This window comes from Sorex fumeus, unplaced genomic scaffold, assembly GCF_029834395.1.
Source record: "Sorex fumeus unplaced genomic scaffold, SorFum_2.1 ptg000156l, whole genome shotgun sequence".
In the NCBI taxonomy this organism is placed as follows: Eukaryota; Metazoa; Chordata; class Mammalia; order Eulipotyphla; family Soricidae; genus Sorex; species Sorex fumeus.
The window spans coordinates 405,838-538,971 of record NW_026606213.1 but is presented as its reverse complement, the minus strand read 5'-3'; the positions used below and the strand labels follow the sequence as shown (position 1 = coordinate 538,971).

Below are 133,134 nucleotides of genomic sequence, written 5' to 3'. Positions count from 1 at the left end.
CCTGAGTCAGGAGGAACCCCTGAGCATTGCCAGGTGTGACCCCCCACCCAACAAAAAGTGCCTCTTCGTGCCGGAGTCAGTGTTCGAGGACTGACGGGACTGGACTGCATGTCTGCAAGGCCCAGGGTCTGAGTTTCTGCCTCTGCAGAAACCACGTGTCTGGCCACAGCACCGCCAGGAAAATGTGCTCCTGATGAGAACAAGGCGAGTGTTGTCTCGGCCTCTAACTGCTTCTGTCCCTAAGGACTCTAATCGTGACAGCTGGAGCCACAGCAACCTTTTCATAGTCATGAGAGACTCGAAGAGTCTGAGACATCACCAAGCAGGTATGAGAAATATTAAAAAAAAAAAATAAGGCACTAACCTGCAAGAGTATGGGTGATAGCAAAATGTAGTAAGATAATTAGCCAAGGGTGAATTTAAAATCTCATTTGGGGGGGGGGCTGGAGCGATAGCTCAGTGGGTAGGGTGTTTGCCTTGCATGCAGCCAGACCCGGGTTCGATTTCCAGCATCCTACATGGTCCCCCGAGCATGGCCAGGAGTAATTCCTGAGTGCATGAGCCAGGAGTAACCCCTGTGCATCGCCAGGTGTGACCCAAAACAGCAAAAAAAAAAAAAATCTCATTTGGAGGGGCTGGAGTGATAGCTCAGTGGGTAGGGTGTTTGCCTTGCATGCAGCCCGACCCAGGCTCGATTCCCAGCACCCCATGTGGTCCCCCGAGCATGGCCAGGAGTAATTCCTGACTGCATGAACCAGGAGTAACCCCTGGGCATTGCTGAGTGTGACCCGAAAAGCAAACAAATAAAATAAAATCTCATTTGGGGGCTGTGTGTGTTTAGGCTTCATAGGCTTCATCCAGCAGTTCTCAGGGCTCACCCCAGCAGTACTCCAGGGACTCTGAGTCTGGGGATCAAACCTGGGGGTCCCACATACAAAGTCTGTGCTCTGTGTTCCTGGATTGAGTTTCTCATTTTCATTGCTTTATTTCCTTATCGCATTTATCCAGTGGCAAATCTAGACAATTTTTAAAAATTTGATTGCTTTTCTTTCTACACCATCACTTGATCACTTGACATGCCGTTACTCATCGATTTGCTCGAGCGGGCGCCAGTAACGTCTCCATTCATCCCTGTTGAGTGCTAGTGTAGCCCAATGGCGTCTGCTCATTCTAGGAACACGAAGAGCCTCAAACTGATCGTTCAGGGTCTTGACGAAGAAATCTGACCATCTCGTAGTGGGCGGCCATGCAGTCTTTTGACATCCCGTGGAATCCAGTCAGTAATGGCTCTAGTCCAGTGGTCATCTCCAAATCTCATTACGTGTCCAGCCCATCTAATTTTTGATGCCTTGGCAAACAAGACAGCGTCCCTGATTCTTGATCGTCGATGGAGGTCAGAACTCCGGATTCTTTCTCTCATTTGAGTGAAGCGTGATACTCCAAGCATAGCTCTTTCAGTTCCTCTTTGGGAGACCCAAATAGCGTTCTCATCCTGTTTTCATATGGCCCAGGTCTCTGAGGCGCATGTTAATGCAGGAAGAACAGTGGAATTGAAGAGATATGCCCGGAGCCAGAGGCTCTTCATCCTTTTAGCTATTTCTTCAACACTCTTGAAGGTGTTCCAAGCCACTCTCTTCCTTCTGCGCAACTCAGGTGCCAGATAATTTGTCATGTTGACTTCTTGACCTAGGTACACATAACTGTTGCATTCGGAGATGTTCGTTTCGCTGAGACCAAATGGAACGTCAGAAACGAGACTGTTTCTCATAAACATTGTCTTCATGAGATCCAGCTGTAGTCTGACCTTTCCACACTCACGGTCGAAGTCGGCCAGCATTTGTGCCACTTGGCTAATGTTTGGTGTTATTAGATCGATGTCATCAGCAAAGCAGAGGTGGTGTAGTTGCCGACCATCTATCTTCACTCCCATTCCTTCCCATTCCAGTTGTCGCATGACGTTCTCCAGGGTGGCAACTGAAGAGTTTTGGTGAAATGGTATCACCCTGCCAAACCCCTGTCTTGACTTGGTTGATCACTTCCTTATAGAATGGTGAGATCCTGATAGTGAATCCGTAATATAGCTCACAGAGGATCCTGATGTATTGAGTTTGAATGCCCTGTTTGGCTAGGGCTTCGATGACCACTTCAGTCTCAACAGATTCAAAGGCCTTCTTTAAATCAATGAACGTTAGACAGAGCGGCATCTTGAACTCCCGAGAAACCTCAATGAGCTTGGTTATCGTGTGGATATGGTTGATCGTGCTGAATCGTTTTCAGAATCCGGCTTGCTCGCATGGTTGTCTTTCATCTAGTGTTCTGCCAATCCTATTCAGGATGACTCAAGTGAACAGCTTGTAGACGACAGATGACAGGCAGATCGGACAATAGTTGCCAATGTCGTGGATATCTCCCTTCTTGTACAGTAGAACAGTTCTGCTGGTTTTTCATTGGGACGAAATCTTGCATTCAGACAGGTAGCTTGTGAAGAGCAGAGCCAGTGTATCAATGAGGACTGATGGCAGGTTCTTCAAGTATTCGGGTCTGACCTTGTCTCGGCCGGGTGTTGTTCACTTCTTTACTGATGAAATGGCATGCCAGATTTCGGAAGGGAGAATGTTGGGAATGACATATCCATCCTGCAGAATTTGGTATGTGGGCAGGTGAACATGGCTATGGAAGAGATCCAAGTAGAAGTCATTGATAATCTCCATTGCCCTTCTGGAAGATGTGATAGATCCATCAGGACGTCGGAGGGCAGTCACCTTAGTCTTGTAGTTGGCGAAGGACAGGCGGGTGTTGCGAATGCTTTTCCCGGCTTCTGCTGCATCTGCCAGCACTGCTGCTCTTCTCTCTTTGAGGTCTTCCTTTTATCGCTTCTCTGCACTGCTTTGTGAGCTCGGATGTTCACTTGCAGTTGCCTGAGGCTTGCGCCAAGCCATGTTGGTGAATGAGCTCGAGAGTTTTCGAAGACAGGCGTCTTTTTGTGGCTATCTTTCTCTCTCTCTCTCAGTGTTCCTCGCACAATCATGGAGGTGCTGAACCAGTCGATCGTATTCCTCGTCAATGTTGTCAAGGACACCATCTTCCAATGTTGCCGCAATAGTGCCAAAGAGCTCCCAGTTGGTGGTCGTTCTGGGAGTTCTCTTCTTAAACTTTGCAGCCCTTTCTTCCCTGTCCTTGAAGTAGAATTTTGCACGAAGGAGACGGTGGTCCGATCCCGTTTGGAATTTTGGGACAACAGTGACATAGGTCAGGCAAAACCATCGATTGAATGTGATGTGTTCAATTTCGTTGTGGAACCGTCCACCGGGAGACTCCCATATCCAACGTTTAGATTCGTCCTTCTGGAATTGTGAGTTACCATGGATGGTCTTGGTCGACATGAAGAACTCAGTCACTCACCCTGTTCGTTCCATTCTAGGCCATGGGTCCTGATGTGGAGTTCTTCAGCTGATCGTCTCGGTCCTGTCTTGGCATTAAAGTCACCGACAATGATCTTGTAGAAGGTGTGGTCCTCTTTGTAGAACTTCTCCAGCTCCATGTAGAACTTCTCAATTTCTCCTTCATCATAGTTGGATGTCGGTGCGTAGACAACGAAGATAGAAACTGCCGGTAGTGAGCCACATCTATTCGAGTGTAATTGTCCGATTCGAGTTGTTAGGCATTCGAATGAATCAATGCTTATGGTCAAGCTCGTGTTGACAAGGACACTGACACCACTGACGCCTCTTGTCACATGTTCCGAGGAAGAATTCTTCTCCAGTGTCGAAAACAGTGTGATGTGATTGATGCCTTCTCGTCTCGGTCAGACTAATGATGTCATACTTGATCTTTCGCGCTTGTACCGTGAGGTACTCGATGGATGCGTCCAATGCCAGCGTACCTGCATTGAAAGTAAAGACAGTCATTTTTGTCCTCCTTTGTTTTGGCAGCCTCGTTCGGCCTTGAGATTTTATCAGCCTCTCCTTCCTCATCCTTCTTAACGCTGCCGTATTGGTGGCTCTTTCAGGGTCAGGGGAATGAGACCCATTGTATTTACAGGTTTTGGCATACCAAATACGCCACAGATAACTCGCCAGAGAGTGCCGAATCCTAACCACTAGACCACCAGGGAAGAGCCCGCCGGGGCTCTTGGAGAGCCCGGCAAGCTACCGAGAGTATCCCTAGCCCGCACGGCAGAGCCTGGCAAGCTCCCTGTGGCGTATTCAATATGCCAAAAACAGTAACAAGTCTCACAATGGAGATGTTACTGGTGCCCACTCAAGCAAATTGATGAACAACGGGAGGACAGTGCAACTTGCCAGGCTCTGCCATAGAAGCGGGATATTCTCGGTAGCTTGCCAGGCTCTCTGAGAGGGATGGAGGCTTTTAGGGCAGACTCTAATCGTCCTTGCAGGTGTTCTCATGGTTCAAACCATATTTGAACCCTATCAAATATGGTGCAGTAATCTTGGAAAGATGAGTATTAGTTGTCTTATAATGTGTTACATTATTAAGCTTATGATGTGTTATATCATAACATTCATGATCACGATCATCCTGTTGTTCATCGATTTCCTTTAACAGGCACCAGTAACGTCTCCTTCTTCCTAGCCCTGAGATTTCAAAAGAGCCATTTCAGTGCTCTTTTAGGATTAGGAGAATGAGACCCATCATTGTTACTGGTATTTGGCATATTGAGTACGACACGGGAAGTTTGCCAGACTCTGCCATGCTGGCAGAATACTTTTGGTAGCCTGCCGGGTTCTCCAAAGTAGGAACGAGTTAATCAGATGTCAGCTTACGGGAGCTGGGTTTTATAGTCTCTGCGTCTTGGCCGCTGATGGGACCAACCTGGCACTGGCGGCAGCTGGTGGGTGTGACGCCTACCTACTGGAAGATGGGGGGTCTGGTTGGAGAAGGCCCAGTCCCAATCCAAGTAGGCTTGGAGACCTCAGCCCCGGGACCTGCATGCCTGGGTTCCTCTGCCAGTTCTTTCATGCATGAGGCCTCTCCAGACGTGTGGAGAGTGGTCCCAGCATGGCTGTGGCTGACTCCGGAGGTCCTTATCATAACATTATAACATTATATTATTTCCACTGTATTTTTCCCAACTCTTCAAAGATACTATAGCTTAGTGGATATGTTTGAGTCATATAACTTTACTCTCCCCACCCTTCTTTTTTTTTTTTTTTTGGCCACATATACAGCCATGCTCTGGATTTTCTCCTGGCTCTGCACTCAGGGACCAGGGGACCATCTGGGGTGCTCGGGACCAAACCTGGGTTGACCGCACTCAAGGTGAGTGCCTTATCCCCTATTCTATCTCTGTTTCCCTACTTTAAAAAAAAAAGTGTTTTGCCACGCCCAACTGTGCTCAGGGCTGACTCCTGACTCTACAACTAGGGATCACTCACTCTTGGGGCTTCTCAAGAGAGAACCTGTTGGGTGCAGGGTGAACTTCCTCCTGCTTCAGCGCTTTCTTTTTTAGTTTTTTTTTTGGTTTTTGGTGCCATCCCTGACTGTGCTCAAAGGAGCTGCTCCGGGGTTGGTGCTCAAGAGAATGACGGCCGGCCCCTGCATCAGCCAGATGAGGGGTGACTGACGCGGGGACCCCGGCCATCTGAAAACAGAATCTGTTCCAAACAGCTGTCGGGTGACAAGTATAATAAAGCGTATTAACGAGGCCATTATTACTCCCTAATTAAAAGCTAATAACTAAGAGTTAATTGCCTATAAAAGATGAAGCGAGGCCGGGCTGGGATTTATCTCTGTTTTCCTTTGCTTGCCTGGATAGGCAGATATTTGCGAACTAATTAATTGAATCAAATCCTACCGGAAACTCATAATCTCCACACGCCGCTCAGGCCACTGTGTTCGCCGCGAGACTTGAGGCTTTGGCTGGGCAATGCCCCCATGTCCTCTGTCTGCTCGCCCGCCGGATGGGGGTGAGGGCTGGGAGTTGGCCCAGGATGAGAGGCAATCGAAGGGCCTCTTGTCCTTGCCATTCTGATGCGCGATCCTCTCTCGGCTGGTTGGAACCCAGAGTTGGAGGCCTGGAAATGGTTTTCGAGGACCCCTGGGTCCTACTGAGCTTCGTACTCACATTCAGCATCATCTTCACCCTCTTCATCTTCATCATCACCATCTTCTTCTTTTTTGGGGAGGGGGGCGTTTTGGGTTCACACCCAGAGATGTTCAGGACTTACTCCTAACTCTGCACTCAGGAATCACTCCCGGCAGTGCTTGGGGGACCCAATGGGATGCCAGAGATGGAACCCGATTCAGCCGTGTGCAAGGAAGTCACCTTCCCTGCTTCCCTGTCACTCTAGTCCTTTTTATTGATTTATTTATATTTGGATTTTGGGTCACACCCTGTGGTGCTCAGGGCTTTCTCCTGGCCCCTCACTCAGGGATCACTCCTGGTGGTGCTCGGGGGACCCTGTGGGACGCTGGGGATCGAACTCGGGTGGGCCTTGTGCAAAGCAGATGTCCTCCCTGCTGTCCTATCTCTCCCGTCCCCCTAGGGCCCTTGAAAACACAAGTGGAACACTGCTCTGTCACAGCCCGTGTGACTCGGTCTCCCTCAGGCCCTTCGTTCCACAGCCCAGGGCCTCCTGGGGCAGTGAGACCCCCTGTCCATACGTTTGCACGCCTGCGACAACCCTAGTCTTTGGGAGTGGAAGTTGTCAGGACAAGCCCCCAGGGAAACGCACTTCCCAGGCTGCGATTGTTCTCGCCGAAGAAATCTCGGCTTTAATGAAAGCTGGCTTCGCTCCGCGTTTGTTTCTCCCGAAAAATCCCCGTGGACAAGCCTGAGCGCTGCTTTTCTCTGGCTCGCACACACCTCGCCGTATCTCCCATCCCAGGCGGGGCTCTAACCTTGAGAATCCAGCCAGATGGTTTGGCAAGTGCTCTCCTTACCTGCCCGCTGCCCGCCCCCGCCCCCTCGGGGCTGACTCTTCCCGTTGGCCCGATTTGGCCCCTCCCTGGCTGTCGGGAAGCCGACCAACAAAATCATGGTTTGACAGCGGCGATTTGTTTGCTGTTGGGAGTCACACCAGGAGGTGCTCAGAGCTGACTCCTGGCTCTGCGCTCAGGGTTCACTCCGACCTTACGGAGTGCTGGGAATTGAACCCAGGTTGGCCGTGTGCAAGATAAGTGCCCTCCCTGCTGTATGGTCTTTCGGGCCCCTAGAGTAATGTTTAAAAATCCTAAACACCATGGGGTCGTAATGATAGCCCGGCATTTTCCTTGCATGCGGCCAACCTGGGTTTGATCCCATCCCCCCCATAGGATCCCCCCTCACCCCATCAGAAGTGACCCTGGGGGCTGGAGCAATAGCACAGCGGGAAGGGCATTTGCCTTGCACGCGGCCAACCCAGGTTTGATTCCCAGCATCCCATGTGGTCCCCTGAGCACCGCCAGGGGTGATTCCTGAGCACAGAGCCAGGTGGAACCCCTGTGCATTGCCGGGTGTGACCCAAAAAGCAAAAAAAAAAGAAGTGACGTGACCCTGAATATTGAGCCAGGAGTAAGTCATGAGCACTGCCAGATGTGATCCAAAACCAAAAAGAAAATCACAATGCCTGGCATAGTATGTGGCCTGGCCTTGAACCCTGGCATGTAAGTCTGAGAGCCAGAACAATAATAGTCCAGGGGGGAGGGCACTTGCCTTGCACGCTGACGACCTGGGTTGGATCTCTGGCATCCTACAGGGTGCCTCGAGCCCCACCAGGAAGGATCCCAGAGCACAGAGCCTGGAGTCAGTCCTGAGCCCCCAAAACCAAACAATTCCAAAAACCTAAATTTCTGTGTTATAGAGCCTGTGTAATTCCTAAAAAAAAAAAAAAAAACCAATTAAAAATAAAACAAATCTTGATCGGAGCATAGAACTTATCTAAATTTGTCACTGTCCTCACGTTGTTCAATTTGCTCAAGCGGGCCCAGTAACGTCTCCATTTTGAGACTTATTATTACTGTTTTTCGCATATTGAATACGTCACGGGGAGCTTGCCTGGCTTTGCCATGTGGGCGAGATACTCTCGGTAGCTTGTGGGGCTCTCCGAGAGGGGCAGAGGAATTGAACCTGACTCAGCCGGGCTGGCTGCACGCAAGGCAAACACCCTACCGCTGTGCTATCGCTCATCATTATTATTATTATTATTATTATTATTATTATTATTATTTTGCCTTTGGGTCACACCTGGAGATGCTGAGGGGTGACTCCTGGCTCTGCACTCAGGAATTACTCCTGGCGGCGATGCTCAAGGGACCCTATGGGATGCTGGGAATCAAACCCGGGTCGGCCGCGTGCAAGGCAAACGCCCTACGTGCTGTACTATTGCTCCAGCCCCAAGCTGACTTAATTTTTGTGTGTGTGCATGTGTGTGGGGGGTAGTTTGGGCCACACCTGAAAGTGTTCAGAGCTGTGGTTTTGTGGTTTGGGACTAACTTGCTGCTGAGTGGGGTCCCCTTCAGCTTGGCTGTGCAGACCCTGTCTGGATGCCCAGTTCTGCTGCTGCTGGAGCCTTGGCGGGGGCGTGTGTGTGTGTGTGTGTGTGTGTGTGTGTGTGTGTGTGTGTGTGTGTGTAAATGACCGGTTTCTAGGCGGGGCTATGCCAGGGAGTGGGCGTGGCCACAAGGAAGTGGGCGTGGCTACCGCCTGCTGTGGGCGTGGCTCCGGGCGGTGGGCGTGGCTCCGGGTTGGTACCCCTGGGGGGGACCAGCCCTGCGCAGCCTGCCGGGTCCAGCGCATCAGGCACCTGGGGAACACACCTCACCCCACGGTCGAGGCCGTGAAGGAGCCCTCCAGGCCCCCATCGCGGCGTTCTCGAGTTTTCTCTGGAGTTCATGTGGCACTTGGGGGAGCAGGTTGGACGGCTACCCCCCCCCCCCCCCGCGTCCTAGTGCTCAGAGCCTCTTCATGCCTCTGGGAACCCACAATGTCATGAACCCCCTAGGCAGAACATCCACCAAGGGGGCCAGAGCAATAATAGCACAGCAGGGAGGGCGCTGGTCTTGCATACGACCGACCCAGGTTTGGTCCCTGGCACCCCATAGGGTCCCCTGAGCCCGGCCAAGAGTAAGCCCTGAGTGCACATTCAGGAGTCAGCCCTGGGCAACCTCCTGGGGTGCCATACGATGGGTGTGCATTGTGTGCATTTGACGGCGTGTGTGCATTGTGTGTATGTGTGTGTGTGTGGGTTTCGTGGTGTATTTGACTGTGTGTGTGCATTGCATGTGTGTGCGTTTCGTGGTGTGTGTATTTGACTGTGTGCATTGTGTGTGTGTGTGTGTGTGTGTGGGTTTCGTGGTGTATTTGACTGTGTGTGTGCATTGCATGTGTGTGCGTTTCGTGGTGTGTGTATTTGACTGTGTGCATTGTGTGTGTGTGCATTTCCAGGCTGACCTTCCTTCCTGGGCCAAGGGATATTCTCGGGCCCAGCTCACCGGAGTCTGCGCCGCGCCCAGCTGCGGAAGGGCGCGTGGTTCCCGTGCCTAGCAGTCAGGGACGGAACTGTCAGGAGTGTTCGCACACACGCTAGCTCTCTCTCGCAGGAACATATGTTTGCCTTTCCCCGGGACGCATGCCCAGGGATGCATTTGTCGGGTGCGGTGGCAGCTACACGCGACAGTCGCGAAAGAAGCAGCCGGTCTGGTTCCAGCGTGACTCTGCCATTTTGCGCCCCCTCCGGCGGTCCCAGAGAGCGCGTGGCTCTCGCCCCCTCACCGGGCGCTGTCCCTTGGCTTGCTGGCTGGCTTTTTTCTCGCCTAGCATTGCCCAGGGCTCACGCTTGGGGGGCCCTGTGGGGTGCCAGGGGTCAATCCCGGGTCTGCTGCGTGCCAGGGATCGCTCCCTCCCTGCTGTGCTGTTTGCTCTGGCCCCAGCCTCGGTGTCTGTCCTGCCCGTCAGGCTTCCCTGCCATCCCTGTCACCTCCGCCCAAGGTAGATTGATTGCTAAGGCGGATGATTGGTTTGAGCTCCACCAATTCGAATTATGTGCATATCTTTTTGTTTTGTTTTGTTTTGTCTTGTCTTTGCTTTTTGGGTCACACCCGGCAATGCTCAGGGGTTCCTCCTGGCTCTGCACTCAGGAACTACTCCTGGCAGTGCTCGGGGGACCATACGGGATGCTGGGAATCGAACCCGGGTGGGCCGAGTGCAAGGCCAACGCCCTACCCGCCGTGCTATCGCTCCAGCCCCTGATGTGCATATCTTGATGATCTTTTGCGTAGCGCCTGGGACCCCCTCCAGGTCAAATCACAGGATACAGTCACATACACACCCTTACCCCCAGAGACCCTCAGTCACCGCCTCTTCCAGGAAGTCACCCCGGCTTGCCTTTGAGGCAGCTCTCACAGCCCTTTCAAGCAGTTCCTTGGGGACGGTGAAAGACTCTTCTGCCTGCTCCCCCGCGCCCCAGCATGCCTCAGTTTACCTGGGCTGCCCTGTCTGGAACCAGGTCCTCAGCAGGTACTCCCTGTCCACAGGGAGAGTCTTGTGAAACTTTCCTCTCTCGGATCCTTCCCTTCTGCTCCCTGCTTCTCAAGTTGGAGGGCTGGTGGTGGTGTGGGGGGGAGTCCCCTACTCTGAATCAAAGCACCTGTTCCTTCCAGAAGTTTCCCTCTATCTGTGTTCATCTCTCAACACTGGCTAATTTTATTAAGGGGTCCTGAAGAGAAAATGGTAAATTCATTAGCAGGCGGCTGGGGCCCGACCCTCCTGTCGGCCGGGCAAGAAAAAGAAAAAGAGTAGATGTCAGCTGGGCCCGGCGATAATGAAAGGGAAGAACGCACGGACATAATTCTTAATTAAAGCATCACAAGATAAGAACTTGCTGCCCGCTCGCGGGCCCGGCTGGCATCGCCTGGGCCTGTCACACCTCGGTGATTTAGGGCTCCTTTCCCTCAAATGGAATTATCCACCACCTTCTTAAAAAATACAAACAAACAAAAAAAAAAATTCTAAGCATGACTTAGATTAGATGTGCATTTAAAAAGAGCCTTGTTGGGGGCAGGAGTGAGCTCTGAGCGTTGCTGGCTCTGTGCAGCTCAAAAGCCAACCACAAAAGTGGGCGGAAGGGTGGCATACTCCTGGGGGCGGCTTCTGTCCCGGTGGGAGAATGACTGATCAACCAGAAGTAAAGGGCGGTGGGGTCCAGAGCCACAGCACAGTGGGGAGGGCTCTGGCCGTGCCCGCGGCCGGCCAGGTTCGGTCCCTGGCATCCCATAGGGTCTCCCGAGCACCTCTGGGCTGACTCAGGGGGCTTGAGAGTCACCCAGCATGGTTGGTGGGATGCAGGTGTGCACGGCTCCTGGGGGAAGGACGGGGGTCTCCCGCGGGGCCAGGCTCTCTGCACCCCTCGAGCCATCTCTCCAGCCTCAGTGCAGGAGGGAGAGGGTTAAGCCGGTGCAGGACCCCCAGCCCGCTGCCTCCCCGCTGGGCTCCTGCAGGCTCACCCCTGCAGGGACCCCCTTTCCCCAGGAGGCCAGACAAAGCCACAGCTGCCGAGGCCAGGCCGGGCCTCCTCTGAGTTGGGGGCCCAGGCGGTGGGGTGGGGGGCGCAGGCAGGCCTGCAGGAAGCTCCCGACTCCAGCACCCCCATTGTCTGCCCAGACTGCGGCGCAGAGAGAGAACGAGGAGGCCTCCCCCGCTCGCTTCTGGGTTTAATGAATCCAGCCTTCAGCCGGGAGGGACGAAAGCGCCCGCCTGAGAAGCTGCCTTTTCTTCTCTTTCTTTTGTAAAAAAAAAAAAAGAAAGAAAGAAAAAGAAAAAGACGCAATTTGGTCTCCGGGCTGGTTCTGGCGATAGGCTTCTCTCCCCAGAATGTTCCCCAGATTTGCCAGCTGGGCGCAGGCTCCTCCAGATTCCCGGCAGGCTCGCCAAGGCCCTGCGCCCACTCGCTTTTCCTTTAGATTCTGGGGTGGGGGGGGACCTTTATAGAGCCGCAAACAATGTCATCTGGGCTGTGAGCATAAATATATATATGGGAGCTGAGCGTCGTACAAGACGCATCCGAGAAAGTGCTGTTATCGCAGCAAAGCATTCTTCCTCCCCCCTGTTCCGAAAGGGGGTACAGGGAGGGCCTCTCCCGGCACAGAGCTCGGGCTTGACCTCACAGTCCGGGTTGATCCTGGCCTTCTGCACGCAGAGCACGCAGGCGCGACCTTCAGGGATGCTCAGCGTCCAGGCAGAGGGCCATGCCGACTCAGGTCGGGAGCCAGACACTGCTCCTTTAAGATCAGGAGCAAGACGGGGTGACCCCTCCACCCTGCGGTGCTCAGGGGTCACTGGTCACCAGGGGTTGGACTGGGGGCAAGAACCATAGCCACTCACCTCTCTGGCCCCTGCAACCTCGTTTCATTTATTTATTTTATTATTATTATTATTATTTTGCTTTTTGGGTCACACCTGGCGATGCACAGGGGTTACTCCTGGCTCTGCACTCAGGAATTAGTCCTGGCGGTGCTCAGGGGACCATATGGATGCTGGGAATCGAACCCGGGTCGGCCGCGTGCAAGGCAAACGCCCTACCCACTGTGCTATTGCTTCAGCCCCAACCTCGTTTCATTTAATTACTTTCTTTTTCTCTTTGGGTCACATCCGGCGATGCACAGGGGTCACTCCTGGCTCATGCACTCAGGAATTACTCCTGGCAGTGCTCAGGGGACCCTATGGGATGCTGGGGATCGAACCCGGGTCGGCCACGTGCAAAGCAAACGCCCTACCCACTGTGCTGTCGCTCCAGCTCCTGTTTTATAAAGCACCTGGTGGTGCTCAGGGCCGACTCCTGGCTCTGTGCTCAGGGATCACTCGTGGCGGGGCTCGGGGGACCTTACGGGGTGCCAGGGATCGAACCTGGGTTGGCTGCGTGCCGGACAAACACCTTACTTGCTGGCCTATCACTCTGGTCCCGACCTCGTTTTGTTACTTGGTCTGGGTGCCACACCTGGTGCTGCTGAGGCTCAGGGTGCCAGGCCTTGCACTTGGGGCAGCTGCACGCAGGGCAGAGCCTGACCCCTGAGCCGTCTCTCGAGTCTCTGTGACCCTCGTTCCTTGCCAAGGGAGGCGGGAGGTGCTTTGGGCGACCCTGGTCGTGACTTGGGGCTCTGCCCAGCAGTGAGCCCCAGCAGTGATGCCCAAGATCAAACTGGTGCATACAGGGCGAGCGCCTTCACCGCTGCCCTCTCTCTCTGCCCGGGTTCAGGTTTCGTTTGGGGCCATACCCGCTTGTGCTCAGTTACTACTCCTGATTCTGTGCTCGGGGGTCCCTCCTGGTGGGGCTTCGGGGGGAACCTTTTTAGTGCTGGGGACCAAGCCAGGTCGGCTGTGTGCAAGGCAAATGCCCTCCCCGCTGTCCTATCTCCCCAGCCCCAAGTTACCTTTTTTTTTTTTTGAGGCAGAAATGAACCACACCCGGTGGTGCTCAGGAACTTGTGGAGTGCCGGGGATGGAACCCGGGTCAGCTGCGTGCACGGTGAGTTTTCTCCCCATGGCCCTGTGGCCCCGGGCCCGTCGCTGTCTTGTTCACGATCGGGCTTGTCGTCGGTTATCACTGGCCCTGCAGCTGGTTGATCACTTCAAAATCTCCCTTTTTTTGCATTTGCATCTGGTTATAGATTCACAGGGAAGGTACCAAAATAGCGCAGAGCCCCTGCCCGGCACCTCCCGGCCGGCGTCTTATATAACTGCAGCGTAGGCCCGATGCGGAGAAACCAACTTCACGCGCCTGTTGGGATGCGGCTCTCCCGTGAGCTGCTTGGCGTTTCCTGTCCTTGTGCTGGCCCAGAACGCAAGCCGGGGTCCCACCGCAGCCCCCGCCACCAGCACCGCCACCGACTCCAGCTAGAATGAGTCCTTCTCTTCCTCTTCCTTCATCTCTCTCAATCCTTCCCTTTTCTTCTTTCTTTTTGGCTTGGGACCACTTCCAGCAGTGCTCAGGGCTTGCGTCTGGCCCTGAGCTCAGGGATCACTCCTGGTAGTGCTCGGGAGACCCCGTGCAGTGCCAGGGATTAAACCGAGGTTGGCCACAGGCAAGGCCAGCACCTGAACCCTCTGCTATCCGTCTGGCCCCCCAATAGGGGCCAGTTTCAGCTTTCTGAATCTCTCTTTTTTTTTTTTGCTTCTTGGGTCACACCTGGAGATGCACAGGGGCTACTCCTGGCTCATGCACTCAGGAATTACTCCTGGTGGTGCTCAGGGGACCCTATGGGATGCTGGGAATCGAACCCAGGTCAGCGGCGTGCAGGGTAAAAGCCCTACCCGCTGTGCTATCGCTCCAGCCCCTGCTTTTGCTTTTTTTGTTTTACTTTTTTTGCGTCAAACCCGGTGATGCCCAGGGGTTACTTCTGGCTCATACACTCAGGAATGACTCCTGGCGGTGCTCGGGGGACCCTATGGGATGCTGGGAATCGAACCCAGGTCGGCCGTGTGCAAGGCAAACGCCTTACCGCCTTATTCCTGGCTTTGCACTCAGGAATCACTCCTGGTGGGCTTGGGGGACCATAGAGGATGCTGAGGATTGAACCTGGGCCCCCCATCCCGTGCGCAATGCCAGCTGCCCTTCCCCTTGTGCTATCACTCCAGTCCCTGGAGTTGTGAGTCCCCCAACTTGAGTTTCCATTTTCTGCTCTTTTGGGGGCTAGCACTGTTGAGCCACGTCTGGCAGTGCTCAGTGGACCATACGTTGCTGCCGGGAGTTCGAGATGTGCTGTTGGGGCGCTGACCAGGGATTGTGTAGAATCTGCCAATGGGGGTTAGGGTGGGGGGTGCAACCCTCTGGGTGAGCACTTAGGGATAAAAATCCTGATCCCTAACACTGATTGCCTTTATAGGTTTGTGTTTACTTACTGGGCTCTGGGGCAACCCTGGCAGTGCTCAGTAGTGACCCTGGTGGTGCGGGGCCGGGATTGGGAGAGACACCGGATGTGGTGTTGGGATGCAGCTTTGTCAACGGCGTGCAGGGCTCCATGTGCCTCGTTTCCCAGACCCTCTCCGGTTCCTTTATTTTATTTTTTATTTGCATCACACCTGGCGATGCTCAGGGGTTACTCCTGGTGGTGCTTGGGGGGCCATATGGGATGCTGGGAATCGAACCCAGGTCAGCAGCATGCAAGGCAAACGCCCTACCCACTGTGCTATGGCTCCCGCCTCTTGTTTTTCTTTTAAAGAGGGTGACAGGGCCATGTGTGGTGCTGGGATCAAACCCAGCTCGGCCACGTGCAAGGCGAGCGTCCTGTTTGTTGTAATGTCGCTCCAGCCTCCTTTTAAATGGTCGGTTTTGTTTCTGGGTGCCACACCTGGTGTGGGCCTGGGGGACCCTACGGGATGTTGGGGATCGAACCCGGGTCGGCCACGTGCAGGGCCAGCGCCCTCCCCGCTGTCCTATCTCTCTGGCCCCTTCCTGCGTCCTTAACATTCTGTGATGTGATGTCAGCGTCTCTCTGGCCTCTGTCTACTCAACAGAGCGGATTCGTTCCTGCTGCCGTGACAAGTTCTTTCTTTTATTATCTTACTTGCTTTTGAGTCACACCTAGCGATGCTCCGGTCACTCCTGGCTCTGCACTCAGGAATGACTCCTGGTGGTGCTCGGGGGACCACAGGGGATGCCGGGGATCGAACTTAGGCTGGCCACTTGTGCAAGGCAATACTGTATTATTGCTCCGGACCCTGTTGTGCCACATTCTAATGGTTGGGCATTGAAATGGGTTCCTGCGATCTCTCCCGGCAGTGGGGGTTCATGAGGTCGTCGGATTGCAGGCCCCCTCCCACGCCGGCCCCCCTGCCCCCCACAGCAGAGACTCCAGCCAGGCGGCGCAGTCGGACCATCTGCTTTTAATACAAAGTCGATATCTACATACACAGAGTGGGGACCCCCCCCGCCGCTGCAGGGCGACCCCGGGTTTGCTCTGGTACAAAGAGGAGGAACTCACTTGCTTGGGGTGGGGGCTTGGGAGGGGAGGGGGGTCCCCGTCTTTTGCTCCAGAGTCCCAGGAGAACAGGATCCCTGATAAGGGGCGCAGCACTTGGTCACTCTCTGCCCCGCCGCAGTGCGGGAGCAGAGGAAGGGCTCTCCCCTCGGGGATCTGTCCTCCTTGAGGGGTCCGGGAGGGGAGGAGGACTTCGGCTGGTGGCGGCGCTCCCTCCGTGGGCGCAGACTCACGCTGGTGGGCCTGAGACCCTCTCCCCCGCCCCCACGGTCTCACCCTCGCATCGTTTCCTTGATATGTCTGAAGATACTTAAAACGCAAAAGGCAAAAAAAAAAAAAAAACTTAAAAAGGTCGGGGAGCAATGGGGTGTCCTTTTGTTGAGCAAGGCACAACTTCCGAAGGTGGGCGGGTGGGAGTGAAAATAAAAGCCAGGCCCAGGACAGCCGTCGGGGGAGTCCCCCACAACACCCCAAGGGGCGAGGGAAGAAGCAGTTTTCAAATACGTCCTGGGGCCCAGCAAATTTCTTTTCTTTTTTTTTTTTTTTCTGTAATTTTTTTTTCTTTTTGTTTCTTTAAAAAAAAAAATTTGTTAAAAAAAAATGGTCGGGGGGGAATGAATGATCACTGGATACAGTTACACGGAGTTTGGAAAGGAGGGGGTTCTGCTCACAGACCCCGGCTGCAGGGAGGGTGCAGGGCTGAGCCCCCGCCCCCCCCTTTGCGCACCCCGCCCCCCCCAAGTCGAAGGAAATGAGGAATGTGCCGAATGTCTGACGGTGGCATGGGGAGCCAGCTCGGGGGGCTCGATGGGGCTGCCCGCGTCCTTCCCCGAGCCCGTGTCGCTCCTGCCTTGGCTGCCGGGGGGTCCGGGGGCCCGGCTGGCATGGGCACGGCGTCCGCTGCGTCGGGGGGCGATGGCTTACGTTGCATAGTGATCGAAGCTGCCCAGGTACTCCAGTGCCGCCTGGTAGCAGAACTGGTACTCGTCCTGGGGAGCGAGGGCAGGGCGTTGGGCTCTCTCCCGCGGCCCCCAACCCTGACGATGATCCCCCAGTCCTGGGCTCTCCCCCACGGCCCCAGCCCTGCCACGCTCCCTTTCCCCTAGTCCCTTTCCTCCTCGTGTTCAGCGATGTCCACGTCTCGGGACTCGAAGGGGTGCCAGGACCGGCGTCTCGTGAAAGGCCAGCAGCGTCCTTCCCCCCTCCTCTCTCCACCCCCACTCCTTCTTCTGTAAGTCACTCACCGTGAAATTACAAAGCTGGTCCTGGCTGGGCTCTGGGCACACGTCAACACCGCCCTCGCCCCCACCCCAGTCTAGTCTGCAGTGGTTTCCTGTGGTTGCCCAAAGGGTCTCAGAGTCGCCCCCTTTCAGCACCCCCTCCTCCCCCCGTTCCACCTCCCTGGCTCTCAGTCTGCACTGGCTTCGCAGCCCCGGCCCTTCTCAGGTCTGAGCTGGGGGTGTCCTTTCCAGGGCCGGGACCCACTGTCGGGGTGGGGCTGGGGGGCTCCTGGCCTCTGGCCCGGGTCGCCTCACCTCCGTCTGCACCATGGCCGGCCGCTGGGTGCGCAGCATCTTCACCGTCTGGAAGATGTCCACCACGCCCTCGTACCGCATCCGCTCCAGCACGATGCTGAGCGTGATGAAGACTCCGGTCCTGCCCACGCCGGCGCTGTCGGGGGGCGGGGGGCGGCTCAGCGGGGCTGCCTCTCTCGGTCAGCTTAGCTTATTTTTTATTTGTATTTTTTGCCTTTTGGGTCACACCCGGCGATGCACAGGGGTTCCTCCTGGCTCATGCACTCAGGAATTCCTCCTGGTGGTGCTCGGGGGACCCTATGGGATGCTGGGGATCGAACCCGGGTTGGCCATGTGCAAGGCAATGCCCGACCTGCTGTGCTATTGCTCCAGCAGTAGGGGCTTTCAATTGTATGTGATTTTTGTTTTGCTTTTTGGGTCCCACCTGGCGATGCTCAGGGCTGACTCCTGGCTCTGCACTCAGGAATCACTCCTGGCGGTGCTCTGGGGACCACATGGGATGCTGGGAATCGAACCCGGGTTGGCCACGTGCAAGGCCAACGCCCTCCCCGCTGTGCTCTCTCTCCAGCCCTGGTGGTCAGCTTCGCTTAGGGGCGGGGGCTTCCCCGCTCCGTCCCCCCGCGCTCACCTGCAGTGCACCGAGATGGGGCCGTCCTGGCCGAACTGCTCCTTGGTCTTGTGCACCTGGCCGATGAAGTCGATGAAGCCCTCCCCCGACTTTGGCACGCCCTGCTCCGGCCAGTCCGTGAACTGGAACTGCCGGACGGTCCGGGACTGGCCGTCCTGCGGGGGCGGGATGCGCGGGCTCTTGCACGGCCGCTGCCTGGCCAGCAGCCCCGCGCCGGCTCTCGGCGTCCCTGGCGACCCCCTGCCCCGGCCCCGCAGCCCCCAACCCTCGCCACGTGTCTCACTGGCACCTCCCGACGTCCTCCCGCCCACTCACCCGGGCGTCGGTGACCTTGAACTCCCGCAGGATATACTGAGGCATGTTGTATTCGGCCATGGGATCCACCACGAAGTACTGGTAGCGGGCAGAGCGCTCGGCTGGCCAGTACTGGTGGCATTTCTCCTGCGGGGAGGGGGTCAGGGTGGTCAGCTCCACGAGGCCCCGCCCCAGCCAGGTCAGGCCCCGCCCACCCAGGGCTCCACCGAGACCAGGCCCCGCCCACTGTCTCCACATCCTCACCAGGCCCCGCCCACCTAGGGCTCCACCCCAGGTAAGCCCCGCCCACCCAGGGCTCCACCCCAGCTATATCCCGCCCTGCCCAGGCTCCGCCCCCTGCCCAGACCCCACTCCCAGACCAGGCCCCGCCCTCCCCAGGCTCCACCCCCAGACTAGGTCCCGCCCCGTCCCCGCCCCCAGACTGGGCCCCGCCCCGCCCCCAGACCAGGCCCCGCCCCCAAACCAGGCCCTGCCCTGCCCATGCTCTGCCCAGACCAGGCCCTGCCCAGATCCCACCCTCAGACCAGGCCCTGCCCACCTAGGGCTACACCCCAGGTAAGCCCCGCCCACACTCCTCTCCCAGACCAGGCCCCGCCCAACCCAGGCTCCACCCCCAGACCAGGCCCTCCCCTGCAAGGCTCCGCCCCTAGGCCGGGCTCCGCCCCCAGCCTAGGCCCCGCCCTGCGCAGGCTCCGCCCAGCTCAGGCCCTTCCCCCAGACTGGGCCCCGCCCTGCCCAGGCCCCGCCCAGACCAGAGCCCACTCCCAGATCGGGCCTGCCCTGCCCAGGCCCCGCCCCCAGACCAGGCCCCACCCCCAAACCAGGCCCCGCCCTGCCCATGCTCCGCCCAGACCGCCCAGACCAGGCCCCGCCCACCTAGGGCTCCACCCCAGGTAAGCCCCGCCCTGCCCACGCTCCTCCCCCAGACCAGGTCCCGCCCAACCCAGGCTCCACCCCCAGACCAGGCCCTCCCCTGCAAGGCTCCGCCCCTAGGCCGGGCTCCGCCCCCAGCCTAGGCCCCGCCCTGCGCAGGCTCCGCCCAGCTCAGGCCCCGCCCCCAGACCAGGCCCCACCCACCCAGTCTCCACATCCCCCATCAGGCCCCGCCCCCGGCCCCGGGGCTCACCCGGCCCATCTCCCGCAGCTTGGTGAGCATGACCACAATGGTGGAATTGTTCTCCCACAGCATCCTCCAGAAGTCCTCCGTGGTCTCGGCCAGGGGCCCCTGCGTCGCGATATACGCCTTCTGCTGCCTGCCGGGTGGGGGGCACACGTGTGTCTAAGCCCAGGCTAAGCGGGGCACCGTTCTCCCCATTTTCCTTCCCGACCCCCCCTTGGGTCACTCCTGGCAGGCTCCGGGGACCCTATGGGATACCTGGGCTTGCGTCTGGGCCGGGCGTGCGCAAGGTGAGCACCCGACCCGCTGTGCTGTACGAGGGCTCCCGTGTGGGGGGCGGGGGCGGGTGGGACGCCGGGGAGAGGGCTTAGAGCCGGAGCTCATGGCTTGCAGGAGAGCTCGGGGACTGATGGCCGCACCGCGGCCCCAGGGCGCCCGGCGTGCCGTCGATCCCTCCGATCCACCCGCACCAAAACGGGGGGAATCAAGATCAGAAGGGCGTTCGGTGGGCGGCGCGCGGGGCGAGGCACCTGTAGCCGTCGATGAAGCTGGCGTTGATGTAGTCGGAGCCCTCCACGCCCCGGATGGGCTGCAGGCACACGCGGGTGCTCTCGTAGGGCATGATGTTGACCAGGCGGTTCTTGAACTTGTTGCAAGGCAGATTGGCACTGATGAAGCGGGAGGTGTGGGCTTTGGAGTTGGCCAGCCGCTGCGGGCGAGGGGCAGAGGGGCGCGGGGCGGAGTCAGGACCGTGTCCCGGGCCGTGCGCCGGACGGACGCGAGCCCCGCGCCCCGCGCCCCGGCCGCCTGCCCACCTTGAACTCGAGCTCCATGCCCGTGACGTGCTCGCCGGGCTCCACCTGGGCCAGCTTCTGGATGTAGGCGTAGAGGCTGCGGGCCGGCACCTCCGTGTTGCCGCAGCCCACGGCCTCCAGCAGCGCCTCGTGGATGAAGCTGTACTGGTCCTCGGTCTGCACCATGTAGTTGCGCTGCGAGCGCATGAGCGTCACGTGCCCGTACACGTCCACCGTCTTCTCGGGCTTGATGCGCTCCAGCATGGCGTCGATGACGATGAAGCAGCCCGTGCGGCCCACGCCGGCACTGTGGGAGGCGGGGCGGGGGGGGGGATCAGGGCCCCCGGGTCAACAGCGAGGCCAGCGGAGGCCTCTAGGGCACCCGCGGAGAAGCCTGGCGTGGAGTACGGTGATGCAGAAGAGCAAGGAGTGGGCGTGGCCAGCGGGTGGGCGGGGCCCGATCGTGGGCGTGACCTGATATGGATGTGGCCAATGGGTGGGCAGGGCCTAAGCGTGGGCGTGGCCAGCCGGTGGGCGGGACCTGATAATGGCTGTGACCAACAGGTGAGTGGAGCCTGATTCGTGGGCGTGACCAGTCGGTGGGCGGGGCCTGATGGTTGGCGTGACCAGCTGCTGGGCGGGGCCTGATCATAGGCGTGACCAGCCGCTGGGCGGGGCCTGATGAGTGTGGCCAACTGGTGGGCAGGGCCTAATCGTGGGCATGGCCAGCAGGTGGGCGGGGCCTGATCGTGGGCGTGACCTGATATGGATGTGGCCAACAGGTGGGCAGGGCCTAAGCGTGGGCGTGGCCAGCCGGTGGGCGGGGCCTGATGAGTGTGGCCAACAGGTGGGCAGGGCCTAATCGTGGGCGTGGCCAGACGCTGGGCGGGGCCTCATTGTGGGCGTGACTAGCCGGTGGGTGGGGCATGATAATGAGTGTGGGCATGGCCAGCAGGTAGGCGGGGCCTGATCATGGGTGTGACTGGCCGGTGGGCGGGGCCTGATAATGGGTGTGACCAACAGGTGGGCAGGGCCTAATCGTGGGCATGGCCAGCCGGTGGGCGGGGCCTGATAATGGGTGTGACCAACAGGTGGGCAGGGCCTGATCGTGGGTGTGACTGGCCGGTGGGCGGGGCCTGACAATGGGTGTGACCAACAGGTGGGCACGGCCTAATCGTGGGCGTGGCCAGCAGGTGGGCGGGGCCTGATAATGAGTGTGGCCAACAGGCGGGCGGAGTTTGATTTGTGGGCGGGGCCAGCCGGTGGGCGGGGCCAGTCACCTGCAGTGGACCACGATGGGCCCTGCGTCAGGGGGGTTGCAAGTCTTGACTCTCCGCAAGAAAGCCAGGAACGGCGTCGGGTACTCGGGCACCCCGTGGTCGGGCCAGGCTGTAAACTGGAACTGGCGGACCTCCCGCTTCTCACTGGAGCCGTTCTGGAGACCAAAGAGGCGCCGTCCGGCACTGAGGCCAGGCCTCACCTACTGCGCCACCAGGTCCCCAAGTCGCTCCTATCCCCCAGCTTTCTGGACGGAGGTGGGAGGGGCCTTTCCCGGGGTCCAGCCCTGTCCGCCATGGACAACATGGAGCCTGCATTTGTCGCCTTAAATCCACCCGGAGGCCCCATCTTCCCCGAATTCTCCACACCCTGCCCCAGGTCAGGGCTCAGGGCTGACTCCTGGCTCTGCGCTCAGGGATCCAGGTGGGATGCTGGGGATCGAGCCTGGGTTGAAGCCAGGCTCAAACGCCCTCTCCCCGTCCTGTCTTTCGCTCAGCCCAGGAATGCCAGCTTGGCATCTCTCCCTGCTCACCTCTCCATACCCTGGGGTCCGTCCAGCAACCCGCCCCTGCAGGGGGCTCTAGAGGCCCTACTTCAGGTCTGCTGTCCTCTGTCCACAGCCCGAGGCAGGGCCCTCTTCACACCCGGCAGGCCCGCAAACCCTGTCCCATCCTGCCCCAGGGCCTTTGCTTGCCCACGCCTCCAACATACACCGTCTGGGCCTAACCTTGTGCAGAGAAAATGTCCGCACGCAGAACGTGGCCAGCTCGATGGTGTCCAGCAGCGTGACCTGGATGAAGCCGTAGGTCTCGGCACCTCTGTTGGGCCAGTACTGATCACACTTGATCTGTTTGAGGAGAGAAGGCATTTGTGTGTGTTTTATTTTTTGGGGAGGGGTTTGTTTTGGTTTGAGGGTCACATCAGGCTGTGCTTAGGGATCCCTATGGGGTGCGGGGGACTGAACCCGGGTTGGCCGGGTGTAAGGCCAACGCCCCTCCTGGTGTCCTATCGCACTGGCCCCGGGGGACACCGGCCTCACCCGCGACTTCTCCTCCAGCCGGGTCATCATCACCACAGTGGCCGAGCGCTGCTCCCACACCATGCGCCAGAAGTCCCCGAAGGTCTCGGGCAGCGGGCCCTGCGTGGCGATGTATGCGTTCTGCCGCCGGTAGCCGTCCACGTAGTTGGCGTTGATGTAATCGCTGCCCACGATGCCTGCGGGAGGAAAATCACCGAGGGGGGGCGTTGTGCCCGGTGCTGCTGGCCAGCATGCCCGTCTTCTCCCCTAAGTCAAGAGCCCCCCGGCCACAACTCTAAGGGCATCAGATTCGGGGGGACAGGGGTGGGGCTGCCTTGACATAGAGGGACAGTGAGCAGAGGTCGTCCGTTCAGTGTTAGTGGCCGGCACTTATGGCAGGGAGGGGTCTCTGTCTGAGACCGGAGCTGGACCCCTGATTTCCTGAGCCACCTCTGAGCTTGTCCACTCGGCAGCCGGGATAGAGAGGGCTATGGCCTTTCTCTCTTTTTTTCTTCTTGCTCTTTGGGGTCACACCCAGAGATGCCCAGGGGTTCCTCCTGGCTTTGCACTCAAGAATCACTCCTGGCGGTGCTCGGGGGACCCTCTGGGATGCTGGGGATCGAACCCGGGTCGGCCGCGTGCAAGGCAAACGCCCTCCCCGCTGTGCTGGGCTCTCTCTTGGTTTTGATTTGGGGGCGGGGGGCGGGGGGGCGGGGGAGGACCCCTGCCAGGGATCCAGCCGGGGCGGGGCTCCCTGGGACAAGGCCGGCGCTTTTGCTCCTGGACTCCGGGGGCCCTGGGCTTTCCCTGCGGGTACCTTCAATGGGCTGGAGGATGACGCGGGAGTGGTCGTAGGCAATGACGTTGGCGTAGCGGTTCTTGGGCTTGTTCACCTCCAGGTTGGAGTGTTCCCACGTGAACTGCTGGCCGGGGTCGATGGACTGCGGGGCCGGGAGAGAGGCTGACTCGGGGGCGGGGCCTCGGATGGGGGCGGGGCCTCCGAATGGGCGGGGACTCGGTGGGTGGAGCCTCGGAGGGGCGGGGCCTCGGAGCGCTCCCCAGCCCCGGCCACTCACCTCGTACTCCTGGGACAGCTTGAGGCTGTCGTTGGCCTTGAGGCGGTCAGTGTGCTCGGCCATGTCCGCGATGGGGATGGGCGGGTGGCTGAGCATGCCTGCAGGAAGAGCACATTCACCCCCCACGAGGGCCGGTCACGCAGGGGCGGGTGGGGAGGGGGCACCAGCGGGGAGCCCCCGGGGGGGCGGGGGTTGCACGGGACAGTGTGAGTCTGCGATGGACCAGCTGGGATTAGAAAGGACTGTGGGGGAGGGGTGTTCAGGGCGACCCCCGCTGCGGCCCGGCAGCGAGGCGGGAACATCCGCGGGCGCAGAGCCCCCCTGCCGGGCTCGGCACCCCTGCGAGTTCCTGGAGTCCGGCCACCGCCACCCCCACCCCAGGACACCACCAAGCTCCTACTGCCCCGGGGGGACGGGTGGGCAGGAAGCAGACACAGAATGAAGCAGCGGATGGAGCCGGCAGAAACCCCCGCCGCACCCTGTTCTGCCCGGGGGATGGGGGGGACCAAGGGCCGGCGAGCGGAGAGGCTGGGCGGGTCCCCCCACATTGGAGCAGCTGCCGTGGGCAGCTCGGGGGTCCACCCTCTCACCCTGCAGCTGCAGTGAGGACCCCCTTTTGCCTCTGATGCCGCCCCTGGGGGTGCTGTGGGTTGTGGGGGGCCTGGCCTGTGTCCCCCCCGCCCCCGCCACCTAACAGGCTTCCCCGCACCCCGTTCCCCTCTGCCAGAGTCCAGTGCAAGTCCTGATGCTCCCTTGCTGAAAAACCCACCAGCTGTCGCTGAGCCCCCCAAGAGCCTGATTTTAGGGACCCGAGGGTCAGTCTGCTTGTCCCCACTTGTCACGTGTGTGTACAGGGGTGGGGGGCTGTGTCCCGCGTCCTAGTGCACCGGGGTCCTGTCTAGGCCCCCCCACCAGCCGCCTGAGAGTTTGCCGCCCCCCCCCGGCCCCCCCAGAGACCAGCAGGGTGGAGGCTGGGTGGGGGGGTGGACACGTGGACAGAGATGGAAACAGACGGGGCGGAAATGGAGAAGAGACACAGGAACTAACTTTCAAAGTGAAACCCCGGCTCCCTGAGGGGGCTGCTGAGGCCCGAATCTGCAGAAACAGCAAACAGTAAATAAATGAAAACACGCAGGGCCCCGCCCCCCACCCCACCTTGCGCGCACCCTCCCCCCCGCTCCCCGCCCCCCAAGCCCCCGCCCCGCACTGGGTGCATGGACAGACGCACAGGGCGGCAGGACTTCAAACGATGCAGGACACAAGGCCGAACGCCCCCCACCCAAGTGGCCCTGCTCCGGACTCCCACCTGCCCGGGGGGACGCACCGTCTTCCCAACAGCCTCGTCGCCAGAGACTCACTGACCACCAGTGCCCCCACGGCCACCCCGGCCGGCCTCCAGGGTCCTTCTAGAGACACTCTCCCCGCCGCCACCCCCCTGCCACGGAAGGGATTTTGGAGGATGCTGGACAATGAGGAGGGGAGTTGAGGGTGGCTGAGGGGAGCCCCAGAGAACACTCAGCACAGACGGGAGGGCGCGTCCGTGTACACGTTCCATGCCCGGCACCCCTCAGGGGCGCCCCGACTAAAGCGGAAAGGAATCCTCGTCACAAACCCCTCTTTCTCCTTTAGCCAGAATCAGAACCGGCACCGGCCAGTTCAGCCACAGACAGCGCCAAGGAGTGGCCGGCAAGACCCTCAGAGATGGGGGCAGAAGCCCCCGAGGGAACGGGAAAGAGCACCGCAGCGTGAGCCGGCTGGCGGGGCGGGGAGTGGAGTCAGGGAGCTGCGGGGTGGCTCAGCTCAGAACAGCTGGGAGCACGGCCACCGAAGGTCAGGGAGGACAAAGCCCACCGTATTTGCTCAGAAGCACCCGGCGAGTCAGTGATGGGGGGTGAGGATGGGAGGGGCATCACCGGGCCGGGAGACGGGAGGGAGATGCCAGCCCAAGTCGCGTGTCCTTGCTAGCTCCTGGGCCCCAGCACAGGCTCCAGGGGGGAGAGATGGGGGGAGAGACGGGAGGAGAACCCCCCCAGCAGAAAGGAGGGGCTACACCCAGCGATGCTCAGGGGGTCATTCCTGGCAGGACTCGGGGGGCCCCGTGCAGTGCCGGGGTCAGCAGCTCCTTCACGGCTGCCGTCCTTGGGGTTTGGTCCAGGGGCCGAACCCCCGAGGGGGCTCAGGTCGGTCCCTGTGCAAGGGCAGAGCCCTCCCCGCTGAGCTATGGCCCCGGCCTTTCTGGTTCTCAAACCCCCTTCAGCTTGGACCTGCGTGGCCCACTCCAGAGTGGAAACGGGAGGCTTGGGGAGGCCAGTGACCCGAGAGCCCTGAGCACCCCCAGCCCCGCAGACGCTTCAGGGGAGCGGGAACCCAAGGGCGTGGACCTGCGCGCCCGCCCCGCCCCCGCCCCGTGCCCGGGCTGCGGGCCCCCACCTGGGGTCTGGAAGTTGATGCGTCTCATCTCCACGGGGTCCTTGGGGTGGTGGGGGGCGAGGTCAGCGTTGTTGAGCAGGCATTTGGTGCGGGGCTCGGAGTCCTTGCGTTTGCTTTGCGGGAGGAGTTGGGGGGTCGGACCAGTGAACCTCTGCACCCGCCAAGCCACGCCGCCGCGGCCCCATGGGGGGTCCTTCCTCCAGCACACCCTGAGTTCCCGCCCCCTGGGACCCAGCCAGTGCTCACCTGTCGGGTTTGCTGCTTGCCAGCGCCGAGACCCAGACGAGAGGCAGGGGGGGAAGGGGGGGAGCAATAGTGAGTCTTGGGGAGGCGGGGGGGCACTTTTAGCCCGGGACCCTCCCCTCCATCCCCCCCAACCACGCTGAGCACGAGTCCAGCCACTGGCCGGCTCTGAGGCTCTGCTCAGGCTGTGACCTCCGGGAACCGGTGGCCTTTTCTGCACCCCCTCCCCCCGCGCCCCATCCGCCCCCCCACCCCCCCGCCGCCGGTTCCCCTCGCTGGGGGCAGTGCACGGGGCTCACTTCTTGTAGAGCAGGATGGCGATGACAATGCAGATGATGAAGACCACGGCCAGCACCGGCCCGATCACCCAGATCAGCCCTTCCTCGCCGTCCACAATGGGCTGCGGGTCCGGGTTGTCCAGCTGGAAGGGGTCTGAGAAGGGGCTGGCCGCGAAGGTCTGCGGGGGGGGGGAGGGGGTTGGGTCCATCAGAGCCGCTCGGGTGCTCGGGGTCTGGCCTCTGAGGTCTGGATGCTGAGCCCACTCCGGGGGTCTCCAAGAACCTGAACGCTACGGTTCCTTTTCTGCCACCCCCTGCCCCCACCAGCACAGGCTTCTCTCTCTGGAGCCCCCAAGCCCTTTTGGCAGAGGCAAACCAGGAGACCTCATTGGCATACCGATTTGCATACAATTTGCATGCCCGCGTGAATTTGCATATGGACACGACTGCCTTGGCCTCCTGCACATCCCTAAAACCCCAGTTCCAGCACCCAGTCCGTCCTTTCCTGCACCGGGGGCTGCATCTGCCTGAGCCCGGGACCCCCGCCCGGGACTCACAGGCTCGTTCTTGGGCAGCACAGCCAGGACGAAGAGGACGTAGCGGTGGCCGGGCTCCAGGCCCCTGTTGTCGAAGCCCCCATACTGCTTCTGGTCACCCGGGTGGAAAGTGGCCGGCAGTGCGGAGAAGCGGGCGGTGATGTAGGGCCGGGGCGCCTCCAGCTGGCGTGAGTGGCGCAGGCTGCGCCGCTGCAGCCGGGAGATGTCCTGGATCAGCTAAGGGGACAGAGGGTGCAGGCGGCTCAGAGTCAGGCGGGGCGCAGGGAAGGCGGCCTTGCCGGGCTGGGCCCTCCCTCACCTCCTCCAGGTCCATGTCCTCCGGGCTGCCGAGTGGGGTCAGGAACTGTCCGCCGCGAGACTTCCGCAGCGGCACCATCACGATGAAGAAACTCCTGTCCAGAGATGGGGGGTGTGAGGGGGTGTCTCCCCCCCCCCCCACAGCCCCGACTCTCTGGCTCCCGCTTCTGCTCGTGTCCCCCTAGAGCTCCTGAGTCAAAGCCCAGCAGCCGAGTTCAGAAAACCACCCCTTTAAGGGGCTGGAGCGATAGCACAGCGGGAAGGGCGTTTGCCTTGCATGGGGCCGACCCGGGTTCGATTCCCAGCATCCCATAGGGTCCCCCGAGCACCGCCAGGGGTCATTCCTGAGTGCAGAGCCAGGAGGAACCCCTGAGCATCGCCGGGTGTGACCCAAAAAGCAAAAAAAAAAAAAAAAAAGAAAAGAAAACCACCCCTTTACAATTCTTTTTCTTTGTTTCTTTTTGGGGGGCAGTTTGGGTCACACCAGCTGATGCTCAGGGGTTCCTCCTGGCTCTGCACCCAGAGATCACTCCTGGCGGTGCTTGGCGGACCCTATGGGGTGCTGGGGATCGAACCTGGTGAGCTCCCCCCTGCTGGACTGTCGCTCCAGCCCCCACTTCACAATCTCTGCACCTCAAACCGAACTCCTAAGCATCCCACCAAGCCCCGTCAGTGCCCAGTCTGGGGATTTTTACAGGCTGAACCCTCTTCCTGCATCCCGGTGACTGCTGGTGTGTGTGTGTGTGTGTCTGTTGGGGAGGTCCTTCATGGCCCCCTCTCCCCTCAAATTCTACCTCCCAGACAGGAAGACCTGATCCAGGAGGAACCCCCCCTCCCGGCCCAGCCCAGGGCGGGGAGCTGAGGGGGCCGGGGGTGCGGCGCTTACTGGACGGGCACGGGGCTCTGGCCGTCGGGCAGATGCACCATGATGAAGCCGTCGGCGTCGGGCTTGGGTGCCACGCTGGGCTTGCCGCTGAGCAGGTTGAAGGCCGTGCGGGCCGTGACCGTCTGCTGCAGGCCCCCCAGGCTGCTGCCGCGGTTGGTGAGCACGAAGTTGTAGAAGGTGTTGGGCTTGAGGTGCGTGATGAGCTTCTTGGTGGAGCGGCCGTCCACGTCCAGCGTGAGCCCGTTGTACTGGATCTGCGGGTCAGGCGGGCTCAGTGCCCAAGGGCCCCGCCACCATGGAGTCCCAGCCCAAGTCCACCCTACATGGCCCCCGCCTGCCCTCGCCCCAGGGGGCACTGGCCCTGTGCTTCCCTGCCCGAGGTGGGGCTGGTGGACCTGACAGGATGCCCAGGGTGCGAGCGAGGCAGCCCCTGCCCCCTCAGGCTATTGCTGCAGGCACTGGATTTGCTTTTGGTGGGGGTGGGGAGTTGGAGTCACGGTCGGGCGATGCTCGGGACTCCTGAGGATGGTCAGGGGCACCCGTGGTCGCAGGCACCTAAACCCCTGGGTAGCTCTCCAGCCCCAATCTCCCTCCCTCCCTCTCTGGTGGGGGGTGTTCTTGGGTCACCCGGCAGTGCTCACACCTGGGGGCTGCTGGAATGACAGTCCTTGCGCACAGCCAATGTAGGCTCGATCCCTGGCACCCCATGTGCTCCCCCAAGCCCCGCCAGGTGGGGCTGCACCCAGCCATTGGGTGCGCCCACCCAGCCACTGCATTGGCGGCGTTGTGGGGAGAGCAGGGTCCCCCACGCACCTTATAGGGCGTGGGCGAGTTGTAGTTGTCGGGAAACTCCCAGCTGAGCAGCACCGACGTCTTCATGATCATCTTCACCTTGAAGTTCTTGGGCGAGACTGGCGCGCGCGCGCGGGCCGGGCAGCAGCGGAGTCGGGGCCGGGGAGGGGAGGAAGGAGAGAAGAGAGGGGGCCCAGTGAGCGGCCGGCGGCGGGGGCGCAGGGCGTGCCGGGGGTGCGGGGGTGGGGGGCGGCCAGCCCAGGCGCTCTCTGCCGTCGGTGTCCCTGCCCCTGGCCTTCCTGCCTGGCCCTGCCTGGCCCTGCCCGGCTGCAGAGAGAGAAGGCGAAGAGAGGAGGAGCAGGAGGAGGAGGAGTGGGAGGAGGAGGAGGAGGAGCGGGAGGAGGGGGCAGCGGCGGCGGCGGCGGCACGTCCCACCTTTGCAGCGGAGCGTCCGGAGGCGTCCAGGGCTGTGCGCGTGCCCGCGCCAAGACGAGACTGGCCACTCGCTCACTTACCTGGCGGGCGGGGCGGGGCGCGCCTACCTGGGTCCCGCAGGAAGGTGCGGTAGCGGACCGGGGGGCTGTAGGGGCCGGGCCCCCGGCGCGTGTGCGCGCGCACTTGCAGATCGTAGGTGGTGTCGGGCTGCAGCTCCCGCAGCGTGAGCGCCTGCTCGGCGCCCGGGCCGGCCGCCGCGGGCAGCTCCGTCTCCAGCGCGGGCCCCGCGCCGCCCGCGCGCCGCACGGCCACCGTGTACTTGACGATGTCGCCGTTGCGCTCGGCGGGCGCGGGCGGCAGCCAGCGCAGCCGCACGGTGCGCGCCGCCGCGTCCCCGGCCGCGCCCAGGATGCGCGGGGGCCCCCGCGGCGCCGCCTCGGGCAGGCGCAGCGCGGCCGCCGCCTCGGGGCCCAGGCCGCCCGGGCCGCGCGCCGCCAGCCGGAACACGTACGTGGCCCCCGGGAGCACGCCGCGCGCCTCGTAGCGGTCCTCGGCCGCCGCCAGGTCCAGCGTGGCCGGCGGGGCCGCGTCGTCCTCGCGGCCGAACCGCAGCCGGTAGCCCAGCACCTGGTCCCGGCCGGCGCCCGCGGGGGGCTCCCAGCGCGCCAGCAGGCTGCCCTCGGCGGTCTGCGTCACCGACAGGGTGGGGCGGCCCAGCACTGCGGGTGGGGAGAGGAGAGGGGGGACGGGCGTCAGGGCGCGCGCGCGCGGGAGGCCTGGGTGCCGGGGCCCGGGAAGCGCATCTGGGCCCGGGGCCGCCTCCTCCAGGACGCACTCCCAGCGTCCCGCAGGGTCAACCCGAGACCGCCAGGAGCGACCCCAGAAAGAAAAAAAATGGGATGGGGGTGCCGGGGGCCAAGGAGGGGCAAGGAAGGGCCCGCCCGGGAAGCGCATCTGGGCCCGGGGCCGCCTCCTCCAGGACGCACTCCCAGCGTCCCGCAGGGTCCCCCAGGAGTGACCCCAAAAAGAAAAAAAATGGGGTGGGGGTGCCGGGGGCCAAGGAGGGGCAAGGAAGGGCCCGCCCGGGAAGCTCATCTGGGCCCGGGGCCGCCTCCTCCAGGACGCACTCCCAGCGTCCCGCAGGGTCAACGCGAGACCGCCAGGAGCGACCCCAGAAAGAAAAAAAATTGGGCGGGGGTGGGGGTGCAAGGGCCCGCCCGGGAAGCTCATCTGGGCCCGGGGCCGCCTCCTCCAGGACGCACTCCTAGCGTCCGGCAGGGTCAACCCGAGACCGCCAGGAGCGACCCCAGAAAGAAAAAAAATGGGATGGGGGTGCCGGGGGCCAAGGAGGGGCAAGGAAGGGCCCGCCCGGGAAGCTCATCTGGACCCGGTGCCTCCTTCAGGACGCCACGTGGCTTTACAAAGGAATTGGGGGGTGGAGGGGGGAGACAGCACAGCGGGCAGGGGTCTGCCCCAGGTTGGACTCCCAGCATCCCATAGGGTCCCCCAGGACGGCCAGGAGTAACCCCGGGGCATCACCGGGTGTGACCCAAAAAGAAAAAAAAAAACAATTGGGCAGGGGTGGGGGCGGGGAAGGGCCACACCTGGCAGTGCTTAGGGACCCTATGGGATGCCGGGGATTGAACCTGGCGCAAGACCGCTGCCCTCCCCACCGGACTACCGCTTCTGGCCGCGACTGGAAGGGGAAACTGAGGCACGGCGAGGCGGACACACGGTACCCCCAGAATGCCTGAACCACCCTAGGGCAAGTGTCGGGGCTCTGATGGAGAAAGGTGCCCGGGAGGGCGCTGGCGTCTGGGGCCCGCGGGGTGGGGGTGGGGGTGGGGAGCGACCCCCGTCCTCGTACCTGCCCCCATGGTGGTCACCACCTTGGGTTTGCTACGAGCGCCATCGCCTTTCATGGTGTAGGCGGCCACAGTGACAGAGTAAGCGGTCTCAGGCTGCAAGTCTGTGATCACCATCTCCTGCAGAGGGGGGGCACCGTGGGGCTCAGTGTCGCCCAGCTGGGGGCGGGGGGACGACGACCCGGCACCACCCACCCTCCGTCCCCAGGCTGGGCTCAAGCAGGCGGGTGCAGTGCCCGGTCCTCCTCCTCGGGCCGCGTGCGACATGCACAGACACACGGACAACACGTCCAGGCAGGCGGAGGGGGCCACACTCAGCCCGACACCCCAAGCTCCCGCCAGAGCCGACCCGGGGAGCGGGACAAACTGCAAATCCTCCCTGCTCTGCTCCTTTGCACGTGCTGTGCTCCCCCCAAACCCCACCGGTCATCGCCTGATTCAGAGTGCTCCAGGGTCCCTGTACGCGCCCATCGACTCTGATCGTTCTGTGTTCGGGAATTCTGGGAGTCACTTCAGTGGCTCTGGGCTGGGAGGTCTGTGACTCCCTCCACCAGATTAGCCCTTGTCCTGGGGTCCTGTCCCTGCCCCGGCACCAAATAATTTCACCGAGGGCTTTGTCTTTTGACTGACGTTCACGCCCTACCCTGGCTACGGAACCTGGTCTGTGTGCTGTGGTTCCGCCCTGAACAATCTAAGTTTGGTTTTTATCTCTGATGCTTCGGTCACCACCAATGGTGCTCAGGATCTGTTCCTGGCGGGGCTCAGGGGACCGTCTAGGGTGCCGGGATCCAACCTGGGTCAGCTGCCTGCAAGGCAAGCGCCCTCCCTGCTGTGCGATGGCCCCGGCCCCTGAAGAGTCCTGCCCCCAGCCCTCTGCCCCCAGAGCCATAAGGAAACGGGGCACGCTGTGATGTTAGGATGCAGTGACTCTCGAGCCCTCAGGGCTGCCCCTTCCCGCTGTTCTCCCTTTGACCATCATCATCCTCGCTCCCAGTCACACCTGTCCTGGGTGTTAGGGGCAAGGCAGAACCTGAGGCCAACGTGCCGTGGGGCAAGTTGATGCCCCAAATCGGGTCAGTCCAGCCTCACCCCTGTCCGCTCAGAGGCTGGTCGCGTCAACAGTGACGCCCTGCCCCCTTCCCCCCACACTTCGGGTGGTCACTGGACACGCAGTTGTGTCCTATTTTTTTTTTTTTTTTTGCTGTTTTGGATCACACCCAGCAACGCACAGGGGTGACTCCTCCTGCCGGTGCTTGGGGCTCCATGTGGGATGCTGGGGATCGAACCCGGGTCGGCCGTGTGCAAGGCAAACGCCCTCCCCACTGTGCTATTGCTCCAGCCCCAGTTGTGTCCTCTCTGGGGACTTGGGCCACACCCAGCGGTGCTGCTGGGTCACTCCTGGTCCTGCACTCAGGGGTCCCTCCTGGTGGGGCTTGGGGGACCTTATGGGGTGCTGGGGATGGAACTAGGACCAGCACCCTGCCTAATGACCTACTGGGTCCTGTTCTGGCAGTCTGCTCCCGCCCCCACGGCAGTGCTCCCTGCACCAGCTCCACACGCAGTGCTCCTCCCCTCCACCACTGCTTACTCGAAGGAGGACCGAGCATCCCAACTAGCAATGCCCAAGCCTCCCACCCCTGACCCCACACACACACACACACAGGGCGCATGCACACCCCACAGTCACAGGCATGCTTGGGAGCTGAGGAACGGGGGAGGGGGGAATGCATGAGCCGGGGGAGGGGTCTCCTGCCCCTGAGCCTCACTGACGATCTCCCCCACCTCCCTGGGTCTTGCAAGCAGGGCAGAGGCCGAGCCCGGGTCCACGGGGCCCCCGAGAAGGGTCGGGCTTCACAACCAACTAGGGTCCCTCGGAAGAGCCCCAGAATCGGGGCTGAAACAGCTCTGAGCGCGCGCACGGGGCTCGCCCCACGGTCAAGCTGCCCCCCTGGCGGGAGTGCCAGCCGGGCATCCAACCCTGGGCATCCCCAGCCCCTCACCACGAGGACCAGCGCAGACAGAGGCGTGGGGCAGGACGGGGGTCTGTAGGAGCGGGGTGCCCGCACCCCCCGGGACAGACGAAGCTGTCGGGTGGCCTCGGGGGCACTCGGCGCTGCTCGGATGCAGAAGTTCAAGGGTCCCAGGTCTCTGGGATGCCCCTGGCCGCGCTCGGGGTTCCCTCCAGGCAGGGCTCGGCGGGAGGGCCCTAGGGGACCCTGGGGGTGGGGGGGGCGTCCAGTCCCGGCGGGCCGCGTGCCAGGCCAGTGCCCGGGACCCAGGACTGAAGGCCCGAGGGCGGGCGGAGAGGTCTGGGCGGGGCGCAGAGGAGGAGACCGTGCTGCGGGGGCGTGCAAGGGGGTCGGGGCGGGGGGACACAGCACCACACGGCCAGGCCCAGGCGGAGGGGCTCGCTCTACTCACATATTCGGCCGTGTCATCCGTCTCCCACTGAGCGCGGGAGGAGGAGGCGGCGGGGAGAGACCAGGCGAGCGGGGTGAGAGGCGCAGCAGGGGCGAGGCGGAGAGGGAGGCCCCGCCCACAGAAAGACCACGCCCATCGGAATCCCGCCCACCAGCAAACCACGCCCACTGAAAGCCCCGCCCATTAGCAGGCCACGCCCGCTGAAGTCCCGCCCATTAATCGACCACGCCCACCGCAGCTCCGCCCACTAACAGATCACGCCCACAGAAGCCCCGCCCATTAACAAGACCACGCCCCGGAGCTCCGCCCACCAGCGGGACGCGCCCGCCAAAGCCCCGCCCACACGCAGACCACGCCCACCCCGGGCCCCGCCCACCCCGCCCACCTGGGCATCGGCCAGCATGACGTCCTTGATGCGCGGCGGCCCGCGGGCCTCGGCGCCCTCCATGCGCACGTAGTGGACTTGGTAGCCGCGGATCTGGCCGTGCTGCCGGCCGGGCGCGGGCGAGCGCCACAGCACGCGGATGGCCGTGGCATTGAGCGCCTCCGCCTCCACCTTCCGCGGCGGCGCGCTGGGCACTGGGGGGAGAGGGGAGGCGGGGAGGGGGAGGGGAGGGAGGGGAGGGGCGGTGGGATCGTCACTCCGGTGCCCGGCCTCGCTCCCGGGCAGCAGTGCCACTCACTGCCCGACGCCAGGGTGCCGAGCTCTCACCACGGGTCCAGAGGGAAGGCCGCCTCCTCCTCGCCGTCCTCCCGGTCCCAGGAAGGGGGGTGGGGGCGCTCAAGGGGCACTGATGGTCCTGCCCCCACTCCCCTGGGGCCCCCCTGCTGTCCTCTCTCTGGCCCCGGCTTCGTTTGCAAGAGCTCCGCCCACACTGTCTTCTTTCCCCAGAAAGTTGTGGGGAGGATGGGGGAGGGGGGGGTTCGCACTTGGGGAAACTGAGGCCCTCGGCGTGGTGCTGTCCAGCTGCATGAACCTGTGCACCCCACTCAGTGTGGGGGCGCACCCTCACAGGGCCCCTGCATGGAAGGTGCCCCGTCCTAAGGCAGGCCATGAACAAGGGGTCTCACTGCATCTTTTGGGGACCCACACCTGGTGGTGCTCAGGGCTGACTCCTGTCTCTGTGCTCAGGGATTGCTCCTGATGGTGCTCGGGGGTGCTGGGAGTCAGACTCAGGTCAGCCGCGTGCGAGGCAAGCCCCCTGCCCACCGTCCTGTGGCTCAGGCTTCCTGCTGGCTTTGAGGATGTGGCGGGGCAGGGTGGGGCGGGGAAGGTGTGTGGTGGGAGGGGGGCGTCTGTTGACCAAGCCCACCACACCAGTGCTTTTTTGTGTTGTTTTTTTGCTTTTTGGCGATGCTCAGGGGTTCCTCCTGGCGGTGCTCGGGGGACCCTATGGGATGCTGGGACTCGAACCTGGGTTCCTTGCATGCGAGGCAAACGCCTTACCTGCTGTGCTATCGCTCCAGCCCCTCACACCAGTGGTCCTTAAAAGCGAACTGGTCCCCAACACCAAAAGGCTGAAGTTTAGGGGTTGGGGGACCAGGGTGCGGGGAAGCTAGTGCGGGACTCCAGTCCCGACCTCATCTGGCGATCTAGAAGTTTCTAGCTATGCTCATTGGCCCCTTGGCAATACTGCCATTGTGACAGCCAGGTGACACTAACACCGTGGCTGCTTTGCAGGACAGTGTCTCCGGAGGGGGGGCCCGAGACCGTCCATCTGCTTGTATGAGCTTATTTCTCACTTCCTCTCAATGCCAGGGACTGAACCCAGGCTTCACGCAAGGCAGGCTTGCTTTAGAAAAACTGTGTTTTTTTTTTTTTTTTTATTCCTTTGGGGGCAGGGTTTGGGCCACACCTGGCGGTGCTCAGGGGGACTCTGGGATGCTGAGGATCAAGCCCCAGTCGGCCACATGCAAGGCCAACGCCCTCCCTGCTGGACTAGAGCTCTGGCCCCATTTAAAAATTTTTTTAATTTTTTTTTCTTTTTGGGTCACACCCGGCAATGCACAGGGGTTACCCCTGGCTCATGCACTCAGGAATTACCCCTGGCGGTGCTCGGGGGACCCTATGGGATGCTGGGAATCGAACCCGGGTCGGACGCGTGCAAGGCAAACGCCCTCCCCGCTGTGCTATCGCTCCAGCCCCAAATTTCATTTTAAAGATGGGGGCTGCTCCTGGAAGTATGAGCGGGGCTCTCTTGGCCCTAGTGGCTGAGTTCAGAGCAGGAGGTGCTCAAGGGCCCGCGAGGTCACGCCCGAGGGTGCTCGGCGGAACCAGGCAGCCACAGTGACTGAATTCAGGGCCTCACACATCCACAGCACGTGCCCCCCCTGGCGTGGCCTTCCTGACGATGGTTTGGTTCTTGGGGGGCCATGCCCGACAGTGCTCAGGGGTTACTCCTGGCTCTGCTGCACTCAGGAGTTATTCCTGGTGGTCGGTGCTTGGGGCATCCTACGGGACGCCAGGGATCGAACCCTGGTCAGCCGTGTGCACGGCAAGTGCCCTCACGGCCCTCCTGCTCGGGCCCCATTAACTCCATTTTGGAGGGGGCATGAGCTTGATCCCTCCTGGGGCTCAGGAGACCATGTGCAGTGCTGGGGACCAAGCAGGGGTCAGCCGCTGTGGCCCCTGGACTCTCTCGCCAGGCCTCCCACCCCGGCCTTGTGTGAGTGCCCACCCCGTGGCGCCCAAGAGCGGCTTTCAGCCAAGCTCCGAGAAGAGCAGAGAAGACACAGTTGGTCCAGATGCAGCCAGAGACTTCCAGGATATAGGAGCCTGGGGTGTCTGCGTGTCGGGGCCAGGGGAGCACTTTGGTCCCAGATTCCTACACCCTTTTTTTGGTGGTGGGGGGAGAGGGGATGGTGGCACACCTGACAACGCTCAGGGCTGACTCCTGGTTCTGTGCTCAGGGACCGATCTTGGTTCTGTGCTCAGGGCTGACTCCTTGCTTTGTGCTCAGGGCTGACTCCTAGTTCTGTGCTCAGGGCTGACTCCTGGTTCTGTGCTCAGGGATCAATCTTGGTTCAGTGCTCAGGGCTGACTCCTCGCTCTGTGCTCAGGGCTGACTGCTGGTTCTGTGCTCAGGACTGACTCCTAGTTCTGTGCTCAGGGATCGATCCTGGTTCTGTGCTCAGGGCTGACTCCTCGCTCTGTGCTCAAGGCTGACTCCTGGTTCTGTGCTCAGGGATGCTCAGGGCTGACTCCTGGCTCTGCGCTCAGGGATCGATCTTGGTTCTGTGCTCAGGGATTGATCCTGGCTCTGCACTCAGGAATCGATCTTGGTTCTGTGCTCAGGGCTGACTCCTCGCTCTATGCTCAGGGTTGACTCCTGGTTCTGTGCTCAGGGCTGACTCCTGGCTCTGTGCTCAGGAATCGACCTTGGCTCTGTGCTCAGGGCTGACTCCTGGTTCTGTGCTCAGGGATTGATCCTGATTCTGTGCTCAGGGCTGACTCCTCGCTCTGTGCTCAAGGCTGACTCCTGGTTCTGTGCTCAGGGATGCTCAGGGCTGACTCCTGGCTCTGCGCTCAGGAATCGACCTTGGCTCTGTGCTCAGGGCTGACTCCTGGTTCTGTGCTCAGGGATTGATCCCGGTTCTGTGCTCAGGGCTGACTCCTCGCTCTGTGCTCAAGGCTGACTCCTGGTTCTGTGCTCAGGGATGCTCAGGGCTGACTCCTGGCTCTGCGCTCAGGAATCGATCTTGGTTCTGTGCTCAGGGCTGACTCCTCGCTCTGTGCTCAGGGCTGACTCCTGGTTCTGTGCTCAGGGATTGATCCCGGTTCTGTGCTCAGGGCTGACTCCTCGCTCTGTGCTCAGGGCTGACTCCTGGTTCTGTGCTCAGGGATGCTCAGGGATGACTCCTGGCTCTGCGCTCAGGAATCGACCTTGGCTCTGTGCCCAGGGCTTACTCCCGGCTCTGCGCTCAGGGCTTAGTCCTGCTGCAGCTCTGGGCCGACTCCTGTTCTTTGCATTCGGGGGTCCCTACGGGGTGCCAGGGATCGAACCTGGGCGGGTCGTGTGCAGGCCGCACGGTCCCTGCCGTGCCCGCTCTGCGCCCTTCCCCTCGCGGCCAGCCCGGCGGGGGCCCTGGGGCTCACCGTCCTCGTCGGTGCGGACGACCACGGGCGAGCTCTCGGGCCCAGGTCCCACCTCGGTGTGAGCCACGGTTGTGATGCGGTACTCGGTCCACTTGTCCAGCGCCTCCAGCAGGATCTGGGTGGTGGTCGGGGGGATGCCGTTCACCTCCTTGGCGTGCGGGTCGTCCGAGCCCAGCGGTCGGTAGCGGACGCTATAGCTCACCAGGGCCCCGTTGTGCGTGTCCGGCGGCGGCGGGCGCCAACTTACCAAAATGGCCGTAGAGCGCGTGCTGACACATTTAACATCTTGAGGGGGGGCTGACGGTTCTATGGGGGGGAGGGGGAGAACGTGGGGGGCGGGGAAGGGGCAAGGCGGGCAGGGCAGGGCAGGGCAGGGCAGGGCAGGGCGGGGAAACAAAAGATGGGAAAGAGAAAATAAAAAAGAAGATGATAACGAACAAAACAGAACCGAAACCAAAGGAGAAGGCGAGGGAACCCAAAAGAAGGGGTGGTGGGAACCGAAGGTGAAGATGGGTGGGGTGGGGGGTGGGCGCCGGCGGGGGGGGGGGGGCTGGCCAAGGCACTGTGCTAGGGGGGCTGCACCTTCGGGCAACAGGGGGACGGTCTTCGGGGACCTACGTGATGGCTCCATGCCGCAGATTCTTTTGGGGGAGGGAGTGCCCACACGAGCAGTGCTCAGGGCTCGCTCCTGGCTCCGTGCTCAGGGTTTACTCCTGGCAGAGTCCAAGGCATCCATCCGACAAGGTGCCGGGGATCAAACCCAGGTGGGCCGCGTGCAAGGCCAACGCTGTCCCATCTACACTATTGCCCAATCCTGAGACATGCTTCTTGGTTTTGGGTTTGTTTTGGTTTGGGACCACACCCGGCGAGGGTCAGGGCTTACTCCGGACTCTGCACTCAGGAATTCTCCCGGCGGTGCTCAAAGGACCATATGGGATAGCGGGGATGGGACCCAGGTCAGCCGTGTGCAAGGCAAACACCCTCCTCTGTGTCTATTACTCTGGTCCTGTCACTAATTTTTTTTTTCTTTTTTGCTTTTTGGGTCACACCCGGCGATGCACAGGGATTACTCCTGGCTCGCGCACTCAGGAACTACTCCTGGCGGAGCTCGGGGACCCCTATGGGATGCTGGGAACCGAACCCAGTTTGGCCGCGTACAAGGCCAACGCCCTCCCCGCTGTGCCATCGCTCCAGCCCTGCCATGGATTTTTTTTAGAGCAATAAAGGCGTCTGGCACATCAAACACTGCCAGGGCTCCAGGGAGGAGTGATCAATCTTCTTTTTTGGGGGGTGGGCAGGCCGCCACAGCCAGCAGTGCCCAGGGCTGACTCCTGGCTCTGCTCTCACGGATCACTTAGGTGGGCTCAGGGGATTACGTATATATATATATATATATATAGTATTGGGGCTCGAACCTGGTCGGCTGCGAGGCCAGCCCCCTCCCCACTTCTGCTCTCTCTGGTCCCAGAGCCATCTGTGACCTTATTTACTAAACTCCGGCCGAGGAAGGTGAGCGGCTGGGCCTGGTGCTAGCAGGTGAGCCAGAAAAGTTCTTCACTGGGCGCCAGGGAGCGGGATGATAGTCCCCTTACTGGGAACCTGCTGCGCGGGCTGTGCCTGCCACATCGGTCCGGGGTACAGACGGTGCAGGGAACCTCAGGCTGGCCCGTGTGCCAGGCTTGGTGCCAAGGGCTCGAGCAGGGCCCCCCCCCCACGGCCCCCATACAGTGTCTCCTCCACGCTGGTGAGCACTGTGTCAGGGGCTTCCAGGAAGAGTCCCTGAATGGGAAGCAGCTACAGTGTGCCCAGGACCTCACCAGGGAGAGCAGCCCAGGCCAAAATGCCTACTGTGCGCTGGGCACTGGCGGGGAAGTGGATTCCCAGATACCGGGCTCCGACAGTGCTGCTGGCACTTCATGCCCAGGATTTTCTGAACGGGGAAAGGTTAAGGCCCCGTATATTAAGCACCTACTGTGCGCCAGGCACGGCTCCGAACGATTAACAAGCCCTCTGTGCCGTTTGTTTGCGCCACTGCATGTCGACTGGCACCTGCCCAGGCCCTTAAGGGGCTAAGTAAGCACCTACTGTGCACGGCATGGCTTTTCGTGGGGGCGTCTGTATGCAGCAGGTGCCTGGTGTGTGCAGACAGCACCCAGAGGGTCATGTGGAACATTACTGGCCCTCCCCCAGAAAGCACCTACTGTGTACCAGCCGTTTATAGTGGGTACACTGCATCGCAGGGCTTATGCAGAACGTTCCTGGCCCCTCCCCAAAGGCTCTCTCACTGCCTGGCAGGCCCAACCCCCTCCAAAGCCCCTACTGTGTGCGGGCACTGCACAGGGGGCGGTGTAGAACATTTCCTAGTCAGCGCTCTCAGGCTGGTAGCAGGACCCCACCCACCACCTACAAGGCACCACATGCGCGCCACGAGGACTCCACGTCGAACATCCCAAGCCCACGTTCCAAGCCCCATCCTGAGGGGCTACAGAAGAACGGGCACGCCGTGGGCTGGCAGCCACTGACTGGCGGTGTCATGTCCCAAGGGACGGCTGAGGCGGCAGCAGCAGGGTGGTGTCGGGGGCGGTGCTGACCCAGCCTGGCTGGCTCAGTCCCTGACAGCCCCTAGGCGGGAGGGACACCTGCTGTGGTCCCGTGGACGCACGGATTCTTATGAGGCGTCCCAGCGGGTCTCAGCATGCACCAGGGCCACACGCCAGAATGTCACAGGCCTGACACACGGCTCCCCCCAGAGGTGGGGTGCACACCTGGCGGTGCTCTGGGGGCCCCAGGGGGTGCCCAGGGTCCAACTCAGGTTGGCCAAGTGCCTGCCCGCTGTGCCATCACTCTTGCCCCACATGACTCTAGTTTTGGCTCTGGGTCACACCCAGTGACGTGTGCGGTGACTTCTGGCTCTGCACTCGCTCGGGAATCACTCCCGGCGGTGCTCCGGGGACCCTATGGGACGCCGGGGATTGAGCCCAACTGGGTGCAAGGCAAACGCCCTCCCCGCTGTACTATCGCTCTAGCCTCCAGGAACCCTCTCTTTTCTGGGGGGGGGTATGGCCAACTGTGCTCAGAGCTAACTCCTGACTCTGCACTCGGGAACTACTCCTGGCGGAGTTCAGGGGACCCTATGGGGTGCCGGGAATCGAGCCCAGAGCTGCCGTGTGTAAGGCTGATGCCCTCCCTGATGACTCTGGTTTGTTTTTTTTTTTCTCTTTGGGTCACACCTAGCGATGCTCAGGGGTTCCTCCTGGCTCATGCACTCAGGAATTACTCCTGGCGGAGCTCGGGGGACCCTATGGGGTGCTGGGGATCGAACCCGGGTTGTCATGTGCAAGGCAAACGCCCTACCTGCTGTACTACTGCTTCAGTCTCAGACTCTGGTTTTAACGGTCACAGGCATGGCAGAAGGTGTGCAGAGGACTCACGGGTTTGAGCAGCGTAAGCCTCTAGGTACCCCAACCTTTCAGGGCAGGCATGCCCCACCAGCTGCATTACAGGCTGGGCCAGGCCCCGAGGGAAAACTATTTTATTTATTTTTAAATTTGGGTCACACCCAGCGATGCACAAGGGTTCCTCCTGGCTCTGCACTCAGGATTCACGCCTGGCGGTGCTCAGGGGACCCTATGGGATGCTGGGAATTGAACGCGGGTCGGCTGCATTCAAGGCAAATGCCCTACCCGCTGTGCTATCTCTCCAGCCCCAAGAATTTTTTTTTTGGCTTTTTGGGTCACACCCGGCGATACGCTGGGGTTACTCCTGGCTTTGCACTCAGGAATGACTCCTGGCGGTGCTCAAGGGACCATGTGGGATGCTGGGAATCGAACCTGGGTCGGCCGCGTGCAAAGCAAACACCCTTCCCGCTGTGCTATCTCTCCAGCCCTATTTATTTATATTTTGGGTCACACCGGCGATGCTCAGGGGTTCCTCCTGGCCCATGCACTCAGGAATTACTCCTGGCGGTGCTCAGGGGACCATGTCGGATGCTGGGGGCTGAACCGGGTCGGCTGCATTCAAGGCAAACGCCCTACCCGCTGTGCTATCGCTCTGGTCCCTCGGGCTGCCTTTAGGGACGCCTGCAGCATCTGGAGCGCCTCTTACCCCGGCAGGTGGGGTGAGAAGGACCCTAGTCCAGATTCTGGCCTTATCTGCCTCCACATTCTACATTTGGGGGGGATCAGAGCCCATGCGGAACGATTTCACATCCAATGTCTACCCCTCGCCAGATACCAGGACCCCAAGATAAATCTGAGACACCACCCCCTCTTCCGCGAAGAACCTTCTCTTTGGGGGGGCACACCTGGTGATGCTCAGGGGTTACTCCTGGTGGGGCTCGCTCAGGGGTCTCTAGGGGACGCTGGGGATCAACGCCGGTCGGCCACGGAAAGGCCAGCGCCCTCCCTGCCGTGCTATCACTCGGGCCCCCTAAATATCCTCATTCCAACCATGAGTCGCCACGCCCCGACTCTTTCTACAAAGGGCCTTTGCAGGACGCCTGCCTTGGAGGCTGCCCACTGGGCTCCCCGATCTCTTGACCAGCCACCCCACCCAAAGTGCCTCTGGAGGGAAGCGGGGGCATGTGGTGGTGGGGGACCAGGCAAGAGGGAGAGGAGGATTGGAGAAAAATGAATAAAAAAAAAAAAACAACAACAAAAACCAAAAACCAAAATGGGGGGGGGTGGGGAGTGGAAGAATGAAAAAAACAAAAACCCAAATCCTGAAAACAACCAAGGCAGGTCCTGGAAGCAACGTACTGGACTGTCGAAAAAACGAAAAACAAAACCAAAAGCCGTGATCCGAGAAGACAGGACAGCGATGGCGGTGGCAGCAACGATGAGAAAAAACCATGATGCGAGAAAGAAAGACGCTTTCCAGAACGCCCCAGGCCGGGTACCTACCTTCACTGCTCAACCGCTAACTGACAGGGGAGGGGGTGGCAGAGGCGGGCGGCCCGGCTGGGCCTGGGTCTGCGGGGGGCCCCCGCCCCGCCGCGGCTGTCGGTAGAGGCAGGAAGGGTGGGGAGAAGCCCCCTGGCTGAGTGCTCTGAACCCCACCTACCCTTGAGATGCGCCTGGGAAGCCCGAGCCCCCACCCCGGGGTGCGGGGAGAGGTTCGCCCCGACGGCTGGGGCCACCGGCAGGGGCCACTCTCTGTCCCGCGACACCCCCCCACCCCGAGCCCCCGAGCTCTGCGTGTCTGAGCCAGAGGTGCTGTCTCGCGTGACCGCTCCGCCGTCCTTCACGGTCCGGCCCAACCTGCGTGGTAGCTGGGGACGGGGAGGGCACAGCCACGGCCAGCCAGGCCCAGCCGCTGAGCGCAGCAGGTGTGCGGGGATGGGTGCTGTGGGTGGGCTTCTTTGGGGGCCACACCCAGCCAAGCTCAGGCGGGGCAAAGAACCAACCCCAGGGGGTGCAGGGGATCCCACCCAGCGCCCCTGTGCTGTGCCATCGCCGGGCGCCTGGGTGCTTTTTTGAATTTTGTTTGGCCTCGTCCTCTTGGGATGAGGAAACTGAGGCCCGGACAAGTCCGTGTGTGGGACCCCGGCAGGGGGGAGGCCCAATGTGGGCAGTGGTGGGCGAGGTGGGCACGCAGGTTGGGCCATCTGTGACTCTGCCTGTGACTGCTGCGTACTCACCTTGGCGGCCCGGTGCTGGGCCCTGCCGTGGCCACCCCGGCCCCCAGGACACCCTCACTGACCTCCCGCTCACGCACGACCCCCGATGCCTTTGCGGGCCCCGGCAGCAGGGAGCCGGGGGTGGGGGGAGCGCCGGGCCTGGCGGTGCGGTGGGGGGAAGAGGCAGGGGGTCCCGGGGAGGGGAGGGGAGGGCGACTGGCTCCGAGGCCCGTGACCACAGCGGCGCCCCCCCGAGACTGACCGCGTGGCCCCCGTGGGAGTGCGCGCACCGAGGCTGCTTCCGGACCGTGGCTGGCTGGAGGGTGGGGGGCGGGGGTGGGGGTCCGGGGTGCTGGGCTGGGTGGAGCCGGGGTGGGGGGGAGGAGGAGGGGGAGGAGGGGGAGGCAGGGAGACAGAGGGAGAAGGGGGCGGCCTGGGTGCGGGGAGCAGGCAGAGGAGCAGGGTGGGGTGGGGGCGGCACAGGGACCCCCGAGTGGCAGGGCGGCCAGGTGGGCACAGCAAAGAAGTCCAGAAAGGCGAGCCCCCCCGCCTGGCGCTGGCTCCCACTTCCCTGCCTGGCGGTGGGGACCCCCACGTCTCCCGGGGGCGCCTGGGGGTGCCGGGGCGCAGCAGCTGGGACGGCCCCGAGCGCCACGCGGCACGGCCCAAATCTGGGAGAGGTGGGCGGTGAGACCCCGGCGAGGGCGGAAGCCCACGGGGGCCCTCGCGGCCCGGGGAAACTGAGGCGAGGCGCGGCTCGGCCGAGGCGTCGAGGTCAAGGAGCCGCCGGGCGCCCCCCGACCCCTGCGGTGGGCTCCGTCTGCGCTGCGCGGGGTCCCCCCCGCAGAGAAGGGCGGTCCGAGAGACACCTACTGGACTGCAGCGTGCGCTGCCGGACCACCGACGTGAAGGCGCCCAGGCCCTGCGGGGAGCGCGCCGCCAGGCGGAAGGCGTACTCCGTGTTGGGCTTGAGGTCGTCCACCACGAAGGCCGTGGCCGGGTCGAAGGTGCGTCCCACCTGGGGGCAGGCAGAGGGGGCAGGCTGCAGCCGGGCCGCGCGCGCCCCCGGGGACGAGCAGGAGGCGCCGGGAGGGAGGACGGACGAGCGGAGCACGGGCCGGGGAGGACGACGGCAGCGCGGGGGCGGGGAGACTGCATCGGGGCGGAGCGCGCGGCCGGGCGAGGGAAGCGAGCACCTGCTGGGGCAAGAGGCGGCGGCCCCCACGCCCGGAACCCCGCGGGCCCCTGGGCCCTGCACGGAAGCCCGCAGCTACCCCCCCTCGGCTCCCCGCAGCCACACCCCCCTCCGCCGACGACCACGCCCACCCGGCCCCCGCCGCGCCCTCCTCCTGCCCACCCCCAGCAGGCCCGCCTCCCTCCGACCCACCCCCAGCAGGCCCGCCCCCCGGGGGGCCCGCCCTCCTACAGCCCCAACTCCCCAGAGCCCCGCCTCTATGCCCCGCCCCCTACAACTCCATCTCCCCATGGCCCCGCCCCGCCCACAGCCCCGCCCCCACGCCTCTGTGGCCCCGCCCCCTACAGCTCCACCTGTGCCCCCGCCCCCTACACCTCTGGCCACGCCTCCCCAGAGCCCCGCCCCTACAACGCCACCTCCCTGTGGCCCCGCCCACAACCCCGCCCCTACGCCTCTGTGGCCCCGCCCCCTACAGCTCCACCTGTGGCCCTGCCCCTTCCACAGCCCCGCCCCCTACGCCTCTGGCCACGCCTCCCCAGAGCCCCGCCCCCTACGGTTCCACCTGTGGCCCTGCCTCCTAAAAGTCCACCTCTCGATGGCCCTGCCCCTCCCACAGCCCCGCCCCCTACAGTTCCACCTACGGCCCTGCCCCCCCACAGCCCCGCCCCCTACACCTCTGTGGCCCCGCCTCCCCAGAACCCTGCCCCTCCCACAGCCCCGCCCCTACACCTCTGTGGCCCCCAGAGCCCCGCCCTCCGTCAGCCCCACCTCTGTGGCCCCTCTCCCCAGAGCCCCGCTTCTATGCCCCCCCCCTTACAAGTCCACCTCTCTATGGCCCCGCCCCTCGCACAGCCCCGCCCCTACCTCTGTGGCCCCGCCCCCTAGTTCCACCTATGTCCCTGCCCCTCCTACAGCCCCGCCCCCTACGCCTGTGGCCCCGCCCCCTACAGCTCCACCCATAGCCCTGCCCCTCCCACAGCCCCGCCCCTACGCCTCAGTGGCCCCGCCTCCCAGAGCCCTGCCTCTGCGGCCCCGCCCCTACCTGTGGCCCCGCCCATCTTACAGCCCCACCCCCGCAGCCCCGCCCCGCCCCCTGGAGCCCCCCCTTCCCACGCACGCGCTGGCCCTGGGGCTCGTCCCCGCCCCCCAGCAAATCCCGCCCGCAGCCCCGCCCCTGGTACCTCTCTGCCGTGGTCCCCCTCTCTGAACAGCAGCTCGTACTTGATGATGTTCTCCAACCGCGGGGGGCTCCACGAGAGCCCAATGCTGGTCTCGGACTTGGCCTCGGCCCGGAAATTCATGGGCTGTCCAGGCACTGCGGAGGAGGCAGGGACGCAAGTCGGGGAGAGGCCGGGGCCGGGGCGCGTGGCCACGTCCCCCACCTCCCCCTGCTCCCTCCGAGCGCCCCGGGAGCCTCTCGCGGTGTCTGCAAACGATAGGCCGGCTGGGGGGTACTTCCAGAACATTCCCCGGGGCATGTGTCCTCCTGTCCCCTTTCCCCTGGGGCGGCCGCTAGGGCCAGGCAGTCCCCGCAGTCCCTTCCGTCCTCTGCTTCGGTGCAAAAAGCGTTTCGGGAACAGTCCCAAATGCCTTCTCCAGCACCGCCCCCCAGGGAACCGAGGCAGAGGGTGAGGGGCAGGGGGCAATTTGAAATGCGGCTGGGCAGTGAATGCCGGGCCCTTGGGTCGCGGGTCCCGACCCTGCTGGACTGTCCCTTTGCTCTGGCAGCTGCTGCCGTCTCCCTGGATTGAAGTTTTTTTTTTTGCTTTTTTTGGGCAGGTCACACCCGGCGATGCACAGGGGTTCCTCCTGGCTCTGCACTCAGGCATGACTCCTGGCGGTGCTCGGGGGACCCTATGGGATGCTGGGAATCGAACCCGGGTCGGCCGCGTGCAAGGCCAACGCCCTACAGGCTCAGCACTCAGGGATAACTGCAGCTGGTGCTCGGGGAACCCGAAGGGGCACACGAGGCAAGCTGGAACTGCTCCAAGGAATCATCTTGGATGCCCCCACGAATCATCTTAAAGCTGCACCACCACCGTGACCAGTGCACCGGGCTCAGAAACAGGCACAACAGGGACCGGCGGTGGGGGTGGGGGTTGGGCCGCCCTGTCCTCATGGGGGGCGGGGGTCCTAACCTGGGACAGGACTTTCCAAGGGTGGCCGAGAGGTGCGTTTACTTTGTGCCTTCTGGCCTGGCGCTCGGGGCCCACGCCTGGTGCCCGGCGCTCTTGCAAGGCCGGCGCCCTCCCCCCAAGCCACCCTGGGGATCCGGGCAGGGCATCACTGGCCGGGGCGGGGGGCGGGCCCGCTCACCTCCCTGCTGCGTCTTGACCTGGATGGGCTCCGAGAGCGGCCCGTCGCCCACGGAGGTGAAGGCCAGCACGCGCACCGTGTAGGTCTCGTCCTCCAGCAGGCTGCCCACCGTGGTCAGCAGGCTGTCGTCCACGTTGTGCTTCTGCCAGTTGCCCACGGGGTGCTCGGGCTCCATGGTGTAGTAGACCCGGTAGCCCCGGATGAGGCCGTTGGGCTCCACGGGCTCCTCCCACTGCACGATCATCGTGGCCGCGCTCAGCATGCGGGCCTGCACGTTGCGGGGGGCGCTGGCCGGGGCCTGCTCGCCCGTGCGCGTCACCACCGCCTCGCTGGGGGGGGCCCTGGCCGATGGAGTTGACCGCCGACACCCAGATCTCGTACTCGGAGTTGGGGCTCAGGCCGCCGATGCTGTAGCGCGTGGTGGTGATGTCCTCCTTGATCTGGTAGGGCCCGTCCTGGCTCTTGGACTTGTACTCGATGACGTAGTAGGACACGGGGTCGGGGTTGCCCGAGTCCCACGTGATGGTGATGCTGGTGGCCGTGTTCTCGGTCACCACGGGCGTCCCGGGGGCCTTGGGGAGCGCTGCAGGGGGGCGGGGAGAGGGGCGCTGGCTGCCGGCTCTCTGAGCCAGGGCGGGTCTTGGGCGCCATGCCCCTGGCCGTCCTTTGGCGTTGGCCGGTATTGGGGTTTGGGTTTTGTTTTCCTTTGGGGGGTGAGTCATACCTGGCAGTGCCCCAGGGACCACAGGAATCAAACCAGGGTCATCCACATGCAAGGAAGTTACCTTCACCGCTATGCCAGCTCGCTGGACCTTCTACTGATGATTACTTTTTTACAGGGGGAGTCTCCCAGATAGTGTTCTGGAGATACGGGGTTCAATATGCGGGCCCAAGGGATTAGACTACCCGGGGCACGTTGGCAGTGCTGAGGCGCCCCCAAGGCTACACCCAGCAGTGTTTGGGCCACCGTATATAGTGCCCGGGATCAAAAAGGGGTCGGCGGGCCCCCCAGGACCAGGTGTGAACAAATGGGCATGAGTCAATAAAACTTTATTTGTAAACACAAGTGGAGGGCCGGATTCAACCCTGAGGGCAGGAATCTGCTGACCTCTGTCCCACAGCCTGAGAACATTTCTGGGGGCACTTTCCTTATTAATGCTCGACACATGCCTGCAACGTCAGGAAGAGTTCGGACTGCTCAATCTCGGTCCTACACCCCTCCCCACAAATCGCACATTCCTGAAGCTTTCCTGGGACCCTTCTCCAACTTCTGTGGCTCACCTTTCTGTTGGACATTTAGACTTGCCCCAGCCAGGCTTCCTCGGGATATGAGATCTTTAGGCTGGGTAGGAGGGAAGGGGCGGGCCCATTAGGAGGACAGCCTAGGATCCCAGCCTGAGCCTGTGCCTCGGTGACATGCAGGTTCCATGTCCCATCTGGGAGCTCAGGAGAGCCACGTCCGCCCCATCCCGCGGGAGCAGGCCCAGGAGACTTAGGGAGGAGGAGCTGGGCCACACCTGGAGGAGCTCGGGGCTGACTCCTAGCTCTGTGCTCAAAGGTCACTCCTGGGAGTGCTCAGGGCACCACGGAGGGATGTCAGGGCTTGAACCCAGGTCGGAAAAGCCCCTTATCTACTGTCCTAGTGCTCTGACCCTCCCGGAAGAAATTCTTTGGATCGGGGTCACATCTGGCGATGCTCAGGGCTTACTCCTGGCGGGGCTCGGAGGACTCTCTGGGGTGCCGGGGATTGAACCCGGGTCAGCCCCGTGCAAGGCAAACGCCTTAACCGCTGTGTTATGGCTCCGGCCTGCCCACTCCCCAGAAGAAATGTATCAGCAGCCAATACCAGCTTGACCATGGAGGGACTAGCGGCCACCGCAGAAACTGGCCTGCCCCTCCTGTGTTGAGGGAAACCAGAACTGGACGAGAACCCCCTCCAGTCCCCCGCCTATTTGGGGGTCACACCCGGCAGTGCTCAGGCTGGCTCCTGGCTCTGTGCTCAGAAATCGCTCCTGGCGGTGCGGGGTGCCGGGGATGGACCCCGGGGTGGGTGCACTCGTGCCAGGCGGGCCCCCTCCCCCACCCCGCACTCACATTTCACGGTGATCTGCGCCACGGCCTCGATGACCCCCAGGCTGGACATGGCCACACACGTGTAGTTGGCGGAGTCCTTGACGTCCGTGAGCTCCAGCACGTTCCTGCCCACGGGCATGTCGTCTTCGGGGGTCAGGTCCTCCGAGCCCTGCATCCACTTGACGTAGGGCATGGGCGAGCCCACGGCCACGCAAGTGATGTTCACGTTGCCGCCCGGCATGATCTCGTGGCTCATGGGCAAGATGGAAAATCGAGGGGCCACGCGGCGGACTGGGGGAGGGACAGGGGGCAGGGGCGGGGGGTCGAATGTGACAAGCGGACGCAGGAGACAAGCAAGAAAAAACGGGGGAGGGGAGGGAGATGGCGGAGGAGAAAGAAAAGAGGGAGGGAAGAAAAAAAGGGGGAAACAATTTAAATAGACACTGGGCTCTGGTTCCCCCCCGCCACAGAATTCATTCTGTTTGTTCTTCCAAATGAAAAAAGGAAACCAAAAAAGGAACAAACCAACAACCAAAAAGAAAAAAACAACGGAAAAGAGCAAATTCCAACACAAAAGGAACCAAAAACTCCAAAGGAAGGTTACTTTCACAAACAAGAGAGAGATCGAGAGAGAATAATAATAATAATACTTAAAAAAGAAAAGAAACATGAATTTCTCCATATAGCAACAGGCTCCAGCAACCACAGGTCCTGGCCCCAGCACAGAGACAGACACAAAAATTTATCAGCGGTTTCTCATCTTTGACGTTGTGGCTTTGGGGCTGGCTCTGCCCCCACCCCGCCCTCCCCCAGCGCAGCCTCCCCGCTGCCCACGTGTCTGTGGGGGGCTGTGGGGGGCATGCTGCGGGAGATCAGGGTCCGGAGGCAGAGGGGCGCCCCGGGACAGGACAGGACAGGGACAGTCCCCCTCCACCCAGTGCCCTCCCCACCCACCCCGGCCTTGCCCTTGGGCCCTCCAGGAGAAAGATGAGAAACTCTAATGAAATTTTTGTGGTTTGGGGGTATAGAGACCCTTCTAAAGCTTCCTTCGGATCGGACAATTTCCATTGATAGTGCAGCTTCCAGAGTCACAAACACATGCAGAACGGGCTGGGCGGTGGGGGGAGAGAGAGTGAGAGAGAGAGAGAAAGAGAGAGAGAGAGGTGGGGGGGAGGGAGAGACTGGAAGAAGGAGGGAGGGAGGGGGCGCATGAAAGATGGGGTCAGGGCTCCCAAAGGCCCCAGGAGGGGGTCTGCAGGGCGGTGGGGGGGGTGAGAGAGAGAGAGAGACGGATCTCAGCAGAGAGCAGGAGGGAGCAGGGGGCAGGGGGCCCACTTCAATGCTGAGGACCGAGTCCAGCAAATGTGACCCAGTGCGACCCGCCACACTGGCACATCCCCCCTGGCAGAACCGTCCCGAGGACACTGATCATCATCAGAACAGGAAGAAGAGATGGGTGGGGTGAGGTGGGGTGGGGGGGGCGGGCGTGTTCTGTGCGTTTGTGGGGGGCGCGGGGTGCAGCCTTCCAGCCCGGCCTCGCAGGCGCAAAGGCCGCAGGACGCGTTTCGGGGGGCTCCGTTTTCGGAAGTTCTGGCTGGGGGTTGTCCCCGGACTTGCCACAAGACGCCTGTTTGTTTCTCATTGAACCCAGGGCTGGGCCCCAGAGGGGTTCCCCACTTGCTGGCTGGGGCCTCGGGGTGCTGGCGGGGTGCAGGGTCCCCAGTGGGGCCTCGTCTCAAGCACTGGAGGTGACGGGCTGGGGCAGCTCAGGGGGGCTCTAGAAGGGCCCCAGGCCCTTTGTGTCGCCCGGGACAGCTCATCTCTAAGCGGTGCCGGGGGTCGTGGCTGTCCCTTGGGACAAGGGGCTGGTGGCCCTTCGGAAAAGGAGGCCCCTCGAAAAGTCCAATTCAAGCTGGAAAGAGGATGGAGGGGGACGGGCAGGCGTGGCCCGACAAAAGGGTGGGTGGGTGGGTCCATGCAGACAGGCAGACAGAATGGGGGGAGGCAGTGAGGCTGGGGGGCTCTCCGGCAGGGCTGGGGGGCGGAGTGGGGGGCCGGGGAGAACGGGGTGCAGCCAGCCAGTGGCCGTGGTCCAGGCCCGCCGCCGCCGCCGGGCAGCCGCATCCATCCACAGCAAGGCCCAGACCAGCTGGCGGCTGCGTTGTCATGGAAACGGAACAGGATGATGGGGGGTGGGGGGCGGGGCGGGGGTGGGGGGCTGATCAATCAAGGCCATGAGTCCAAACCAGGAGAAATAAATGGGGGGGGGAGGGAGGGAAGAAGGAAAGAAAAAAAAAAAGCAGCATGGAAAGGGATGGGGTGGGGTGTAAAAAAAAAAATCAAAAACCAAAAAAGAAAAGAAAAGGAAAAAAAAGGCAATCCTCGAGACAGAAAGAAGGTCCCACACGGAACGGAACGAAAAGGAAAGGAACGCAAAAGACATGGACGGGCGTCGGGCTGAAATCGGGGTCTGAGAGGAGGGGCCGTGGCTTCCCGGAGAGCCGCCCCCACCCCCGCCCCCGGCAGAACACAGGGCCTGGCCCCCACCCGCCTCGGGGGCGCCCTGATCCGCAGGCGGCCGAGGACTGACTCCCCCGAGTGCTCCTCCCTTAGGAAGGCCGAGTCCTCTGGGGGGTCCCTGGCCCCTGGTCCTCCTGGGTGATGTGCTCCGGGCGGGCACGTGCTGGGCACGGCCAGCGTCCCCCCTGCAGGCTGCGCCCACTGGGCTGAAGGATGCGGGGTGGGGTGGGGTGGGGGGTCCGAGCCCGGGGAGGGCTGGGGTCACAGCTCTGAGCCTTTGTGCTTCCTTTTGGGCCACACCCGGGGATGCTCAGGGGCTCCTCCTGGCTCTGCACTCAGGAATCCCTCCTGGCGGTGCTCGGGGGGTCCCTATGGGACGGTGGCGGGGATCGAACCCGGGTCGGCCGCGTGCAAGGCAGACGCCCCGCCGGCTGTCCTAGCATCAGCGCGGCCCCTTCTCGGCTTTTCCAAGTGGTGTCTCTACCCTCTGGGGGGACGCCCCAGTGAGCCAAGAGCCCCCCACCTCCACCTCGGCTCACGCCTGCGCTCCCTGCAGGGCCTGTGGGCCAGCAGCCTGGCTCAGGCCCCCCCACCCAGGGGCGTCGCGATGGCCCTCCACATGAGGACACCGGGAACTGCAGCGACAGCCGCGTCGTCGCGAGGGCTTGTCCTCCGCAAGCAGAGGCCACGGGTGCCCAGGCCGGGGGGAGGGGGGGCACTGCCTCGGGAAGTTGCTTTGGGGGGCCACCTGGCGGGGCTGGGGGCCCCCAGGGGTGCTGGAGATCGAACCCAGGTCGACAGTGGAGGGGGGGGCAGGAGCCTGGCCCGCTGGGCGCCCAAGGTCTGTTCTAAAAGGGCATGTGTCCACCACCCAGTGCGGGCAGCCCCCCGAGCTAGGGGCGACCCCCCCAGTGGTCGACCTAAGGAAAAGCCCCCACCTTGCTCATTTTCATTTTTATTTTTTTGCTTGTTGGGTCACACCTGGCGACGCACAGGGGTTCCTCCTGGCTCTGCACTCAGGAGTTACTCCTGGTGGTGCTCAGGGGACCATATGGGATACTGGGAGTCGAACCCGGGTCGGCCGCGTGCAAGGCAAACGCCCTCCCCGCTGTGCTATTGCTCCAGCCCCGGGAGTTTCTGCCTTTTTTTTTTTTGCTTTCTGGGTCACACCCGGCCATGCACCGGGGTTACTCCTGGCTCTGCACTCAGGAATTGTTCCTGCCAGTGCTCGGGGGGACCCTATGGGATGCTGGGACTCGAACCCGGGTCTGCCGCGTGCCAGGCCAACGCCCTCCCCGCTGCGCTCTCGCTCCAGCCCCCCAACCTGCTCACTTCGGGGGTGCCCTGGAGTCTGGGCCGTGAGTCCCCGAGGCCTGGGCCCCGGGGGCTGGGGAGTCGGAGGGTCTCGGCGGACACCCCCAGCCCCCACGCCCCCCGGGTGGGCGGCTGGCACTGTGTTCTGTCCCGCCCGCCCCCCTTCCTCGCCCACTCCGCTCCCGGCTGCAAGCTCGAGGCGCAGGTTAGAGTCAGGCGGGCCCGGGCCCCCCGCGGGACCCCCGCCCCCAATTACCGACCTGAATGGCGGTTCCAGGCGGGCTATAGGGGGGACCGCACCCGCCCTGGTCCTCCGGGCGCTGCAGCTGGTTCGGCCTGTCCGGCTCTTCTCGAGGGGGGTGTCCCAGCGTGGGGGGTGGGGGGGGCGGGAGGGGGTGGCGGTGGTTGGGGGGGTGCGGCAGGTGGGGAGGGGGCGGGTCTCTTCAAACCCCGATTCACATGGAAAAACAACTCAAATAATAATAATAATAATAAAAAAAGGTCAAAACCGGGTGGGGTGGGGGAGGATGGGGCCCGCCCCGCCCCGCCAGCAGAAACTTAAAAAAAAAGGCAACAAAAGAAAAAAAGAGGAGGAGGAGGAGGAGGAGGAGGAGGAGGAGGAGGAGGAGGAGGGGGAAGAGAGGGGGCCTGGGGCTGGAGGAGGGGTGGGGTCAGCGGGGGTCTCAAAAGTGGAGTGATCTGGTCACGCAGCCCATGTGCCCGCCGTCCCAGATTCAGGAGCCGCAGCTCGGGGGAGGGGGTGCGAGGCGGGGAGGGGAGGGGGCGGCTGGGCATTTGGGGGTCAGAGAGGCGGCTGGGGGCGTCTCCGAGCTCCAAAACAAGGAGGTGGGCGGGGGAGGGCGGGGGCGGGAGAGCCGAGGGAGACCCTGCCCCGCCCGCCCGCCCCCGCCCCCGCCGGGTTCAGCTTAGATCACACCTGTGCCAGGGGCGTGGGAGGGCGTGGGCGGCTGGGCGGGGGTCCAGCCTGGCCCAGGGGTCAGGGCCCAGCCGCTCCCGGGACCCTCTCGGATGCTCCGGAGCTGGACGCCAGGGCTGGCCGCTCAGGGGTCACTCCTGGCCCTGCACCCCGGGATACTCCCGCGGGGCGTGGGGGACCCTCTGGGGGGTGCCAGGGATCGAACCCAGGCTGGCTGCGTGCCAGGCAGCCGCCCTCCCCGCTGTGCTACGGCTCAGGCCCCTCTTCGTCATCATCATCATCATTATTATTATCATTGTCACTTTTGGGTTCTCTGTGCCGATCGAGTGCACCCCTGGCCCCTCCTGGGGAAAGGTGCTGGTCCGTTTTTTTTTCCTTTTTTTTTCCGCTCCCCTCTTCCAGATGCCAAGGTGTAATCTAAGAGTCTCCGCACACACGCACCCCTGCCCGCCCGGGACAGAGGAAGGAGGGATGCAGGGGCGAGGCAGGCAGCAGATGCGGGTGTCAAGAGCTCAGTGTTCCTACAGACCCAGAGCCCCCCATGCTGTGCCCCCCGCGCCCCGGCCCCTCTCCCCCGGGGTGGAGGGTGGGATGAAGGGAAAGCCGGGACACATCCCTCACAGTCTCCCAGGGCCCTGCCAGCTGAGGGGGGGGGCGGGGGGGAGAGGGAAGGGGAGGGGTCGGCACACATAGGAACAAGCCCCCAGCCCCCCTCTTCCTAGAGGCAATGCCTGGACCTAGCTCTGTTCCCTGGGGGGGGGGGTTGGCCCTAATGGGGTGCCGGGGATCAAACCTGGGCCACCTGAGCACCGGGCAAGCGCCTTCCCCCCTACTCCTGCCCTGGCTGGGCTTTAAGTTTGGGGGGGGGGAGGTGGGCGTCTGGTGTGGTAAGGGTAGGGGAACCCGGCAATCAGGGGGGTCCTGGAGATGGGGTGGGGGCATTTCAGACGCCCCCCAACATTAGGTGGCGGGGTCCCGGCTTCCTGTCGCTGTCCGGTGACCCGCCGCCCCTGCTTGGCCCCGGGGAGCCCCCACCTAGGTGGCCTCCTCCCCAGCTCGCTCCGGTCCCCTGCAGGATGTGGGGGGACTGGCCCCTACTGGACTGGGTTCTGGGCACGTGTGGCTGGGCCTGGCGGGAAGGACCCCAAAGCATCATGTAGGAGAAAGAACCAGACAGGAACCTGGAACGGGCAGGGGGTGGGGGGGGGAAGCCCAGAGACGCCTCGTGAGTCACACTGGGCTGTGTCCAGGCGTCCAGCCCCCGTGAGCAGAGTGAGTGATGGAGGAACTAGCAGCGTTCAAAAAAAAGGGGGGGGGGCTTCTTGCTGTCTTTTTTTTTGCTTTTTGGGTCACAACTGGCGATGCACAGGGGTTCCTCCTGGCTCTGCACTCAGGCGTTACTCCTGGCGGTGCTCAGGGGACCCTATGGGATGCTGGGAATCGAACCCGGGTCGGCCGCGTGCAAGGCAAACGCCCTCCCCGCTGTGCTATCGCTCCAGTCCCCTCGCTGTCTCTTTTCGTTTTTTTTTTTTTCAGTCGGTCCCGTGGGCCTCACTGCAGGACCGTTTCCTGCCTCGGCCTCTCCGGATTCCAAGTGAACAGTCGGAACTTGCCACACTCAACCCCGTGCCCAGGCTGCGTGTTTTTTTTTTTTTCACATTAAATCTCCCTTCTGACACGGAGCCCACGGAACCCCGAGGACTGGCAGGGGAGACAAAGGGAGAGATGAGGGGCTGCAGAGCTCAGGAACCCCCAAGAAATCAGAGGGAAGGGCTTCTCTGCCTGTCCCGCTTGGGCACTGCGTTCTCCTTGGTGCAAGCCGGCCACGGAGGGCCACGGGGAGGCCCAAGGAAGAGAAAGTGACTCGCTGCCGCCCACAGCCTCTCAGATGCTGCATCTGACACTGAGGCACGTGGCAGGCCTCCATCAGCTCCCCCAGCCTGGGGTGGAGGAAGAGGGGAGCTGGGGGTTCAGGTTCCTGAGATGCTATGGGGCAGGGACGGTAGGGACCGGGCAGAGGCCGGCTTTGAACACCCGCGCCTAAATCCCCATCACCAGGCTAGGGGCTTGCCAGGGGACCACGGCCACCGGCTCCACTCTGCCTCCCACTAAGCTGGAGATGGTTTAGGGACAGACAAGCACCCCCCTCACCTCTGGGGGGTGGATAATGGAACATCTCTCACGCCCCCTGACAAAGCATGACGGGTGGGGGAGTCTGCTGGCTTGGAGACGCCCATGGCCTTGGTCTGGGCCACGGAGGAGGCAGGGGGAAGGCGGGCGCCCACCCAGACCCTGGGCAGGCCAGCTGAATCTTGGCCAGAGAATGGAGGGAAAGCAAAGAGGGTTTTCTTGGGGGTGGGGGTGGGGTGGCTCTTCTATTCGGAGCAAGAATTGGGGGGGCTCAAGCTGCCTTTCCTGGGGGTGGGGAGGGAGAGAGAAAATGGAAGGACGGAGTTCTGAAGTTTGCAGAGGAGTGGGAGTGGAAGGGGGGAGAGAGAGAGAGAGAGAGAGAGAGAGAGAGAAAGAGGGAAGGAGGGGGGGGGAGGGAGAGAGGGGTCCAAGGCCCTCCTGATTGTTTTATTCCCACAGTTCTGATGCCCAGGTTTACAGAGAGTGACCGACGGTGATGCCTGGGATGGGGCAGGGTGGGGGGCACAGACGGGCATCACCCCGGGGCAGAGGCGGGGGCTGTCTGGCCTCCCCAGGTGGTGTCACAAAACCTCACCGTGCCAGCTATCAGCGCCAGGCACGGTCCTGATGCCCGGCACCCACCCTCTGAGGGCGGGGGGACACCACATGGTTCATTCTAAGGAGCAGGGGGTCACTTTCCCTCCCCGCGGGGGCCGCTCTCAGTGGGTAAGAACTGGACGTCTTGGGGCCAAAGGCACAGCAGGGGGGCGTCTGCCTTGCCCACGGCCGGGGCTCCATCCCTGCCATCCCGTAGGGTCCCCGAGCACCACCAGGAGGACTTCCTGAGTGCAGAGCCAGGGGGAACCCCTGAGCGGGGGCGAGGGGTCAGGAGGGTGGACACCGGCTTCCTCGGGTTCCCCTCTGGATTGAAAGGGGGCTGCACCCCACGAGGGTGGAAAGACCAGGGGGGCTCTCCCTGCAGCCCCCGCCCTCCTGGGGTCTGGCGGTCACTTTCTGCTCCCCTGCACCCCAGCTGTGGGCCCCCCTTCCCGGGCCCCCTCTCCTGGGAGGGCAGCTGAGACAGGAACACTGGCTTGGAAGTCACAGAGGCGCCGGGAGCAGCGGCACGAAGTTCAGCCCGGGAGCGAGCGGAGGCCAAGCACAGAGACACGGCACGGACGCCAACACGCAGGGGCGGCCGGGGCAGAGAAGGGGTGCTGGGGGGGGCAGGGGCGGGCAGGGGGGGGGTCGGGGGAGAAAAAGGGGAAAAAAAAAACACCCACAGCTCCCAATCCTGAGGGCTAGGGGCTCTGGTTTTTTTTTTTTTTCCTCCCTTTCCCGCCACCGAAAACCAAACCAAAATGGTCATAATCATCAAATCATAAGGAAAAGAAAAAAGAAAGAAAGCAAAGAAAACGAACGGGGGGAGGAGGAGGAGGAGGCGGAGCTGGGGGAGGGGGCGGGGGGCGACACACACTCCAACAGAAGGCGCCAGGGAGCCACCAACACCAGACAAAAAGTGGCATGCAGGGAAGCGGGCACATCATTCTCCCAGCATGCACCAGGCCGCGTCACCATGACGACGAGAGCAAAACCTCAGCAACACCATCCACGGGATGCAGGAGCGAGCACCGTGCAAGCATCACAAGTGCGGCCGGCCCTGGGCTGGGCACGGCTCACAGAGATTCGTGTCTGTCTGGGTTTCTGTATCGGGTTTTTTTTTTGGGGGGGGGCGAGGGGCTTTGGTTTTTCGTGGCTCGCGCTTGGGTGTGTGTGTGTGCGTGTGCGTGTGTGTGCGTGCGCGCGTGTGTGTCTGTGTGTTCTGGGATGTCAACTCATTCGTCCCATTTTCCACGGACTCATAGGGGTTTGGGCCCCATTTAAATTTTTTTAGATTTTTTTTGGGGGGGTGGCTGAGGGTCATGTGTGTTTGTGGGTGTGCGCGTGCGCGTGTGTGCGTGTGCGTGCTCGCGCGCGTGTTCCACCTCTCAGAATGTAAAAATGTGGGTCAAGAAAGTAAAAAAGAAAAAAAACACACCAACCTTCTCGAAGCTCTGAGGGATGTAAAGGGGGTTGATGCAGAACACAATGACATGGGGAAGAGAGAAAAAATAGGGGAGATAGAGAGTAAAAAGAGGCCTTCCCACGGGCGCACGCTACGATCATCTTTTTTTTCCTTTAAATTTTTTTCCTTTTTTTTTCCTTCTTTTTCTCCTTTCCTTTCCGCTTATACCGAAAACAACAACAAGAACAACAACAACGGAAAAAAAAACATCGGGAAATTAAAAAACTCGAAAAAAAACCAACAGCAACCGGCACCGTCTCCCGGACCACGAAAGCTTCCCGCGCTTCTGTCTCAATCCTCTGCCTTCAAAACGGAATACCTGGGAGCCGCCGGGACCCCCACTCTCCCCGCACCCCCTCCCTGCCCCCACCCCGGCCAGGGCTGGGAGGCTGGATGGACAGGACCCCCACCCACCCACGAAAAAAAAAGGCTCATGCCAGGGGGCCCGGCAGCAGGGGTGGGAGGATCCCCTCACACCTATTAAGATGTGACGCACACAAGGACCCCCAGCACCCAGGTGCGACCCCCACCTTGTTCTGAGCCCCGCCCCCTGGTCGCTAGGCCCCGCCCCTGACCTATAGGCCCCGCCCCTAGACTCTAGACCCCGCCCCCACTCCCTAGGCCCCACCCCTAGTCTCTAGGCCCCGCCCCCACTCCCTAGGCCCCGCCCCCGGCCTCTAGGCCGAATTCGCAAACCCCCAGCCCTGGGGGAGAAAGGGCAGTTTCCAGGGGACCCCGCTGGTCGGGTCTCGGGGACTCACCAGGAGTGCCGGGCGGCCGTGGCAGGATGGGCGACCCCCTACCCACCCCCCGCCCCAGCCTGCTCCGGGACCCCCTGCCCCCCACTCCCCACGAGATGCCAAGAGCCAGGTGCAGGGACCCGGGGGGCTGCCTCGGAGCCTGGGCGGAGGGGCGGGGGGCGGGTGGCGAAACGCTCTGGTCGCCCACCAGGGCTGGGGAGGGGCGTCGAAGAGGTGAACCGAGGCCCAGAGACAGTGCTGGGGGACCCCCACCGCAGCCCGTGTGCAGGGGACACAGCTATCTCGGCACAGGTGGGCTCCGAGGCCCCGTGGGAGCCGGGTGGGGACCCGACGGGCTCCTGGCAGGGGGTCCCCAGCACCACGGCGGGGTGCAGGGTGCTGGGACGCGGCTCCAGCAGGGCCCTGGGGGGCACCCTGGGGCCCAGCGTCTGCTGTCGCCCACCCCCGGCGGCCCCGCCCCGCCCCGCCCCGCGACGTCTAGCCAAGTCCTGCTCTGGGGGTACACGAGGGGCAGTCAGCCGGCGCCGGGCTCGGGGCAGCGGGGGGCAGGGGGCACCCGAAGTCCTACAGAGAGAGGGTGGCCAGAGGGGCGGGCAGGGGGTGCTGGGCAGCCGCGAGGCCACGGAGCCCGGAGGCAGCAAGGGAGGACGGAACACGGGGCGCGGGTGGGGGGCGGCACGCACGAACACTGCACGCAAGCTGACGATGGGTGGGCGCAGGGGCCGGGCCTGCAGGCTCCCCCAGCCCTGGCGCCCCGCCCCAGCCCCTCCCCCAGCCCCCAGCCCTAGGCCTGGGTGGGGGGGTCAGGCGAAGCTGCCCCACTTCACAGGCAGGAACACTGAGGTCCAGAGAGGGACCTGGCCCCGGGTCGCTAACCACCCCGCCACTGCCCCCCACTGGGGTCCCCAGCGGATGGGGGAGCCGGGAGGCCGGGTCGAGAGCAGGGAGGGGCCGGGCGGGATCCCTGCCGACCGTCCGTCTGTCCGTCCGGGGCGCCGGTCCCTACCTCGCACGTAGAGGTTGGCGGGCGAGGAGTAGCGGACGCCGGCGCTGTTGGTGGCCACGCACTCATACTTGCCCTGGTCCGTCTCCTCGCTGCTCTCGATCTGCAGGGCCCCTGCGGGGGACAGGGTGGGGGCGAGTCACGGCCGGCCCCGGGTTCCAGGCTCTGCCGCCGGGTGGGCCCTGCGTGGCTCACAGAACGCCCCCCGAGCCGCACCCCTGCCCTGGGCTGGCCCGAGCGGGTCCATGTCCACGCGCCCTGCCCGCATCCGGGTGCCCAGCCCAGGGCGGGACTGGCCCTTCTGCATGGACCAGTCGGGGGGCACTGAGGTGGGGGGGGCGGCGGTCTGCAGGGATGTGTGCCCCGCGGGATGGCCTGCAGGCAGCAGGGTGCGATGCAGGTGGGCGTCCCAGAGACCCCTGGGCCTCGGAAGCCCCGGCCGGTCACTCACGGCCTGAGCCCACACTCACGTCTGCCCTCGCAGGCGGTGGAAGCCAGGATTCTCCGTCCTGCTTCCATTACTGATTTTTGCTGTCGTCCGTGGTCAGTATTTTATTTTTTATTTTTATTTTTTTTTTTTGCTTTTTGGATCACACCCGGCGATGCACAGGGGCTCCTCCTGGCTCTGCACTCAGGAGTTACTCCTGACAGTGCTCAGGGGACCATATGGGATGCTGGGAATCGAACCCCGGCCGGCCGCGTGCAAGGCAAATGCCCTCCCCACTGTGCTATCACTCCAGCCCCCGCCCCTCTTGTGTTCATTTTTGTCTGGGGCCCAGGCCCAGCGGCGCTCAGGGGTCAGTCCTGATGGGACTCGGGGGACCCTCTGGGTGAGCGGGGATCGAACCCGGGTCGGCCGTGTGCCAGGCCAGATGCCCTCCCCGCTGCCCTGGCGCCCCCATCTGCTTGTTTTCAAAGCCCCAGTCCTGGATCCAGCCCACGGGTGCCTCAGGCCCAGGAGCCTTCTGGCAAGACCCCGTGGCTGAGGCCGGCGGGGAACACCCTGGTGAAAAACCTCTGATGTCCACGGGCATAGCTGGGGCGCCCGCCCGAGACGGCTTGTGGGGGGCCATGAGCAGATACAAAAGTCAAAGGGTCCCACAGTTGACGCACCCCAAAACCCCAACATAGAATCCCAGAGCATGGACCCGGAAGCAAGTGCAGATGATGGGTGGTCCCGTCCAGCCCTGGCAACTGGGAGCTTCCAGGGCAGACGCGTGAAGGGAGGGAGCTTCTGAGGAACCTAGGGGGGCCACGATCGTCCCCCTTGGGACAGCTGAGTACCCCCGCCCCACTCGGGGGAATCCCTGGTGTTTTTTTCTTTGTTTGTTTTGCTTTTTGGGTCACACCCGGCAATGCACAGGGGTTACTCCTGGCTCATGCATTCAGGAATTACTCCTGGTGGTACTAGAGGAACCATATGGGATGCTGGGAATCGAACCCGGGTCGGCCGCGTGCAAGGCAAATGCCCTACCCGCTGTGCTATTACTTCAGCCCTGGGAATCCCTGTTTTTTTTTTTTTTTTTCGCTTTTTGGGTCACACCCGGTGATGCTCAGGGGACTCTATGGGATGCTGGGAATCGAACCCAGGTCGGCCGTGTGCTCCAGCCCCGGGATCTCCGTTCTCGTATGGGTGTCTTGAAGGTGTGTCCTGACTCTCGGTTCTCAGGGGAGAGAGCGGAGTGAAGGCGGACCGGGCTCAGACGGGTCAGGGCGTGGGTGGCGAGCCCCGGTGCCCAGTGGGACGGGGGTCCCCAAGCAGTGACACGGGCAAGCAGGGCGTTGGCCTGGTACGCGGCCCACCCAGGCTCAATCCCCAGCACCCCCCGGGGTCCCCTGAGCCCTGCCAGGAGTTAATTCCTGAGCACGGAGCTGGGAGAAAGCCCGGAGCACTGCCGGGTATGACTCGAAAGTTCAAAAAAACAAAATAGAAGATTCGGACCAAATTCAAGTGGGTTTGAATCCCACGCCAGCTCCAGGCTTCTGGGCTATGTAGGCAGGCCGGCATGACCAGAGAGCATCAGAGATGGTAGAAAAGTGCCACAGGTCACACAGCATTTCCAGGCAAAGTCAAGAGAAAACTAGCCCGCCCCGCCCCCAGGCCCCACCCCAGGCTTGTTCTATTGTGCCTTTTGCGGGGGACATCCCCGGTGATGCTCAGGGCTGACTCCTGGCTCTGCACTCAGGAATCACTCCGGGCGGTGCTCAGGGGACCCTGTGGAGTGCCGGGGCTGGAACCAGGTCCACCAAGTGCCAGTCAAGCGTCCTCCTGCTGTCCTATCGCTCCAGTCCGGCTTATTCTAAACTATCCCCAAAGGGAGGGCTGGCGTTTGAGTCTCTCTCTCTCTCTCCTCCTTTCTCTGCCTCTTTCTCCGTCGCTCTCTCTCCCCGCTTGGACTGATCTTCCTCATAAAGGCCTAGTGAGCTCGGTGCGCCCATTTTACACATGGGGAAACTGAGACCGCACGGAGGACCTGCAGCCTCGGCTGAAGCTCAGACACGTGACCCAGCCCCCCCACCCTCACCCCCACCCCCACCAAGAGGCATTTAAATCAAGGCGCGGCCCCTCTGCAAACAGGACACCTGGGAATGGCCACCACCCGCCAGCCGTGGACAGCAACATGGACAGACTGGACAGACACGGGGCTGGGGGGCGTGTGGGTGGGGCTGTGGGTGTGGGGGCGTGGGCGGCGAGAGCGCCCGGGGGCGGCGGGGCGGGAACGCCCTCTTACCTCGGATCGGAGTGCTTTCTGCAAGAGAAGCAGAGAAAATGAGGTGAACGTCAAGAGGCGAGCTGGGGGGCCGGGGGGCCCCAAGGAGGCATGGATCAGGCCCGTCCACTCTGCCCCCGAGCGTGCGTGTGCGGGGCCTGGGTGGGGGGTGTGGCTGAGCCAGCCCTGGACCCCCCCCCCCATCCCCAAGCAGCTCTCAGCCATCGGGAGACCAGGGATGCTCTGAGGAGCCAGGTGCAGTGGGGGGCCGTGCCAGTCAGGAGGGCTTCCTGTAGGAGGTGGCACCAGGAGTCCAGATGCCCCAGGGAGGGGGAAGGCCTGGCCTGGCCTGGCCTGGCCCTGGAGGCTGCTGGCCTTCAGGGTTGAGGGACAAGAGGGAGGGGCAGAGGGAGGGAGGTCCGTCCACCCTGGCCTCTCGCGCATCTTTCCATCTGCGGAGGGACCAGGAGGGTCACGGAGTCTTGTTAGAGGCTGCGGCGGGGGGGGGGGGGGAGGTTAGTGCCCGGGCTGGGGTGGGGGGGGGTCGGGCATTAATGAAGCCACAGGGGAGGCGTCACAGTCAGGCCAGGGGCGGGGAACAGGGAGGGGCCGAGACGGAACCCGGTGTCGCCGCCCCTCTGGGGCTTCCAAACGGGAACGAGGAAAGAGCTATGGGGGGGCGTCAGGGCCCTGGGGTGGGGGACAGGAGCAGCACCTGGGGACAGGCTCACGCTGGGCTGGGCCCCCCGCTGAGGAGGGCAGGGTGAGGACAAGAGAAGCAGCTGGGCGACTCTGCGCCCACTGGGTTGGGGGGGGGGGGTCGCACGGCAGTGCTCAGGGATGACTCCTGGCTCTGCACTCAGGAATGACTCCTGGCGGGGCTCTGGGGACCCTACGGGACGCTGGGGATCGAACCTGGTCAGACGCGTGCAAGGCCAACGCCCTACTCGCGGTCCGATCGCTCCAGCCTTTCTGTGTCCACCTGATCGTGGGACACAGTGAGGCCCACGCTGGTCCCCTCGTGAGCCCGAGTGGGGGAAGCCCCAGGCTCAGCATTCGGCCACGGGCCCACCCCAGAGGGGTGAACTCTGGGGTGGCCAAGCCCCGGTCGGCCGACAGACCAAAGGGGTTGGGGGGCTGGGAGTCTCTGGCGGTGCCATGCGGGCCTGAAAAGGGCGGGGGGGGGGGGGGCACCTGATTTTGGATTTTTGCTTTGGGTTCACACCTGGCGGTGATCAGGAATAGCTCCTGGCGGGTCTTGGGGGACCCGCGGGGGTGCCGGGGTTCGAACGCGGGCCGGGGGCAGCTAAGGAGCCCTCCCTGCTGTGCTCTGACTCGGCCCCTGATGCGGGTGTCTGCTACCCCCAGACTCGGGTGCGGAGAGTGAGAGGGCGCAGTGCCCGGGTCTGCCTGTGTGTGGGGGGCTAGGCCCTGGGTCGCCCCTACTCTGGGTCGGGAGAGGGGGGCCCGTCTGATTCTTTTTCCTCTTTCCCTTTTGGGCCCCTCGCTGCAGACCCCGGCCCCGGGGCCGGCAGGGGGTGGGCGTCCGGGACTGGCAGGTATGGGGGGGGGCATTAGTAAACATGCCCCGTGGGTGGGTCTGAGTTACGTCACGGTGCCTGTTAGTCTGCGGGGAGGGAAGGGGGGTGGGTGGGAACAGACCAGATGGGGCGTTAGTCGTGGTCGCGGAGCAGAAACGAGACTTACCAAAGGTTTCTGAGCGTTTGACAGAGGGAGGGCCAAGAAAAGAGAAGAAGGAGCATTAACACGCGGGGGGTCACGCCCTGGGGGGCGGGGCCACTTCATCCTTGGGGGTCCGGGGGGAGGGGGGCTCCTGCGCTCGTGGGCGGGGGCTGTGCGCGCTGGGTCCCCCTCAGGGAGAGGCGACAGAGCAGCCACATTTTGTGGGGGCCGCGAGGACAGAAAAACGCAACGGGACCCCGGGTTTTCCCCAGTCGAGGCCCCCCAAAGCCTCGGAGGGCCCAGGCCAAGGCGGAAGGGGCGGGCTCCCTGCTGCTCCCCCACTGGAGGGTCTTTCTCCAGACAGGGGGCAGAGGAGAAATCAGGGAGAGGAAGGTCTAAACAGGTGCCTGCAAGCGCATGGGTGCACATACGTGTGTGTCTGTGACCGTATGTATATACATGCGTGTAGGCGTGTGCGCCTTGTGTCCAGGTCTGCACGCACACATGTGCTGCGTGCGCGCGCGGGTGTGTGTGTGGACTCAGCCCTGGCATGTGTATCTGCTTCGAGGATTTGGGGTTGCGGGTGGGGGACACAGGTCCGCTGGGGCGGGCAGGGCAGCCCAGACACACGAAGGACATGAATGACACGGGACAGCGGACACGAGGCACACACAGACAACCCCCACCCGCACGGACCCTCCACAGCCCGCCCCAGGTGGCCCCAGGTTGGGCCGGAGCGAACGGGTGGCTCCGGGGAGCCCCCCACGGCCCCCTAACCCCCCTGCCCCACCGCCCCTCGCGCGCTCTACACCTCCAGGCGCGCGGGTCTGCCTCGACCCCCCCAAACCCCCGTCAGAGACCCCGCCCCACCCGTACCTGCCTCCCCCCCGACCCGTCCGGCGCCGGGCTCCCCTGGCACGTCGGGGGCGCACGTCGGGGGCGCACGTCGGGGCGCACGTCGGGGGCGCACGGCCCGCGCCTGCCGCCCCGCCCCGCACTCACCTGACCTCAGCTGCTTGATGCGGCCGTTGCTGGCCCCGGGGTCCACGGGGAGGAAGTCCTTGAACCACGTGATCTCGGGGTCGGGGTTGCCGCTGGCCGCGCAGAGCATCGTGGCCGTGCGGGTGCGCTCCACCACCTTCAGCTGCGGGCCCATGTCGATGTTGGGGAACCCGGCCGGCAGCTGGTCCTCTGCGGAGAGGGGAGAGGGGCAGCGGGCCGGTGAGGGCTTAGGCCTCCCCCCTGCAGGGCCGAGGGACCCCCCCCCCCCCCCCGACGCCCTGAGCTCCCGGGGGCTGCGCTGCTCTCAGGGGAGGGCGCGACCTCTCGCGGGGTGATTCTGGCTGCCCAGGGACACTGGGGATATTTGTGGGCATCAGCACTGGGTGGGGGGCTTGGGGGAGTTCCACTTATTGCAGAGCTGCTGGGGACCCCTCCCCCACCGCCCAAGTTATCAGCAGAGACAACTGTACCTAGTGGTGCCTGCAGCTCTGTTGGAGGGCCACCCCCACCCCCACCCCGCTGCAAGTGGGCTTTTTTTTTTCTCTTTTTCTTTCGCTTTTTGGGTCACACCCGGCGACGCACAGGGGTTCCTCCTGGCTCTGCACTCAAGAATCACCCCTGGCGGTGATCGGGGGACCCTATGGGACACCGGGAATCGAACCCGGGTCAGCCGCGTGCAAGGCAAACGTCCTACCCGCTGTGCTAGGGTTCCGGCCCGCTTTTTGTTTTGGGGGCACACTCGGCCGGTGCTCGGGGCTTTCTCCTGCCTCTGCGCCCAGGGATCAGGCGCGGTGGGTTCTGGGGGCCTATGGGGTGCTAGCTCTGAGGCAGAGCCGGCCCTTGGCTTGTTCCAGTTAATAAAGTTTTATTGGCACACGGCCCACGGCCACTCCTGGGGGCTGACAAGGCCAGGGCAGAGATGCCCGCGCCCAGACAGCTGGGGGGCTGAGCAGCTTGGTCTGCACACATGCACGCCCTAGTGTTTTAGAGAAGGGCTGCTGGGTGGGGGGCAGGCGGACCCCTCCAAACCAGACTGGGGGGACTGGTCCGAGATGACTCTAGGTCTCTGGTTAGGGGCTGGCTCGCAGCAGGGTGCCCAGGGGACAGGGGCAAGCAGACAGACAGACAGCACCCCAGGGGCCCCAGCAGGCGGGGCTGGGGTGATCCCTGGGGCTGGCCTGCAGGGGGCGATCGCTTGAGCCTCTGCCGCGCCCCCCCCCAACCGCAGGGGCCCTGTGCCCACGCGGGAACGCGGCCCGCGTGTCCCCAGCCCTCCCCGCGTCCCTGTGGGCGCGCGTGGGTGGCGAGCAGGCTGGCAGGCCCGCGAGCTCCTAATTAAACAAAAATGTTCCTGGCGGTTCCACATTGCGCCCGATTCCTCGGGAGTTTAATTAAAACAACAGCCAGGCAGGCGTGAGCTGGGAGCACAATCAGATGGCGGAGGGGGGAGGGGGCTGGGAGGAAGGGAGGGAGGCGGGGAGCGCCCTGGCAGCCGGGAGAGAGGGCAGGAAGGGGCAGGGGCGACACTCCCTGCTGCAGGGTGGGTGGGTGGGTGGGTGGCCGGGCCCCCAGGAGGCAGCGGGGCTGGGGGCTGGGAGGGTCCAAGCTCAGCACAGGGGCGCCTCTTAGATTTACAGTTTCAGTTTCTCCTTTTAAGTCTGTTAGCAGAGGCGGCTGGGAGGGGGCAGCACCCGGGGGACCCGTCTGCACCCCTCGGGGAATCGTCAGGCCAAAATATCTGCAGCACTGGGAGGCTGGGTGGGCCTGGCTGGAGAGACCCCCAACCCCCTCACCATGCTGCCCTGGCCCCGGCCCCGCCCCAATTTCCAGCCACCACCTGGAAATCTCAGAGGGACGGACATAGCAGAGCAGAGAGGGCACTGGCCTTGCAGGAGGCCAGCCAGGGGTCCTGGCACCCCGTGAGATCCCCCAAGCACCGCCCACCCGGAGTGATCCCTGGGCACAGAGCCCAGAGCAAGCCCTGAGCATCACCAAGTGTGACCTCCCCACCCTCCCGGAAAATAAAGACATCAAAACCCACGGCTGTAGGCACCAGCCTCCAATGCAGGCGGGAAGCCCAGGGTTGGGTCCTCAGGGCCACCCACACGCACCAGACCCAGCCTGGGCTGTACGGTACAAATAACGCAGCTAAGACCAGAGACCCACAGGCCCCCGCCCCGGTGGGCACCAGGGCCAACAGGATGTGAAGCCACAAACAGAAGAGCCGCGGGGGCAGAGTCATGGGGCAGCGGGGAGGGCGTTTGCCTTGCACTTGCGTTTGCCTGGGGACTCAGGTTCGATTCCCGGCATCCCATAGGGTCCCCTGAGCACCGGCAGGAGTAATTCCTGAGCGCAGAGCCAGGAGGAACCCCTGTCCATCGCAGGTTGTGACCCAAACAGCAAAAAAAAAAAAAAAAAAAAAAAAAAAATAACCCAAAAGAGCAGCGGGCAAAAGATTGAGAATTTCTCAGGTGATGGGGAGGGGCCAGGGAGTTAGCCCAGGAGCACTCCTGGGGGCCTCCAGGCCACGGGGGGCCAAGCACAGGCCTGGTTGGGTATCACTGGGGTGGCCCCGGGCCCCTCAGCACGGGCATCACCCTCCCCCCCAAAGTGAGCATTACAAAGGAGCACTCTGAGCTTGCCCCTGGGAGAGTCACAGATCAAGATCCTGGGGCCAAGAGCCACCGCGTGACCTGATGATCAGGGTTCGCCTGTGGAGGGTGCGCGCGGGGGTGGGAGACCAGCCATGCGGGACCTTCTGCCGCCGGCCAGCTGTGCTCACAGGTCAGAAAGGATCCCAGCGAGGGGAGCGCAGGGGCCGGCCTGGGCGGACTCCCAGACTGGCACAAGGCTGTCCTCTTGCTGCCTTGTCACCCCGAGGCCCCTTGGTATCCCGAGCTGGAGAGCAGCGGGGAGGCGGCTCAGAGAGGCTGGTTCACTTCGGCAAGGTCACACAGCATGGCAGTGGACACTGAACGTGTTGCCATTGAACATCTTCTCTGGGGGGCTGGAGCGACAGCACAGCGGGTAGGGCGTTTGCCTTGCACGCGGCCGACCCGGGTTCGATCCCCAGCATCCCATAGGGTCCCCCGAGCACCGCCAGGAGTGATTCCTGAGTGCAGAGACAGGAGGAACCCCTGAGCATCGCCGGGTGTGACCCAAGAAGAAAAAAAAAAAAAGGTATTAAAAAAAAAAAAGAACATCTTCTCCGGGGGCGGGATGGGTGGGGGGGGTCAGGAGCAAGGAGCTAACAGGGAGGAGCTGGGGGGGGGATACACGTAGCCTCTCTGGTAATCTCTCTTGAGACAGGAAGAGAATTCGTATGGAAGGAAACGAGCGCAGAGGCAGGAGAAACAGCCCCAGCCCCAGAAAAGAGCTCCTGGATCCAGCCGGACCTGAAGCTGCCTGCCAGGATTATGTCCATTCTGCTCCTGCGCAGTTTAAAGTCACATCCCTGGGGCTGGAGCGATAGCACAGCGGGGAGGGCGTCTGCCTTGCACGCGGCCGACCCGGGTTCGATTCTCAGCATCCCATAGGGTCCCCTGAGCACCGCCAGGAGTAACTCCTGAGTGCAGAGCCAGGAGGAAGCCCTGAGCATCACCGGGTGTGACCCAAAAAGCAAAAAAACAAATAAATAAATAAAAAATAAAGACACGTCCCTTCGCGAGGTGGGGGGTGGGGCGCCCTGACAGTCTGCCCTACTCCGGCCCGGGTGCGGTGAGCGGGGGCGCCCAGGGGCACCTCCCGGGGGACACGGGGCGGCGAGTACCTCGCAGCACGGTGAGCTTGGCGTGCACGGTGATCTCCCCGACCGCGTTCTGGGCCACGCACTCGTACACGTTCTCGTCCCGCGGGGTGCGGAGGGGCTGGATCCGCAGCACGGCCCCCGCACTCTCGTCGAACTCGATCGTCTGCCACGGGGGTGGGGGGGGGCAGAGTGAGGCGGGGGTCCCTGGGGGTGGAGCTGGGGGGCAGGGCAGGCTGCGGGGGTGAGTCCAAGGCTGCAGTGTCTGTGTGTGGGTGGGGGGGGTATAGCGACTCCCTTGCAAATCTGGGGTGTGGGGCCACGTGCAGGCTGGGGGAGGGTCGAGGCCAGGGGCAGAGCTGGTCACCCGCGTAAGCCCCCGAGGGGAGGAGGGACCCCTCCTCGGGTGACAGGGCTGAGCAGGGCAGAGCCCAGAGAGGGCAAGACTTGGCCTGCGGCCACACAGCACGGAGGCACGTGGGTCTGGGGCCAGGGGACGGGGCCGGGGCCGCACGGTCGGGCGGGCCGAAGGTGGGCGCGCCCCGACTTACCTCAAAGCGCTGAGAGTTGACCTTCTTGCCCTTCTTGTTCCAGGTCACCCGTGGCTTGGGCTCCCCGGTGGCCTGACACACGAAGGAGGCCACACCCCCCGACACCCCAATCTGGTCCCTGGGCTCCTTCACGAACCTGGGGGGCTCTGGGGACAGGCGGGAAGAGGGGGCGAGTCAGGGGTGGGCAGAGCCCCCCGAGGGACGCACAAGCCAGAAAGGCAGCATTCACGCACACGCACGCACACACACACACACACACACACACACACGCTCCCCTGGGGACAGGCCACAGCCGAGGTCTCTGACGGGGACGTGGGCGTCACCCGCAGTGCCAAACCGAGAGTCTCTGGTCTGGCTTCTTGGGGGGCCGACTCTGACAGTGCTCATGGATCACTCCTGGCGGGGCTCGGGGGACCCTGGGGGTGCGGGGACGTTTCAAGTTCGCTGGCGTATCAAGGGGGGAAACCGAGGCAGCGCCAGGGAGCCAGGGCCGGCCCTGCAGCCCTTGAACCCGAAGCTCACGTCTCAAGGCCCAGAGGCTCCGGCCGAGGCACTTCCTGGGTGCCCGCGGTGGAGGTGGCATCCACAGAACAGCTGACGGGCCCCGCCACGGCCGGACGCCCCCAAAACGCGGGAGAATCCCGGCCGGGAGCATGGCCACGCCTGCCCCCACCCACGCCATGTGGCCGGTCAGTGGCTGTCCCAGGCGGCCTCCTGCGCCCACGCCCTCGGCCCAGCTCAGATGCCCTTGCCCTGTGCACGGTGCCCCCAGAAAGGCCGGAGCGGGGGCACAGCGGGGAGGGCATCTGTTTGCCTTGCACACTGCTGGCCTGGGTTCGAGGCCCGGCACCCTACAGGGTCCCCCAAGCGCTACCGGGTGTGACCCCAACACCAAAAGGAAAAATAAAAGTCCGCGGTGTTGGAGCTATGCCCCCCCACCCCGCGCCCACCAAGTTAGCCCAGCAGGATTCCCCGAGGCCGTCAGACACCCCCTCCTCTTATGAGGGCTCCACAGGGGACCCTGAGTGGGGGCTTGCCCCTGGCAGGGATCGGGGGCCCTACAGGGTACCGGAGAGCGAACTGCCCTCCTAGCTGGGCAATCCCTGGCCCCCCCTCCACGAGGACTTGTGGAATTTTCTCAACGTCTGTCAAAGGACTCAAAGGTTGCAACTTACTTACCAGGTGTTGGTGGGAAGGGAAAGAACAAAGTAGCCACTGGCTAAAAAGAGACACATTGTAGAAAGGGTGTGGGAGGCTCCAGAGCGGAATACTATGTAGCTGTAAAAAGGTCAAGGCTGGAAGCCACCGCACAGTGGGAAGGGGGCTTGCGTTGCATGCAGCCAAGCGGGGCTTGCTCCCTGGCACCCCGTAGGGTCCCCCGACCCCCTCCAGGAGGGATTCCTGAGTCAGCCCCGGGCACCACCCCAAGGCTGCTTTCTTGGCTAGACGCAGTCACACCTCACTTAAAGCCCCACCAACGGCCCCATGGGTCAAGAGACGTCCTCAGTGCTCTCCCGCCAGCCCAGGGCTGCATCTGTCAGGCTCGCCAGGAGTTTTCTCAGGCTCTGGCCGGGGCATAGGGGTCACGTGCCCGAGTGTCCCGCCAGAAAAGAGCGCGGAGGTGTGGCCAGCTTTCTGGATGTGTTTTGTGTTGCTCTGTGGGGGACACGACACACCAGACTCACGTTTACCCCCGGACAGAACTGCCCTGACCGAAGCCCCGGGCTGGGCCCGCCCCCCTCCGCCTCCCTCCCCCCCTCAGGACCGGGTCATGTGCTGGGTCCCCGCCAAGGGCACAGAGAAAGTCCCAGGGGCCGGTCGGGAATGTGGCTTCTGGGAAAATGTCCACGCCGCCACCCTCTGGGGACACCGTCTTCGAGAGGGGACGCCCCCTCCCGCCCTCCCGCCCGCTGTCAGGGCCAGGCGGTGCCTCCTGGTAGGGACAGCCCCTGCCCCTCCCCTGCCCCCGGGCTGGCCCTCAGGGCATCCCCAAGGGGCTGAATATGGGGGGATGCGTGAGCCCCTGGGGCTGGGGCCGCCTGCAGACCCACCGCACCCCACTTCCTGCCTCTCCGTGTCCAGTGAGAGAGACAGAGAAGAGAGGAAGGGAGGGGGGGGAGAGAGAGGGAGGGAGAGAGAGGTTGAAAGAGACGGAGAGAGACAGTCTCTTTTAGGGTCCCTCCTGGGGGGTTCGGTCTCCCGATCCCTGCATTTAAACGACGCCTGTGTTGCTCTCTTCGTTTTTTCCCTTTTCCTAGCCCATCCCAGCCTTTTTTTTTCCCTCCTTTTCTAAATTTTTTCCAGGTCCCCGAAGGCCTGGCCCCTCTCCCCCATCCATCTCGTTGACCCGAGAACCCTGCAGAATCTTTTGTGGGGGGAGGGGACAGGCCCCGCCCGGCAGAGCTCAGGGCTGACTCCTGGGGGGCTCGGGGACCCTCTGGGATGCGGGATGGAACCAGCGCCCTCGCGCGCCGCTGCCCAGGGCTGGGGGGGGGGGCTCCTTGGCCGGGAGGAGGCTCTCCTGCCCCTGCAGCTCTGATACCCCGCCTGGTGGGGACGCTCCGGCCACCACAGGGACCCCAGATGCCAGACACATGGCAGGAGACAGGGTCCTGCAGCCGGGGGTGGGGGGGGAGCCCCCCGTTTCCTGAGAGACCCGCGGTCAGAAGGGGCCCAGGGTGTGAGTTGCTGGGCGGGACTCCAGCCCTCTTCCCGCCAGACACAGGGTCCCCGCCCCGGCCCCCTCGGTGCGCCCCCTCCCCAGGTCCCCAGGGAGCACCAGCTGTTTTTGAGCACGGTCAGGCCGGCCGAGAGCGGTGCTCGGAGGGGGGCCGCTCTCCCCCGTCCCCCACCCCAGCCGAAGTGACGGAACAGCGGGGAGGGTGCTGGCCCGATCCCCGTCATCCCATCGGGTCCCTGGAGCACCACCAGGACCGATCCAGAGCCAGGAGTCGCCCTGAGCATTGCTGCAGGGGGGGCCCCCCACACCCAAACCCAAATAAACAAACACCAGGTGCTGGCAAGGGGGAGTCACGCGGCTTCGCTGCCCACCCAAACTGCCGGTCGGCCCTGCCCGCCGCAGCCACCACCAGAGGGCGCCACGAGCCCTGAGCCAGATCCTGCCCTACCTCAGCTCACAGCCCCTCCTCCCTGTTCCACCCGCCCCCGCCATCTGTGTCCTGGGAGCCCACCCCCCCCCCCCCCCCCCCCCCCGGACCTGCTCCAGCTTCTCCCTGACCTGCCTCCTTCCTCAGATCCAGCCCTACCGGCCCCCCTCCCTGTTCGTCTCACACTCAGTCCTGCCCCGGGACCTTTGCACAGGCTGAGCCCACTGACCCGGGATACAGATCTATGCCCAGACCCCATGCAGTGCTCTTGGCAACCAAGGTCTCTGCTCAGAGGCCATCGCCACACAGGGCCAGCGGGATTCCAGCCCACTCCAGCCCCCAACTTCGGCCTCAAGCTGCCAACTCCCTCTTCCCACTCCCTCCCTCCCCCCTTTCATTTTTTTTGCTTGCGGCCATGCCCCGCAAAGCTCAGGGCTGACCCCTGTGCCCAGGGGACGCTGCGGAGGGATGTCGGGGATCAAACCCAGTGAGACACGTGCCAGGCCGGCGCCCTCCCCGCTGTCCTGCCGCTCCAGCCCCCTCGTCCCACCGACTCCTGACAGGCTGGATCCTGCACTCAGCACCTCGCACTCTCACACCAAAGGAACAGCTCTGGGGATGCGTTTGTCTGTGTGTGTGTCCGTGTGTCTGTTGTGTGTCTGTGTGTGTCCGCGCGTCTATGTGTGTTTCTGTGATTATCTGTGTCTGTGTGTGTGTCTGCGTATGTCCGTGTGTGTTTGTGTGCCTGTGTGTGTTTCGGTTTAATCTGTGTGTCTGTCCATGTGCGTGTGTCTGTGTATGTCCGCATGCCTGTGTGTGTCTGTGTGTGTTGTGTGTCTATGTGTGTGTTTCTGTGTTTATCTGTGTCTGTGCGTCTGTGTATGTCTACGCATGTCTGTGTGTCTGTGCGTGACTATGTGTGCCTGTGTGTGTTTCAGTTTAATCTGTGTGTCTGTCCATGTGCATGTGTGCATGTGTCTGTGTATGTCCACATGCCTGTGTGTGTCTGCGTGTGTGTTGTGTGTCTATGTGTGTATTTCTGTTTAATCTGTGTGTCTGTCCAAGTGCGTGTCTGTGTATGTCTGCGCGTGTGTGTGTCTATGTGTGCTTCTATCTGTGTGTCTGTCCGTGTCTGTGTGTCTGTATGTGTCCGTGTGTGTCTGTGAATGTCTGTGTGTGTCTGTGTGTTTGTGTGTCTGTGTGTGTTTCTGTTTAATCTGTGTCTGTCCATGTGCGTGTCTGTGTGTGCCTATGTGTGTCTGTGTGTTTGTGTCTATCTGTGTCTGTGTGTGTCTGTGTATGTCTGTGTGCCTGTGCGTGACTATGTGTCTCTGTGTGTTTCTGTCTGTGTGTCTGTCCGTGTGTGTCTGTGTGTATGTGTCCATGTGTGTCTGTCCGTGTGTATTTCAGCCCCCACTGTCCCTCGAACATGGGTGCTGACCTCGCCTGCTGCCAGACCCTAGGGGGACACAGGAGCGTGCGTGGTGGCCCCGAGGGGCGGGTGCAGCTCCACTGGCTGCCGGGCACTGGCCAGGGAACCCACTCAGGAGGGGCGGCCAGGGCAGGGGTGCGGGGGAGAGAGCAGGCGGAGAGGGTAGCAGCCTTGCATGCGGCCGGTGCAGGTGCGACCCCCAGCACCCCCTCGGGCCCCCAAGCTCTCTCTCCAGCACCTCCGGGTGTTCCACAAGTTGTGGGCTCTGAGGACGGCGGCGTGGGCAGTGGCGGGCTGGAGCCTCATCTCCGGCGGGACGAGGCCTCTGAGTGGCGCCCGGCCGTGTCCTGGGCACCCTGAGCCCCACTCACCCTCTCTCACCCACGCACACGCCTCCACGCACACCCGGGCCCCGGGCCCCCACCCAGCCTCTTACCTTCTGCCGTGCAGCCTCCAACCAGCAGGACCACAAGGAGGCCCACGGGGCCGACCACAGAGGCCGCGCCCGCGCCCCAGACAGGCGCCATCCTGGGCAGCGGCCTGTCACCTCCTCCCTGGGGGGGGCGGACCCCCCCTGGTCCCTTCCCAAGAGGCCTGGCGCCGAGTGTCAGACAGGGCAGCGTCTGCAGAACAAGAGAAGGGGGTGGGGGGGGAAGACCTCTGTGAGTTGAGACCTCTGAGAGGACTGCCTGGAGGAGGTGGCAGGGAGGAGGGGCGGACGCTAGATGGGCATGCGGGCGGCAGTGGGCAGACAGAGGGGACAGGAGGAAAGGGCGGGTGCCCTGTGAGGGTGGGCAGCGAGACGGCGCTCCAGGAGGCAGGACGTGGGCCCTGCCTGGACACCGAACCCCGGCCTGGATCTTCAGTTTCCTGCAGGGGCTGGGCTAAGGCAATCGAGAGCCCCTCAGGGCAGCTGAGCCCCCCACCGGGACCAAACTGCGGTTCCCTAGGCCCCCGTGACCAGCTCTCAGAGAGGACAGGCCCCCAGCGAACTGCGGCCGGGCCCTACAGCCCAGCTCCGACGGGGCACAGGAGCAACCCTGTCCCGTGCTCACAGAGCGTCCCTGAGGGGGCTGCCACCTGGCCCAGCGGGTGCTGGAATGGAATGGGGGGGGGTGGGAGGTGCCTGGGGGGCAGGCGGAGATGACTCTGGCTGTCTGCTCGAAGATTTCCAGAGGCTGAAGCGAGGAGACAGTGGGGAGGGCGTTTGCCTTGCACACGGCCGACCCGGGTTCGATCCCCGGCACCCCATAGGGTCCCCTGAGCACCGCCAGGAGTCATTCCTGAGCGCAGAGCCAGGAGCAACCCCTGAGCACTGCCGGGTGTGGCCTGCGCCCCCAAAAGAGCCAAAGGGAAAAAGCGCTGGGAGGGCTCTTCCCAATCTCCACTGGTCCTGGAGCCGGGAGGGGGAACCCCCACCCCCGGGTCATGCCCTGGGTGGGGCCCGGGCCGGGGCCATAGAGATGGAGGCCACATAATGACGGGGCAGTCCCTATGATTCCAGCGCCCAAAATACCCGCTGTGGTCACCGCGCCCAGTTCAGCGCGGCCCCGAGGGGCGGGCAGGGCAGGGAGAGGTCAGGCGGGGTCATGGCCTGGTGGGGGCCAGGGGAGACGGAAGGGGGGTGCAGGGCCCCATCTGGCAGACGCGACTCAACCGGACCCAGCGCTGGCCGGCACGGGATCGGCCCAGATGCGCGGCCTGGCAGACACGATCGGGGCAGCGGCCACTCTCGGCCAGGCGATAGCACAGCGGGGAGGGCGTCTGCCTTGCATGCAACCGACCCGGGTTCGATCCCCAGCACCCCATAGGGTCCCCCGAGCACCGCCAGGAGTCATTCCTGAGTGCAGAGCCAGGAGGGACCCCTGAGCATCGCCGGGTGTGACCGAAAAGAAAAAAAAATAGAAAATTAAGAAATAAATAAAACGCATGTCCACTGGGACCGGAGCAACGGTGCTGTGGGGAGGGCATTTGTCGCGCATGAGGCTGACTCAGGCTCGAGCCCCAGCACCCCAGGGCCCCCCCTCATTCCCCCCACCCTCCTCCCAGCCTACCAGATCCCGGAGTGCAGAGCCAGGAGCCCGCCCGGCAGGGCCCAAAACACAAACCTCATGGCCAGGCGGGGCGGGAATGCCAGGGGCTGAGCCCAGGCCTGGCCTGCAGATTCAGGGTCCCCCCGGCACCTCCGGGGGTGACCAAGCATCCACCGTGACCCCCTAACCACAACCCCAAGAGCTCCCAGCTCAGCCCTCACGCCCAGTCACACACAGAGACGCACTTCGACACCCCACGTGGGACCCCGGGGGCCAGGCAGGCCCCTCCAACGCAGAGGCTCAAAAAACCAACCAGGGGCTGGAGCGATAGCACAGGCGGGGAGGGCATTTGCCTTGCGCGTGGCCGACCCGGGTTCGATTCCCAGCATCCCATAGGGTCCTCCGAGCACCGCCAGGATCATTCCTGAACGCAGAGCCAGGAGGAACCCCTGTGCATCGCCGGGTGTGACCCAAAAAGCAACAAACCATCAGGCATGTGTCGGGTCCCGATGGCCCTCCCCCAACATCCTACGCGGGGAGACACTCCCAGGGGGTCAGCGGCTGCGCACACACCCACCGAGACCACGGCAGAGCGGCTGGCAACGTGGCACGAGGCGTCTGAGTGGGAAACTCGGTGGGGGTCAGGGGTGGCCTGGCCATGCCTGTGACGTGGGCGCGCGGTCAGGCCACGGGGGCCCCCCCAGGAGAGCCAGCGGCCCGAGCGTGAAGACGGGTCCCCGACAGCCGCGAGTGCACATGGCCACAGCAGGGGGTTGGGCTGCTGGGGACATCGGGTCCCCCTCGCCAGCATCCCGCTTAGGCCCTTTAGGAAGAAAGGGGACACAGTGCTGGGAAGGCGGTGCAGGGCCAGTGGGGGTCCGGGCGCCCCTTGCGCCGGCGTCAGCACTGTGCAGGGAGTCTGAGGATCCCAGGGGGGCTGAGACTCTGACCCTCAGGCAGGGGACCCTTGCAGAAGTCTTGGTCTTGGGTCCCTCCTGCAGCTCCCAGACAAGCACTGCAGGGGAAGGTCACGTATGGAGGGTCCCAGCCGCACGGCACGCACCCCCCACATCCTCTGCACGGGCATTCGAAGATGGGTGGCCCCTGACTGCCCCCCCAGATGCGCGGGCCCCACACTGGCCCTGTACCACATTCCCTGCCCTGCTCATCTATCCCTCTGCTCCTGAAACACGCCTGCCACTTACTTCCTGCCCCCGGGCCTTTGCACGTGCTATTCCTGCTGCCAAGCCACTCAGCCCCCAGACCGAACGGGGTTATCTGACTCAGACTGAAAAGGGGAATGGCAAAATGGACAACCTGGGGTGCCTTGGCAGAAAACACACGGAAAAATACAACAGGATAAAGGGGAAACGGCAGCCCCCAGAGAACCAGGGCTAGGTGAGGAGGCACAGGGCGGGACCTGGAACAGGTGAGCCCCCTAATGGGGCAGGCCCCTCCCTCCCTGGCCCCTCTGATTCTTGTGGGGGGGACCTACAACCAGGGATGCCCAAGGCTGACTCCTGACTCTGCTCTCAGGGATCGTTCCTGGCAGTGCTCAGGGGCCCCCTGTGGAGTCCCAGGGATCGAACCCGGGTTGGCTGCATGCAAGGTCAGTGCCCTCTCAGGCCCTGCTTGTTGGAGCAGCCTGACCCCCCAAATACCCAGGAGGGCCGGTCGTGTGGGGGGTCTCAGGAAGCAACGGTGGGTGTTCGCGGGGAGAGAAGGAAGGGGCTTCGGGTTCACCAGCCCTAGACCCCGAGGGGGTCCCACTGCCCCGCAAGGGCAGACACGAAGGGGCTCACACGGGATCCCCGCTGGGCGGGGCCCGCCCGTGGGGTGGGCACGGGGCGGGGTGGGGGCGGTGGGGCGCCGGGCCATGGCGCGTCACGCGGTCCTGGGGCCGCCCTGGGTCCCCACGCGGAGCCGGGAGCATAAAGGGGCGATTATGTGGCGTCCAGGCGGTGTCACCCGGCTGGGCAGGGCGCCCAGGGGCGCACGGCACCCCAGGGCCGGTGCCGAGCGTGGAAGGAGAAAGGAAGGCGCCCCCATCCCGGCTCCCAGGCCTGGCCCCTGCCCCCCACAGACACGCTGGCTGCCCCAGCCCCCTCCCCAGCCCCCCCGCGGGCAATGATGCAGCTCAACTCCGCTCCCGCTCCCTCCGGGGGCCGCAGGTCCCCCCAACACGGGGTGGGGCGGGGACGGACGGCCGGGAAAGGCAGGGCTGGGCTGGGTCTCTAATGGACGATCGATCGGCTCTGGGTGCTGTCCCCACAGGTCCCCACGGCCAGGCCGCACCCCGGTACCCCCCACCCCCATGCCCGCTGCTCTCTGAGGTGGGGCAGGACCGGGCAGCAGGAGTGGCCAGAGCGGCAACGGCACCCCCGCACCCCCACTCCTTCCCGCAGTTCCCAGAATGCACTGCTCTGAGAACTTAAAAACTACACATGGGTTATTATTTTGTTGGCTTTTTGTTTTGTTTTTTGCTTTTTGGGTCACACCCGGCGATGCTCAGGGGTTCCTCCTGGCTCCACACTCAGGAATGACTCCTGGCGGTGCTCGGGGGGACCCTATGGGATGCTGGGAATCGAACCCAGGTTGGCCGCGTGCAAGGCACACGCCCTCCTGGCTGTGCTCCAGCCCCTATTATCATTAAGGTTAAAATATAAACATATGCTTTGTTTGTTCGGTTTTGGGTCACACCCAGTGATGCTCGGGCTGACTCCTGGCTCTGCACTCAGGGAATCGAACCTGGGTCGGCCACGCACAAGGCCAACACCCTCCTCCCGTGCTACCCCCGTTTCTGTTTTGTTGGCTTGTTTTGGGGGGGGGACACATCCTGCAAATGCTCAGGGCTGACTCCTGGCTCTGCACTCGGCAATTACTCCTGGTGGGGTTCGGGGGGCCCTGCGGGGGGGCCGGGGATCGAACCCGGGCTGGATGCATGCAAGGCAAAAGCCTTCCTTCCCCCAAGGTACCGTCCTCGGCCCTTTCCGCGACGCTCTTGAACACACACGCTCTGACCACGTCCCCCGGTCAGCACCCCCCGGCCCCCCCCTCGCGTCCAGAGCTGCCTTTGCCGGCTCCGAATCTTCCCAGTCTCCCAGCCCCGTTTCCAAGAGTGCACTCGGCGGAGAAGGAGCAGGGAGGGCACTGGCCTTGCACACAGCCAGCCCGGGTTCGGTCCCCAGCATCCTTAGGGTCCCCGCAAGCCCCACCAGGAGCGACTCCTGAGCGCGAAGCCAGGAAGCAGCCCCAGGCGCCTCTGGGCGTGGCCCCCCAAAAAGAGCGGACTTGGAACCTTGGGCCCGGGGCTGCTCATCTCCCTGCCACACCTGCCCCCTCGTCACTGCCCTCTCCAGCTTGCCAGGACACGCCAGGGGACCTGCACACGCAAATCTGTCCTTCCTCAACCTCCTCGCACTCGGCCTCTGGTTGAAGCTGAGCAGGCTGCCTCCTCCAGGAAGCCCCCCCACCCCCACCCCCGGAATGCCCCAGGCGAGTCAGGCGCCCTCCAGGCTTCCCAAAGGTTCTCTCTGTTCATTGTGGTCCATGCGTCCTTCTGGACCTTTCCCTAGGAGGGGGCACAAAGCTGTGTGCCAGCGCCCCCCACATCACAGCCGTGTAATTTCTAGGGGGTATAGACCGAGATGGGGAGCGCAACCTCTAAGTTTAAGGCACTGGAGCCCCCCCCCCCAGTCCCAGAGCGCGCAGAAAACACCCCTGGGATGGCCCCCTGGACGCTCAGGACCCCCGTGCAGGGCCGGGTGGACAATAACCGGGGGGCAGAGACCCGGGGGTCAGGCGGCACCGGATGCTAAGTGGGAGGCAGCGGGCAACAGTTGGGTCCTGACGCCCCCAGATCGCCCCGGAGGCGCCCCGTGGACGTGAGGTGCCCTGGCCAGAGGGGCGCAAGGCCGACGAGAAGCGAAAACTTTCCGAGGATTTTGACTGGGGGGGCGGGGGGCTGGCTCAGGACAGAGATCTCTGAGCCCCCACGGCCGTGCCTCGCAGTTCCCCAGGGAACCGAGGCCCCCCGCACCCCGCACCCCCCACCAGAGCCACTGGCGGGCAGCTCCGGGCAGGCCAGGGCCTGGCTCCGCCCCCGGGAGGTGGGGGAGGCGGCCCGGCTGGGCCGGGGGCCAGCGGGGGAGGGGACCCCGCCGAGCATAACGGTCCGGACCCGACCCGAGCGCACAAACGCGGGGGAGGCGCTGGAAGAGAAGGCTGGGGGGGGGGGTCCACCCAAAGGTGCATCGCAGGGACCCTGGAGGCCCGGGCCGCCCCCCGCACTTTGTGAGCGCGCGCGGGGAGGGTGGGAGGGATGCCTCGGGGGTCGCCCCCCACCCACCGCTCTCCCCGGCAGCCCGCAGGAGAGGCCAGGAGAGGCACAAAGCCCAGCAGGGGCCGGGCCTCGCGAGGGGGCGGGGGTCCCGGGGGCACTCACCCCGAGGCGCGCAAACGGGGGCGCGGACCCCGCGCTCAGCTGCAGTCGGGCCGGGCGCGGGCTGCGTGCGCGCAGGGCGCGGAGGCCCAGGCCCGACGTCCCGGGGGTGGGGGGCGCGGCCGGCGCGAGGGGCGTGCCCGGGGCGGGGCCCCGGCCGGAAGCGGGGCGGGGGCGTGGGCGGGAGTGGGGGCGCCCCGCGGGGGACACCCGGAGCCGATCCCGCGCCCCCAGGAGCCGTGGAAAGCGCCCCCCTCCCGCCCCTCCCAGGCCCCCGCGGGGACCGTGGCCACGGGCTGGGGCAGGGGTCGAGCGCTGCGGGACCCCGAGGACGGAGCTGCCCCCCCCCAGACATCCCCAAACGCAGGAGGGGCGAGAAGGCGCAGAAGGACCCTCGCCGGCCGCGTCCCCATCGGAGACCCTCCGCACACGCGCGCGGCTGGGGGAGGGTCCCCCCGCGCCCCCTCCGCGCGGGGAGGCCGGGTTGAGCGAGAAGGGCGGGCTGCGTGCAGGGGGGCCACCGTGGCAGAGCCCCCCGCCCTGGCCAGAGCCCGGCGCAGGGGCGGGGCGCGCAGGCCGATTGGAAACAGATGCAGAGGCCGAGCGGGGCCCGGACAGCCGGCGGGAGGGGCGGGGCCTGGGAGGGGCGGGGCCAGACCCGGGGCCGGGCCCAAACGCCCAATCCAGTGGGGCGGGGGCGGGGCCAAAGCGCAGGGGCGGGGCCGGGGCGCGGCCGACCGTGCCAGGCCCCAAACACCTGATCCGATGAAGAGGGAGGGGTCAGAGCGCGGGGGCGTGGCCAGGAGCCAGACGCCCAATCCGGAGGGGGCGTGGCCAGGCCCCAGACACCCGATCCCGCGGGGAGGGAGGGGTTAGAGCGCGGGGGCGTGGCCAAGAGCCAGACGCCCAATCCGGAGGGGGCGGTGCCAGGCCCCAGACACCCGATCCCGCGGGGAGGGAGGGGTCAGAGCGCGGGGGCGTGGCCGAGATCCAGACGCCCAATCCGGAGGGGGCGGTGCCAGGCCCCAGACACCCGATCCCGCGGGGAGGGAGGGGTTAGAGCGCGGGGGCGTGGCCGAGATCCAGACGCCCAATCCGGAGGGGGCGGTGCCAGGCCCCAGACACCCGATCCCGCGGGGAGGGGTGGAGCCAGGGTGTAGGGGGCGGGACGGAGCCACCCCCGCGTCCAATCCGGGCGGCACGGACCCTCCCCGGTACCCAATCCGGACGGGGCGGGGCCAGGCCCTAGAACCTAATCCGGAGGGGGCGTGGCCAGGCCCGACACCCGATCCCGCGGGGAGGGGTGGAGCCAGGGTGTAGGGGGCGGGACGGAGCCACGCCGGCGCCCAATCCGGGCGGCACGGACCCTCCCCGGTACCCAATCCGGACGGGGCGGGGCCAGGCCCTAGAACCTAATCCGGAGGGGGCGTGGCCAGGCCCCAGACACCCGATCCCGCGGGGAGGGGTGGAGCCAGGGCGCAGGGGGCGGGACGGCGCCACCCCCGCGTCCAATCCGGGCGGACGGACCCTCCCCGGCGTCCAATCAGGGCGGGACGGACCCTCCCCCGGTACCCAATCCGGGCCGCGCTGCTGCCCTGAGCGCGTTTGAAAAGTGCAGAAGCCACCCGGGCAGGAGCCCCACGCTGGGAGAGGCCCGGGACCCCCCGCCCCCACCCCCGCGCGCAGAGGCGGGGGGCTTCAGATGGGGAGAAGGGAGGGGGAGCGGGCGGGGGGCTTCAGATCAGAGTTGGGGGCCGCAGCGGGGAGGGCGCGCTCTCCCCAGCATCCAGTAGGGTCCCTGGAGCACCGCGGGGTGCGGCCCCAAAGCGGGGAGGAGGGGGTGCGGGGAGAAAGGCCGGAGAGCCCCCTCCAGCCCTGGGATAAAAACAGCAGGGTGGGGCGGGCTGACTGGGGTTCCACTCCCCAGCACCCCCAAAGGTCCCCCCCGAGCACCTCCAGGAGCAATTCCTGAGGTCAGAGTCGGAGGAAGCCCTGAGCATCACCAGCTGCGGCCCCCAAACTTGAGATGGACCAGGTGGGGCGGGAGGAAGGGAGCCTGGAGGATGGAGGGGGATGACACTTGAGCTAAGTGGAGAGCACAGAGCGCATCCCGTGCAAAGGCCCTGGGGCAGGACAGGCTGGGACCTGGCAACAAGGAACAGAGCCTGGAGGGAGGGACAGGAAAGGCGAAGCCAGACCTGCTGGGCACGGGAGGACCTGAGCCTTGTCCCCAGGGAGGCGGGAAGTCCTGAGGGCTGTGGGCAGAGCAGAGTCAGGAAGTCAGGGCCAGGTGGGGTTGAGGTGAGCCCCGAGGGAACAGAATCTGAGGAACTGGGCACACTGGATTCTGGAGGAGCAAAAGTCAACGAGGGGACTCGGGGATGACCTCAGGGGCGAGGAGCCCGAGTCCTTCGAAGGTCAGGGCTGCCCCCTCCAGGAAGCCTGCCCAGATTCCGTCCCCGCCGAGTGTCCTTGGCAGGACACTCCTGCGTCCTCCGCACATACCCAGGAGGCAGCTGTCCCTGGGGAGGAGCCTGGGGTCCAATCCCGGCAGCTCCCTTCCACAGCTGAGACTTTCGGGGCTAGTGGGGAGGGGAGGTGGTTTTTTTTTTTCTTCTTCTTCAAAATAACTTTTCTGCTAATTATAACATTGTCGCATGCAGCAGAAATTTAGGGAAAATCAGCCCAAAGAAGAACCGTTTTGAAAAGCCCCGCAAGAAACCAAGCGTGTGGTCATTTTCATTCATCCCCTCCACAGACACCGGTTTGCTGCTGGGCAGGCCAGTGGGGGCGCCGGAACAGGAGGGGAAGGGCTGGGGCGGGGTTAGGTGCCCACCTGGCACCAGCAGACCCAGGTTCTAGGTCCGAGCACGGACTGTGGTGGTGTCCCCTGAGCACTGAACCGGGAGTACACCCTGAGCACCGCGCCGAGGGCCATGACCCCAACTCCAAAACCAACCACGCAACCCTCGGAGGCGCAGGGGCGCAGGGACGGCCCCTGCCTGGCGGGTCCTGCACTGGGTTTGGTCCTCCCTGCCCGGCCTGGGGTCCGCGCCCACCCCCTGCGCACTGAGCCCAGGGAAGCCCTGAGCACCGCCGGGTGGGGCCCCCAAAGCCAGAGTCTCCCCATGCGCCTGGACGCCGGGGGCGCAGGGAGCAGGGGTCGGGGCAGGGTCCTGGGTTGGGGGGGGACACGCAGGTCAGGCCGCGCCCACCCCTCCCCTCCCGTCCCCCCCACCCCCACCACGCGGCTCGTGCCCACGCGGCCCCTTCTCCCCGCGAGCGTGTGCGGACCAGCCGGCAGCCGCCGCGCCCACGCCCTGGCGTCGGGGATCCCGGGCACCCGGCCACCCTGGGTACACCCCGGGGCGCCTGGCCGTCTTTTCCACCTGCCCGACAGCACTTCCCTTTTTTTTTTTCCTTTTTGGGCCCCACCCAGCCACGTGCAGGGGTGTGACCAAATGCGGAGCCAGGAGTGACCCCCGGGCATTAGCTGGGTGTGACCCCCACCCCCCAAAAAAAAACAACTGTGCTCCTCGTTCTCGCCACCTCTCCCACCCTCTCAGGCATCCCCCCACTCAGGGTCCCTCAGGCCTTGCGCCCTAGAATGTCCGCCTCCCCAGACCACTGTCCTTCCCACAGTGCTCACCAGAAGGTAGCCAGCCCCCCCATCTCTCGGAGGGCACAGCCTACACACCCTCACTACACCCCAGACCCTGCACGGACGACCTGCCCTGTCCCCAGGCCCCTCCCCACTCTGCCCCCAGCCCCAGGGGCCCCCTCTCTGCTCCTGCCACTTGCCAGGCCCCTTCCTGCCCCAGGGCCTTTGCACAGACTCTGCCTGGCACTTTGTTTCCGAACTTTGCCCAACACATATCCCCTGGCTGGGACTCGGGCCCAGAAGTCACTCCACCCCCCCTTTCGCAAACCTGCCTCGATTTTACAATGGAGCACCACCACCCACAGCAAACCATACAGAAGACAGGGGTCCCCGCGGGCTGCTCCCCCCACAACCCCAGGACATTTGGCCCTACATTTCTCAAGAGCACTCCTTGTCAGCACACGACAACGGACCCTGTTAGATTTCCTGTCTCAGGATTTGCTGGCGGTCAGGAGGGACAGCACAGCTTCCCTCTTGGACACAGTCAGCCGGGTTCGATCCCCAGCATCCCCTAGGGTGCCCCGAGCCCCAGCAGGAGTGATCTCTGAGCACAGAGCCAGGAGGAAGCTCTGAGCACCGCCAGGTGTGGCCCCAAAACCCCAAAAAACAAACATAAAACCAAAGGGAAAAAGCACCTAACTTCTCCCGACTTCCATCCCCAGGACCGCCCACGTGCGGCGGCGAGTGCCAGGGTCGAGTGCCAGGGTCGGGGGTCTCTGGCCAAGGCGGGTGCTTGGGCCCTAAACGGATAGGGAGTCACCAGGGAAAAAAGAAAAGAAACAAGACAAAACAAAACAAAACAAAAAATAACACTCCAAGGGCTGGAGCGATAGCACAGCGGGGAGGGCGTTTCCCTCGCACGCGGCCGACCCGGGTTCGATCCCCAGCATCCCATAGGGTCCCCCGAGCACCGCCAGGAGTAATTCCTGAGTGCAGAGTCAGGAGGAACCCCTGCGCAATGCAGGATGTGACCCCCCAGAAAAAGAGAGCGCAGAGACGGGGAGCCCAGGGAACGGGGCAGACGGGCAGAGGGTCCCAAAAGGAGAGATGGCACAGCGGGGAGGGTGTCTGCCTGGCGCGCGGCCGACCCGGGTTTGATCCCTGGCATCCCTTTGGGTCCCCCGAGCACCGCCAGGGGTGATTCCTGAGTGCACGAGCCAGGAGGAACCCCTGGGCATCGCCGGGTGTGACACCCCCCCTACAAAAAAGAAAAAAAATCGCGCCAATGAACAGCCGGGCTCCCTGGGGCAGCCTCGCTGACATGTTGCCAAGGCCCCTGGCCAGCCCCTGGGCTCCCCAGCCCCCCTCCACCCCTCAGGGGCCTCCGGGCTGCCCACCAGCCTCTCCCCCCAGCACCCCAAAGACCCTTCCTGCTGGCGGGTACCCCGCAGTTTGCACAGGCCACATCGTGTTCCCTGCAAACCCTGCACACATGCACCCCCAGACTTGACTACGGCGGGTTTCAAGGCCTTGGGAAGAACGGGGAAACTGAGGCACAGACACAGAGGAAAGCCCCGAGCCCCACCAGGAGTGGCCTAAACCAACAAAACCACTGTTCCCTGAGGTTTTTGGTTTGTTTTCACTGTTTGGATCACACCTGGCTATGCACAGGGGTTCCTCCTGGCTCTGCACTCAAGAATCACTCCTGGCAGTGCTCGGGGGACCCTATGGGATGCTGGGGCTCGAACCCGGGTCGGCCGCGTGCGAGGCAAGCGCCCTCCCCGCTATCGCTCAAGCCCCTCCCTGAGTCTTTCTTCCTCTGGACGTTCTGCGAACCCAGGCGGCCTCAGACCCCAGAGCACCGAGGGATTTTTTTTTCTTCTCTGGGTTGGGGCTGTGACGCCCGGTCAGGCTCAGGGCTGACTCCTGACCTCGCTCAGGGTCACTCCCCGGGGGCCTCGGGGACTCCGTGGGATGCTGGGGACAGAACGCCAGCGCCCTCCCCGCCGTCCTCTCCCTCAGCCCCAGGATACTCTGCAGGCCACCCCCCCCCCCCCCGCCCCCTTCCCCCACCCCCCAGCTCCTCTCCTCACTTCCTGCCACCCAGAGAGCCGGTTCCGGGAAGTGACAAGGAAATGTCCTGGGGCCACAGGGACCAGAGGGCGGCCCGGAGCGCAGTGGGGAGGGTGCTGCCTTGGCTGCCTGAGTCCACCTCACTCAGCTTGACCCCCACACCCGAGAGCATCACCCCAAAAGCACCGCCAGCAGTGATCCCTGAGCACTGAGCTAGGAGTAAGCCCCGAGCACTGTTGGGTATGGGGAAGTAAGGAAGGAAGGAAGGAAGGAAGGAAGGAAGGAAGGAAGGAGGGAGGGAGGGAGGGAGGGAGGAAAGGAAGGAGAGAAGAAAGGAAGGAAGGAGGAAAGAAGGGGGAGGAAGGAAGAAAGGAAGGAGGGAGGAAGAAGAAGGGAGGGAGGGAGGGAAGAAAGGGAGGGAGGAAGGAAAGGAGGGAAGGAAGAAGGGAGGGAGGGAGGGAGGGAAGGGAGGGAAGAAAGGAGGGAAGGACAGAAGGAAGAAAAGAAGGAAGGAGAGAAGAAAGGAAGGGAGGGAGGGAGGGAGGGAAGGAAGGAAAAAAGGGAGTGAAGGGAGCGAGGGAGGGGAAGGGGAAGGGAAGGGGCAAGCAGGGAAGGGGGGGCACCCGCTCTGCTTGCAGCTGACTCTGGTTCGTCCCCAGCATCCCACGGGGTCCCCCAAGCCCCGCCAGGAGTGATCCCTGAGCACAGAGCCAGGAGTCAGCCCTGAGGACCGCCAAGTATGGCCCAAAACCCAACAACAACAAAAAGACCAAACCCAACGTCGGCCCCCAAGGGAGCAGAAGGACAGACAGGGTGTCAAAGATTTGACATGTGACACAGGGAAACAGAAATCTCCTCCCGGCTGGCCAGGGTCTCTCCTGACAACCGCAAGGCCATGAGCCCCCCTCAGTGCGGTGAGATCCAGCCGCCCCGAACCCAAGGGTCCATTCAACCCCTCAGCTGCAGAAACCCCTCCCCGCCCCCACCCCCACCCCCCACACACACACTCTCTCTCGGGGCAATCTGGCCCCCAGGCTGTCTGTATGAATAAAACTTTATTGGCACCCGGCCAGGCGGCCCATTCATTCAAGCTGCTCTCCCCCCGGCTGAGTGGGTGACAGAACCAGCCAGCCCGAAGAGCTGGGAAGGAGGACGCAGGATTCTCCAGCCCCTGACAACCACAACAAGGCCCAGAAAAGGCCCAGGCCCCCCTAGGGAAGGGAGTTATCTCAGGAATGCGGGAGGGGGCGGGACGGAGAGGGTCTCTCCAGGCCACTTTCTCCCGGCCGGAATAATAAATGGGAAAGGAAGGCCTGGGGCGGGAGGGCCTGGACGCTGCAGGGAGGGGACCGGCCAAGCTTGGGGCATTTCGCGCCAAGGGCCCAGGAAAGCGATTCTTGGGGGGGGGGGGCTGGAGAGAGAGCACAGCGGGGAGGGCGTTTGCCTTGCACGCGGCCGACCCGGGTTCGATTCCCAGCATCCCATAGGGTCCCCCGAGCACCGCCAGGAGTGATTCCTGAGAGCATGAACCAGGAGTAACCCCTGTGCATTGCCAGGTGTGACCCAAAAAGCAAAAATAAAAAAAAGCACATACAGTCTCTAGATTCAGGTGGGTGGCGGACCCCCCACCGGGATTCCTCCCACCTCCTCCTATGGGGCCAACCCCATCAGCTCTGGGGAAAGATCTTTCCAGATTCTGCCCTCCCCCGCCCCCATCTGCTGCAGCCCGGCCTGGGCCAGGGGCTCAGTGGACAGGCACTGGCTCCTCCCAACGCCCCCCACCTTGCTGGTGGGCACCCGCAGGCAGAGCCTGGGCTTCCCCTAGTAAAAATGGGGACCCCCTGCCAGTCCTGCACTCTTCCCGCCCCCCCTCTGCTCCAACACCACCTGCCCCCTACCTGCTCCTCACAGGCGTGCAGCACCATCCGGCCCCAGGACCTTTGCTTGTGCTGTTCCCTCTGCCCGGAACATCCCTCCTCCAAAATCACAAGAGATGCCTCGCCTCAAGCTAATCTCGACAGAGACTCCCCCACTCGGCCAAGGCTGCTGGCTCCATGGAAGAAACAGCCCCTCCACAGCCCCCGCCCCCACGCCTCTGTTCTGGGATTTTTTTTTCCTTGGGGGTGGGGAGAAGGGTTGGGGTCACAATCAGTTGTGCTGAGGGTATCCCTTCCAGTGGGGCTCAGGGGTCCCTATGGGGTGCTGGGGATGAGACCCAGGTCAGCCGCGTGCCAGGCGAGCGGGACCCCGCCCCCCCTCGCCACTGTGCCGTGGCTGCCTGACCCTCCTGTGCAGCTCATTGCAAGGAGGAGACAAATGCTTTTTTTTTTTTTTTTTTTTTTGCTTTTTGGGTCACACCCGGCGATACACAGGGGTCACTCAAGGCTCTGCACTCAGGAGTTACTCCTGGCATATGGGATGCTGGGAATCGAACCCAGGTCGGCCGCGTGCAAGGCAAACACCCTCCCCGCTGTGCTATCACTCCAGTCCCTGTCACTGGTTTTCTTTTCCTTTTTTTTTTTAAATGTATTTACTTATTTATTTTTGCTTTTCGGGTCATACCTGGCGATGCACAGGGGTTACTCCTGGCTCATGCACTCAGGAATCACTCCTGGCGGTGCTCAGGGGATCTTATGGCATGCTGGGAATCGAACCCAGGTCGGCCATGTGCAAGGCAAGTGCCCTCCCCGCTGGACTATCTCTCCAGCCCCCAATTTTTTAATTTTCACAATTTTTTGGGGGGGGGTGGACCATACCCAGTCAGTACTCATGGCTTACTCCTTTTTTTTTTTTTTTTTGCTTTTTGGGTCACACCTGGCGATGCACAGGGGTTCCTCCTGGCTCTGTACTCAGGAGTTACTCCTGGCAGTGCTCGGGGGACCCTATGGGATGCTGGGACTTGAACCCGGGTCAGCCGCGTGCAAGGCAAACGCCCTCCTGGCTGTGCTACGGCTCCAACCCCCAGAGGGGAGAAACACTTTTCTCTCTCACTTCCCACTACAAAAACGCTCTCCACTGGCCGGAGCTTAAAGAACATCAATCAAGCTGCCTTCCAGAACACTCCCCGCCCCCCGCCAGGCCTGCCCCACAGCCGGGGGGTCCGGCTGAGGCACACAGCAGGTGCTCGCGAAATGCCCAGGGACCAGTGAGTGCCGGCCACGCACGAGGCCACACGCCCTACCCGCTGTTCTGTTGCTCCAACCCATGGCATATTTTTTTAATTCCCAAACCAATGCATTAAAAAAAAAAATTAAGGGTGGGGGGGAAAGGCAGGGGGGAAGGGGGGGCATCCGGGTGGGAGATGGCCACAGCTGCAGGGACGGGCGTGGGGACGCCAGACACACGGCGGAGCCCAGCCACGAGCAGCCCCGAACCTGCCCCTCATGGCGATTCAAGTCCGCAACACACAGAACGCAGGGCCCGCAGGACCGGCGCTTCTGCCCACGCTGCCGTTATCAACAAACAGCCCCAGCGGACGCACATGGAGGTTCGGCCTCCGAGGGGCATTTCTGAGCCGGGGGGCTAGACTGGGGGCATGGAGCCTGCTGGTGGCAGCCCCAAAGCCCACTCCCCCACCCACGGGACGTGGGCAGACCCAGCAAACGCTCGTGGGGATGGAGAGTCAGCATGGTGGTGGTGGTGGGGGGGACACACTGGGCTGGCCCCCCCCCCCCCTCCCCGGCATCCCCCAGGGTCCCTCGCGCCGCCCGGCCAGGAGTGATCCCTGAGTGCAGAGCCAGGAGTCAGCCCCGAGCACTGCCGGGTGTGACCCAAAACGCTAAGGAATACAATGAAAATACAATAAGGATTTTAGAAAAGAATCAGAGGCTGCGGGGGTGGGGGGGTAGTCCCAGGGCCGAGGGCAGGGCACGGGAGGTGCCCACCGGCCAGGGCTCACCCGGTGAGGGCGGCTGTGAACCCGCAAAGGAGCCGAGCCAGGAGGAACCAGCAACCGGCGGCCGGCGGCAGGGAGGAGACCACAGCCCGGGGGCAGGTCAGAGAACAAAGACTTGGCAGAGTCGCCGCCCGCCTGTCACCCGCCTGTCACCGGTGATGTGTTCATCAGACCCCCCCGGGGGCCGTCTGGGCCACAGAGGGCTCGAGAGGCTCAGATGGGGCGGGGGAGGGGGGTTGGTTTGGGTTTGGCTTTTCTTTTGGGGCAGGGGTCTTGGGGTGCGCTGGTCCCCAGTCTGTCCTCCCCAAAGCGGCCACCAGAGGGCACTCGTGAGCCCCCAGTCAGCCCCCACCCCCATGCGGCAGACCCTCCAGGGCACCCACCCGCTCCCACCCCTCCTGCCAGACCCCATCCTGCCCCAGGGCCTTTGCACCTGCTGTCCCTCCCCACCCACACCCGTGAAAACAAAACGCCGAGAGCCCCCCAGTCCACTTCAAACCGTCTCCCCCTTCCCTCCCTTCCCTTGTCACCTCGGGGTGCAGGTCCCATTTGGCCAGGAAGGGGAGGGGGGCAGGCAGGGCCTTGCTGATCCACTTGGGAATGATCCAGGGCATCATTCCCAAGACCTGGGCGGCTCTGGGGGTGACCCCCCCTCCCGGAACCCTGCCCTGCCCCCTTTCCTGGGCTGGCACCTGCCAGGGCACAGGAAGCAGGGGCGGGGGTGGTGGGACACGGGAAGCCGGACAGCTGGGCTGACTCAGGGCTGGGGGGGCCCTCCGCCCGGCACGCACGTCCCCCAGGGCTCTTTCTCCTTGGGGACGTCCGGGGGGGTGGGGGGACGGGGGGGCTAACACCGGTTGGTCAAAGCCTTTGCCTCGCACACAGCCCACCCGGTTTAAGCCTCGGCACCACCGGGAGTGATCCCCGAGCACCGAGCCAGGAGTCCGGCCTGAGCACAGCTGGGTGTGACCCCCTTCCCCCCGGAAAAAGGTCATGGCTGAGGGCCGGAGGGACAAGACAGCAGGGAGGGCGCCGGCCTTGCATGCTGCCGACCCGGGTTCGATCCCTGGCACCCCACAGGGTCCCCCGAGCACCACCAGGAGGGATCCCTCAGTGCGGAATCGGGAGTCAGCCCTGAGCATCCCCGGATGTGGCCCCCAGGCCAAAATGAAGTTGAATGCCAGGAGGGGCCCCAGGCTGACTCGAGCCAGGTGGTTCAGAGTGAGGGGCCGACAGTGAGGGGCCAGGCAGTGCCGGGGAGTGGCCTCGGGGCCTCAGGTGTGTCAGGCACAAACAATCCCCCAGTCCTAAGTGTATGGGGGGCGGAGGGGAGGGTGGGGCCCAGCCAGCAGTGCTCGGTCGGGCCCTTACCACTGGGCCACACGGCCCAGACCAAAATGGCAACATAGGCCCTGCAGCAACAGGGACTCAGGTCGGGGTGAGGGGAGAGTGACAGGGATGGGCACAGAAACGTCCCCGGCCCAGAGGCGGGAGCCCCCTCGGAGAGAAGGGGGGCTGGGGACCCCAGGGCTGCTCACGGCCGGGACAAGGAGCAGACCCACCGTCTTCCATCCGGGGTAAACTGAGGTTTAAAGAAGCACCCTGGGGCCCTGAGCCATAGCACAGCGGGGAGGGCGTTTGCCTTGCACGCGGCCGACCCGGGTTCGATTCCCAGCATCCCATATGGTCCCCCGAGCACCGCCAGGAGTAACTCCCGAGCGCAAAGCCAGGAGGAGGCCCTGAGCATCGCCAGGTGTGGCCCCAACACCCAAAATAATTTTTTTTTTTTAGTTTTTGTCATTTCTAAGTTTTATTTATTCATTTAATTTTTGGCCTTTGGGGGTCACACCCGGCGATGCTCAGGGGCTCCTCCTGGCTCTGCACTCTAAAATCACTCCTGGCGAGGGTCGGGGGACCCTATGGGATGCCAGGGACCGAACCTGGGTCGGCCGCGTGCAAGGCCAACGCCCTCCCTGCTGTCCTATGGCTCAGGCCCCAACATACATGTTCTCTAAAGCTCCACGACAAATGGGCTTCCTTGGGCGGACGAGAGGCGGGGGGGGGTGGGGCTGGGTGAACTTTACCCGTATCCTGGAAGCCCCCCCTCTGGAGGAGGCCAGCCCGGCGGCAGCGGCAGCGTCACGGGGCCGTGGGCAGGCAGAGGCCCCGGATTGGGACGCGGCTATTTTAAAGGGGCTATTTCTGGAGGCCGAGGTGAGAAGACGGGGGTGAGAGGAAGGAGCAGGAGCGGGGGGGGCGGCGGGAAGGGGGGCAGGGGACCGGCTGGGGTGACGCGGGAGCCCTCGGTCACGGCACGCGGACCCCCCCCCACCTTCCCGCCGCCCCCATCTCGGCCTCACCCCGTGCCCTGGACCCGCGCTCAGTCCCACGCCCAGAGCCTCCCTCGAAGGCCGGGAACACGGCGGGAGAAGCAGCCCCCCAACACCCCCCACCACGCACACACACACTCCCCTGGGAACCCCCACCCGAGTCTAGAGGGGGCCCCGGGGGCAGGGCGGGGGCAAAAGTGGGTCTGGGGAAAGGGGAGCGTCCGGGACAGGGCAGGGCGCTGGAACTGGGCAGAAGGTTGGTGATCCGTTCGTTTGGTTTTGGGGCCACCCCCGGCGATGCTCAGGGCTTCCTCCTGGCTCTGCGCTCAGGAATCACTCCTGGTGCGGCTCAGGGACCCTGCGGGATGCCCAGGGATCGAACCCGGGTCAGCCATTTGCAAGGCAGGCGCCCTCCCCACTGGACTATCATGTGTTTGGGTTTTTTTTTTTTTTTTGGCGAATACTCATTTGCAAGCGCACTGTGGAGGAAGCACGGGGTGGGGTGGGGGGGTTCTCCCTGGAAAGGAGTGGAGAATTGCAGGAGAGGGTGCCCAGAATCGCCGTTCCCCCCAACTGAGCCACGCCCCCACCCAGGAATTGCTGCAGTGACCTCAGGAGACTGGGGGGTGGGGGTCAGGAGTGGGGGCTGTGGAGTGGAGGGAATGCGGGTTTATTGTACGTTTGCTTAAAGAAGGTCGATTTCCTGGAGCCGGAGCATTAGGACAGCGGGGTGGGTGTTTGTTTTACACACAGCCGACCCAGGTTCGATCCCCGGCACCCCACAGGGTCCTCCAAGCACCGCCAGGAGTGATTCCTGAGTGCAGAACCAGGAGGAACCCCTGAGCATCACCGGGTGTGGTCCCAAACCAAAAGAAAAACAGTGCTGGAGAGATAGCACAGCGGGTAGGGCGTTTGCCTTGCACGCGGCCGACCCGGGTTCGATTCCCAGCATCCCAGAGGGTCCCCCGAGCACCGCCAGGAGTAATTCCTGAGTGCATGAGCCAGGAGTAACCCCTGTGCAATGCCAGGTGTGACCCAAAAAGCAAAATCAATAAATAAATAAATAAAATAAACCAAAGAAGGGGCTGGAGCCAAACCAGTTTGGAAGTTTCTGCTCCAGAGGCAAAAGCTCACAGACTCACCCTTCAGGGTGAACTTCCGGGATGGATCAAGAGAAAAACCCTCCGCAAAGGCCTGACCTCACTCTTGGCGTCCATGAGACGGCCAGAAGCAGCAAGGCGGGTGCTTCGGGGCTGGGCGGAGGTGCCCTGGGTCGCGCCGTGATCCCGGCGGCCCCCACTCTCTCCAACGGCGGACTCTCTTTCCCAAGCACGCCGCACGCCAGGGGCCCACGCTGGCTGCCCGAGCACCTGCCATCACCTCCACATCCCGCCCAGGGCCGGCCTTGGTGGGGCCCATGTCGAGGGGATCCTGTTCTCGATCCCAGCGCTGGGAGCTGAACGACCCCGAGAAACGTGTTCTCTCCTCCAGGCAGCCACGGGCCGAAATGCACCGGCAGGGCCCAGACGGCAACGCGCCCCATCACCCCGCCGAGGCGTCCTGGGCCCGGAACCCGACTGGCTCAGAGACCCGACCCTAGAGGGTGCCTTCCGCAAACATGGCAATGGTGCTCCCTCGTCCCAGGGCCCACTGCGCCCTCCCCCCAAGCTACGCCCATCGCGAGGAGGGGCCCAAGGCAGCCCCCACGACACACACACACACACACGCTCACACACACACACGCTCACACACACGCTCAAACACACGCACACACACACGCTCACACAAACACACGCACACACACACAGCACACACACACACGCTCACACACACACACACGCTCACACACACGCTCAAACACACGCACACACACGCTCACACAAACACACGCACACACACACGCTCAAACACACGCACACACACACTCACACAAACACACGCACACACACTCACACAAACACACGCACACACACACTCACACAAACACACGCACACACACACACTCACACAAACACGCACACACACACACGCTCACACAAACACACACACACACACGCTCACACAAACACATGCACACACACAAACACACGCACACACACACACAAACACGCACGCACACACACGCTCACACAAACACACGCACACACACGCTCACACAAACACACTCACACAAACACACGCACACACACGCTCACACAAACACACACACACGCTCACACAAACACACGCACGCACACACACACTCACACAAACACACGCACACACACGCTCACACAAACACACACACACGCTCACACAAACACACGCACGCACACACACACTCACACAAACACACGCACACACACGCTCACACAAACACACACACACGCTCACACAAACACACGCACGCACACACACGCTCACACAAACACACGCACACACACACGCTCACACAAACACACGCACGCACACACGCTCACACAAACACACTCACACAAACACACGCACGCACACACACACTCACACAAACACACGCACACACACACGCTCACACAAACACACACACATGCTCACACAAACACACGCACGCACACACACGCTCACACAAACACACACACACACACGCTCACACAAACACACGCACGCACACACGCACACAAAACACACACACACACACACACACGCTTGTGTACGCGCGCTGAGGCTTCGGATACCCCCTCGCTGCCGGCCCAGAGCTCCGGCTCATTCTTCTCTCCTCCTCGGTAAACAACTGTCAGGGAAAATAAATGCTTTTTAATAGGCTCATTAATTGAATTCAGGGAGAAACAACTGCCCCCCCCAGGCCGGGGAAGGAGCCGGAGCCTCGAGCGTGCGTGCGTGCGGGGCGGGGGGCGGGGTGTGACCTCCGAGCCGCGGCCGAGGGTTCAGGACAAGCCCAGGGCCGGGAGCCCCCAACAGTCCCCGTGAGGCTCAGGCTCCCCCCGTGAGCAGCAGGAGGGCAGAGTCGGGGTGGGGGGCCCTGGCGGGTGCCGGCTTGGGGCGGGGGCCTGGTGCCGCTGCCCCCCTTGTGCCTCACCCTGGGGGTCCCTCCCTGGCCACGCGCGGAGCCCCTCCCATGTACACAGCCACCCCGGATGGGGCGTGAAGCTGGGCCCGGCGGACGGGGGCTCCAAGGCTTCACCCAGGGATGCGGGGGGCACAGGCCGGAATCCACGCGGGGCCGGCCTGGCCCTCCTGAGGGTCTGTAGTTGTCAGGGTTTTGCTTCTGCGGTGCTGCTGGGGGCGGGGGGCTGCACGGGGTGCCGGGGAAGGGCCTGGGTTGGTGCGGAACAAGGCCGGCGCCCCCCCCCCCCCGACTGCGCTAAGGCTCCGGCTGGGGGGGCTGGGGTGGGACCCCTCCCGCATCCCGTTCAGGGGCTCAGAGGCACAGACAAAAAGCTTCCCCCTTTGAAGTTTTCCAAGAGAAGGAAGAAAAGAGCCGATTCTTAGGCACTTCAGCTGCCACCACAGGGAAGGGGGGGACAGGCCCAGTGTGGGGGAGGGGTGGGGGGATACGAGACCCCCCCCACCCGGGCTTGGAGGTGGCCCCAAACGGCTCAGCTTTTGCACAAGGAAGACTGGGCACCTCCTGCCCCCCCCACAAGCACTAAGGCATTGTAAGGGGGGGCACGCCCCCCCCCGGAAAAGAACTGACCCCTGACTCCACACACATCTGCCTGGGCAGCCGGTCACCCAGCTTACCCACGGGGTTGGTCACTGCTGCTTTGGCATGGCACGACAACCTGGGCAAACCACACCTCTCAGGGCGATAGTACAGCGGGGAGGGTGTTTGCCTTGCACGCGGCTGACCCGGGTTCGATTCCCAGCATCCCATAGGGTCCCCCGAGCACTGCCACGGGTGATTCCTGAGTGCAGAGCCAGGAGGAACCCCTGTGCATCGCCGGGTGTGACCCAAAAAGCAAAAGAAGAAAAAAAAACACACCCCTCAACCGGCCCCCAGCGCGCACACACACACACACACAGACACACACAGAGACACACACCACACACACACACACACACCCTGCACAAAGGCTCCTCCATTCTGGCCTGAAGTGCATTGTTTGGCCCTTAACGGGAGGGGGCTGGGGCTGGCAACACGCCGGGCGCCCTCAACAGTCCGTTTACAGGAGCACTGCAGGGAGGGCACCTGCCTTGCTCGCAGCTGACCCGGCCCGATCCCTGGCACACCCTAGGCTCCCCTGAGTACTGCCAGGTGTGGCCCAAAAACCCTAAAAAAAAATTTTAAAGTGCAGCCATGGGGTATTCATCAACCCCTGCCCCCACCCCTCCACCTCTCCTCCCGTTCAGCCCGTTCCCTGACCCCTGAGGATGGGCTTCGGTGCCTCAGTTTCCCCATCTGCAGAATAGAGGCAACCACTGCCCCCCACTCTTGGGGCACGGGGCTGCACTGGGGAGGGCGGACAGAGGAGCACTCAGGGTCCCTCCAGGCCTCCCCCCTCCGCTACCGGGGCAGCAGCCTGAGACCTTGTGGATTTGGGGTTCCGGCCTCGTCTCCCCAAACTGCGCGAGAGACGAGAGAGGCGCACGCGCGCACGCAGCTCCCGCTCTGGACGCCGGCGCCAGCGTTAGCCCCCGAGCTGCAGGCCACATGTGCCCCGTTTCACAGTGGGGAGCACTGTGCAGTGTGCAGACGAATGAGGAGGGGCCGCTGGCGGCCGGGGCAGAGAGAGCCTGATCAGGCTCGGTCTGAGTGATCGGACCCCCGGGGGGCGTCTCTGCAGGGGGCACAGCTCCCAGGACTGTAAGGACACAGCCTCATCCCCAGCCAGCACCCAAGGGCAAAGGAGGCGCCCCAGAGCCTCTGCTGGCCGCGGGTGCAGGGACCGGGGTGCCCAGAGAACCCGTTCGTAAGCTCCAGCATTCAACAGCCCCGGGGTGAGCTCAGTGGTTAGAGCAGCTGCCTTGCTGGGTGAGCGCCAGGGTTGGTGGACGCCCCCCACCGCACCCGTACACAGGTACGGCCGCAGAGACGGCACCAAGCATGCCAGCTTCACCAACAGGGACCCCAGGTTTGCTCCCCAACACCCCCTGGTCCCTGAGCACTGCCAGGAGGAAGCAGGGCGTCCCCGCCTCCCCCAGTGTTCTGTGCTTGAGACTCAATCCTGGCAGTGCTGGGTTGGGGGGGGCTGCAGGTCAAGGGAAGCGCCCGACCACCCCCACCCCAGACTGCCTCTCCACCCACCTCCAATGTCATTAAAAATGCTCGCAACTCGGTGCTCTGTCCCAGCTGAGCACTGAAAAGAGAGTCACAGGGATCACTCAGGGTCAAAGCCTTGTTGGATTTCCTGTCATTGTCTTAAACTTGAGAGGGGGGTTGTTTGTTTTTGGGGACCGTACCCGGCCAGGCTCAGGACTCTGTGCTCAGGGATGGACCCCAGAGGGGCTGGGGGGACCTTATGGGTCCCCTCCCCGCAGCCCCGGTGACTGCAGAGTTCCTTGCTCTACACCCTCTGGGTGCTGGGCGCCGGTCTCTGGAATGGGGGGTCCCGGGCACCCACCCCAAACCCCCCCCGAGTCCCTCCGGGAGCCGCATCTCCTGCAGCTGCTGGAAGGGAAGCTCCAAGAAACGCAGGCGTCACCGGGGCACACGGGCGGCCCAGCCCTGCGCACACAGTCAGGGAGCGCCAAGCCGCAGGGGGAAGGTGGTCCCCGTCCCCGGTCCCTGTCCGCCCTCCGTCCGCCCTCCGTCCGTCCATCCGTCCCGGCCAGCTGCCAGCGCCCCTGGCCCGCCAGGCGACTGCTCTCCGCGTCCATTCCAGCCCAGTGTCTCGTCGTCGTCGTGGCCGAGATTAATACGGTCAGGGCCGGCAGCCACCGAGCGTGGGCCCTCCCCCGCCGGACGGGCGCCCAGCAACCCACAGGGAAGGGAGCGGACTGGGGGCTCACACACGCCGGGGGGGCCTGAAGGGGCAGGCGCGACCCCGGGAGGCAGACCAAGAGCAGGTCTGGGGGCCGGAGCACTAACACAGCAGGGAAAGCACGCGGCCGACTGGGGTTCGATCCGCCCCGGCACCCCACAGGGTCCCCCGAGCCCCGCCAGGAGTGATCCCTGAGCACAGAGCTAGGAGTCAGGCCTGAGCACTGCCGAGTGACCCCAAAACAAAACCAAGACCAGGGGTCAGAGCGATCGTCCAGTGGGGAAGGCGTTAGCCTTGCCCCCGGCTGACCCGGGTCCGATCCCCGGCATCCCATAGGGTCCCCTGAGCATTGCCGTGACTGATTCCTGAGTGCCAGGAGTCAGGCCTGAGCACTGCCAGGTGTGACCCCAAAAGCAGACAATGACAGGAGCGGGTCTGTCTGGCTTTGGGGCGCGCTGGGGCAGCCCCTTTTCCTGCCTGAGATCACCCGGGGGGGGGGGCTCAGCCCACCAGCTGTTCCGAAAAGTCATTTCCCCGGGCCCCGGGGGGACGCACCAGACGCCCTCAAGGCCCCAAGTTCGATCCCTGGCGGTGCTGGGCTGGAGGCCCACGGAGGGAGGCTGAACACAGCCGCACGGATACGGGGCTCCCCCTGCAGCCCCCCGGGGTCCCGACTTCCAGAAGAAGGGGACAAGAAAGAGGCGTCTAACCTACCAGACCTTCAGGGGTGCCAGTGCCGAGTTCGGGGGGCTCCAAGGGAGGCTCTCAGAGAACCACAGCGGCAGACAGCACAGCGGGGAGGGCGTCTGCCTGCTGGCGCGGAGCTGACCTGGGTTCCATCCCCCGCAGCCCACAGGGTCCCCCGAGCCCCGCCAGAAAGTGACCGAGTGCAGAGCCGGGAGTCAGCCCTGGGCGCTGCCGCCGCCGCCGGGTGGGACCACGAAACCGAATCAAAATATCAACACTGGGGCCGGAGCCATAGCACAGCGGGGAGGGCGTCTGCCTTGCGCACGGCCGACCCGGGTTCGATCCCCAGCATCCTATAGGGTCCCCCGAGCACCGCCAGGAGAGATTCCTCCTGAGTGCAGAGCCGGGTGTGACCCAAAATGGGAAAAAAAAAAGAAAAACGACACTGCCAAACCCCATACCAGCATGTGTGCAGTTCAGGGCCGCACAGCCGGGGGCTCCAGGCCCCCACAGCGGCCGGACCCCAGTTCCCCACCACCCCAAGGCCCTCGCGCAGAGAGAGGGGCCGTCCAGTCTCCCCAAGTACCTCCTGCACCTCTGCCTCATCCCTGTCCTCTCTGCCCCCCCGCAACAAGGGTCACGGGACAATCGTCGCTCGGAGCCCGCCCGGGTGGGGGTCTGTGCCCGGCGTACCAGGCGTGTCACCTTCGGCTTCGGGCCGGCTGGACACCCAGACACCCCTCTCGGACCCTCCCTCGGGTGTCACTCGATGGGGAAGTACCCATTTTCCACGTGGGGAAACCGAGGCACCAAGCCGCACCCAGGGTCCTCCAACCTCCCCCCCACACACACACTCTGTCCACCCTCTTGAGCCCTGACCACTCCTCAGGGCAGGACTTGCCGCAGACTTTTTGAAGGAGTCGCTGTGTGTGTGTGTGTGTGTTGGGGGGGTCTCAGGAACACCAGGGGGCCCCCTGGGACTCGGATCCCGCCAGCACCTGGCCCGTCCCGCCGCTGCCCAAGTGGGGCGGCCTGGATTAGCGGCGGGGAACGCCCCACTTTCCCCGGGCTGAGTCATGCCCGCCTTTCTCGGGCCAGGGAAGGGGGGGGCGGCGGGTGCCCCCCACCAGGCGGGCGCGATCTTGGGCCACGCAACCCGGTGGGTCTCAAACCCCATGATGGGGACAGGGACGAGGGCAGGGGGGGACACCCCCGGTCATTACTCCCCGTGGGGCCCACGACACATAGCACAGCCAGAATGGCGGCCGACCTCGAACCCGCGCCCAGGCGCCCCCCCCTTTTCCCGGGAAGGCGGCTGGAAGCCCCCCAGGCCCCATCGCAGCCCAGACTCCCGGGGACTCCGGCACGTGGGGGGCGGTGGGGGTGTGCCGGGGGTCCGGCCAGGCCGTGCTCTGTGCCTCAGTTGCCCTCTCTGCACTGCACACCAGCAGGGTCCCGGGCGCCAAGATGCCCCTCTGCGCCCGTCCGCCCGTTCAGAGAAGCTGGTGCCGCATTCATCACCGCGACACCCCCTCATTAGCTGGTCGCCGGGTTAATCCTGAGCGAGTGAAATTACACACAGACGCCACGGCTGGCCGGCCGCCCCCCGCGACAGCTTCCAGGCAGGGTGGGGGGCCCCGGCCACGGGGCCAGAGGGGGCGCGGGGGCTCCTGAGGGTCCTGGGAACAAAGGCTCGGCCCACCCAGCACCCGGCAAGCGGGGACACGGACAGGCTCCGGGGTGCCAGGCAGGGCGCGGGGGCGAGGGGGGGGGCGCAGGGGCAGGGGCCCACCCAGAGACCAAGGTCGAGAGGCCGAGAGAGAGAAAAAAAGTGAAATTTTCAGAGAAAAAGTGAAATTCTCAACCCTGCAGCAGGAGTGTGTGGGGTCTGGGGGGGTGGGTGGGGGGTGGGCGTCTGCGGCTTCCGCGAAGGATCTGAGGCAAAGACGCGAAAGTCAGTCACAACGCAGGGGCTGGAGCACAGCGGGGAGGGCGCTGGCCCGCAGGCGACCAGCCCAGCCCGGGTCCAATCCCAGCACCCCACGGGGCCCCCCAAGTCCTGCCAGGAGAGATCCCCCAGCCCTGCAGGGCCTGGGCCCCCCCCCAAACCAATAAAAAAAAACACATAAAATCAGATCACAACACGCCTGGGCAAGGCACAACCCCCCCCCCAAAATCAAAATGAAACAACAGCCGCAGAGTGGACGGAGGGATGGGGGAGGGGGACTGGGACCCAGAGGCCGGATCCCAAAGCCCCCCCCCCATCTCGGCGTTAAATTTACGGGCCTCCCTCAAAGACGGCGCGGGGAGGGGGGTGCAGCCCTCCAACCCCCCCTCCCCCGTGGTGGATTTGATCCTCAAGGAAAAAGGTCCCGGGGATCCCCAGAAGGACGCAGAAGCTGTCGGGATTGGGGGCAGGGGTGCAGGAAGGGGGGCTCAGAGCAGGGGCGGAGGGGGGAGAGAAAGGCAGAGGGAGAGAAAGAGAGAGAGGGAGGGAGGGATGGAGGGAGAGAAAGGGAGGGAGAGAGGCAGAAATCAAGCCTGAGACTCGAGGCCGGGGTGGGGGTGAGCCCGTGAATCACGTCCCGCCAGCCCCCCCCCCCTCGTTCATTTTCGCCTTTGATTCTTCCTCCCCGACGCTCGCATCCTCCCCAACAGGGCTGGGTGAGGCGGGAGGGTGGGATGTGCCATTCGGGGCGGCTCCCCCCCCAGCCCCCCAGTCTTTTCTTTCCTTAACTCAAAGCCAGCACGGGTGGGGGGGACCCACAAACTTGCCTCTCTGACCCTTGAACCCAGAAGGGGGTGGACAGCCAGACCCTCCCCTCCCGGGACCCCCCGGGAGATGCCGCCTTCTCCCCCCCCCTCGGCCCCCCCGTCGGCAGCAAGGGTGGGGGGGCCCGGCCCCGAGACCCCCAGCCTCACGCAACCCACCGCAGGGACCAGGGGTGGGGGGCTGCGGGTCCCCTGTCGGCTTCGCCCAAGAGGGCCCTTCTCCATCTTGCAAATTCTGGGGGGGGGGCTCCCGGCCACGGAGGATGGAGGGAGGTGGGTGGTCGCCCCACTCCGGCGAAAAGCCAGAGGCGCCCCCCTCAGGAAAACCCAAGCCCCGCCCCCCCGCCCAGAACCTTCCAGCACCCTGAGAACCCACAGATGCAAAGAAATCACTCTCGCCTGAAAACACGAAGCGCTGTCAATTACCCCCCAACCTGCGCGGTTATAAATATCCGCCTTTATTTTTAGGGTTTTCCTCCCCACCTCCAACCCTCTCCGCGACCCCCACCCCGCACCCCTGCACCGCCAGCGCCAGCCAGTGAAATCAGGGTCCGCAGGTGAACTTGGGGCCACGGGGAAGGGGGGAGGGGAGGGGAGGGGAAGGGGAGGGCGGCAGACCCACCCTCGGCCCCCACCTTTCTGCTGGGCAGGACCGGGGTGGGGGACGGGGTTTCGGGGCTTGGGGAGGGTCTCTGAGTTCCCACCCCGGCAAAGAGCAGAAGGGGAAACTGTGTCTGCTCCCTTGGAACCGGAGCAGATGGAACACAATTGGGGGGGTCCCGACAATGACAATCTAGGGCGCCTCTGACCCCCACGGTGTCTGGACAAAAACCTCCCCGGGCAGGTGGGTGGCTGGGTGGGTGCAGAGGGTCCAGGGTGGCAGGATGGGGGGCAGGGATGGGGGTGCGGAGGGGGGGATGCCCAGAGAGGGGTGGAGACTGGTGTTCTGTGCCCACGGCCGGCAGGGCCGGACCCAGGGAAGACACAAGTGTCTGGCAGCGAGGGATGGGGCGGGTGGGGGGCGGAAAGGGAGCCCCCTCCCCAAAAAAGAGATCCAGCAAGCTGCCCCCCCAGCCCAGCGTGGCCCGGCACAGAACCCACGGGGCACCCCGGGGTGAAGGCATCGGGGATGAAGGCGTCGGGGATGAAGGCATCGGGGATGAAGGCATCAGCATCACCGCTGTGCTCCAAGGCGGTGACAGGACCACGCCAGCCCCCTCCCCACCCCATCCCCGTGCCCCTTGGGGTGCCGATGTCACTGGCCCAGGGTGGAAGGGATTAAACGCGGCGCATGAGCTCACCTGCCAGGTGCCAGGTAGCCCCGGTCTCCTGCGACCCGTTTCGCTTGCCCGGGGCCAATTAAGCTCCACTCTGGGTGGGGGGGGGCGGCCCCTGGGGGGCTGGGGGGGCGACGCGCCCCGTGCAGAAGTGCAGCGTCATGCTGAGCAGCCCCTCTGCCACATGCACCGGGGGTGGGCTGGGGGTCGCGGGGCCCAGAAGGACAGAGAATGGCCAAAGGGGTGTCCGGGTTTGGGGTGGAAAGCCAAGACCCTCCCCATCACCAGCCGCGGCGGCCGCCTCCCCCCCGCCCCCCAGCCAAAACATCATCCTTGGGCAGAAGAAAGGGAAGGGGCAGCGGGCAGGGGAGGGGGCGGCCGGCCAGGAAGGGGGGCGGCGAGGGCCGCACGCAAAGGGAAGCCCCCCCACCCCGCGCGGCCCCCAACAACGGCGCCGGCGCTGCAGCTGGTGTCACGGGTCGGGCGCGCTCCAGGACTCCGCGAACGGAACCGAACCGGGCGCCCCAGACAAAGCCGGCCCGGGCCCAGGGCACCCCAGGGTGCGCAGCGGGCGGGGGGGGGGCACCACGGGCCCCCGGCACCAGGTGCAAGAGCAGGAGGGTCCCGCGTCTGGGAACCCCGTCCAGCTTGGTCGAGTCCTTCTTGGCGCTGCGTGGACCCCCCAAAGACCCCCTTTCCTCTGGGCGGGGGGCGCGGGGGGCTGGTTTATTTGTTTTATTCTTCGAGGGGCCGGTCGGATGGGGAGCAGAAAGGACCCCCCTCCTGCGAGGAGGGTGGGGGCGGCCGCCGGCAGGTGGGGGGGACACCCCGGGGTGGGGGGCGCCCCCAGACAGAGGCGCAGGGGAGGCCGGCGAATGCGGGGCACCGTGCGCCGCGCGGCGGCCTGTTGCGGGCGCTGGACCCGCTGGACCCGCTGGACCCGCTGGCCCTCGCGGTGGGGGGGCGGGCAAAGGCGCGGGGACGAGGGGCCGGCTTGGGGGGAGGGGCGGGGGCGACTCGGCGGGGTGTCCCCCCTCCCCGCGTCTGGAATCTGGAGAAGACGCGCTTCCAAAGGACGCCCCTCGGTTTCGGGAGCGGGAGCGGCAGCGGGGGGCGCTTCCTCCGGGAAGGCCGGCCCCGTCCAGGGTGCTGGACCGAGGAGGGGGCACCCAACGTGGCAGCGACGCCCTCAAGGAGCAGCGAACTTGGCCGCAGCCCGGCCGGACCCGCGCGCCCAAGCCCCGGACGGACGCGCAAAGTCGGGGCGCGGGGGGAGGGGGGCACCCCTGGGGGACGCCCCCCCACGCGGCGGCTCCGCCCCGGGTGACGTCACCGCCGTGCCCCTGCCCCCCAGGGGGGCTCCGGGCCGCGCAGGACCCGCGGGAGCTGGCGTCCCCTCCCCCGGGATCCCCCCGGGCCCCCCAAGTGCGGGGCGGGGAGGTCGGGGAGCGGGTGCGCGCGCGCCCGCCCGAGTCCCGGGGGCCGGGGGCGCTGGAAGCGGGGGCGCGGGGGGCTCGGAAGGGCGGGGCGGGGCCAGCGCGCCGGAGGGGCGCCCCCTCCCCCAGCACCCAGCACCGACGCCGGCCCCCCCGGAGCCCGGGCGCCCGCGGGGGTCGGCGCCCCTTGCGCCCCGGCGCGCTCCCACGCCCGGTGCGGCCGCTCGTCCGCGGCGGCTCCGCACCCCGGGGCGCCCCCGCCTCGCGGGCGCGAGCCAAACGGGGGTCGCGGGGGGCCCGGCCCGGCCCGCAGCCCGGGCGGTGCAGCGTCCAGCGCCGCGCTCGGGGCCCGCGCGCCCAGCCCCTCCCCGGGCTGCGCCCGAGCCCCCCGCACCGCGCCGGCCGCATTGTCCGGGGTCCGGCGGCACAAAGGCGCGGCGCGCACAAAGCCGGCGCGCTGCCCACTCGGCCGGCCGCGACCCTCCCCGCCCGGACGCCGCCCCCGCCGCGCGCACCCCCGCCCGGGCCCCGGGCTCGCGGGGGGCGCGCGGGCCGTACCTGCAGGCCGGCTGCGCTGGGCTCCCCCGGCTCGGCCCCGCTGCACACCCCGGCCGTGGCATGGGCGCGGCGCGGACCCGAGGCCGGGCAGCCGGGGCGCACGGGCGGGCGGCGCGGGGACACTCACTGCGGCGCGCGGCCCCCCGGCCGCTGACGTCACCCCTGCCGCCGCCGCCGCCGCCGCCGCCGCCGGGGGCGGGGCCCGCCGCGCGCGCGACTGCGCAGCCGCCGGCAGGCCACGCCCCCCGCGGCCAATGGGGCGGCGGCGCCGCGGCACGTGACCCGGCGGGGCGGGGCGCGCCGCGGGAGCACGTGGGGCGGCCGGGGCGCCCGGGGAGCACGTGGGCGCGGCGCGAGGCCGACCCCCGGGGGCTCGGTGACCTTTGCGGGGGCGCCCCCCGGGCTGTCGCCGGCTCATCTTTGAGACAGAGACGATGAATTTGAAACGAAGTGGAAAGCCATCGAACGTGCGAATTGATTTTAGAGCATATAACAATTAGTTTTTGTTTTAAAATGAAATATGAAAATCATGTTTAATTTAAAGCAAAATATAAACAGAGTCTGGCAAACTCCCCGTGGCGTCCCCAATATGCCAAATACCAGTAACAATGACGGGTCTCATTCTCCTAAAGAGAATATGCCAAATACCAGTATGCCAGATCCCAATATGCCAAATACCAGTAACAACGACGGGTCTCATTCTCCGAAAGAGCCTTGAATATAATCTCAGGGCTAGGATGAAGGAGACGTTACTGGGGCCTGCTCGAGGCGATCGACGAATAACAGGATGATCTGTGATCTGTGATAAACATTAATTGTAAGTCACACAGATTTTCAAGTAAAAATAAACCTAAAAGTAAAAGAATACATTTTAAAGTCAAAATATACACGTTCAAAATGTTGAAACAGGTTTCAAAATGAAAATAAATATAGAACAATATCAACGTGAATTTCTAAATAAATAGAAATAAAATAAAATTAATTTTAAAGTGAAATTGACTTTAAAATCACTTAAGGGAAGCCTTTAATTTCTTTCGTGTTTTGGTCACGTTCAGGGGTTACTCCTGGCTCTGCTGCACTCAGGTATCACTCCTGGAGGTGCTCTGGGGACCCTAGGGGATGCTGGAGATGGAACCAGCCCCTACACTTTGATTTAAATCGGGGCTCTGGAGAGATCCGAAGTGGGTAGAGCTGACCTGGGTTTGATCCTGGGCATCCCTTAGGGCCCTGCCACCCCAGCACCGCCAGGAGTGATCCCTGATGCAGAGGCAGGAGTCAGCGCTAAACATGGCTGGGTGGTGGCCCCCAAAACACTCAGAATAAGAGTAAATCCAGGGGCTGGATGGATAGTACAGCAGCGGGGTAGGGCGTTTGCCTTGCACGTAGCCAATCCAGGTTTGATCCCCAGCATCCCATAGGGTCCCCCGAGCACCTCCAGGAGTCATTCCTGAGTGCAGAGCCAGGAGGTACCCCTGTGCATGGCTGGGTGTGACCCAAAAAGCAAAAAAAAAAAAAGAGTAAATTCAGTTTCGTCTAGACGGCCCAGCTTCCACGCTTCCGCCTCTCCGTCTCCGCTTCGTTCTCTGCCTCCGTTCGGGCCTGACTCAGGGTCTGCCGGGTCCTGAAATAGTTTTCCCCGGAGACCTCTCTCTTCTCAGCTTTCCAGTGTTTGCTCAGGCTTGTGGGATGACCTGCCAATCAGGAGGGTGCGCCCCCTCAACCTCACCCATGTCTTTGCTCACAAATTCCAAACCCCCCACAAAGCCGAGAAGACTGTCCGCATGTTCCTACGCTCCGATTTCAAAAGAGAAGACCCCAAACCAACGCGCCCTGTTACCTAGAGGTTGTGTTTTCAAACTGTCGTGAGCGTTGTCTGTCTCCAAAGCAGCCAACCGGGGTGTCAAGGAGAGGCCCCCCCGGCCCCGCGCAGAATTTCCAGTCGCGAATCTCCGTTTCCTGGGGAAGAGGGGAAGGGGGGGGGTGTTCCTTCTTGCAAAATTGTTGATTCATTTATCCCGAGCCAAGGATGCAGTCGTGAATAAGAGGCATTAACCGGGCCACAGCGCCAGGAAGTCATAAATAGGAGAGGGAATGAATAATTAAACAAGGTGCCTAAATTCAGCTCCGAGCTTCCCAGCGGCCACTCAGGGGCCAGCGTTGCAGTGCTGACTTCGTCCTGCCTAACCGTGAACCTGACCTGGTCGTGGACCATCTGGCCTTGGTGTTCTCATCCCGGCAATGGGTCGGCAGCCCCGTCCAGAAGACACACAAATCGAGTCATGTCTGCAAAGTGACTGAGCCTGGTTTCATGCACACCAGGGGCATCTCCCCCCCACGAAATGACTGACTGGGCAGGAGTGGACGTCTCCTATGACCAGGAAGAGCCCTACGGCCCCTTTCCAGCTGGGAGTAAACTCCTCAGCGTTGCCCTCAGTCAAGTCAAAATATAACTAGCCTACAAAAGTAAAGGGGTGATAGGACAGCGGGGAGGGCATTTGCCTTGCACTTGGCCGACCTGGGTTCGATTCCTCCGTCCCTCTCGGAGAACCCAGCAAGCTACCGAGAGTATTCCACCCGCACGGCAGAGCCTGGCAAGCTCCCTGTGACGTATTCGAGATGCCAAACACAGTAACAAAAAGTCTCACAATGGAGACGTTACTGGTGCCCGCTTGAGCAAATCGATGAACAACGGGAGGACAGTGCTACAGTGCTATAAAAATAAAATCTCCAGGCCAGAACAATAGTACAGCAGGTGAAGCATTTGCCTTGCACGTGGCTGACCTGGGGTAGATCCCTGGCACCCCTTAGGATCCCCTGAGACTGCCTGGACCAATCCCTGAGCACAGAGCTGGGAGTCAACCCTGAGCACTGCCTGGTAGGATTCAAAAACAAAACTGAACGGGTCAAGAGAAAACAGCAGGTAAGGTGTTTGCTTTGCATGTGGCCAACCTGGGTTCGATCCCTGACATCCCACTGGGTCCCTGGAGTCCCTCCAGGAGTGATCCCTGAGCACAGAGCCAGGAGGAAACCCCTGAGCATTGCCAGATGGGACACCAAGATCAAAACCAATATAAGAGAGCCAGTCCAACTCCGCAACTTTTTTTTTTTTTTGGTTTTTGAGTTACACCCGGCGATGCACAGGGGCTACTCCTGGCTCATGCACTCAGGAATTACTCCTGGCAGTGCTCAGGGGACCCTATGGGATGCTGGGAATTGAACCTGGGTCGGCCGTGTGCAAGGCAAATGCCCTCCCCGCTGTGCTATGGCTCCAGCCCCCGCAACATTTCTTTTTTTTTGTTTGTTTGTTTTTTGGGTCACACCCAGCGATGCACAGGGGTTACTCCTGGTTCTGCACTCAGGAGTTACTCCGGGGACCACATGGGGATGCTGGGAATTGAACCTGCGTCAGCCGCGTGCAAGGCAAACGCCCTACCCACTGTGCTATCTCTCCAGCCCCCTACTCCGCAGTATTCTTAGCTGCCAAAGAAATGCAGTGTCAGGGACTGAAGCGATAGCACAGCGGGTAGTAGGGCGTTTGCCTTGCACGCGGCCGACCCGGGTTCGACTCCCAGCATCCCATAGGGTTCCCCGAGCACTGCCAGGAGTCATTCCTGAGTGCAGAGCCAGGAGTGACCGCTGTGCATCGCCGGGTGTGACCCAAAAAGCGAAAAAAAAGAAACGCAGCATCAGTTACCCACTGGAGAAGTCTAGAAGCCAAGGGGCCGGACCCTGAATTCTGCTTAGAGGCTGTTGGAAAAAAAATAATAATAATCCTGGGGCCAGAGCTATAGGCCAGTGGGGAGGGGAAAGGGTGTCTGCCTTCTACGTGACCCGCCTGGGTTCGATCCCTGGCATCCCACAGGGCCACTCTTGAGCACCTCCAGAAGTGATTCCTGAGTGCAGAGTCAGCCCTGAGCATCGCTGGGTATGGCCCAAAAGAAACCAAAATAAAATAAATAAATAAATAAACAAACAAACAAAACAAACCAACCTCCTGGAGTCCAGGGGAAGAGACAGATGATACCGCAGGCCTGGAATAGCATCGCGCCGTCCAATGTCATTTCATTAACATGTTGATGAGGAAGAGAGAACCAAATCCCTGCCAGCCGCGTGGAAGGAAGCAGCGCTACCATTCAAGTAGCTGCACGTCCGTCCGTCCTGGGCTTCAGGAAATAAATAAATCATCCTGGGCCAGAGCACTATGACAGCGTCCTACTGAGAAGCTTCTGAGGAAGCTACGCCAGTCCTGACTACGAAAACCAACTCTTCCCCGCCGCCAGCGGAGTCTGCGCGACCCACCCCCACCCCACCCCACCCCCGCCTTTTTCTACCTTTGCTTCCTGGGGCTCTGCCCAGCCCTGGCTTGCTCTGTTCAACCACAGGGCCTTTGCACTGGCTGTCCCTGGCAGGCTGAGATCCTTCCTCCCAGCTCTTCCCAAAGCCAGGCTCTCTGCAACCCCAGGTCTCAAAGAGACCCTAGTGCCGATGAGTATCTTCCTCTTTGTAACTGACAATTGTTCATTATATAATGATTTCTTTTAGTTTTGGGGGCTACACCTGATAGTGGTCAGGGTTTACTCCCAGCTCTGCACTCCGGAATCACTCTTGGCCGTTCTCAGGGGGACCCTGTGGGGTGCCCCGGATGGAACCAGGGTCAGCCACATGCAAGGCAAGCGGCCTCCCTGCTGGACTGTCTTTCCAGCCCCCCCCATTATAATGATTTTATATATAACCAAGTGACTGTTCCCGTCTCTGTCTGCTCACTCTAGCTCTGCCTCGGTTTACCCATCAGCAGATGGGAGCCACCCCCCACCCCCCATAGCAGCCCAAGGTAAGAAGGCTTGATCTATGTGAATAGTGAAAATAAGAAACCCGGGGCTGGAGCCATAGCACAGTGGGGAGGGCGTTTGCCTTGCACGTGGCCAACCCGGGTTCGATTCCCAGCATCCCATAGGGTCCCCCGAGCACCACCAGGAGTGATTCCTGAGTGCATGAGCCAGGAGTAACCCCTGAGCATCGCCGGGTGTGACCCAAAAAAGCAAAAAAAAAAAAACAAATAAGGAAGTTCATGAATTACCCATAAAAAAGCAAAGCAAGAGGCTAGAATGATAGTCCAGCAGGGAGGGCGCTGGCCTTGCGCATGGCCAACCCGGGTTCGATCCCCAGCATCCCATAGGATCCCCTGAGCACCACCAGGAGTGATTGCTGAGCACAGAACCAGGAGTGATACCGGGACATTGCCAGGAGTGACCCACAGAAGCAAAACAAAAATCGCAGAACCTTCCGGTCTGATCCAGCGAAAGCCTTTCAGGCACCCTCCGGGGGTTTGGCCGGACCATCAGGCTGTAGTGACACCAAGCCGAGACTTCCAGCTAGCCAGATCTTGCAGGGAAGCCTGGAGGGGCTGTTCTTCGGTGGGCTTAAGCCTCCGAGCCCCACTCTGGGGGATGCTCCCTTCTCTTGCACTCCCGACGAGCTCTAGGACTGACTTGCTGTTTGGGGGGTAGGGGAGTTCAGCCCCCACAAATTTCTAGCCAACGCCGCAATGCCTGCTTGGAAGATCCTCCCCACCGTCCACTCTCCGGTCCATGCTCGCCCAGCATCCCCCTGAATCTCCTCGTCATCACGGTTGTTTTCGTTGAGAGAAACACAACAAAGGGGACCCCGGACGGGACGGCCCGCTGCTGCTGCAGTTACAGGACGCCTCTCACCATCTCTGCGGTCGGTCGTGTGTGTGGAACTGAGTCTGCAAACCTCCGGGGCAAATAGAACAGGCTTGCCCCCAGCCCCAGACGTGGCTCCGGGCCACAGGTACCGCTAGGTCCGTTACTTCCTGTTCAGCGCATTAAGCGTCACTCAGTGGAGCTGCAAGTTCGTGTTGGTTTCGGGGTCAAACTCAGCAATGCTCAGGGGTGACTCCTGACTCTTCACGCAGAAATCACTCCTGGCAGTATTGGGGGCCTCTGAGATGCCAGGAACCGAACCCAGGTCGGCTGCATGCAGGGCACGGATACTAAGGAGGTGCTCCGTGAGTGAAGGAGAAGCCACTCGCTCTCAAGTTGCACATTTTAACCTTTCAAAAAATCATTTTATCAGGGCTGGAGCGATGGCACAGCGGGGAGGGCGTTTGCCTTGTACGTGCCGACCTGGGTTCGATACCCAGCTTCCCATATGGTCCCCCGAGCACTGCCAGGAGTAATTCCTGAGTGTATGAGCCAGGAGTAACCCCCAAGCATCGCCGGGTGTGACCCAAAAAGGCAAAAAAAGAAATCATTGTATCAGGGCTGGAGCGATAGCACAGCAGGGAGGGCGTTTGCCTTGCACACAGCTGACCCGGGTTCGATTCCCAGCATCCCATATGGTCCCCCAAGCACTGCCAGAAGTGATTCCTGAATGCACGAACCAGGAGTAACCCCTGTGCATTGCTGGGTGTGACCCAAAAAGCAAAAAATAAATAAATCTTTTAAAAAATGGCCTTGGAGGTCATCTAGCAGATGCTGCATGTCCCCTGGCTGGAGAGAACAGTCTCGACTTCTTTTTTTTTTTCTTTTTGGATCACACCCGGCGATACCCAGGGGTCACTCCTGGCTCATGCACTCAGGAATCACTCCTGGAGGTGCTCAGGGGACCCTATGGGATGCTGGGAATCAAACCCGGGTCGGCTGCGTGCAAGGCAAACGCCCGACCCGCTGTGCTATCGCTCCAGACAGACGTATGGCCGCTCCGTGCTGGTTTCCCGTTAGACTGCCGGGGTGTGAGTCTGGCCCAGCCTGAGCCTCCCTCGCCCCTGGGCCCCCTGCAGGACACTAGCCTCTTGGGGGATTCAGATCCCAAACGGACCCCCGGCTGCCCACGGGCTCCCCGTCCCTGTTTTCCTTCCAGGAGAAAATTTGAGGCGTGTGGTTGGGTGGGTGCTGAGTTCCTGCCTGCCCCCGCCCCCGGAGCACTTGTCCCCAGAGGGGGCTTCTCCTGCCGGGGACCCCGGGGCCTGGGTCGCCTTTGTCCCCCCTCTGCCTTATCCTGTTGGCTCAAGTTTGCTGGTTTTCCCCTGGACTCACTGTTTGTCTTGGCAAAGCCGGGGCCTCTGGGTGCAGCTGCCTGGATGCTGTCACTCACCCGTGAGTCTTGCCGCATTGTGGCTCTGTCCAGCGCCGGAGAGACTCGGTCTCAAGTTTCTTTTTTTGAGGAACAAAACCCAAAAATGCTGACTGAAGAACCAAACCAACGCTGAGGATTAAGAAAGTGCTTGATAGGGGCCGGAGCGATAGCACTGTGGGGAGGGCGTTTGCCTTGCATGAGGCTGACCCGGGTTCGAATCCCAGCTTCCCATAGGGTCCCCTGAGCACCGCCACGCGTCATTCCTGAGTGCAGAGCCAGAGCCAGGAGGAACCCCTGAGCATCACCGGGTGTGACCCAAAAAGAAAACAAACAAATGAAGGATGTAGACACAACCCTGATTTTGGACAATGGGTTCAAGGATCTCTTCAGACCCTGAGTGAGGGCTAGAGAGAGAGGACAGTGGGTAGGGGGGCACTTACTTTGTACGTAACCCACCAGAATTTGATCCCTGGTACCCCATAGGGTCCCCCAAGCACCGCCAGGAACGACCCCTGAGTGCAGAACCAGGAGTCAGCCCTGAGCACAGCCTGGTGAACCATCTCCACCCCCCGGCCCCCAAAAGAAAAGACACCTTGAGCGATGTAGCAGAATGGCCCATTTCACAGATGGAGAAGCTGAGGTCCCCAGAGGTTCTGTTACTGACCCAGGGATAAGTCTGCAAGAAAGATCAACCCAAGAGCAGAAACGAAGTTGTTGTGGCATTCATGAAAGGTCCTGCCTCGGCAGTTTCCAGAACCGGGACCAAAGGCTCCGTTTGGTCTCTCCACCCCCTTTATGCCAGGTCCTGCCACCGCCTCCAGGAAGCCCTTCTGTTTCTCCTAACAAATTCTCAGTCTTATGTCAGTCGAGAGGAAAACTTAGCCGGAGGCTCGAGGGTCCTGGGGCTCCTGCCATGGACCCTCCTCCCCCACACAGACACACACACCAGAGCCAAGCACAGCGAAGGGACTTCGACGGGACTTGGCAGGTTAGACCTCTGAAAGGGACTAACTCACTTCATTCGCATGCCATGTCCAGATGCCTCTTGGGAACGGGATGCGGAGCAGAGAGAGAGAGAGGAAGAGGAGGAAGTCCTGGAATCCTCCGAAAGGTGTCTTGTGGGAACAGGGCCTCTTTGGGTCGGAAATAGAACCCTTGAAGTCGGGGAGTGACGGCAGGAGGGAAATACTGATCACCCGATCAGGAGAGGGACCTGCCTTTTCTAGCCCTTAGGGTCCTGCCAGGCTTTCCTATTTCCGGAGGTTAGTTACCTGGTCCTGTCCTGTCTGACGGTTACCAAAAGGCAAAAGTGCTAATTTAAACACAGCCAACCCAGGAGGAGCCGTGTTCGGCAGGTCTTATTTTAGCCTCTAAGTAGGTAGGTAGTTAGGCTTGTTTTGGTGTTTCCCGACTCTTCTCCCCAACTGGTCTGGGGTTCCCCCGGCACAGGGCTGAGCTCCACCGCCGTACCCCTGCCTGGCGGCGCGCGGGATTGTGCTGGCGGCACACGGCACTGTCTCCCGGGATAAAACGGGAAAGTGCTAAATCAATCCACATGCCTCGTGTCCCAATTCCCAGCTCCTCCCTGGGTACCTGGCACGTTGGGGCCCCGGGGGGGGGGGGTGGTGGTGGTGGATGTCGGGACGGCGGTTTGGGGGAAGGAGAGGCGGGGGGGGTCTCATCCCAGGCAGGGAGGCGGAGGCAGCTGGCACCCTCCGATGCAGAGCTGGCAGGATCCCTGCCCCCCTCTCTCCCCCTCCTCGTGCCAACACTGTCAGAACTCTTCTTGGAACAGGCGCCCGGATATGGCGAGCAGGTGGCTTGGGGGAACGGGAGGGAGGGTGTCCTCAGTATCTTCAACCCCAAACAACTGAAATTTCCATCGGATGAGTCTGGTGGGGTGGGGTGGGGGGCGGGGCAGAGAGCTCCCTGCACCGCCCACAGCTGCAGGACAGACTGGGGTGAGGGGCTTGGGCGAGAGACAGGACTGGGTGGCAGGCCTCAGGGTCCCTCCACTCCTTCTTCCCTTATTTATTATTTCTTTTGTTTTCTTTTTTCTTCTTTTTGGGGGTCACACTCGGCAATGCACAGGGGGGGTTACTCTTGGCTCTGCACTCAGGAATCCCTCCTGGCGGTGCTCGGGGAACCAGATGGGATGCTGGGAATCGAACCCGGGCCAGCCGTGTGCAAGGCAAATGCCCTACATGCTGTACTATGACTCCAGCCCCTTATTTTTTCTTTTTTTTTTTCTTTTTGGGTCACACCCGGCGATGCACAGGTGTTACTCCTGGCTCTGCACTCAGGAGTTACTCCTGGCGGTGCTCAGGGGACCCTGTGGGATGCTGGGAATCGAACCTGGGTCGGCCGCGTGCAAGGCAAACGCCCTACCCGCTGTGCTATCTCTCCAACCCCAAGAATTTATTTTATTTTATTTATTTATTTTGGCTTTTTGGGTCACACTCAGCAATGCACGGGGGGGGGGTTACTCCTGGCTCTGCACTCAGGAGTTACTCCTGGCGGTGCTCAGGGACCATATGGGATGCTGGGAATCGAACCCGGGTCGGCCGCGTGCAAGGCAAATGCTCTACATGCTGTACTATGACCCCAGCCCCTTATTTTTTCTTTTTTTGATGTTCAGGGGTTACTCCTGTTTCTGCACTCAGGAATCACCCCAGGTGGTGATCCAGGGACCATACGGGATGCGGGGGATCCAACTCAGGTTGGTCGCATGCAAGGCAAACACGCTACCCTCTGTATTATGGCTCCAACCCCCCTTCCATCCTTCAATCTGAAACCAGAGGCTGGCTTTGCACACAGACAACCTGGGTTCGATCCCCGGCACCCCATAGGGTCCCTGAGCCCTGCCAGGAGTGATCCCTGAGCATAGGGCCAGGGCTCAGCCCTGAGCACCATCAAGTGTGACTCCAGCACAAAGCAAAAAGATCAGAACCCAAAGGTTACTTGTTGGGCAACCAGCGTCTGCTTGGCACAGTTGTATGTTGGTTTTGGTTTGGTTTGGGGTCACACCCAATGATGCTCGGGGCTTCCTCCTGGCTCTGCGCTCAGGAATCACTCCTGGTGGTGCTCGGGGACCCTAAGGGATGCCAGGGACCGAACCCAGGTCGGCCACATGCAAGGCAAACGCCCGACCTGCTGTACTATCACTATGGTCCCAAGCACATTAGTTAATCCAAACCACCTGGTCCAGGTAGCTGCCGCCTGCTGGGAGGCGGCCAGCACCCCCATGGCCCCTGCATCCTTCTCTGGCTCCTGCAGCTCTGACCCCAGGCGCTGTGAGCTGGGCTGAGGGGACGCCGGTGCTCCCTGTCCCTGGCAGGGCTACTCCTCTCTCCTCCCTCTGTGAATGGTGCCTGCTCCATTCTGAACCTTGGCAGGAGTCCCCAGGGGGCTGAGTCAGAAACCCCGATGACATCACTCCCAGGGGCCCGGCAGCTGCTGCCAGCTACTCCCAGGGCCGGCGTTCTAGACTTTCTTGATGCTCTAGTGACAACCACAAACCCCTGCAGACCAGAGCTAGACGTGTCCCGAGAAGTTGCATTTCCAAAGCACGCTCTCTGTTCCACAGACGGTTCCCTGCACTGTGTCCCTCGGGAGAGCGGCCTCTGTTCCAGATACTGTCCCTTGCACCTTCCCATCACCCCCTCACTGGGTCCAGGGAGTCTGGTCCCCAGGTGAGTGAGAACCAGCCCGGTCCATCCTGTAGAGCCAGAATCAGAAACCACATCTCTGTGACACCTAGTGGAGCTGAGTCAGGGCTGGCCTGGGCCTCAGGGTGATAAAGTCCCCTCTACCTCACCTCATTACTACTCGCAAAAAGATGAGGGCCAGGGGGCTGGAGTGATAGCACAGCAGGGAGGGCGTTTGCCTCGCACGCAGCCAACCCAGGTTCGATTCCCAGCATCCCATAGGGTCCCCGGAGCACCGCCAGGAGTAATTCTTGGGTGCAGAACCAGGAGTAACCCCTGAGCATCGCCTAGTGTGACCCCCAAAAAAAGATCAGGGCCAGGGCAAGAGCCATAGCCCAGTGGGGAGGGCACTGGCCTGGCACACAGCTAACCCGGGTTCGATCCCAGCATCCCTCAGGGTCCGCTGAACCTAGCCAGGAGTTATCCCTGAGCACGAAAAACAAATAAATGAATAAATAAAAATCCAGAAGCTGGGGCAGATGGATTTCCCAGAAGGGAGCCCCCTGCCCTCCACACACACACACACACACACACACACACACAGACACACACACAGACACACACACACACACAGGCTGGCCTTTAAGGGGGGGACCCCACATGCCACTCCGGCTTGGCAGAGCACCTGGCCTGAGACCATGGTCAATGTCAGAATCTCTTCTCCAATCTGGTCAGTCTCTGATTTTTTTAAACAAATTTTATTTGGAGGTCTTGAAAGGGAGGAGAGAGAGAGAGAGAGAGAGAGAAACACACTTGAGGGGGAGTTTGGGCTGCCCCAAAGGTGGAGAAGCCTTGAAATGGCCTTTAAGGCTGTTTTTGTTTTTGTTTTTGTTTTTGTTATTTTTGCTTTTTGGGTCACACCCAGTGATGCACAGGGGTTCCTCCTAGCTCTGCACTCAGGAGTTACTCCTGGCGGTGCTCAGAGGACCACATGAGATGCTGGGAATCGAACCCGGGCCGGCCACGTGCAAGGCAAACGCCCTACCCGCTGTGCTCTCTCTCCAACCCCAATGCTGGTTTTTATATGCTTAATTTTTTTTATTTTGTTTTGCTTTTTGGGTCACACCCTGCAGTGCACAGGGGTTCCTCCTGGCTCATGCACTCAGGAATTACCCCTAGCAGTGCTCAGGGGACCCTATGGGATGCTGGGAATCGAACCCGGGCCGGCCACGTGCAAGGCAAAGGCCCTACCCGCTGTGCCATTCTGCAGCCTCCAGACCATTCAGAACTTGAGAACCAAGTGACAGAGGAGGAAGAAAATCCCGTTTGAATAAGAAGGAGACTCGTTGGTGTGGGAATATAAAGAGAGACACTTCCTGTCCCCACGGGCAAGCTTCACCCAGGCTGTAAAGGCCAGGGCCCTCCAGAGGAGTGGCTGGCGCCCATCTCAGACCCTCGAGGGAGCCGGGGAGGGCAACGCTCAGAGACAAGATAACTGCATGGGAGTTGGAGCCCTTTGCTCGGGGCTGGCCGGGCTGGGTCGAGGCTGTGGAGGAGACGGTGGGGAGCCTGGTCCCCGACTCGCCCTGGGTCCCCCCTGAGACTCATAGGGCAGGAGAAGGGGGTGTTGTCTGGAACTGGAATTTTTTTTTTTCCCGTGGGGAGTGTTTTGGGCTCACACCCGGCGGTGCTCAGGGCTGACTCCTGGCTCTGCACTCAAGGATCGCTCCTAGCGGGACTGGGGGACCCTATGGGATGCCGGGAATCGAACCCGAGTCAGCCGTGTGCAAAGCAAACGCCCTCCCCGCTGTGCTTATTCTTCGGGCCTGATAGGGAGACAGCTTCTGCTCAGAGAAAGTCCTCCGTGTCCTCCTGAAATGGCAGAAGGATGAAGCCTGGACTCAGCCAGCCAGCCCGGGGTTCCACCGTGGGCGGGAATACTCCTCCCCCCGGCGAGGAGTGCTCCCTCTGTGCTGTCTGAGAAAGGACAGACATCTGTCTTCCGTGCAGTTCCTCTGCTGACTGTAGGACCGTGCATGCGTGTGTGTGCATTTGTGTGTGTGTGTGTGTGTGTGTGTGTGATGTGACTATCTTGTCAATCCAGACTGCTGTTAGCCTCCCTGGAGTACCTCCCCCAAGCTCTGCAGCTAAGACCCCCCCCCCATTCCAGGACTCGAGGCAGCACTGCCCTCCAGACCTTGGGCCCTCCCGGCTGCCTCTTGGACCTGGGCTGGTCCGTCTCCGAACTGCCAAAGCCTTGGCCGTGTGCGCCCTGTGCCCACCTGGCGGCCGCGTGCGTGGAGAGGGTCGGGCCCAGATCCGATGCGGAAGGAGGCTGGGCCCCCCCACACCCCCGCGCTGCCTCCACCTGGGCCTGCCCGCCACCCCACTCCATGCCAACTGGCGAGGGGAGTGGGCAGTCCGTCCGCCAGCCCTGGGCTGGCCCTCCAGCCATCAGTTCGCTTATGACTGCAGGTGTGTGGAGCACTTGGCACAGGGACGTTAGAGGCAGGCAGAGGAGGGGTGATTTTGGCGAAAAACGAAACAACACAAAACAAAAAACAATGGATGTCGGGGCATCAGTGAGTGAATGGGTACCCTGGTAGCAAAAGCAGCCGCTCCCAGGACCCCAGGCCTCTGGGTGCATCAACCCTCAGCCTGACATTCCGTCTCTCTGCTCTGCACGGAGGAACATTTGATTTTTTTTCTTTTTGGGTCACACCCGGCGATGCACAGGGGTTCCTCCTGGCTCTGCACTCAGGAATCACTCCTGGCGGTGCTCGGGGGACCCTATGGGATGCTGGGAATCGAACCCGGGTCGGCCGCGTGCAAGGCAAACGCCCTCCCCGCTGTGCTATCGCTCCAGCCCGGAACATTTGATTTTTGTTCGTTGGTTTGGATATTGGGTCACACCCAGCGAGTCTGCACTCAGCGATCACTCTTGGTGGTGCTCAGGGGAACTATTGGGATGTCGGGGGTCGAACCCAAGTTGGTGGTGTGCAAGGTCCCCGCAGGGAGGAACCTTTGAAGGAGGCATTTTTGTTTGTTTGTTTGTTTGGGGGGAGGGTCACATTGGCAGTGCTCAGAATTGCTCCTGGCGGTGCTCAGGGGAATCTATACAGTGCCAGGGATCGAACCCAGGTCAGTTGCGTGCAAGGCTAACGGCCTCCCGGCTCTTCCAGCTCTCGGCCCCGTCCTCCACACACAGGCTTCCTCCTCCTTCCTCTGCTCAGATCCTTCTGGGGCTGCTTTTGCTCCAGGGTCCAAATCCTGGACTTGCCCCCCACACAGTGCCTGGGAGAACCCTCACCCCCGGGCCCTCCCCTCCCCGCTCCCCCCAGCCCCCGGCCCACTTTTCCTTCCACACTCAGTTCTGAGCCCCTCATTTTTACCCCAAACTTGCTTCTCGCCTTCAGACAGACCATGTGGGGCTCGAGGCTCTGGGTCTTTGCACACGCTCCTCCCGCTGCCCCCCAAGGCTCCAACCTCCTGGACGTTTAGGGGGGAAGAGGGCTCTGTGCTCAGGGCTGACTCCTGGCTCTGTGCTCAGGGCTGACTCCTGGCTCTGTGCTCAGGGCTGACTCCTGGCTCTGTGCTCAGGGCTGGCTCCTGGTTCTGTGCTCAGGGCTGGCTCCTGGCTCTGTGCTCAGGGATGACTCCTGGCTCTGTGCTCAGGGCTGGCTCCTGGCTCTGTGCTCAGGGCTGGCTCCTGGCTCTGTGCTCAGGGATGACTCCTGGATCAGTGCTCAGGGCTGACTCCTACTCAGAGATTACTCCTGGCAGAGTTCAGGGGGACCCTCCCAGTACTGGGGACTGAACGTGGGTTGTCCATGTGTAAGCCCCGAGTTGCCTCTTGAATAGCTGAATTGGGGTACAGAGGGGATTCAGGGGACTGGAGAGCAGGTTCTGCACGCAGGAAGCTCGGAGTCATTCCCTAGCATCCTTCTCTGGAAGATTCCCTAAGCACTGCTCAGAGTACCCCCAAACAGGCAAAGAAACAAAACCCACCAGAATTAGACCAGCTCTAATCCAGAGCCAAATTCTTCTGGGGTGGGGGTGTTCCGAGTCTTTCTCAAACAATACCCCCATTCCGTCCTGTGCCCACCAGGGTGGGTCCCCCCTTTTCCTGTCTTCCTCCCTCTGCCTCAATTCCACAATCCCTATCTCTGTGCCGACCACACTCTTGCCCCCAACCTGCCCCAGGACCTTGGCACCGAGCTGTGAACCTAAAACTAAATTTTGCAAACCCTTGTCCAGACCCTTTACCTGGGCTCCCCATGAGTAAAGCTCACTACACTTGTCAGGGTCTGGTCGCTTATTCCTAAAGGCTGAGTCACCTACCTGGGAGCAAACCCCCTTGTTGGTTTTACCTGTCCAAGGCCAGCCTCAACTGCCACTGACTCTGTTTCAGTACTGTGGACAGCGCCCGAGACTCAGGGGCCCCATCCTGGGCACAGGGCAGCTGCTGAGTGATTCTTTCTCCTCTGGAGGGGTGCGGGGTTCAGATATCTCTGGGTTGGGGGGAATTGATGCCCCACGAGGCAGGTACCCCTGCTCTGGCCCGGGACGGGACACACAGGCTTGCAAAGGCCGGCGCGTCTCGGCCCCGCCAAGCTCCTGGTCATGTGGCCCCAGCTTCACTGGGGCTGGCGGAGGTCTGGGTGCAGCCGTGCCCTGCGGAGAGCAAGTCCCCAGGGGGACGCCCGGCTGGGGCTCATCCCTGCCACCCCCTTGAAGCGACAGGTCGCCCAGTGGAAAGGCAAGGCGCCACCAACTTCTGTGACCCCCCTCACCCAGGCCCCTCCGAGTTTTTCATTTCTGTGTGCACGTTCTGTGCTCCCACCTTGCTCCACAGGAGGAGGTAGAACCAGCCGTGCCTGGCACGGAAAGGTCTGGGGACCCTCCGCGGCGTGTTTGTCGCTGTACTGTCTGCACTCGGCGAGGAAAGTGGAAACAAACTAAATATCCCTCCTCCGGGACTGCACAAAACAGTCTGGCTGGAGACCCACAAGGATTGCAAACAGGTGTTCTGAAGGAAAAAAAACATGGGTGCACGCATCTTTCGAGAACGGCGTGATTCACGAGCATGGGAACGTGTGAACAGCCCAAATGTCCCCAGATGGATGGGTGGATGGACTTATATGGGTGGATGGGTGGATGGATGGATGGATGGATGGATGGATGGATGGATGGATGGACGGATGGATGGATGGGTGAGTGGATGGATGGATGGATGGATGGATGGGTGAGTGGATGGATGGATGGATGGATGGATGGATGGGTGAGTGGATGGATGGATGGATGGATGGATGGATGGGTGAATGGATGGATGGATGGATGGGTAGATGGATGGGTGGATGGATGGATGGATGGATGGATGGGTAGATGAATGGGTGGATGGATGGATGGATGGATGGATGGATGGGTGGATGGATGGGTGGATGGATGGATGGATGGATGGGTAGATGGATGGGTGGATGGATGGATGGATGGATGGGTGGATGGATGGATGGATGGATGGATGGATGGATGGATGGGTGAATGGATGGATGGATGGATGGGTAGATGGATGGGTGGATGGATGGATGGATGGATGGATGGGTAGATGAATGGGTGGATGGATGGATGGATGGATGGACGGACGGACGGACGGATGGACGGATGGGTGGATGGATGGGTGGATGGATGGGTGGATGGATGGATGGATGGATGGGTGGATGGATGGATGGATGGATGGATGGATGGATGGATGGACGGACGGATGGATGGATGGATGGACGGATGGATGGATGGGTGAGTGGATGGATGGATGGATGGATGGATGGATGGATGGATGGGTAGATGGATGGGTGGATGGATGGATGGATGGATGGGTAGATGAATGGGTGGATGGATGGATGGATGGATGGACGGACGGACGGATGGATGGATGGACGGATGGGTGGATGGATGGGTGGATGGATGGATGGATGGATGGGTAGATGGATGGGTGGATGGATGGATGGGTAGATGGATGGGTGGATGGATGGATGGATGGGTAGATGGATGGGTGGATGGATGGGTGGATGGGTGGATGGATGGGTAGATGAATGGGTGGATGGATGGATGGATGGATGGATGGACGGACAGATGGATGGATGGATGGACGGATGGATGGATGGGTGGATGGATGGGTGGATGGATGGATGGATGGGTGGATGGGTGGATGGATGGGTAGATGAATGGGTGGATGGATGGATGGATGGGTGGATGAATGGATGGATGAATGGATGGATGGATGGATGGATGGGTGGATGGGTGGATGGATGGGTGGATGGATGGGTGAGTGGGTGGATGGATGGATGAATGGATGGGTGGGTGGATGGATGGATGGATGGATGGGTGGGTGAATATCAATGGATGGATGAACAGATGGATGGACAGATGGACAGATGGCGATGAATGGATGGATAAATGGATGGAGGGACAATGAATGGACCAACAGATAGATGGACAATGGGCCAATGGATGGATGGATGAATAGATGGAAGGAGGGGGAAGACGGGGGGGACATCCAGCTAGGTTCCAGAACATTCTGCAGCTTTGAAGAGGACGGACACTGTGATTCCCCACCATAGGACGGACAAGAGGCCCAGTGACAGGGCCAGACACCCCAGCACATCCCGGGGACCCCACCCTCCTGGGACGTCTCTGTACTCGCCTGCTCGGGAAGCAGAAAGTGGAAGGGGACCCTCCCCTGGGGGGCCGCCAAGGGGTCTGTTTCCTGGGGACCCTCCCCTGGGGAGCAGAAGTTTCTGGAGATGAAGGGCCTCAGGCTCGGGGGTGGGGGGTGGGAAGGATCTTCAGGCTAAGTTGCTGTATAGACAGTTGGACGCGGTTCAAATGATCCATTTTATTTTTTTAAAAAAATGAATTTCAAAGGGAATGAAACGTTGAAAGCATCGATCCATCACGGCGCGGATAATTCTGGAAAACAGTTTATTCAATGAGGGCGTCACACACTCAAGGTCACCAGGTGGAAACACCCAGAGCAACGCGCCCCCCCCCACATTTCTGTAGACAGGAAGTAGGTGTGGGGGAGGAGGTGTACGGGGCTTGACAGAGGGGGCTGTGGGAGCTGGCCCACGAGTCTCTTTGGAGGACGGTGGAAAGTTCTGGAACCAGACAGTGGTGATGGCGGAACAAAGGCGTGGTTCTTCTCTCGGCCGCCGGGTGGGACACTTTTAAATGGGGGATATGGTTGATTTTACACGCGGCGTGCTCTGCCACGAGGAACGAACGGGCCTGCTGGCGGGTGCCCTTAGCGGAGTGCCGGGAAGCTGCGGACAGAGTGGACATCCAAGGGGCTGATTTCCCTCATCTGGAGTGAGCACCTCCTCATCGCTGAGCCAGAGCACAGCGGGGAGGGCGTCTGCCCTGGGTTCGATCCCCGGCATCCCACAGGGTCCCTCCAAGCACTGCTAGGAGTGACCCCTGAGTGCAGAGCCAGGAGTGACCCCTGAGCACTGCCAGGGATGGAGAGAGAGAGAGAGAGAGAGAGAGAAGTGTTTAAGGGCCCACACGCATCCCAAATATAAACAGGAAGGGTTTTTGAGTCACACCCGGCGATGCACATGGGGTTATTCTGGCTCACGCAACTCAGGAATCGCTCCTGGCGGTGCTCGGGGGACCCTATGGGATGCTGGGAATTGAACCCAGGTCGGCAGCGAGTAAGGCAGACGCCCTCCCCGCTGTGCTATGGTTCCAACGCCTTCGAGCTTGGAAAGGCAGAAAAACTTGATGGTTCCAAGCCCAGCGTGTGTCGGTTGCCTTGCTGTGTGGCTTTGAGTCAGCTGCTTCACCTCTCTGTGCCCCAGAGTGCTTCTTCACCAAACAGCCGTGGTTGACACCCACCTCAGACTGGGATGAAGGACACGGTGATGTCACACCAGTGGGGGGAGGGGGTGGGGAGAGACCCTCGCCCTCAGATCTCCCGTTCCCTCGTTCCCTCCGTGCTCTCTCCTCAGCGAAACAAAGGATAGCAGAGACTTCGGTGTGGACGGCGGGAGGAGGGGGTTGAGGCCTGGCAGCCGGCCCACGGCTGGCGCCTGCCATCTCGAGACGGGTATGAGCTCACCCCGGCTCCTCCCGCTCCCAGCCTTGCCCCCCTGGGGACCCAGGAAGTGACGCAACTTGGGGAAACCGGGTCCCCGGGCCAGGGGTGCTCCCGCCGGCCACATGGGTGAGGGGGGGGGGTGGGGGACCGGCTTGGAGGTGCCTCCTGGAGCCTGGTCCTCAGGGGACCGTGGAGGGTGGGAACCACGCCGCTCCCTAATTAGCATCTCGGAGCCTGTTGCCATGACATCAAGAGACACAGGAATCCCTGGGAGGGGCCCCGGCTTCCCCACACCCTTGAGCCCCCTTGAAACCTCCGGAGGCCGCGGCTCACAGCACACCCGGGGGTCCTGCTCAGGCTTCTTTTTCCTTTCTCATCCAGCGAGGGTTTTTTTTTTTTAATTTTGTTGAGGGGAGTCACACCTGGTGATGCTCAGGGCTGACTCCTGACTCTGCACTCAGGGACCACTCCTGGTGGGTCCTGGGGGACCCTTTGGGATGCTGGGGATCAAATCCGGGTCGGCATCTTGCAAGGCAAAAGCCCTCCTCGCTGGACTGTCACTCCAGCCCGGCAGATCTCCTCTTTTTATAATAATAATAATAATAATAATACAAGAGAAAAAGAAAAAGAAAAGAAACCAGCTCCGGGGGCTGAATGTTTCTTCAGTGTAGTGGGGTGGGCGTTTGCCTTGCACACAGCCAACTCACCTGGGTTTGATTCCCGGCATCCCAGACGGTCCCATCACTGCCGGGAGTGAGCCCTGATCACCGCTGGGTGTGGCCCCCGAACCAGAATAATAATTAATAATAATAATAAAAATTGAAAGTCCTGGGGCTGGAGCCATAGCACAACGGAAGGGCATTTGCCTTGCAAACGTGGCCGACCCAGGTTCGATTCCCGGCATCCCATAGGGTCCCCCGAGCACGGCCAGGAGTCATCCCTGAATGCATGAGCCAGGAGGAACCCCTGAGCATCGCCGGGTGTGACCCAAAAAGAAAAAAAAACTAAAGTCCCGCGGGGACCTGTTTTTCACCTCGGACAGGAGCAGGACTCAGTGGGGACAGGCAGGTGGCGGTGATCAGCGGAGACCGTGCGTGTCACCAGGCACACGGGCTTCCCCCACTTGGGGACACCCCAGCTATAGCCTCCCTGGGGCCCGCCAGCCTGTCCACTCTCAGATCTCCAGGCAGACCTGGGTCAGGGCCGCGCCCCACCCGACCCCCATTGAACTTCTCGGGAACTTCCTCAAGGGACACCGGGAGCCTTTGGCAAGGGGGCTGGCGGCCGTGGAGCCCTGGGAAGGGCAAGGTCGATGTCTATAATTGAATTTTCTCCGAGATAAAAATAGCATCTTTGTAATCGTTTAAATGGTGCTGAAGAAGGGAGGACGGGAGAGGAGGGAGGGGGAGAGAGGGGAGGAGGGGGAGGGGCCGGTCCAGCTGCCACCCGAGCACCAACAGCCCACCCGAGTTTCTCAGGCCAGTTTTTTTTTTCATTTTTTTTTTCTTCTTTTTTTGGGCAGAGCACGCCAGGAGTAACTCAGGGCTCTGTGCTCCTGGCTCTGCGCTCTGGAGGTGCTTGGGGGCACCCTCTGGGGTGCCGGGGATCGAACCCGGGCTTGGCTGCATGCCAGGCTAGCACCCTCCCCCGCCGTCCTATTGCTCAAGCCCTGACGTTGTTTTAAGTGTGCGACGGAGCAATACCAGTCCTGGGTTCGATTCCCCGCAGCCCAGAGGGCCCCCAAGCCCTGCAGGGAGTGAGCCCTGAGGGGAACAAAGTCAGGAGGAAGCCCTGAGCATCACGGGGTGTGGCCCCAAAAACCAAGAAATAAAGACATAAAGTTGCTGTAAGTGTGTGTGTGTGTGTATGTGTGTGTGTGTGTGTGTGTGTGTGTGTGTGTGTGTCAGAGAAAGAAAGTGGAAACCGGGGGTGGGGGCACAGAGAAGGAGAAAGGCAATGATGATTCTTTTTGTTTGTTTGTGTTTTGGGTCACACCTGGTGATGCTCAGGGGTCACTCCTGGCTCTGCACTCAGGAATTACTCCCAGCAGTGCTCGGGGATGCTGGGAATCGAACCCCGGGTCAGCCTCGGTTGCAAGGCAAACGCCTTCCCACCTTCCCGGCTGTGCTATGGCTCCGGCCCCCAGCGATGATTCTTACCACCTTTCTCCCTGATTAGTCATCCGGGAACCCCCACCCCCCACCCCATCCATCCTGGTGCCTCCTGATCAGGGCTGTGAGCACAGCACGGACGGCTGCAGTGACCCGGGCACAGCACGCTCGCCCTAAGTGCTCGCCCAAGGAGGATCAATTCAAAATAACAGTATGTGGCCATGCAAGAAATTACAACGTGTATAACCAAATTGGAAAAGAGACAGCGAGAAGACACGCACCTCTCCCTGTGGGTGCCCTGGGCCAAAACGCTAGTCAAGTTTCCTCTCTTTCGGCTTTTTTTCTTTAAGTGGGAAGTTTCTTATTTTTGCATTATTGGCAGTAAAAGGCGTAAGGAGCGGAATTCGCCACCGGCTCCGGGCTCAGAGCGTGGGAGCCGCCCAGGGACTGAACTCTGGGCTTCAGGCTCAAAGGACAGACACTTTCATTCATTTATGTCTATCGTGTTGGCTTTTGGGGGTGACGCCGACGGTGCTCATCAGGGCTGAGTCCTGGCTCTGTGCGCAGGGATCTCTCTGGGACGCGGAGGAGCCTCTGGGACGCTGGGGGTCGAACCCTTGCCAGGCCACGCACAAGTCCAGCGCCCTCCCTGCTCCCAACTGCGCCGGCCCCTCCTTCTTTCTTTCTAACGTCGGGACTTTCGATCGCAGAGGGACTGAGATCGCACAGCGGGGCAGGTGCGGCCTTGCACACAGCCAATCCAGGTTCGATCCCTGGGACCCCGGAGGGTTCCCTGAGCACTGCCAGGCAGAGTTCCTGAGCGCAGAGCCTGGGGTCAGCCCCGAGCATCGCCGGATGTGGTTCCCTCAAAATAAAGCCATAACACACACACACACACACACACACACATATATATGCATACATACACCCATGCACACACACGCATACACACACACTCACACACAGACACACGCCATACACACACGCGTACACACAAGCACACATACACACACGCACACACATACACACATACACATGACACACATACACACGTACACACATATACACACGCCATACACACACGCGTACACACACAAGCACACAGACACACACATACACACGTACACACACATACACACGTACACACATACACACACGACACACATACACACACATAGACACACGCACACACGTACACACATGCACACACGACACACATACACACGTACACACATACACACGTACACACGACACATACACACGTACACACATACACACATACACACGTACACACACATACACATGCCATACACACACGCGTACACACACAAGCACACAGACACACACACATACACATGTACACACATACACACGTACACACATACACACACGACACACATACACACGTACACACATACACACGACACACATACACATGTACACACACGCACACACATACACGCGTACACACACGACACACTTACACACGTACACACATACATACATGACACACATACACACGTACACACACACGACATATACACACGTACACACACATACACAAGTACACACACACACACACACACGCACACACACATGCACACACACGCGCACGCACGCACACCTCATCGCATCCCTCATGCTCTCCCTTCGGGGGCTGGTGACGGGGCTGAGGGGGTCCCGGCCCTTCTCCCGGGCACTGGGGAAGGCGCAGACGCAGGAAGTCACTGCGACCAAGAAGTGGGACATCGAACCCGAAAGAAATGTCGCCTTGCGTTGATCCCGGGGGGGGGGGGGGACGGGACGAGCCAGCGGAGCAGAGTGGGGGGAGCAGGACTCAGAACCGGGAACCGAGAACCGGCCCAGGGCGCTCTGGGGCAGGAGCACGCCTGACTGGGCGGTGTCGGGCACACGGTGTGACCGCAAGGGTGAGCCTGCAGGCAGGGCTGCCCCGCACGAGGCTGGATTTTACCGCCCAGGCTCCGGGACCCTTCATCCAGGGGCTGGAGTGAGGGACAGCGGGGAGGGCGCTGGTCTCCCACGCGTCCGACCTGGACTCGAACCCCAGCACCCCATAGGGCTCCCCCCCACCCCAGCCCCACAGGAGTGACCCCTGGTTGCAGAGCCAGGAGTCAGCCAGCACCCGCTCTCTCCTCCTCCTCAGAGAATGGCAAGGAACAGAGGGAAACTGAGTCCCGCCCTCCCCCGGCGGAAAGAGACACTGAAGATGCCGACAAAGAAGTGAAAAAAAGGGTCTTTCCTGGCAGGAGGCAGAATTGAAATCCCAAAAACAAGGGTGTGACCAAGGTGGGCTTCCGTGAGGAGGTGAAATTTGACTCCAGACCCCCAAGAAGGAGCAGGAGAGAGTCAGGTAGACAGATAGGTGGGAGGTGAAGGGGGCAGGGGCGGGATGAAGGCTATCCTAAAGCCACCGCAGTACAAGCAAAGGGCCTGGGGCAGGTGGCTTCTGGTAAACCAAAGAGCAAGGGGCCAGTGAGTGGTACTGAAGCCAGGGAAGGAGGAGAGAGCAGGAGAGGACAGGGTGGCCGTGGGGGGCTTGGTGGAGGCGGGGAGGGGGTGGGCGCCCCTAGAGGACGGTGGACAGAGGTGGGCAGAGCGCAGGGCCTGACTCAGGCAGGGCTCACGTGCGCCCTCTGGTGGCCGCTGCGGGGAGTCCAGGCTTATGGGGCAAGAGCTGGAATTGGAGAGACCCCTGGAGGTCCAGGTGCGGGGTGCAGGGGCTGCACGCAGGACCATGCATCGGCTGCGGAGGATTTTTTTTCTGACCATCCCAGCCTCCCTGGCACGACCTGCAGCCAGGCAGAAGCTGCGGCGCCCCCTTCCCTGCAGTTCCTCGCTGCACCGTCTCCCCCTCCCCGGGTCCAAGTTACTGACCTGGTTTCTACTGATCTGGGGCGGGGGTCGGCCAGGCAGAGCTCAGGGTCTCTCCTGGAGGTGCTCGGGGTGCCGAGGATCCAACACGGGTCGGTGTTGTTGTGTGTCTTATTCTATTCAGTTCCGCTTTTTTTTTTTTTGCCTTTTTTTTGGGGGGTCACACCCTGCAATGCTCAGGGGTTCCTCCTGGCTCTGCACTCAGGAATCACTCCTGGCGGTGCTTGGGGACCCTATGGGATGCTGGGAATCGAACCCGGGTCGGCTGCGTGCAAGGCAAACGCCCTCCCCGCTGTGCTATCACTCCAGCCCTGAAGTATTTTTCTTTCTTTCTTTCTTTCTTTCTTTCTTTCTTTCTTTCTTTTTTTTGCTTTTTTGGATCACATCCGGAGATGCCCAGGGGTTAGTCCTGGCTCTGCACTCAGGAATTACTCCTGGCAGTGCTTGGGGGGGACCATATGGGATGCCCCGGAGTGAGCCCAGGTCAGCTGCATGCAAGGCAAACGCCCTCCCCACTGGACTATGGCTTCGGACCCCCTGAACCCTTTGCTGCTCAAAAATATTATTTATTTTTTGCTTTCTTTGGTCGCACCCGGCGATGCACAGGGGCCACTCCTGGCTCATGCACTCAGGAATTACTCCTGGCGGTGCTCAGGGGACCATAAGGGATGCTGGGAATCGAACCCGGGTCGGCCGCGTGCAAGGCAAACATCCTCCCCGCTGTGCTATCACTCCAGTACCTATTCAGTTGTGCCTTTGTTGGGACTTGGGGTAGCTCGGTGAATGACACTCAGGTTGGGGCTACGGCTCCGACACTTCATGCCGGGCACTGTGTTGGGCGCTGTGTTGTGTCACGTCATGCTGGATATCCCAGCACCCGGGGTGGCCCCGTGGCTCTGTCAGTGGATGGTGTGTGCAGAGATCCGGCTTGACGTGGACACAGAGACCCCCAGGGCCTCCTTGACGCGTGGCCAGCCTGGTCTTGGCAGCAGAAGAACAAGCAAACACGGTTTGGGGGTTTTGCTCCAGGGGAGCCTGGTTGGGACGAGGCGCCCTGCCAGGGTGGGGCGCTGGAGGCCGGGTGGTGCAGGCTGCATAGGAGTTTGCGAGCGGGAAGGGCGTTCTGGACAGGGGGAGCAGCCTGTGCAAAGCCTCCTCCGCCCCTGGCTGCAGTGACTCGCGCCAAATGCCCTCCCAGCCCCGAGCTGCGCTCCCCACCCTCCCCTCCCTCCAGCCTCCGCCACCTGCAGAACTTGGAATCATTTTGACACCCGGCAGGGCCTGGGCGGGATGGAGAGGGGTGAGAGCAAGCGGGACACTCGCCCCACAAGGCGCCTGATCCGTGTTTGATCCTGAGGGTCCCAGAAGCCCGGCCAGGAGGGATCTTTGCGCGGAGAGCCGGGAGTCAGCCCTGAGCTCTGCTGGCTGTGGCCCCACACCTGAAGGGGAAAAAGAAGCAACTGAGCTGAAAAATTGGCCCCTTGCACCACCGAGCACTGGGCATGAGTGTGAGCGCCCCCTAGAGGGCAGATGCGGGATGAGCTTGAGCTCCCCCAGAGGACAGGTGTGAGGTGGGCGCCAGCGCCCCCTAGAGGGCAGGTGTGAGGTGGGCGCCAGCGCCCCCTAGAGGGCAGGTGTGAGGTGGGCGTGAGCGCCCCCTAGAGGACAGGTTGAGGTGGGCGTGAGCATCCCCCAGAGGACAGGTGTGAGGTGGGCGCCAGCGCCCCCTAGAGGACAGGTGTGAGGTGGGCGCCAGCGCCCCCTAGAGGACAGGTGTGAGGTGGGCGACAGCGCCCCCTAGAGGGCAGGTGTGAGGTGGGCGTGAGCATCCCCCAGAGGACAGGTGTGAGGTGGGCGACAGCGCCCCCTAGAGGACAGGTGTGAGGTGGGCGCCAGCGCCCCCTAGAGGGCAGGTGTGAGGTGGGCGTGAGCGCCCCCTAGAGGACAGGTTGAGGTGGGCGACAGCGTCCCCTAGAGGACAGGTTGAGGTGGGCGTGAGCGCCCCCTAGAGGACAGGTTGAGGTGGACGACAGCGCCCCCTAGAGGACAGGTTGAGGTGGGCGTGAGCGCCCCCTAGAGAACAGGTGTGAGGTGGGCGTGAGCGTCCCCCAGAGGACAGGTTGAGGTGGGCGACAGCGCCCCCTAGAGGACAGGTTGAGGTGGGCGTGAGCATCCCCCAGAGGACAGGTGTGAGGTGGGCGTGAGCGTCCCCCAGAGGACAGGTTGAGGTGGGCGACAGCGCCCCCTAGAGGACAGGTTGAGGTGGGCGTGAGCATCCCCCAGAGGACAGGTGTGAGGTGGGCGTGAACGCCCCCTAGAGGACAGATACAGGGTGCGCGTGAGCGCCCCCTAGAGGACAGGTGTGAGGTGCGCGTGAGCGCCCCCTAGAGGACAGGTGTGAGGTGCGTGTGAGCGCCCCCCAGAGAACAGGTGAGGTGGGCGACAGCGCCCCCCAGAGGACAGGTGTGAGATGAGGGTGAGCATCCTTTAGAGCACAGATACGGAATGAGCGTGAGCGCCCCCTAGAGACAGATGTTTCCCACTTGCCTCCGGTGTGCCATGGCCACCAAGACTTCCCTTGGGTGAAAACGGGGAGGGGGGTGACACGCGCCCACTTTCCGGATGAGGAGAGCGAGGCGGAGTCAGAGAAGTTTCTTCTTCAAGCTCCTGCAGCCTCCTCCTCCCCCCCCCCCCACCGCAGCCGGGCCACACCTGGCTCTGCCTTGAGTGTGCCCGGTGGTGACATGCAGGGTGCTGGCTTTATTTCCCGGGCACCTGCGACTCTTCCACATCAAACGATTAGCTGCGCCCTTTCTGTGCGGCCCACTGTCTAATTGTCCAAGCCGTGGCGCCTGTAATTCAAACCCACACTTCTTAATTGTCTTCCCCGAACAATTAGTCGCTTGTGGCAGATGACGTCGCCCGCGCGGCTCTGTCTCTGGTCCTGCTTCCAATTGTCTGGATTCTGTAATAAATGCTCCCTGCGAGGGCGGCCTCTCTGCTCGGGGAGGGCCACGCTGGTTCCCGGCGGCGCAGGGGCCAAGAGGGAGGCCCGGCCTGGCCGTGACAGGGTCTCGTCTAGCCTGAGGGAGCAAGAAGCACGTGCCTGCCTCCTGTCTTGCTCACGAGAACCACAGATCCAAGGGTTGGGGGCTGCCGGGAGCCAGGGGCACGGGGTGGGTGCGGGGGTCCCTTCCAAGAAGAGGTCAGGAACGTTTCAAAGATTCTGATTTGGGCGGCCGGAGAGAGAGGACAGCAGGGAGGGCATCTGCAGACCCCAATCCCCCGCATTACATAGGGTCCCTGAGCACTGCCAGGAGTGAGTGCAGAGCCAAGAGTAACTCCTGAACATTGCCGGGTATGACTTCCTCCAATTAAAAACAAACAAAACGTTCTAAATTTGACTGAAGCCCTGGCCCCGGCGGGCACGAGAAAGCAGCTCAAGGCTAGCAAGGAGTTTGGCAGGAGCTGCCGAAGCCACGGGGACAGATAAACCGTTTGCACATGCTGTTCCCCTGGCCCGGAACACCCTTCCATCTCACGGACTCCTATGCGTCCCGAACCACGCGGCAATCTCCACTGCCCCTCCCTCCGCACTTGGCACCGGGCTCCGAGGCGTCCCCGTACCAGCCGGACTCGAGCAACGTTTGCTTGTTGTTTTCCTACCAGGATGAGAGGGGACGAGGAGAAAGCCTGGAGCAAGACAGCAGTGTCTGCCGTGAGAGTCGCTTCCGGGACTCCAGGCGGTGTGTGTGTGTGTGTGTGTGTGTGTGTGTGGCACCCGGCGATCACAGATCTGTCAGCATGCTGCGTGCGTGGGGGGTCGGGGCTTCTCTTGATGGATACACAGACGAAAGACCCAGGCCCTCCCCCACACTCGCCATCCCCACCCCACCACCCGCCCCCCGGAAACATCCATCACCCCATCAGCAGCAACAAGACAGGAGCCGGCCGCCCGCAGCTGCTCCCAGAACGCGGACCCTCGAAGTCTTCTGCTCGGGTCTGTGCTAAATTACCCATGAAAGTACCAGGGGGGCCACCTGGCTGAGTGTGGGGGGGGAGGGAGAGAGAGAGCCCCGCACGATCTATCAGAGGGAAGGCGGGCGGGAACAGGGACATCTCCGGAACCAGGGCCGTGAGCTTGGGTGGTGGC

At 62.7% G+C, this 133,134-nt stretch overlaps 1 protein-coding gene across 1 annotated transcript; it reads right to left on the bottom strand.

Moving 5' to 3' along the window:
- Positions 1 to 16,623: 16,623 nt before the first annotated feature.
- On the bottom strand, positions 16,624 to 105,307 carry PTPRS (protein tyrosine phosphatase receptor type S). Its single transcript, XM_056107266.1, is given in 37 exon segments — positions 16,624 to 16,901; positions 17,448 to 17,583; positions 18,076 to 18,230; positions 18,391 to 18,516; positions 19,517 to 19,643; positions 20,038 to 20,216; positions 20,323 to 20,608; positions 21,582 to 21,736; positions 22,307 to 22,426; positions 22,619 to 22,794; positions 23,415 to 23,538; positions 23,674 to 23,771; positions 24,721 to 24,768; positions 26,104 to 26,216; positions 26,350 to 26,361; positions 26,646 to 26,803; positions 27,182 to 27,397; positions 27,480 to 27,573; positions 28,365 to 28,618; positions 29,178 to 29,275; positions 29,699 to 30,310; positions 31,459 to 31,576; positions 33,878 to 33,904; positions 34,263 to 34,456; positions 37,974 to 38,279; positions 44,464 to 44,608; positions 45,967 to 46,100; positions 47,102 to 47,438; positions 47,440 to 47,684; positions 49,196 to 49,465; positions 58,118 to 58,129; positions 59,908 to 60,018; positions 65,301 to 65,489; positions 69,070 to 69,211; positions 69,597 to 69,742; positions 74,572 to 74,758; positions 105,139 to 105,307. Coding segments are annotated over 36 exon segments (5,823 nt in total). The 5' UTR covers positions 74,663 to 74,758; positions 105,139 to 105,307; the 3' UTR covers positions 16,624 to 16,832.
- Positions 105,308 to 133,134: the final 27,827 nt, after the last annotated feature.